General features: G+C 41.5%; 2 protein-coding genes across 4 annotated transcripts; both read right to left on the bottom strand.

Moving 5' to 3' along the window:
- Positions 1-4,484: 4,484 nt before the first annotated feature.
- On the bottom strand, positions 4,485-21,050 carry LOC139444736 (uncharacterized). Its single transcript, XM_071225671.1, has 3 exons — positions 20,714-21,050; positions 9,113-9,253; positions 4,485-4,642 (listed from the first exon to the last, which is right to left on the bottom strand). Exons 1-3 carry the CDS (start codon positions 21,048-21,050, stop codon positions 4,485-4,487), a joined length of 636 nt encoding a protein of 211 aa, XP_071081772.1.
- A 26,765-nt stretch (positions 21,051-47,815) lies between these two features.
- LOC139444857 (WASH complex subunit 4-like) lies at positions 47,816-122,495 on the bottom strand. Of its 3 annotated transcripts, XM_071225847.1 has the most exons (36): positions 122,285-122,495; positions 120,247-120,386; positions 119,246-119,411; positions 117,871-117,938; positions 114,033-114,115; positions 113,209-113,251; positions 107,558-107,661; positions 106,919-107,039; positions 103,674-103,791; positions 102,612-102,739; positions 95,581-95,741; positions 86,068-86,185; positions 83,663-83,788; positions 80,315-80,422; positions 79,676-79,766; positions 79,209-79,264; positions 76,536-76,615; positions 75,332-75,437; positions 74,422-74,538; positions 72,514-72,682; positions 72,057-72,211; positions 70,318-70,392; positions 67,643-67,747; positions 66,662-66,751; positions 66,217-66,261; positions 65,353-65,461; positions 63,143-63,296; positions 57,549-57,612; positions 56,650-56,733; positions 56,156-56,252; positions 54,485-54,579; positions 53,814-53,906; positions 51,548-51,641; positions 51,147-51,224; positions 50,867-50,886; positions 48,800-48,886 (listed from the first exon to the last, which is right to left on the bottom strand). In XM_071225847.1, exons 1-35 carry the CDS (start codon positions 122,346-122,348, stop codon positions 50,879-50,881), a joined length of 3,513 nt encoding a protein of 1,170 aa, XP_071081948.1. In that variant the 5' UTR covers positions 122,349-122,495; the 3' UTR covers positions 48,800-48,886; positions 50,867-50,878. The 3 variants fall into 3 exon arrangements, with proteins under 3 accessions (XP_071081947.1, XP_071081949.1, XP_071081948.1); XM_071225846.1 differs by lacking the exon at positions 50,867-50,886 and having other exon boundaries at positions 47,816-48,886; XM_071225848.1 differs by lacking the exons at positions 50,867-50,886; positions 75,332-75,437; positions 76,536-76,615 and having other exon boundaries at positions 47,816-48,886.
- Between the last annotated feature and the right edge of the window lie 21,684 nt (positions 122,496-144,179).

Here is a 144,179-nt window from a genome sequence, read left to right as displayed (position 1 = left end):
TTGCTGCAACTGTTCTAATTTGTCCTCACATGTGCAAGTTGCTTGATGCTATCGTGTAATCATTCTAACACGTTATCGCATATGCATGTTGCTTGATGCTGTCGTCTAACCATTCTCATTGGCCCTCACACGGGTGCATGTTGCTGTGGTCTAACCATTCTCATTGGCCCTCACACGGGTGCATGTAACTTGTTGCTGTCGTCTAACCATTCTCATTGGCCCTCACATGGGTGCATATTACTTGTTGCTGTTGTCTAACCATTCTCATTGGCCCTCACACGGGTGCATGTTGCTGTCGTCTAACCATTCTCATTGGCCCTCACACAGGTGCATGTTGCTGACGTCTAACCATTATCATTGGCCCTCACACGGGTGCATGTTGCTGTTGTTTAACCATTCTCATTGGCCTTCACACGGGTGCATGTAACTTGTTGCTGTCGTCTAACCATTCTCATTGGCCCTCACATGGGTGCATATTACTTGTTGCTGTCGTCTAACCATTCTCATTGGCCCTCACACGGGTGCATGTTGCTGTCGTCTAACCATTCTCATTGGCCCTCACACGGGTGCATGTTGCTGTCGTTTAACCATTCTCATTGGCCCTCACACGGGTGCATATTACTTGTTGCTGTCGTCTAACCATTCTCATTGGCCCTCACACGGGTGCATGTTACTTGTTGCTGTCGTCTAACCATTCTCATTGGCCCTCACATGGGTGCATGTTACTTGTTGCTGTTGTGTAACCATTCTCATTGGCCCTCACACGGGTGCATGTTGCTGTCGTTTAACCATTCTCATTGGCCCTCACATGGGTGCATATTACTTGTTGCTGTCGTATAACCATTCTCATTGGCCCTCACATGGGTGCATGTTGCTGTGGTCTAACCATTCTCATTGGCCCTCACACGGGTGCATGTTACTTGTTGCTGTCGTCTAACCATTCTCATTGGCCCTCACACGGGTGCATATTACTTGTTGCTGTTGTCTAACCATTCTCATTGGCCCTCACACGGGTGCATGTTGCTGTCGTCTAACCATTCTCATTGGCCCTCACACGGGTGCATGTTACTTGTTGCTGTCGTCTAGCCATTCTCATTGGCCCTCACACGGGTGCATGTTACCTGTTGCTGTCGTCTAACCATTCTCATTGGCCCTCACACGGGTGCATGTTACTTGTTGCTGTCGTCTAACCATTCTCATTGGCCCTCACACGGGTGCATGTTACTTGTTGCTGTCGTCTAACCATTCTCATTGGCCCTCACACGGGTGCATGTTGCTGTCGTCTTACCATTCTCATTGGCCCTCACACGGGTGCATGTTGCTGTCGTTTAACCATTCTCATTGGCCCTCTAACGGGTGCATATTACTTGTTGCTGTCGTCTAACCATTCTCATTGGCCCTCACACGGGTGCATATTACTTGTTGCTGTTGTCTAACCATTCTCATTGGCCTTCACACGGGTGCATGTTGCTGTCGTCTAACCATTCTCATTGGCCCTCACACGGGTGCATGTTGCTGTCGTCTAACCATTCTCATTGGCCCTCACACGGGTGCATGTTACTTGTTGCTGTCGTCTAACCATTCTCATTGGCCTTCACACGGGTGCATGTTGCTGTCGTCTAACCATTCTCATTGGCCCTCTAACGGGTGCATGTTGCTGTCGTTTAACCATTCTCATTGGCCCTCACACGGGTGCATATTACTTGTTGCTGTCGTCTAACCATTCTCATTGGCCCTCACATGGGTGCATGTTGCTGTCGTTTAACCATTCTCATTGGCCCTCACACGGGTGCATGTTGCTGTCGTCTAACCATTCTCATTGGCCCTCACACGGGTGCATGTTACTTGTTGCTGTCGTCTAACCATTCTCATTGGCCCTCACATGGGTGCATGTTGCTGTCGTTTAACCATTCTCATTGGCCCTCACACGGGTGCATATTACTTGTTGCTGTCGTCTAACCATTCTCATTGGCCCTCACACGGGTGCATGTTGCTGTCGTTTAACCATTCTCATTGGCTCTCACACGGGTGCATGTTGCTGTCGTCTAACCATTCTCATTGGCCCTCACACGGGTGCATGTTGCTGTCGTCTAACCATTCTCATTGGCCCTCACATGGGTGCATGTTGCTGTCGTCTAACCATTCTCATTGGCCCTCACACGGGTGCATGTTGCTGTCGTTTAACCATTCTCATTGGCCCTCTAACGGGTGCATGTTACTTTTTGCTGTCGTCTAACCATTCTCATGTTGCTTATTGCTGTCGTGTAGCAGGGAACCACAACAACGAAATGCAGAGTAAGATGTGCAGTGTTTATTATGTAAATATGTATCAGTGGATACGTATAGTACTGTATACAGGCAACCTTGTTGGCGGGTGCTTGTGAAGTTGTAAAGAGTTTTGTCGTTATTATTTATTATTATAATTCACCCTCTCGTAATTGCAATATTACGGAGAAGATCGTTGGGAAAATATATTTCCATTAAAAATAACTTTCTTTGAAGGAAGGCACATATAAATGGTTAAAATGACACGTTAACACTAAGGTGGTTAACCATGAATGGACATCAGGTTATTCATGCAATTTCTCGATTCACAAAACCACCAATCCACAGTCTACAACATTTTATATTCAACATTATGCACAGCTTATACAAGCGTTGACATGATATGAACATCAATATCAACAGATAAACATACAGATGCTGACATGTAAGTTATTCTTGTAAACACCGCAAATCAACATCTAGTAATGTCAAACACAAACTTTCAGTTGAAAACAAGTTCGATAGTGATCCGTTCTTCAGCAACCCATGATTGCTGTAAAAAGCGACTGTGCTTGTCGTAAGTGGCGACTATGCTTGCTGAAAAAAGCGACTATGCTTGTCGTAAGAGGCGACGATACTTGCTGTAAAAAGCGACTATGCTTGTCGTAAGTGGCGACTATCGGGAAAGGGTGGTCAGGCTCGCTGACTTAGTTGATGCATGTCATTGTATACCAATTACGTAGATCGACCCTCATGATGTCAAGCACTTGATTGTCTGGACCACACACGATTATTTACAGACCGCCGTCATATAGCTGGAATATTGCTGAGTGCGGCGTTGAACAACAATCAAACACATTTAGTTCATGTTAACTATTCCGTGTTTGGGGCAACTACACTGCCAGGTATACAGATAACCTAACCTAATGTCTTGTTCTTTTCAAATGTGGGGCGAGATACCTATCAGGAAAAGCATTCAATAATAGTACCATGATTTGGAGCAAACTGCGTCACAATATTCCATTCGTTTTGTAACACATGACAGTACCCACAGACAGAATAGACATATACTCTGCACAAAAATGTAACGCAAATGTAGTTAAATTGTAAATATCTGACTGATTGCTGCCGACATCCGTACACAAATAATATAAAAAATGGTTTGTTTGTTTCTGCATGGATTAAGATTGAGGATGAATCACAGCCACGTGAGAATCTGGCGCTAAAACACACCAACATTGACATGCACGTGCAACATCTCTTGTTGGGCTATAAAAACGCTGGGCTTTCCTTTGCATGCCATCACAATCTTACAACAGGTGAACAGCGGAAATATACCATGCCTGACGGAAGCCAAACGAAACAACGCCATCGGCCAACTGCAAACAGGAGAATCATCTTAAGCTGTAAGCAGGTTTTTCCACGTAGCACCAAGCACCATTACAAGAGTGTGGAACCGTTATCAGAGAAACGGGACAACAACCGACCTCCCCAGATGCGGACGAACACGTATCACTACCAGAGCACAGGGAAGATTCATACAGCTACGTCCCTTACGTGAAGGAACTACCACGGCCACCACTACAACTACGGTAATACCAGGATGTGTGTAGGATATTGGCCCAGACAGTGAGGTACCGTTCACGCGCAGAGGGTACGACCAGTTCGAGGTGTCAACTTGACGGACCTGCATCGTCGGCTGCGACGTCAGTGGTGTCAAGGTTATAGAGTATGGTCACCACTGAGATGGGGACAAATTTGGTTAAGTGATGACTCGCTTCGCCGTGCGGATGGTAGACGTCGTGTTTACAGGCGTCGCGGGGAATGTTATGCACGAAACTACACAGATTTGGTGATGGCAGTGTGACGATGTGAGCATTTCCTACACTTGTAGAACAGACTTAGTGCAAGTTCTGGGGAATATATCGGCACAACGGTACACGGATGAGATTCTTCGGCTACACATCCAACAGTGGCGGCTATACAAGCAAGAGATTGAGAAGAGTTGACCTTCTTGAAAATCTACTGTTCCATGTATGCCATATGAAACCTGGGTCAATGACAATGATGTGTGCCAATTTTTAACATTCGATCATCATCTATTACTATATACCATGCGATTATCTATATGATACGTAAAATTTACATCTAAAATCACTTTGAGGTTGTTTTTGTTGCAGAGTATATGTAGTTTGAATAAGTTTGAATACTTAGACCAATTAGACTTGACACACATACTTCCATTGCATGACAACTGAATTACATTCGTGAGTTGAAGTGTGATTATACACAAGGCAGTCGTTGGTGCAGACGAGGGTGACGCTGCTCCCCCCAGACCAGGTCCATCTGTCCTCCACACAGCGTCCGTCAACAGTCGCTGCAGGGCGGGAAACACAAAATGAAATTTAAACAAACATATAAATAATAAACTCCATCCCCAAAGTAGGTGAGGAGTGGAGCTAGGTTTGACCACTTTGAATATATCTTACAGTTGTATAACCATATCGGATCAGCTTAATAGAAGGTTAAAAAGTTGTACACAAGCGATGCTCCCATGTTCCAAACATCCTGGGCACTATTGGTTATATGGTGCAAACATCCCGGGCACTATTGGTTAGATGGTGCAAACATCATGGGCACTATTGGTTATATGGTGCAAACATCATGGGCACTATTGGTTATATGGTGCAAACATCCCGGGCACTATTGGTTATATGGTTCAAACATCCCGGGCACTATTGGTTTTATGGTGCAAACATCCCGGGCACTATTGGTTTTATGGTGCAAACATCCCGGGCACTATTGGTTTTATGGTGCAAACATCCCGGGCACTATTGGTTTTATGGTGCAAACATCCCTGGCACTATCTTATATGGTGCAAACATCCTGGGCACTATTGGTTATATGTGCAAAGATCCCGGGCACTATCTTATATGGTGCAAACATCCCGGGCACTATTGGTTATATGGTGCAAACATCCCGGGCACTATTGGTTATATGGTGCAAACATCCCGGGCACTATTGGTTTTATGGTGCAAACATCCCGGGCACTATTGGTTATATGGCCCAAACATCCTGGGCACTTGGTTTTATGGTGCAAACATCCCGGGCACTATTGGTTTTATGGTGCAAACATCCCTGGCACTATCTTATATGGTGCAAACATCCTGGGCACTATTGATTATATGTGCAAACATCCCGGCCACTGTCTTATATGGTGCAAACATCCCGGGCACTATTGGTTATATGGTGCAAACATCCCGGGCACTATTGGTTATATGGTGCAAACATCCCGGGCACTATTGGTTATATGGTGCAAACATCCTCGGCACTATTGGTTATATGGTGCAAGCATCCTGGGCACTATTGGTTACATGGTGCAAACATCCCGGGCACTATTGGTTATATGGTTCAAACATCCCTGGCACTATTGCTTATATGGCCCAAACATCCCGGGCACTATTGGTTATATGGTGCAAACATCCCGGGCACTATTGGTTATATGGTGCAAACATCCCGGGCACTATTGGTTATATGGTGTAAACATCCCGGGCACTATTGGTTATATGGCGCAAACATCCCGGGCACTTTTGGTTATATGGTGCAAACATCCCTGGCACTATTGGTTATATGGTGTAAACATCCCTGGCACTATTGGTTATATGGTGCAAACATCCTGGGCACTATTGGTTATATGTTGCAACCAAACCAAGGGTCATGATCATTTTGAATCTGAGATTCGAACTGATGATCAACGCATCGTGGAAACACTGCTGAGAGAAATATTTAGATTACATTATTTCTATTATGTTTATCTAGCTGGATTCGTATCTTAAATAATCAATTTGTAATTATCACGGATAAGTAAACTGATGTGAATTTTTTGTCAGGCTTCCAGCATAATGATATGTGAGAGGGTATCACTTGACAACCCTCAAACCTATATTCTGATTATACGGTTGAACGTCTTTCGCATATGGTTAAATAGACTATAAAAGTAAATGTAATTATAACTCATGCATGACTCGAGACATTTCCTACATACGAAACACACGACAGTGTTAGACTGGCACCCCTTCAGGCGAAACACACGACAGTGTTAGACTGACACCCCTTCACACCAAACACACGACAGTGTTAGACTGACACCCCTTCACACCAAACACACGACAGTGTTAGACTGGCACCCCTTCACACGAAGCACACCACAGTGTTGGACTGACACCCCTTCACACGAAGCACACCACAGTGTTAGACTGGTACCCCTTCACACGAAGCACACCACAGTGTTAGACTGGTACCCCTTCACACGAAGCACACCACAGTGTTAGACTGGTACCCCTTCACACGAAGCACACCACAGTGTTAGACTGACACCCCTTCACACGAAGCACACCACAGTGTTAGACTGGTACCCCTTCACAAGAAGCACACCACAGTGTTAGCCTGCTATCCCCTGTACACGAAGCACACCACATGGTTTGACTGACGCCTCTTGACACGAAACACAAGACAGTTTTAGAGTGACACCCCTTCACGCTAAGCGCACTACAGTGCTAAACTGATATTAGAGTAAATACCGGAAGAAGACAAAATACGTTAAAATGTGTCCATTATGTGATATGGATGTTGAGGACGAATTTCATGTACTTTTTATCTGTGAGTTTTACCAAGATATACGAAAACATTTTGTACCCGCTAAATACCTTAAACAGCAATCTACAGCATCCCTTATATCATTTATGTCTAATCAATCTTCTGATGTAATCTACAGCCTAGCTCAATTTCTCCATCAAGCACTCAATGTTCGTCAAGAACTTGTAACTACAAATGTCTCCTAGAATGCACATATGTTGAAAGTATGTATACATTGTGTGTGTGTTTGTATATAGGCCGGAGGCCTTTCATACACCACCATGTCAGACTGACACCCCTTCCTTCACGCGAAGCACACCAGCGTGTCAGACTGACAAACCGTCCTTCACACGAAGCACACTACCGTGTTAGACTGACACACCGTCCTTCACACGAAGCACACCACAGTGTTAGATTGACATCCTTCCTTCAAACGGAGCACACCAGCATGTTAGACTGAAATCGCTTCACACGAAGAACACCACCGTGTTAGACTGACACACCTTCCTTCACACGAAGCACATCACAGTGTTAGACTGACACACCTTCCTTCACACGGAGCACATCACAGCGTTAGACTGACACACTTTCCTTCACACAAAGCACACCACCGTGTTAGACTGACACCTTTCCTTCACACATAGCACACCACCGTGTTAGACTGACACACCTTCCTTCACACAAAGCACACCACAGTGTTAGACTGACACCCTTCCTTCACACGAAGAACACCACAGTGTTAGACTGACACACCTTCCTTCACACATAGCACACCACAGTGTTAGACTGACACACCTTCCTTCACACATAGCACACCACCGTGTTAGACTGACACACCTTCCTTCACACGAAGCACACCACCGTGTTAGACTGACACCTTTCCTTCACACGAAGCACACCACCGTGTTAGACTGACACACCTTCCTTCACACAAAGCACACCACCGTGTTAGACTGACACCCTTCCTTCACACATAGCACACCACCGTGTTAGACTGACACACCTTCCTTCACACATAGCACACCACCGTGTTAGACTGACACCTTTCCTTCACACAAAGCACACCACAGTGTTAGACTGACACCTTTCTTCACACAAAGCACACCACCGTGTTAGACTGACACCTTTCTTCACACATAGCACACCACAGTGTTAGACTGACACCTTTCCTTTACACATAGCACACCACAGTGTTAGACTGACACCCTTCCTTCACACGAAGCACACCACAGTGTTAGACTGACACCTTTCCTTCACACATAGCACACCACAGTGTTAGACTGACACCCTTCCTTCACACGAAGCACACCACCGTGTTAGACTGACACACCTTTCCTTCACACATAGCACACCACCGTGTTAGACTGACACACCTTCCTTCACACATAGCACACCACAGTGTTAGACTGACACCCTTCCTTCACACGAAGAACACCACCGTGTTAGACTGACACACCTTCCTTCACACATAGCACACCACAGTGTTAGACTGACACACCTTCCTTCACACATAGCACACCACCGTGTTAGACTGACACCTTTCCTTCACACATAGCACACCACAGTGTTAGACTGACACACCTTCCTTCACACATAGCACACCACAGTGTTAGACTGACACACCTTCCTTCACACATAGCACACCACCGTGTTAGACTGACACACCTTCCTTCACACAAAGCACACCACCGTGTTAGACTGACACCCTTCCTTCACACATAGCACACCACAGTGTTAGACTGACACCTTTCCTTCACACAAAGCACACCACAGTGTTAGACTGACACCCTTCCTTCACACGAAGCACACCACAGTGTTAGACTGACACCCTTCCTTCACACATAGCACACCACAGTGTTAGACTGACACCCTTCCTTCACACATAGCACACCACCGTGTTAGACTGACACACCTTCCTTCACACATAGCACACCACCGTGTTAGACTGACACCTTTCTTCACACATAGCACACCACAGTGTTAGACTGACACACCTTCCTTCACACAAAGCACACCACCGTGTTAGACTGACACACCTTCCTTCACACATAGCACACCACCGTGTTAGACTGACACACCTTCCTTCACACATAGCACACCACCGTGTTAGACTGACACCTTTCCTTCACACGAAATACACCACCGTGTTAGACTGACACCCTTCCTTCAAGCTGAGCTTACAACAGTGTTAGACTGACACCCCTTCACTTACTTTCTTGAGTAACCAGTGGCCTCGTTTCATTGATTTCGGAGTTGATCTTCAACAGACTTCCAGTGACACATGCCTTCTCGAGACCATTGCGACTAGCGGCATCAGTTACATTCTCGAAGCAGCTGCCGGCCGTGTCAGAGGCTTCTGGGAGAAAACCAAAAGAAATGTTAGGGGTGATATTTAAGTTCTTGATTTCAACCATATTGTATAACCAAAGGAATGCTGACTTGAACACTGTCACTTTATGATAGTTAGGTAGCATTCAATAAGACGACTACTGACTGTATTTGTTTGCAAACTAGCAAATTACCCACAAAAGGGTCTTTTGTAAATCCGCTCAGTTGAACCCCTTTTTGTGCTCAAAATGTGAAGCCTGACCGTGCGCTTGTCTAACAAACTCTGTGCGCTCATCTTGCCATGCATGTCGAGATGTTTCTCACCGACCGGCGACTATGTGACACATGACCAGGACTGAATGTGGTCGAGTTGTCACAGTGAGACGTAGCCTACCCAAAGGCCCAGAGACCGCCAAGTGATCTTTTGTACAGGAAACAATATGGTCGAGCTTGCCAAGATGTTTGATACTTCCTCGTTTCACAGTAAATTGTGGCCTGCCCAGCTGCTGGCAAGTTCATATTCATGTTACAGGAACTGGGCAGAACGTGGTTGAACCTGCCAAGATAGTTTATACGTTATGGTTTCTCGATCTCAAAGTGACAATGTTACCGTGACATCTAGGTCCCGTGGCGTTGCAGTAGATGCAGAAAATGATACAACTCCTACTTCATCTCTTCCTGAAAGCCCCAACCATGAATCAGTTTTGCCTTTTCCAAATCAAGTGACAGCTGATCCTACCTATACTCATGTTTGACCCCCATTGGTGCCCAATGCTGTCCTGTCCCACAGTCTACCATCAAGACAGTATTAGAGTTTCCGATTCAGTGGCCTCAGTTCTGGTTTGGACCTATAACACACCCAATGCAATTACGGTTTTGGAAAATATAGGACAAATAAGAATACATTTGCAACTTGAAGTTTTAATCACTTCCGTTTTAATGACATTATTTCTGAATTTGGGATAAAAGCGACAAAGCACTTTTCATAATCACCAAATGCTGTACAATGTGAAACAGAAAGTTCCATGCCTACCTTATAGCACGCAATGCTACTGTTGATCTCATAGTTGCGCACAGTCGAAGGACATCCCCAAATGAAACTCGCTATAACGAGTTGGCTTTGCGTATATTTTAAGTCCTGTATGGTTCGCATAAATGACCAGCTTGCAAAATAACTTTCAGTAGTATATATACCTCAAAAAGAAAACAACGCGAGTTAAGAAAGTATCTGCTAAATTTATCGGCATTCAACTACCAGAAACGGCCATTGCAGACGTTTGGCACTTCACGTTGAGCGGCATGCAGTCCGATATGTTCTTAGTATTTTTTTCACTTTTCATATTCGATGATAAGGTTTTTTTCTGACGATAGGAAAACACTCAAGTTCCTTAATTTCTAAAAAATAACAAATTTCAATTCAATTAATTCTAAACGTGAACAATCTGAATTGTAACATCATCGATTGGATGAGACTTGTACGTCCATGGCTACGGCGGTAAAGAAACTCCATATGCATATTGCAATAATTTTGTTACATCTAACTTACTTATCTAGAATTATTGACACAATTGTATAAAACTTTGTGAAAAAGTATCTCATTTTTATAGACAGGCCGACGAACGTCATGCAGTGACACGTTTGGGCGTAGCCTAACTCGCAATTTATTTAGTTGAACAAAGACTGCGAATAATCACAAACATTGGATGCCATTCCAAATCTTAACTGATATACGTTCTAGCTAAACCATTCAATACCAAAAACAAATGCAGTTTATGAAAAATAATCCAAGTACTTGCAATTTTAGCTGTCAGTTCTGAAACCGGAAACAGGTACCGCCTGACACACATCAAAGCAAAATATGCAAAGGTTTGTTTACTATTCATTGATCTGGATATCAGTCTTCACTCCTATGTTTCTCATATGTCTTCGTGATTGACACAGGTGCGTAACATCAAATTTGTAAGTCTTAATCCAAAACCGTAAAGGATTCCACGCTAATTTGTCAGATCCAAAGGTGATGATGATCTACATTTATTTTGAATTTGTGTACATCACATTGACTGACATTTCCCAATGGTTCATGTTCCTTTATAGGACATGCATGAGCTTCAATGTCAAAGTGCTCTGGAAAGTCCTGCCACACTAATTACACATTATTTCATTGGTGAGAACCCTGACAAACTACATAAGGTAGGATATTTCCATGTTGTTGTTTTCACCAACAGAACAGAACTGCAAGAGTTGTCAATGTACGTATATGTGCCCCATTCCTTTTTCAAAAGATAACATTCTTTTATAAATATATGGCTAACTCACCAGCCTAAGTGCCATCCTGGTTCTTGTGATTAAACAAACAAAAATATCATGCACTGTTATAAAAGAAATTAATGGATCGTATTCATATTACAATTATATTTAAAATTTGTTTTTTTTTGGAAACAAACCACTTCAAACATAAGATTAATGTCCATATGAGGTGTGTATGTATATGTTCCTAAGGACCTTATCTATTTCCTTATTTTTTATGGAATACCAAAGTTAAATAATGACATCAAATAGTTATTGTTTATTCTCATAATTGATGTTCAGGTGACAGATCATAATTGTTGAATAAAATATGTTTAAACTAAAGGTAATAATTGAAGTTTGATCAGTTACATTGTGCTGATGCACTGACCAATATTTAGTCTCTATACACATAGTCGTTGTGGAAAATAGTAGCTACTAAATATAAAAATATATCTTAACATTTTAGAAGCTGTGAGCAGCTGTAAATCATTGAACACACACAAATCTATCATCAAATACACAATCATGGCGGTCTCTAATTTGATGGAATACATTTTAAAATGTTGTATGAAATTGTTCTAAAATAAAGCAAGAATCAATAAATGTATTATAACAGGAAACATTCTTTAACTGTCCTACATTTAGTTAGAAACTAACACTGAAAATATGTATCTAGTATATCCTATCACATTCGGCATCGCGTGAATGCTATTTTGATACAAGTTTTGTCACCCCTATTTTCGCGCATCTATTGTATAGGGTGATCATTGCCGATCGACGATACCTACAGACATATTGCTTTGGACACAATTATTATAGTGAAAACAAAATCGTCAGCGTGTACATCGCAGATACATGAATCATATCCCTCTATATTCAACGTAACATCGAATGGTGATCCTTATGTAGCAGGTGTATATATTTGTTTTTTATTTTTTTTGTAAATAAATCTATTTCAAATTTTGCTTCTGTTGAATTATATTCAAGAGACGTGTTTGTTTAATCCCATCATTCTAAGTCCAGCCCTCAGCGATCAATCACATCCCAAGCTCAACTACATTCTTTGTCCAGCCCTCTATTGATCAATCACAGCCCAAGCGATCCTGTGATTGGCTAAATTCAAACTTTACCGTCTTGCTCTGACAAACTCCATATTGCCACCTTCACTATGCACTGCACTGGGAGTATTCGTAGATCACCACAAAAGGTTAGTTTATAATTTGTCTTGACTTCCAAATAGGATTAAATAGTTATCAAAGATTAGGCATTATAAATAAGCATTTATAAGTAATTATCATATTTACCTGAAATCCTATATTTCTATTAATGTTGATGTTTTGAGTGAATGTTTTAGAGGCTGAACTTTAACCTAAGCAAAAGTGTATTTTAATATTATCTCGTGTAGTGGCCATAAAATTTCCGAGTCCCGTGATGGGATTCGAAACACGGACCTTCTGATCCGAGGTCGGACGCCTTGTCCACATGACCAAAGAGATTAACACCGACAGCAAGCTGACAAGGTAAGGATGTCATCTGTGGGATGACTCCACGCCCTGCTGCATACTCCTCCGTCAGCAGAAGGGACGTCCCGGGCTGCATAGCAGGGTACTGAGGCTTATTTTGCTCAAATTTAATATGAACGTGCTCAGCCCCACGTTGGGCGCCACATTTGTAGCCGGGGTAGTGGTTATGATCCGGCTGGAGCCGTTGGAAAACACAAACAGGTGATGATAATGTGTTTATTACAATGCGGGTGGCTGCTGTTGAAGAACTATCTGAAGAAAAGAAAATATCCTTCCTTCTCAACAGCAGCACATGAAGTCATATATTTGCAAATTTACAGGTATTATTTATCTTAAATATATAAGTACAAAAGCCATTTTATAACTATGATAAAACTAACTTTAATGTTTAATTACTTCTATCAGACTATAGGACACTTGAAAAGCACATGGGCCAAAATAGACCATGTGGTTAATTATTTTACAAACAAGTTTTATACTATTAATATTCCATTTATTACTTTAAAACTACTTTAAATGATATTATATATGTTATACAATTTAACTCAGCACCCTAATATAGATATTAATTTCTGACAGAAGCAGATGAAAACAGATTGACAAAAAGGCCATTCCATACCTGAAGAAAAGAAAATGTCCTTCCTCCTCAACAGCAGCACATGAAGTGACGAGGAAGTCAGGTATGGAAGGAAGCTACCTGTAGAGGACCAGGGTGGCCAATTAGAAGACAGATTGCATTAAGCATCAAAGGAAGTGCTTAATGCAAGATATAAATAGACTGAGGGAAACCCTACAGGTGTGAAAAAATGTCTAAAGATAGACAGAAGTTTGAAGGGGAAAATCTAGTTAGAGATTCCCAGAGACTGAAAATAAGGGAGTTGAGTTGTTTAAAGAGTTATATACTGACATTCAACTGTAGGCAAGACAAACATTGAACATATAGATGATTACGGTGATGATGTATGAATAATAATGTAACTAGGAAGAATATGATAAAGGTACCCTGCTACACTTGCATACATGCTAAGTTATATCTACATTAATGGAATTGCACAAACTATGCAGTTTGTTATTCATTTCATTGCATTTAGTCACTTTAAGTATTTATTCCTGCTCTTTCTTCTGCAGGACATATCATGAACGGTGACATTTGAAGGGTATCACGTTCTACACCCTTGTAACGTAAACCACCTTTAATAACGTAGTTCAGGCAAGGGCAAATATTGTGTTCGCTTTGGTCTTAACCTTGGTATGATTGAAAACATCAGGAATTCGTGACATAGTACTGTGTAGTTTTCTATCAGGAATAAATGTGCAACATATTTGTTCAATTGGTCCTTGTTTAATGAAGCACCGACTGTTTGAAATCGTTGACACTCTTTACAGCGCCTTTTGCCAAAACAATAATTCAGCAGGATAAAGGTTAGAAATATAAAACAACGTTTCCAGCTATTCGCGCCACTTCTGGTCTGGGAATACATGTGCCCAATGCAAACATATGTAAAATCCCATGCCTCTAATAGCACTAATACAGAACTTCCGATCTAAAGACCTTGAACTTCAAACTCAGCCATGAGCTGCCAGCAAAATACAAAGTAAAAAAAGCGACAAAACCCTTTCCATATCGAATACAAATATCTGCATAAAGCAGAGCCAGTTGTTCAATTCCAACTATATCATAAGTATATGTAGTGTAACAAGTTCTGTAGCATACTGTTTCTGGTTCAATTATACTGTTCACAAGTATACTCTTCAAAAAAAGAAACACAACACGGAACTTTTTAGCCATCAAAGCAAAATTAACGGGCCAAGGGGGGAGGGAATCCCGATCAGCTGTATGCAAGGTTTTCAATGTAGCGCCCAGCACCATCGGTTTCAACAGCATGGATCAACATGTGGTCGGCCCAGGTCAGAATGACCAAGAGTAACCACCCCATCCACGATCGCTACATCCGACTGCGCCACCTACGTGAAAGGACAACCACAGCCACCGCATCCCAAATACCCCGGACTGCGCACAATCTCTGACCAGACCATACGAAACCGCTTAAGAGCAGCAGGACTACGGGCAAGACGTCCTGTTTGACGCGTCATATTGAGTCAAAACGACTGCATTGGTGTCGTTAACACAGGGTATGGCCTCAACTGCAATGTGTGGTTCAGTGACGTATCAATATTTCTCCTCCGTCGAGGGGTTGGAAGAGCACGAATCGACAAACGTCGGGGAGAATGTTACCGAGGGAAACCGCGTACAGGAAGTGGACAGGTTTGGTGGGGGTAACGTTATGATGTTGGCGGATATCTCTTATCATGGCAGGACAGGTTTGGTCCATATCCAAGGCAATCTTACGGCTAAACGATATATCAACGAAATTCTCCTACCGCACGTCCTCCCAATTGTTGCGAACGGCAACGGTGTATTCCAGCAGGACAACGCTCAACCGCATACAGCACGGATCACAAGAGCCTGTCTACACAACAACAACGTTGATGTTAAGTAAGAATAAGAATTTATGGATGAACAACTTCTTTATTACAATTAAGAGCGACGTTTCGGTGTAGGTTCTAACACCGTTATCAGCAAGGCAAGTGATGAGGCATGTAGGAGGCTATGTTTATACAGTAGAGTAGATATTGTTATACTGGTGTAGAGAAGCCACACAAACAAGGGTAGTGATGACAACCATCGGTGAAGTCAGTGACATAAACAAAGGATGAAGCCAGTAATATAAACAACGGGATTATGGCTGATTAGGGTCTTTGATGAGTTGATGATACGCCGAGGGTATGTAATATCCTTGGCCATGGTTGATTGACGGCTGGAGTCTTTAGATGTTGATGGCTTCTTGTAGTTTCCTGATCTTGAAGTCTTTGAGGTTTGTGGTGAGGGTTGTGACTCTCTCCCACTGGATGTTATGGCATGGGTTGTCACGGATGTGGTCTGATAGAGCTGATTTAGAGTCATCTTTGGAGACTGAGCTTTGATGTTCTTTCATTCTGGTTTTGAGGGGCCTAGATGTTTCTCCTATGTTAGCTTGTCCACAATTGCACGGAATGTGGCTCCCTGCTCCTGATTGTTCAAGCTTGTGGCTGGATGGTGGTTCACCTGTGGCTTTAATTGTGTTCTGAATGGTATGACTTAATCAATGTTGGCCTGTTTCTCAAGATTCTGTGGCTCACTGTTCCAAAGTAGGGGAGGCTGATCACAAAGGGTGCAGACTGTTGACGCGGGGATTTCTGAGATTTCTTGGTGATGTTCTGTATGATCTGTTTTACTTGTTGCTCAGGATAGAGGTTATAGTGTGTAAATACTTGTTTGAGGTGGCTTAGTTCAGTAGTTGGATGTTGCTTCGTGGAACAGATGTTGTGAGCTGGTCTTGCTAGGGTTGAAACAATTCTTTTCTTGACTTGAGGTGGATGGTTAGAGGCAAAGTGTATGTATTGATGTTCTCCCCTGGGTCTCCAGATCTCTGGATTTGAACCCGATAGAGCACCTTAGGGATTAATTTGATAGACAGCTATTTTGGGGCAAAACCTTGTACGGCTCCTGATATAAATGTATTTTCCAATCTCACACCAATCTGCGCTTGCGTTACTTTTTTAAGAGTATATTTGTCGCATGGCCCTGACGATTGACGTGACCTTGACACAGAAGGGTAGAAATTGCTATTGTATTATTCTTCATCAAACTATTGTTTCATGAAGGAACATGAATACAATGTTTTAACCATGTTTCAAATGAATTTTCTCAAAGTATGATTTCCCAAGAGATAAAGTAAACATTATGTATGATATTATGCAAAGAATCGATTGAACAATTCCGACTTTATCGCGAGCATGTTTATGTGAATCACCATCAAATACTGATGTATCCAGGCATCCTGCTCTGCCGGTGGCAACCGAGACAAACACATGCAAAGGCAAGTGGATTATTTTGTCACTGATGCGTCAAATTGGAAAATATCCTCCACATGTCTAACATAAAAGCTTTTGAAAGCTTTACTGATCAACAACAAACAACTTTTGCGCCAGAGTTGTACGACGCTCTTCGAACTCTTGATAGAAAGACACCAAGGGCTGTACCTGTGAAATGTGGACACCAAGGGCTGTAGCTGTGAAATGTGGACACCAAGGGCTGTAGCTGTGAAATGTGGACACCAAGGGCTGTAGTTGTGAAATGTGGACATCAAGGGCTGTAGCTTTGAAATGTGGACATCAAGGGCTTTAGCTGTGAAATGTTGACACCAAGGGCTGTACCTGTGAAATGTGGACACCAAGGGCTGTAGCTGTGAAATGTGGACACCAAGGGCTGTAGCTGTGAAATGTGGACATCAAGGGCTGTACCTGTGAAATGTGGACATCAAGGGCTGTAGCTGTGAAATGTGGACACCAAGGGCTGTACCTGTGAAATGTGGACACCGAGGGCTGTAGTTGTGAAATGTGTACACCAAGGGCTGTAGTTGAGAAATGTGGACACCAAGGGCTGTACCTGTGAAATATGGACACCAAGGGCTGTAGTTGAGAAATGTGGACACCAAGGGCTGTACCTGTGAAATATGGACACCAAGGGCTGTAGCTGTGAAATATGGACACCAAGGGCTGTAGTTGAGAAATGTGGACACCAAGGGCTGTAGCCTCGAAATGTGGACACCAAGAGCTGTAGTTGTGAAATGTGGACACCAAGGGCTTTAGCTGTGAAATGTTGACACCAAGGGCTGTACCTGTGAAATATGGACACCAAGGGCTGTAGTTGTGAAATGTGGACACCAAGGGCTGTAGTTGAGAAATGTGGACACCAAGGGCTGTAGCTGTGAAATGTGGACACCAAGGGCTGTAGCTGTGAAATGAAGACACCAAGGGCTGTACCTGTGAAATATTGCTCAGCAAAAAGGGAAAGTTAACTATTGGAAAGATGAAGTGATCCCGTTTGTCACACAATCATGTGGAGAGTGTTTGTCACTCTGAATCTTTATGCATAGATCTAGATATGAAACAGATGAGGCAGTCTCACTGGTCTCCTATTTTCCTAGTTTAGTTGTGTAAATCAGAAAAAGAGAATTGGCTACTAGACGGTTATTGAACGATATCAGTTCATCCATATACCTGAGGCTTGATTTTAACTTCTTGGCCAAATAACCTTGTGTTCACTTTGGCAACCCGAGCAGAAATTCCGATTCATATACATAAGAATCAGATCAACAAGAAGGGGAGCACAATTGGTGCTCATAGCGATGTGTACTTCTTGCCTAATTGCCGGTGGCGTGTGCTGTCATTTTTGACAAATTGCCTTGAACCCCTGAAGATAAAAATGTAACTATCTGTGGTCACAACGTCTTGAAATAAAAGCCTCATGGGTCAAGGAATGAAGTCTTTTTTAAATGTGTCATGTGGGACAGTGATGTACAAAGTTCAAAAATCAAATGTTTTTACAGAATTGAACTTAAGCAAATCCTTTGAGTTTTGAGAAACCACATAGTATTAATTCCACTTTCTGTGAATATACCGAAAATCGTGTCATGATTGTATTGAGGTTAATCTTTGTGACAGGCATTTGATGGTACATTTGCTGTACCCAGAAATATATATTTCTCTGTACGGATTTTTTATGGAAATTTGAAATCCAGTACAAAACAGGAATGGTCGTGTCTTCAGGTTTTAGTGTCAAGCAGAAAGTTGATAGTACTGATGCATGGTTTTGGCAGATTTCTTTTATCAGTAAATATAGTGGCCTTATGTGTGGCATTATTTCATATGTCACTTATGACAAGTTCCTAGATCAAATGATTAATGAAGTGATGCTTTTATACAATGGTTGTAGATGAAATGGTGTTCGTGTAGGAAAATAATGTTTGGTGAAATTTCAATAATAAGTTATCCTATGCTGTGCTTTTTGGACGCATTAATCGATTGACCTTCAAGGTCACGACGATGTAATATTTCAGGAAAATTAATGAATCTTTTTCCATCAATAATCCTAGATTTAGTATCATAGGCCTCGCAGAAGAGCATGCCCGTGGGTTTCACTAAAGGGGTAAACGTCTGAGGCCTGCATCATTTTGGGCTTTCCTCCCATATTAAGCTGGCACGCCGTGATATGACTGGTGTACTGTTCGAAGTAGCGTTAAACCCTCACTCACTCACTCACTCACTCACTCACGTGTATGGCCAACATGTGCGTTGACAACTGTCACACAACGCCTCCGCATCGACCTTGTGATGCTTGTGAACACATGATTGGGAAGACGACGCCATTGTTGCTGCAAAATGGTGCCAAGATCTTGCAAATTCTGTGGTTGGTTCTGGAGAGTGCGCAGACTTCTGCCAAGAGCATCCCAGACTTGTTCGATGGGATTTAGGTCGGGAGACCTTGACGACCAGTCCATGACGTTGACTCCCGCATTCTGAAGGAAATTCCTTGTCAAAATTGCTGTGTGGGGTCTGGCATTGTCGTGTTGGAAGATCAAACCGGGTCCATGTGCTGCCATAAAAGGCAGAAGTTCTGCTGCCAGTACCTGGTCGCGGTAAGCAGCAGCGTTGAGGTTGCCACGGATGACAAGAAGCCTTGAACGTGCATTGCCACAGAAAGCACCCCACACCATGACACTTCCGCCTCGAAATCTGAACTTTCTGTATACAACACTAGGCGTAACGTTCATGACGGCGCCTCCACACCTTCGCCCTACCATCAGCAAATCGGAGATTAAATCGGGATTCATCACTGAAGACGACTTGATTCCAATTTATCTGAGTCCATCGTAAGTGTCGCTGTGCCCAAAATTGGCGTTGACGTCTGTGTAATTGAGTCAGAATCGGCCCGCAGTATGGTCGTCCTGCTTGAAGGTGAGCAGTTCTCAGACGGTTTCGAACAGTTTGCGCACTGAGTTTTCCCCTAAACAGTTCATTTCTGGTTGACGTAGCCGTCAAAAATCGGTTACGGAGGTGACGTAAGACAATCTGACGATCCTCTGCATGTGACGTCACACGTGGTCGACCTGGCCGAGGCCGATCAGCGGTGGTACCCGTTTGCTGTAGACGTGTCTGTAAATCATAAACAGTCCGTCGACTACAACCCATCGTCCTTGCGACTTCAGCTACGGACGTTCCCGTCTGCAACATGCCGATGGCATGATCACGTTGCACATTTGAAAGGCGTGGCATGACAAATGGCCGTAAAGACTTTTGTTTTCTTGTGTTTTTCTTTTTTTGTTAATGACTGCTAACAACTATGGCTGAAAACACGTGCGGTATTATGGCCACGTAACCAGTTGCACGTGAAACACCACTTTCGCCACTATGGTGCTGGGCACATGATTTTGATCGATTCACCTGCACAAAAACGGGTGTTATCTGAAGACAATACGTGGCCATTACTGTTTAAATACACAATAAGGGCCCACAATGATAACTGGTCAAAATGTTAAAATTTTAGGATTGTGAAGGTTTTAATTTGGTTCAGTATATATGGTGTCTCATAAGACACATGCCACATCATCATTAAGAGTTGCTCAAGACAGGTCCGATCCTAGTTACTCGTGTGCCATGCTAGTTTGCCTTATACCACCTGGTGTGAACCTTGGGGGGGAGTGAGTCCACAGAACCGTGACATTTCAGCGATCACGTGATTACCTGTTTCTAATAAGACCTGAGTCTGGCATGTTACAAGTATCACTCACCCGATTCAGATGTTGATGGTTGACGAATTGGTTTGAAATACCTTGATCCTGGTTGACTGAATCCTGCACTGGTCTGATTTAGAGAAGCTGGCTGGCCACTACAGACTTGGTGATCTTCGTTATAAAAGAAGGAATCACATTCCGACTGCGCAAGGCAAGATCTAGAGCAGGTAATGACGTTTTTAATGTCCGATGTTTGAAAAACAACATTTTCTGAAACAAGAATGTTGTCAAACATCAAGTCTTGTCTAAACAGCATCTGGCGAAAGGTGTTCCCTGGCACCCTGGCAGGAAATGCCATGGAGAAGATGCACACGTGAAGGAGTACTGGCAACATCAGTCTTCAGGTGAATAAAGGCACTGACGGGATACTGGCGTGTGACTGTACTACCAATGATCAGCGAGTGCCACTAGATATAGATGTAAAAATCAATAGAAGAATGAGAGCTGTTTCAAAGAACATTGAACAGAAAAGCAATAACGGAGAAGCGTTCTGTGTGCAAAAGCACTTGGAATCAAACAAAAGAATACTCTCCATGAGTGCGTTCAACCTATCCATCATACATAATACATCAGCCATCACGCGCCGTCATGGGAACCTTCACCTACGGCCATGCATCGCGATCCACAACAAAAACACCTCAAATATCTCCACACTAAATATATGTTCAGTGTTTGTTAGTTTCAAAGTCTGTGCTACAAGTAAAGACAGTGTGTTCTAAGAATGCCATTAGTCCTCACTCCTGTCAGTGCGGTACTGTTTGCTCACCTCTGGTTTACGTCTGTTCAGTGACACACTAGCCTGACAAACAGATTGCAGTTGAAAACCCTGGTCAGGAGAACACGACGATCACAGGATTATTTACGGGGTTTTGAAAATAGTTTTACTTCAGCAACATGTTTGTAGTGTTAACTGATACTCCCGAGGAGGATCGAGGAATCAGTGTTACAGTAATAAAGCAGCACACTCCGCAATTGGAGGAATTTTCAAATACGTTATCTAATTCTGTATAAATTCAAGGTTATGAGAGTTAACACAAACGTGGGACAAATGTTCCCCATGCTTGTCGTTAAAGGTGACTGACGAGATCGAGTGGTCAGTCTCGGTGATTTGGCTGATGCATATCATCGTATCTCAATTGCGTACATCCAAGCTCTTTGTCACTAAGGTTGGTAGATGAAAGAGACTTTCTGTTTAAGGTTCTATTGCATTGGGAAATGTGTTTCGTATGATCAGGAAAACGTTTTGTCGTTTTTGTTTACATTTGACAGCATAAGGGATCAAAGATGAATATCTAAAAAACACGTTAAAATATCAACAAGAAAAATGTATTCTTACAGAGCCAAATATCCATATTTGGAGAATTGTAGATAATTTCAAATGAAAAATGTGTAAACAAAGTCACCCTTTTACTTACTTAAATGCACATGACTGTGTTGTACCGCCATTACTAGGACAAAGCCCACAAAGTTTCAGCTTCATTTATTTCGTATTGTCTGAGGAGACGTAGTATTCAATGCAAAGTGATGCGTTTTGAGAGAAATTAAGAGCGTGTACAAAATGCAAAGGTCAAAGCAAGGTCACAATTAATAATATTGCTACAAAAGGAACATTGGGTCAGGCCCTGCTGTGAGTAAGGGCATTGAATATGTCAATGTGGTTGCTGTGAGTAAGGGCATTAAATATGTCAATGTGGTTGCTGTGAGTAAGGGCATTAAATATGTCAATATGGTTGCTGTGAGTAAGGGCATTAAATATGTCAATGTGGTTGCTGTGAGTAAGGGCATTAAATATGTCAATATGGTTGCTGTGAGTAAGGGCATTAAATATGTCAATATGGTGGCTGTGAGTAAGGGCATTAAATATGTCAATGTGGTTGCTGTGAGTAAGGGCATTAAATATGTCAATATGGTTGCTGTGAGTAAGGGCATTAAATATGCCAATATGGTTGCTGTATGTCATTATGGTGGCTGTGAGTAAGGGCATTAAATATGTCAATGTGGTTGCTGTGAGTAAGGGCATTAAATATGTCAATATGGTGGCTGTGAGTAAGGGCATTAAATATGTCAATGTGGTTGCTGTGAGTAAGGGCATTAAATATGTCAATGTGGTTGCTGTGAGTAAGGGCATTAAATATGTCAATATGGTTGCTGTGAGTAAGGGCATTAAATATGTCAATATGGTGGCTGTGAGTAAGGGCATTAAATATGTCAATGTGGTTGCTGTGAGTAAGGGCATTAAATATGTCAATATGGTTGCTGTGAGTAAGGGCATTAAATATGCCAATATGGTTGCTGTATGTCATTATGGTGGCTGTGAGTAAGGGCATTAAATATGTCAATATGGTTGCTGTGAGTAAGGGCATTAAATATGTCAATGTGGTTGCTGTGAGTAAGGGCATTAAATATGTCAATGTGGTTGTTGTGAGTAAGGGCATTAAATATGTCAATGTGGTTGCTGTGAGTAAGGGCATTAAATATGTCAATATGGTTGCTGTGAGTAAGGGCATTAAATATGTCAATGTGGTTGCTGTATGTCATTATGGTGGCTGTGAGTAAGGGCATTAAATATGTCAATATGGTGGCTGTGAGTAAGGGCATTGAATATGTCAATGTGGTTGCTGTGAGTAAGGGCATTAAATATGTCAATGTGGTTGCTGTGAGTAAGGGCATTAAATATGTCAATATGGTGGCTGTGAGTAAGGGCATTAAATATGTCAATGTGGTTGCTGTGAGTAAGGGCATTAAATATGTCAATGTGGTTGCTGTGAGTAAGGGCATTAAATATGTCAATGTGGTTGCTGTGAGTAAGGGCATTAAATATGTCAATGTGGTTGTTGTGAGTAAGGGCATTAAATATGTCAATGTGGTTGCTGTGAGTAAGGGCATTAAATATGTCAATGTGGTTGCTGTGAGTAAGGGCATTAAATATGTCAATGTGGTTGCTGTAAGTAAGGGCATTAAATATGTCAATGTGGTTGTTGTGAGTAAGGGCATTAAATATGTCAATATGGTTGCTGTGAGTAAGGGCATTAAATATGTCAATATGGTTGCTGTGAGTAAGGGCATTAAATATGTCAATGTGGTTGCTGTGAGTAAGGGCATTGAATATGTCAATGTGGTTGCTGTGAGTAAGGGCATTAAATATGTCAATGTGGTTGTTGTGAGTAAGGGCATTAAATATGTCAATGTGGTTGCTGTGAGTAAGGGCATTCAATATGTCCATGTGGTTGTTGTGAGTAAGGGCATTAAATATGTCAATGTGGTTGCTGTGAGTAAGGGCATTAAATATGTCAATGTGGTTGCTGTGAGTAAGGGCATTAAATATGTCAATGTGGTTGCTGTGAGTAAGGGCATTAAATATGTCAATGTGGTAGCTGTGAGTAAGGGCATTAAATATGTCAATATGGTTGGTCATTGGTGACGAACTCGAACGTCCTGTGAAGTTTCAGTTCTTATGATTGCAACAAAAGACGTGGCATGACAAAAACTCAATTGATGTTCATTTTTACTGTCTTTAATAACTGCACATTCATTGATTTATGTTTGTTTAATGTGAAGTTAACACTATATAAGGTTTTTCCACTGAACGACAGGTCCGTCACATGACCGAGAAACTGACATTGACGCGACTATATCCTTGACATGACGTAACTACTGACGGACTACTTCCACATTCCTGTGAAAAAGCCTGAGAAATCCCTGGCAGGAATAAATACTGAAGCATTGTTTCTGATTTAGACCCTTTATTCTTAAATTTAAAATTTCGGCATAAATCGGCTTAAGTCATAGTGTTCAACTGCATGCCCGTTCAATAATATCCATCCAAGGAATCCAAACTATTGACTCGATACATGTCTAGAATGACACGTGACAGTCTAAAGCAAAGAAATTTACATACATTTACTTTAGTATCTATTTGACACATCATTGTAATCACCTTTAATAGATCGGCCAATTATCGGCCTGATGATTAATACTTGTAATCGACACAAGCTCATGAACAACTCGTCTCGTTTTTCGTCTCGGCCTTTTTGACGATCTGTATTTGATGTGAATGTATAACGGCGTGCTGGGCCCGACTAACTGGGGCACTTCTTAAAAGACATTTTTCATCTAAAGATTATAGTATTTGAATCCATTTGATGTAACCAAACTGCAACAGATGTTCCTGAAGAGCACTTTGAGCAAGATCGCTCCTTTTGATGAACTATTGTTATTTGGCAGTGTATTTTGTTGTTAAACAATTATTGTAATGTATTACATTGTTTCAAGAGCATGCCTCTCGCATCTCGCATATCTTATCACATCATGACCAGCATTCGTGTGGTGATCCCTCATCACCCCAAATTCCCTGCCCTGGCCTTCCTCGGACGTTTGACCTCCGTCGCCGCTGGATGAATATACGACTATCACTGACCTTTGCTATCACCACTGTATTTGTGTATATGATACTGACCACTGTCATCCTATTACATTTTGAATATTGTACTACCAATATTTTGTATATTGCCATTATAATTGTTGTGCAGTGACTTGTATTGATTTGTAAACCTAGTGAATTTTGTTATACATTTGTTTATTGTATACTATATGTTGGTTGTTTCTTGGTTTTACCCTGAAGTCTTTTACATGTTTCTGGGTAAACATATTGTTTCAATTTGGGAACCGACACGTGACACTATTTTATTCCGCGGTAATCGACTTTCACTTTTTGTAATTTAATTGGAGTATGAGCTGTATGAATGGCGGGGCTTGGCCCTCATGCAATGGAGGTTTACACTCTAACGTTCACACACAAAGTGAACGTCAATCCTTGTGTAAATTCTGTCCAGCTCCTCTTGCAGCGCCTGGCCAAGTTCAGCCAGCGTGGTCGGCGGCCTGACGTTGACTCACTTAACTTTCACTTCACTTTATTCTCCAGAGAACCACGCATGGTGGTATTAGAGTACATTTTACATGTCAGTCATCATATACAAGCAGTCAAAATGGCGGCGGACTAAAACAAAATATTGTAGGTAAACGGTTGTAGATATAATAAGCATGTCTATTATCTAAGTTTTGATATTACAGAGAAGATAACATTTATAAACTTGGCTAGGTTTCTTAAAACAGTGAAATCCGATGATGTAAACAACCGTCTGTAAGATGCCATATTTGAAAATTTGGTTAGTTTTTTTTAAATAAATCTTTTTCTATTTTCATCAAAAGCAGGATAACGAAATATATAATGAAACTCGTCTTCAATTGTCGGAGAGTCACACAATTTACAAGTTCTAAATTCCCTTGGAGTATTATACCAACGCCCTGTCTCAATAGGTAAACAATGATTGGATGTTCTAAATTTTAAAATTGGGTAGTAAATATATTTGGGCAATAAGATAAGGGAAAAATTGTTTGATAGGCATTACTTAGAAGTTGACGGATGACAAGATAGACACAATTTTTATGGATAACAACTTCTTTAATACTGTAAAAAGGCGACGTTTCGGTATAGATCCTTATACCGTTGTCAAGCAAGACTGAATGAGGGACATAGTGCAGAATATATATAGCACTGTTAATCACCCACTTGCTATATATATTCTGCACTATGTCCCTCATTCAGTCTTGCTTGACAACGGTATAAGGATCTATACCGAAACGTCGCCTTTTTACAGTATTAAAGAAGTTGTTATCCATAAAAATTGTGTCTATCTTGTCAAGATAAAGGAATCAAGTGATGGTGGGGTCTTAATGTGTTTATAATATTGTCCCTTGGTACTTACTTCTATTGCATTCCTCCACACTTGGTAAAAGTGATCTTTTAGTGTAGTTTCTACTTTATTAAGCAACTATGTTCTGTTAAAATTACCTGGGAACATTTAAACATTACTTAGCCCACATGAGTTAAGGATATTTTCAACAACTTATGCCAAGAATAAGAATGATTTATTTAACACACTATCTAAAGACATGAAATTGTACAGTACCGAGGATAACTTGAGGTGAGACAGGGGCGTGTTGAGTTTATACCAATAACTAATAATTCTTTTAGAAACATGGATGCTGATAGGAAATCTTCCAAATTCACCATATAAGAAATAATTCGGTGTCGACATTCTGAGACCAGAGGCTGATTTTAAAAACTTGGTATGTATATTTTCAAGTATATCTAGTTTAACATGTCCCAAGGAAAATTCTTTACATTAGTACCACATATGTATTCCAATATAAAATCCTGTATCGAGTTTAATCATGAAAAATCTGCGTTTTTCCCAAGTTTTTCGTGGGTCCGACAGGGAGAAAATTGTTCTCCGTTATTGTTTTCTATATTTTAAATGATTTAGAATCCTGGCTACAAAAATGTGATTGTAATGGTGTTGATAGATCCAGCAAACATGATTTGAATTTAGTTTGTCTACAACTACTAGTTCTGTTATATGCAGACGATACAGTGCTATTTGCTACTTCAGCGTCAGCCCTGCAGAGGTCCCTGGATTGTTTTCATGTATATTGTAAGAAATGGAAACTAACTGTAAAAAGTGACAAAACTAAAATTGTTATTTTTGGAAGTGGTGAGTGTAGAGTAAACAAGCTATCATTTTACTTTGGCAAAAAAGAAATTGAAATAGTTGATAATTATAAATATCTAGGTTTTAACTTTCACAAAAATAGAAAATTGACATTTGGTATAAGTGTTCTGGCCACACTAGCTAAGAAATGTATGTTTTTGTTATTGAAAATGGCAAGAAACAATGATTTACCACTTGACTGCGTACTTAAAGCATTCGATTTAATGTTTAAAAATCTAGATAATCTACAGTTAAGTATACTTGTAAAAAGTTTTCCCAGACAGCTCAAAATAGTAATGGGTCTATACGAACTGGGATCACACGAGTCACCTTCACCTTTATAGATAGGTTTAATGACCCCAATTAACCATGAGTCGGGAACTTCACCTGTGTCAAGTACGACATTAAATAGTTTCTCTAAAAAAATGGAGAAATATATCTATTGAGTCAATTATATATTCGTTTTCTACAAAGTCTTCACTTGATGCTTTATTTCTTTTCAGTTGTGATACTGATTCACTATTTTCTTGATGAGTTATGATATGCACACGTCTCGCTATCATGTCCCAGGCCTGGGAGGTCTGGGATTGTTCGTGACATTCATACTGGGTGCTAGGATGTTGCCAACAACCTGTAGAGCCCCGCGCGTTGCAGACGTCACATCGCTTGTTCATACACAAACAATAAATGAAATGAAGCAAATCACAATTGTGTGATAATTGTGTGTGTGTGTGTGTGTGTGTGTGTGTGTGTGTGTGTGTGTGTGTGTGTGTGTGTGTGTGTGTGTGTGTGTGTGTGTGTGTGTGTGTGTGTGCAACAGCGTGGGGCACGTGCAAGTTGTGGGATGTGTTTTATGGTTAAGGTTTCATTGTTGAATTGAATGTTTGTCGTCAACACTTATGTTTGTTCTAATACTTGGTATGTACATTGTTGAACTGAATGTTTGTCGTCAACACTTATGTTTGTTTCATGATTCCCTACTGTGTATGTTTACACACAGCTTTTAGCTTTTCGTGGTTGTTGTAAGTGCTTCGTGACAGCTCTTCTTTTCACGGGCTGTTTTATTGATGATGTGGTATACAGATTCTCACGTTACCGTGAAGCTTTTGAAGGGCAGAGGAGAGTGAACGCATCAGCATTTTAAAATAAAACTTGTGATGAATACATCAAGCAAGGAGTGCTGGAATTGATGGTTGACTTTTAAACGTACCGTCGATAGTTGAAAGCACTGATCCTGAAATGAACTAATTAGCAAAGTTTAGTTTATTCATGTGGTTTGAACAGGATTGACAGCGACATAGAGAGAGGGAAATTTTACACGCGACAAAACGATGCCAAATATTACAGTATGTATTAATATGAATGAAGCAAGACATCGGATGTTAATTTTGGGTAAAGAAATTATATTATTGTATTCATTGCATCAATGCCAATTACCATCAAATAGTGTGTAATTTGTTACAGGTCATTCTTGTACGTTGTTATTTCATCTTCATTTTACAAGACGAATAATTGTTCAATCTCATTAAAATCAGATCTTAGTTCTCGCTACCGCTAAACAAAGATCTGAAGACATCCCAATGGGGGTCACGTCAGAACGACCTTTCATCCGACCAATCAGTGCGTCGCTTACCAGATTATGAAAGTGACAGTCGGAATGTGATTTCTAATCATGCAATCTCGAAAACTTTAACATGGGGTATTCCTAACGATAGTTACGGGCTTAACGACTGAATCCTTACAATCTAGACAATCTATTAGTCATTCCAGAATATTTCTTTGTACAGGTTTCAAATTAGTAATCGAGAATGTGTCAAAATATGCTTCGAAGCGTAGTCGCCAATTTGAAATTCGTGCCGTAAAGTACGAGAAAGCTGCCTTCTGATTGGTGATTCCATTGGTCGGTCAAAGTTCGTGCAAGGTCGGTCTGACGTGACCCGTAATGGGATGTCTTCAGATTTTTGTTTCAGCGATAGCGAGAACTAAGATCTGATTTTAATGAGATTGAATAATTGTTACTGTTGTAGGGAATGGAATTTAAGGCAATATTTCTGTACGCAGTCATTTATTCAACAACCGCAGCTGTTAAACACATTTTTCGAACCATGACACAATTCTAACTGACTGCAGACAGAGGGACAAATATCATAATTTTCACATTCCTTCAAATCATCATTCAAACAGTTTAGCTGACCAATTCAGCCTTGACAACATTTTGTGGTTGACCGACTGTCTTGACTGTTCAAACGTGACTGACAGACTGTGATAATGTTCACTGGTTTACAAAGTTGACGTTTACTGAATGACTGAGACTGGTACTTTGACTGGTACAAGCTGTAATGAAATAAAGATTAATAAGTATAAAGTTCAAACCAAATTAAATTAATCTACAAGAGAAATAACACATGAATGTGAAAATAGCATGAAAAAAACATATCGTTACACCATAATGCAGACAGCATGCATTGTTTACATAATATAGATATTATTGTTGGATTTTTCGGATTTTTTTACAACGATCGAAATCTTTCGCCGATAAAATATACAAAATGTACCTTTCAACAACATGTAAACTGCAGAATAATATGTATTGGCTACAAACAAATCATTCTCCGTTCATACTCACAACATTTTGGTGCCTCAAATCCCCACAAAAGTCAAAGTTTGTCGATAACCGCAGCTTTCAACTTCCAAACAAAACGTGGTTTCCAAAATAGTGACCAAAATCCTTAACAGCACAAACCAAAACCGAGAAATTGAACTTTGGTGAAAAGTCTGGCACAAACCCAAATCCGGTAAATTCAAACTTGGTAAAACTGCCTTGAAATACAAAAACTGTTTCAATTCCCAACAGTTACAAATGTATAAGGCAAGTGTGTTAACAGAGGAAGGAATCCGCCAGAACCAGGCCTCATAACTATGAACTTTGGACGACCCTAAAACCTGAGGATTCCTCTCTTGTACTGGATTCCAAAGCTCGAGAACTTCCCGTATAAAGAGGGAGATATTGCTGAGTCCATTGAATGTTCCATTGAATGGCTGCCTCAAAGACTAACCATAAGCCTTAATACAATCAATGAAGAACTTCTTCGTATTCACAGAAAGTATTTAAGACAAGCGGAATTAATGGTGAATGATTCTGAAAAAAGTCAACGGAGATCCTCGACGTTTTACGATTTCAGAATAGAACCAACTATAACGCTTTAAAACATTTGATTTATTAACTTTGTTACACCACTATCTTCATTCCTTGATCCATGGTGCATTTGTCACTAAACGTGGCGACCATAGATATAGTTACATTATATATTCAGGGGTTCAGGTCAATTTGTCAAAAATGAAAGCAAATTGCACGTAACGTTTACTGAGAAAACAACACGTGAAATACTGGACTTCCTCATTGATTACATCCATGTAAAACATGTGGTAAGACATTTAGGCAAAAAGAAGGCACCCCATGGGCACCAGTTCTTGCGGATCTGTTTCTTTATGCATTTAACTCAGCATTTCTGCTCGGATTGGCAAAGTCAAACAATGTCATATGGCCAAGACATTTAACTTAAGCTTCAGGTATATCGATGATCTGATATCTTTCAATACCCTTCAAATAGCCCATCCCCTTCCACTGATCCATCTGAACAAGAAATATAGGAGTCCAGTGATGCCGGTGATCAGGTTCATATTTAGATCGATGCATTAAGATTCAGTGACAAAATACTCTCCACAAGACTGAATAACAAGAGGGATGACTTCAACTTTCCACCAGTCAACTTTCCACCAGTCAACTTTCCACCAGTCAACTTTCCACCAGTCAACTTTCCACCAGTCAACTTTCCACCAGTCAACTGTCCCTTTATGTCGAGAAATATGCCAGCAGTTCCGACCTTCGGTGTCTACATTTCATAACTTTTGAGATACAATCGGTCATGCTCTTTCTAATGTTAAGATTAAGATTTCAGAGCGTCATACGTCATTTGACGCATCACAAAACGTATGTCCGATGCAATTCCCTTGGTGATTTGTACCGTATGGTCACATGGTTCGGGTGAAGAATTGCCTTGCCTTTGCATGTGTTTGTGATGGGTGCAACCGGTGGAGCAGGATACGTTGACCTTTTCGCGAACACCTGGTATCATGAACTATTTGATAGTGATTCATGAACACATGATCATGATATGGAGGAACTGTACAATCGACTGTGTGTTTGGCAGATATTTCTCATGAATAGGGAAAAGGTTTTGCCGCTTTTCGTCAGTGTGGTTTATAACGACAATGTTGTTTAAATTTGATTAAAATGTATTGAACATATGATGTGGCTATGAAATGATATCGCTGTGTTCATCCACCGCTCCACGATCGACCTGCAGCTGATTATCAATATTGCGCTGTGCGGATCCTTGTCTCGGTGAGATTCCGTGCGTTATCGCCCCTACCTGTCCGGTGGTTGCCATGGGATACCGTGGTTATTGTCTACCTGACGAAATGGACCAAGTTAAGACAAATAGAGATTGCTGCCGTGCATCACTTGTTCCCCGCCATATAATGTCATATGCAGGGGAAGGAAGTGTCAGCTATGGGAGGAGAGAATTTGTGCAAAGTACAAGTTGGTTGTTATTAATGTAGTTATCTTTGGAAAGCACAATAAAAGCATCAATGTCTTTAAATGGTCAGCACAAGGAAAACCAATACCACGGCGGGCAGATAAACATATCTGTGCACACAACTTAATAAAAATGGAAAGTTACAAAGACGTATACAGTCACTCACTAGGAAAGCCACAGGTGCTTACCACAGAATAAAACATCCGTTTTCATGATTATATCCCGGTAAAGTTAGCAATAATATTGTTAAAACCCTTAAAGAACCAATAATGTAATACAATTGTGAATTTTTAGGTGTAGATTTTGTTACGTTAAAAAATATTGAATAAACTTCTTCAGTTTTGTAAATCATTGAAAGGAGTAGGCAAGAAAACACATAACTAGGCCAGTCAGGCAGTACTTGGTATATATCCACTGTTAGTGCCAATGATAACCGAGCCAGTCAGGCAGAACTTGGTATATATCCACTGTTAATGCCAATGATAACCGGGCCAGTCAGGCAGAACTTGGTATATTTCCACTGTTAGTGCCAATGATAATCGGGCCAGTCAGGCAGAACTTGGTATATATCCACTGTTAGTGCCAATGATAACCGGGCCAGTCTGGCAGAACTTGATATATATCCACTATTAGTGCCAATGATAACCGGGCCAGTCAGGCAGAACTTGGTATATATCCACTGTTAGTGCCAATGATAACCGGGCCAGTCAGGCAGAACTTGGTATATTTCCACTGTTAGTGCCAATGATAACTGGGCCAGTCAGGCAGAACTTGGTATATTTCCACTGTTAGTGCCAATGATAACCGGGCCAGTCAGGCAGAACTTGGTATACATCCACTGTTAGTGCCAATGATAACCGGGCCAGTCAGGCAGAAATGGTATGTATCCACTGTTAGTGCCAATGATAACCGGGCCAGTCAGGCAGAAATGGTATATATCCACTGTTAGTGCCAATGATAACCGGGCCAGTCAGGCAGAACTTGGTATATATCCACTGTTAGTGCCAATGATAACCGGGCCAGTCAGGCAGAACTTGGTATATATCCACTGTTAGTGCCAATGATAACCGGGCCAATATGGCAGATAATGGTATATATCCATTGTTAGTGCCAATGATAACCGGGCCAATATGGCAGAACTTGGTATATGTCTACTGTTAGTGCCAATGATAACCGGGCCAGTCAGGCAGAACTTGGTATATACCCGTGGTTTTGTAGTGCCAATGATAACCGGGCCAGTCAGGCAGAACTTGGTATATATCCACTGTTAGTGCCAATGATAACCGGGCCAGTCAGGCAGAACTTGGTATATATCCACTGTCAATGCCAATGATAACCGGGCCAGTCAGGCAGAACTTGGTATATATCCACTGTTAGTGCCAATGATAACCGGGCCAGTCGGGAAGAACTTGGTATATATCCACTGTTAGTGCCAATGATAACCGGCCAATATGGCAGATATTGGTATATATCCACTGTTAATGCCAATCATAACCGGGCCAATATGGCAGAACTTGGTATATGTCTACTGTTAGTGCCAATGATAACCGGGCCAGTCAGGCAGAACTAGGTAAATACCCACTGTTAGTGCCAATGATAACCGGGCCAGTCAGGCAGAACTTGGTACATACCCACTGTTGGTGCCAATGATAACCGGGCCAGTCAGGCAGAACTTGGTATATACCCGTGGTTTTGTAGTGCCAATGATAACCGGGCCAGTCAGGCAAAACTTGGTATATATCCACTGTTAGTGCCAATGATAACCGGGCCAGTCAGGCAGAACTTGGTATATACCCACTGTTGGTGCCAATGATAACCGGGCCAGTCAGGAAGAACTTGGTATATATCCACTGTTAGTGCCAATGATAACCGGGCCAGTCAGGCAGAACTTGGTATACATCCACTGTTAGTGCCAATGATAACCGGGCCAGTCAGGCAGAACTTGGTATATATCCACTGTTAGTGCCAATGATAACCGGGCCAGTCAGGCAGAACTTGGCATATACCCACTGTTAGTGTCAATGATTGATAAAAAAAGTCCTATATAGATAACACAACAAATGCCATTTTTAAATATGCTTTTGCAGCAAATATCAATCTTTCTGGTAAAATTGTTGGCTTGGTTAAATATAACAAACTTTTGAAATAGTAAACACATATAAATGTAATGAATCTACTGTAAATAAACTTTAGTCCATATTTCAAATATGTTCACGCATTCATTAAGGGATTCCCATATATCCAACAGCAAGTTAAGAACATACATGTTGGTCAAATCATCAAATTATACGGAAATATTGCCACTGTTTCGTCATTGAATTGTACGCGATAAATATCTCATCTTCAAAATATTTGTGTACGGGGGCACGATTAGCCTAATCGCCTACTTTAAAGGCATGCGATCCGCTATGGGAACGGCAGAAACCTATCACAGGGTTCGAATCCCGGTTCGCCCCGATTATGTTTCAAGGTTTGTCAGCACCATCCTCGTGCTCTTGAGTTTCACCGAAGTGATGAACGTCTAAAACTTGCACCACTTCGGTCTATCCTCCCACATCAAGCTGGCACGCAGTGATACAACTGGAATACTATTCAAGGCGTCGTTAAACCCAACTCACTCACTTACTCACTCATTACTCTTGTGTAACGTTCCGTTTGGTTTGCTGGGTTTGTGTTGTGATTACTTCCGGTTTTAGACGTGAAGTATGTTTAGAAGAATGTTATAATGTTTTACCCAAACACCGGGAATATATCATGCAACCGTATTATTTTCAAGGAAAATAATTACAAACTACAGACCAACCTGTCGATTTGCTATGTATCCAGAAGCAAAGTACATATATGGGTTTATGATCTCTGCCGGAAGTTAAGAATACTATCAAAGCAATAAACCAAGCAGAACCGTAAACTTCCGCTTGAAACGTTATGAAACCTACATTACATACATTGAATTACTTGTAACAATACTGTGCTCAACTATGCCCAGCAAGGGTCATGCATGTGTTTATGAAGACAACTAATTACAAATTGCTCATATCAAACCATTTGTTTTACATGTGTTGTTTATTGAACAAAGTCAAACTTTATAGAAACCTGGTATATAATCGGAAGAGAGAAAGATTGAGTGCGCGTTACACGTTTGACTTGATTTCTTCCCTGGCACTCTTATCGCTGCCTGCCGGAATGACAAAGGGTACATTGCAATAGAGACATTCGGATTAGGGAGATAATCACTTACTCTCCAAACCTGCGGCATCCTACAGCTTGAATAAGATACGATGAACAGCATTGCAAGGTCAGTGCGTGATTAAGCTACATACTATGCTTTTGGCTAAAGAAAATAATCGCTCAAAACGCAATATTTCATTTTAACAAACTATAGACCGGTTAACTTTTGTTTGTTTAAAAAATAAAAAGAACAAATTGAATGGATTATCTACATTACGAAATATGGCTAAATCACAGAATGTGACAGGCGATTGTTTACAATATGTCCAGATAAAGTCACTCTCATTTCATTTTACAGACTCCAATTTGTTTGGAGAAACCAAAATGGCGCTCTCCTTCCGTCCTTGTGGTCATGAAGTCGGGAAGGAACAACGTATACTGAAACTTCAGTTTGCTCAACTCGTTCCGACAGATGCATGTTCCTCATCTGTGGATATACGACCTATAGTACAATAACACAGCCTGTACAATGCCCACACGGCCTATATTACAATAACACAGCCTGTACAATGACCACACCGCCTATATTACAATAACACAGCCTGTACAATGACCACACGGCCTGTATTACAATAACACAGCCTGTACAATGCCCACACGGCCTATCGTACAATAACACAGCCTGTACAATGACCACACCGCCTATATTACAATAACACAGCCTGTACAATGCCCACACGGCCTATATTACACTAACACAGCCTGTACAATGACCACACGGCCTATATTACAATAACACTGCCTGCACAATGCCCACACGGCCTATAGTACAATAACATAGCCTGTACAATGACCACACGACCTATAGTACAATAACACAGCCTGTACAATGATCACACGGCCAAAAGTACAATAACAAAACCTGTACAATGACCACACGGCCTATATTTCAATAACACAGCCTGTACAATGACCACACGGCCTAAGGTATTAAAACAGCCTGTACAATGACCACACGGCCAATAGTGCAATGACAAAACCTGTACATTGACCACACGGCCTAAATTACAATAACACAGCCTGTACAATGACCACACGGCCTATAGTACAATAACACTGCCTGTACAATGACCACACGGCCTATATTACAATAACACAGCCTGTACAATGACCACACGGCCTATACTACAATAACACAGCCTGTACAATGACCACACGGCCTATAGTACAATAACACAGCCTGTACAATGACCACACGGCCTATATTACAATAACACAGCCTGTACAATGACCACACGGCCTAAGGTATATACACAGTCTGTACAATGACCATATGGCCTACGGTAAAATAACACAGCCTGTACAATGACCACACGACCTATATTACAATAACACAGCCTGTACAATGACCATACGACCTATAGTACAATAACACAGCCTGTACAATGACCATGCAGCCTATAGTACAATAACACTGCCTGTACAATAACCATACGACCTATATTACAATAACACAGCCTGTACAATGACCACGTAGCCTATAGTACAATAACACAGCCTGTACAATGACCACACGGCCTGTATTACAATAACACAGCCTGAACAATGACCATACGACCTATATTACAATAACACAGCCTGTACAATGACCATACGGCCTGTATTACAATACCACAGCCTGTACAATGACCACGCAGCCTATTGTACAATAACACAGCCTGTACAATGACCACACGGCCTGTATTACAATAACACAGCCTGTACAATGACCATGCGACCTATAGTACAATAACACAGCCTGTACAATGACCACACGACCTATAGTACAATAACACAGCCTGTACAATGACCACACGACCTATAGTACAATAACAAAGCCTGTACAATGACCATATGGCCTATGGTACAATAAACTAGCCTGCACAATGACCACACGGCCTATATTAATTAACACAGCCTGTACAATGCCAATACGACCTATAGTGCAATAACAAAGCCTGTACAATGACCATATGGCCTATGGTACAATAAACTAGCCTGCACAATGACCACACGGCCTATATTAATTAACACAGCCTGTACAATGCCCACACGGCCTATATTACAATAACACAGCCTGTACAATGCCCATACGACCTATATTACAATAACACAGCCTGTACAATGACCACACGCCTATATTACAATAACACAGCCTGTACAATGACCACACGGCCTATATTACAATAACACAGCCTGTACAATCCCGATGCGACCTATAGTACAATAACAGAGCCTGTACAATGACCATGCGACCTATAGTACAATAACACAGCCTGTACAATGACCACACGACCTATAGTACAATAACACAGCCTGTACAATGACCACACGACCTATAGTACAATAACACTGCCTGTACAATGACCACACGGCCTATATTACAATAACACAGCCTGTACAATGACCACACGGCCTATATTACAATAACACAGCCTGTACAATGACCACACGGCCTATAGTACAATAACACTGCCTGTACAATGACCACACGGCCTATATTACAATAACACAGCCTGTACAATGACCACACGGCCTATACTACAATAACACAGCCTGTACAATGACCACACGGCCTATAGTACAATAACACTGCCTGTACAATGACCACACGGCCTATATTACAATAACACAGCCTGTACAATGACCACACGGCCTAAGGTATATACACAGTCTGTACAATGACCATATGGCCTACGGTAAAATAACACAGCCTGTACAATGACCACACGACCTATATTACAATAACACAGCCTGTACAATGACCATACGACCTATAGTACAATAACACAGCCTGTACAATGACCATGCAGCCTATAGTACAATAACACTGCCTGTACAATAACCATACGACCTATATTACAATAACACAGCCTGTACAATGACCACGTAGCCTATAGTACAATAACAGAGCCTGTACAATGACCACACGGCCTGTATTACAATAACACAGCCTGAACAATGACCATACGACCTATATTACAATAACACAGCCTGTACAATGACCATACGGCCTGTATTACAATACCACAGCCTGTACAATGACCACGCAGCCTATAGTACAATAACACAGCCTGTACAATGACCACACGGCCTGTATTACAATAACACAGCCTGTACAATGACCATGCGACCTATAGTACAATAACACAGCCTGTACAATGACCACACGACCTATAGTACAATAACACAGCCTGTACAATGACCACACGACCTATAGTACAATAACAAAGCCTGTACAATGACCATATGGCCTATGGTACAATAAACTAGCCTGCACAATGACCACACGGCCTATATTAATTAACACAGCCTGTACAATGCCAATACGACCTATAGTGCAATAACAAAGCCTGTACAATGACCATATGGCCTATGGTACAATAAACTAGCCTGCACAATGACCACACGGCCTATATTAATTAACACAGCCTGTACAATGCCCACACGGCCTATATTACAATAACACAGCCTGTACAATGCCCATACGACCTATATTACAATAACACAGCCTGTACAATGACCACACGCCTATATTACAATAACACAGCCTGTACAATGACCACACGGCCTATATTACAATAACACAGCCTGTACAATCCCGATGCGACCTATAGTACAATAACAGAGCCTGTACAATGACCATGCGACCTATAGTACAATAACACAGCCTGTACAATGACCACACGACCTATAGTACAATAACACAGCCTGTACAATGACCACACGACCTATAGTACAATAACACAGCCTGTACATTGACCACACGGCCTATAGTACAATAACACAGCCTGTACAATGACCACACGACCTATAGTACAATAACACAGCCTGTACAATGACCATACGACCTATAGTACAATAACACAGCCTGACATTGACCACACGACTTAAAGTACAATAACACAGCCTGTACAATGACCACACGACGTATATTACAATGACACTGCCTGTACAATGACCACACGACGTATAGTACAATAACACAGCCTGTACAATGACCACACGACGTATAGTACAATAACACAGCCTGTACAATGCCCATAGGACCCATAGTACAATAACACAGCCTGTACAATGCCCATACGACCTGATAGGTAAACGGGAGGCCGGTGGTAATTAGAACTGATAGGTAAACGGGAGGCTTGGGTAATTAGCACTGATAGGCAAACGGGAGACTGGGGTAATTAGCACTGATAGGCAAACGGGAGGCCGGGGGTAATTAGAACTGATAGGTAAACGGGAGACTGGGGTAATTAGCACTGATAGGTAAACGGGAGGCCGGGGATAATTAGCACTGATAGGCAAACGGGAGGCCGGTGGTAATTAGCACTGATAGGCAAACGGGAGACTGGGGTAATTAGCACTGATAGGTAAACGGGAGGCTGGGGTAATTAGCACTGATAGGCAAACGGGAGGCCGGTGGTAATTAGAACTGATAGGTAAACGGGAGGCTGGGGTAATTAGCACTGATAGGTAAACGGGAGGCTGGGGGTAATTAGAACTGATAGGTAAACGGGAGGCCAGGGGTAATTAGCACTGATAGGCAAACGGGAGACTGGGGTAATTAGCACTGATAGGCAAACGGGAGGCCGGGGGTAATTAGAACTGATAGGTAAACGGGAGGCCGGTGGTAATTAGCACTGATAGGCAAACGGGAGACTGGGGTAATTAGAACTGATAGGTAAACGGGAGGCCGGGGATAATTAGAACTGATAGGCAAACGGGAGGCCGGTGGTAATTAGCACTGATAGGCAAACGGGAGACTGGGGTAATTAGCACTGATAGGTAAACGGGAGGCCGGGGATAATTAGCACTGATAGGCAAACGGGAGGCCGGTGGTAATTAGCACTGATAGGCAAACGGGAGACTGGGGTAATTAGCACTGATAGGTAAACGGGAGGCTGGGGTAATTAGCACTGATAGGCAAACGGGAGGCCGGTGGTAATTAGAACTGATAGGTAAACGGGAGGCTGGGGTAATTAGCACTGATAGGTAAACGGGAGGCTGGGGGTAATTAGAACTGATAGGTAAACGGGAGGCCAGGGGTAATTAGCACTGATAGGCAAACGGGAGACTGGGGTAATTAGCACTGATAGGCAAACGGGAGGCCGGGGGTAATTAGAACTGATAGGTAAACGGGAGGCCGGTGGTAATTAGCACTGATAGGCAAACGGGAGACTGGGGTAATTAGAACTGATAGGTAAACGGGAGGCCGGGGATAATTAGAACTGATAGGCAAACGGGAGGCCGGTGGTAATTAGCACTGATAGGCAAACGGGAGACTGGGGTAATTAGCACTGATAGGTAAACGGGAGGCCGGGGGTAATTGGAACTGATAGGTAAACGGGAGGCCGGGGGTAATTAGCACTGACAGGTAATCGGGAGACTGGGGTAATTAGCACTGATAGGTAAACGGGAGGCTGGGGGTAATTAGCACTGATAGGTAAACGGGAGGCTGGGGGTAATTAGAACTGATAGGTAAACGGGAGACTGGGGTAATTAGCACTGATAGGTAAACGGGAGACTGGGGTAATTAGCACTGATAGGTAAACGGGAGACTGGGGTAATTAGCACTGATAGGTAAACGGGAGACTGGGGTAATTAGCACTGATAGGTAAACGGGAGACTGGGGTAATTAGCACTGATAGGTAAACGGGAGACTGGGGTAATTAGCACTGATAGGTAAACGGGAGACTGGGGTAATTAGCACTGATAGGTAAACGGGAGGCCGGGGGTAATTAGAACTGATAGGTAAACGGGAGGCCGGGGGTATTTAGCACTGATAGGTAAACGGGAGACTGGGGTAATTAGCACTGATAGGCAAACGGGAGGCCGGGGGTAATTAGAACTGATAGGCAAACGGGAGGCCGGGGGTAATTAGCACTGATAGGTAAACGGGAGACTGGGGTAATTAGCACTGATAGGTAAACGGGAGGCCGGGGGTCATTAGCACTGATAGGCAAACGGGAGACTGGGGTAATTAGCACTGATAGGTAAACGGGAGGCCGGGGATAATTAGAACTGATAGGCAAACGGGAGGCCGGTGGTAATTAGCACTGATAGGCAAACGGGAGACTGGGGTAATTAGCACTGATAGGTAAACGGGAGGCCGGGGGTAATTGGAACTGATAGGTAAACGGGAGGCCGGTGGTAATTAGCACTGACAGGTAAACGGGAGACTGGGGTAATTAGCACTGATAGGTAAACGGGAGGCTGGGGGTAATTAGCACTGATAGGTAAACGGGAGGCTGGGGGTAATTAGAACTGATAGGTAAACGGGAGACTGGGGTAATTAGCACTGATAGGTAAACGGGAGACTGGGGTAATTAGCACTGATAGGTAAACGGGAGACTGGGGTAATTAGCACTGATAGGTAAACGGGAGGCCGGGGGTAATTGGAACTGATAGGCAAACGGGAGGCCGGGGGTAATTAGCACTGATAGGTAAACGGGAGACTGGGGTAATTAGCACTGATAGGTAAACGGGAGACTGGGGTAATTAGCACTGATAGGTAAACGGGAGACTGGGGTAATTAGCACTGATAGGTAAACGGGAGACTGGGGTAATTAGCACTGATAGGTAAACGGGAGACTGGGGTAATTAGCACTGATAGGTAAACGGGAGACTGGGGTAATTAGCACTGATAGGTAAACGGGAGACTGGGGTAATTAGCACTGATAGGTAAACGGGAGGCCGGGGGTAATTAGAACTGATAGGTAAACGGGAGGCCGGGGGTATTTAGCACTGATAGGTAAACGGGAGACTGGGGTAATTAGCACTGATAGGCAAACGGGAGGCCGGGGGTAATTAGAACTGATAGGTAAACGGGAGGCCGGGGGTAATTAGCACTGATAGGTAAACGGGAGACTGGGGTAATTAGCACTGATAGGTAAACGGGAGGCCGGGGGTCATTAGCACTGATAGGCAAACGGGAGACTGGGGTAATTAGCACTGATAGGTAAACGGGAGGCCGGGGATAATTAGAACTGATAGGCAAACGGGAGGCCGGTGGTAATTAGCACTGATAGGCAAACGGGAGACTGGGGTAATTAGCACTGATAGGTAAACGGGAGGCCGGGGGTAATTGGAACTGATAGGTAAACGGGAGGCCGGTGGTAATTAGCACTGACAGGTAAACGGGAGACTGGGGTAATTAGCACTGATAGGTAAACGGGAGGCTGGGGGTAATTAGCACTGATAGGTAAACGGGAGGCTGGGGGTAATTAGAACTGATAGGTAAACGGGAGACTGGGGTAATTAGCACTGATAGGTAAACGGGAGACTGGGGTAATTAGCACTGATAGGTAAACGGGAGACTGGGGTAATTAGCACTGATAGGTAAACGGGAGGCCGGGGGTAATTGGAACTGATAGGCAAACGGGAGGCCGGGGGTAATTAGCACTGATAGGTAAACGGGAGACTGGGGTAATTAGCACTGATAGGTAAACGGGAGGCCGGGGGTCATTAGCACTGATAGGTAAACGGGAGGCCGGGGGTAATTAGCACTGATAGGTAAACGGGAGACTGGGGTAATTAGCACTGATAGGTGAAAGAATCGAAATAACAATGGGCAAATGGAAGCCAGCTAAATAATAGGCACCGACAAAGATGAGTGCAATAAGTCCCATGATTTCAAAGAGCATCATACGACTTGCTCAGAAGTTATTTGATCAAGGCTACAACAGTCAAGGCCTCAGTAAAGCTTTCAAAACGTTTCATGGCGGACGTCTGGAGGACATTTTCAAATCAGTGACAAGAATGATGTAAGATGCAATTAATTATTTTAACTTGAATAATATATGCCCGTGTCCTTTCAGGTGAACCACAGACTTGCCTTTGCATGTGTTTGTGACGGGTGCCCCCCAGTGGACAGGATATGCTCACCTTTTCGCGAATACCTAGTATCATTATTATTTGATAGTGATTCATAAACACATGCTCATGATACAGTGGTACAATCAACAGAGATTGATTATGAATACGAAAAGGTCTTGTCTATTTATTTACAGTCTTAATACTGCGCATGGGACGACTGCATTATTTCCTGCCGCTCTTGTAGATACTTGATGTACTCCGAGTTCCGGGTGCCTAGTTTTTATATGCAGATGTGACAATGGCTGTTAATGGCGTTCACTGGAGCTATTACCTCCCAGTCAAAGACAAGGTGTTCACTGGAGCTGTTACCTCCTAGTCAGACAAGGTGTTCACTAGGGGCAAGGACTCCAGTGTCTGTGAACGTTCCATGTCCGCTCTCTCATGATGCAGACTTGATGTCACATACAAACTTGACAGACCATAATGCACTTACTGTGTGTGAATATACTCCACTCCCTTTCGCATTTCTTGGTATCCAGGCACTTTACTTCGTTGATTGATTTAAACATATTTTATTCACAAAAATAGAAAGGGATGGTGTTCAAGTTCTCAAACTGACACCTTCCCCCAGATATTCACACAATTGATTTACAGCTTGCACCAAACATGAACAGAACAGAAGGAGAGAAAAGAATAGGAAAGTGACCAGTGAAAAAATATAGTTTACATAAATCTCTCCATATTCCGTATATAACTCTGTACATAATTGGAATTCTTTATGTTGCGTTGTTCTGGTAAATCCCCAATTCCATTGAATATCTAACTGAGATCAATGGGTGTAACTTCCGCTATACTGCGTGTTTCCATGTAGAATGTCTCTTTCTTCATTAAACAGGTCACATTCAAAGACATAATCATGTGCATTTTCTCATTTACTACCGAATAAACATTCTGCTGTCTTTGATTCCTAGTCTACGTAAATCCTAATTCAACTGACTAACTTATGCCTCAGCTCATGTTTTCTGTGTACTGAGAAGAAGAAGGAGCCTTGGGCTGATTGTGACTTACAATGTGGAGTTGAACTACGGGTTCTTTCATTTAATGGTATCTCATTCCACAGCTTGAAAGTAGATGGGGGAAAATCATGTGATGGTTTTAGTCTTTACTTCGTAGTTTAATGCTTCATTGTTAAGTGAGTTGGCGAGTTGGGTTTAATGCGCTTTGAGCATTATTCTAGTTATGTCACAAAGTGTCAGGTTTATGGGGGAGGAAGTGATGCAGGTCTCAGACGTTTATCACTTTGGTGAAAACCACGAGCAAGAGCCCGGGTATGGTGCTGACAAACCTTGAAACATAATCGGGACGGACTGGGATTTGAACCCCAATCATAGGTTTCCGGTATGCCCAAAGGATGCAACTCTGCACAGCGAATTGCGGCGCTTCAGACGACTGGGCCAACTGTGTCCCTCATTGAGAAGACAGGCAATAGTATGTTCAAAGAGAAACCACTTAACACGGCTTGTTTCACCTGTGTCCCTCATTACGAAGACAGGCAATAGTATGTTCAAAGAGAAACCACTTAACACGGCTTGTTTCACCTGTGTCCCTCATTGAGAAGACAGGCAATAGTATGTTCAAAGAGAAACCACTTAACACGGCTTGTTTCACCAGTGTCCCTCATTGAGAAGACAGGCAATAGTATGTTCAAAGAGAAACCACTTAACACGGCTTGTTTCACCCGTGTCCCTCATTACGAAGACAGGCAATAGTATGTTCAAAGAGAAACCACTTAACACGGCTTGTTTCACCCGTGTCCCTCATTGAGAAGACAGGCAATAGTATGTTCAAAGAGAAACCACTTAACACGGCTTGTTTCACCTGTGTCCCTCATTGAGAAGACAGGCAATAGTATGTTCAAAGAGAAACCACTTAACACGGCTTGTTTTACCCGTGTCCCTCATTGAGAAGACAGGCAATAGTATGTTCAAAGAGAAACCACTTAACACGGCTTGTTTTACCCGTGTCCCTCATTGAGAAGACAGGCAATAGTATGTTCAAAGAGAAACCACTTAAAGGGCAAGTTCACACGGAAATGAACCTTTTTTTCTTGTACTTTTTCCACATTAAAAGTGTTAACATAGAAGTGTCATAGACAAAAATATAAAAACATCATATTTAATTAACATATTTTTTGCACTAAAACGATTTATATTTTTCACATTTACCAAGTGTTCTATTTCCATAACAAAAACACCATGGCTTATGTCCCTTGCAATATGACGTCATTGGTGCCAATTGATAAACATTATGACGTCATCATGCTTTGTTAGAGCCGCTTCACGTGATGTAGGTACAGTTTTGTGATTCTAGCATCTCAGATGCCAGCCAGAATTGTGTTATGCTGAGTCACCACTGCGCCGGAGTGTGTCGTAGACCATGTTGTTTTACCGCAAACTGGTCCTTGATATCTTTTGCGTTGAGAATAGACAGGGACCCAGTTGAATTGGCACCAATTACGTCATAATCTAAGGGGGATAACTGAGGCCTATTTCGCTCGTAAAACGAAGGCCTCATAACGGCATATCACTTTCACACTATTGTGAGCTTCCTACTTTCACTGTGAAAAAAATGAGTGTATATTTTCAAACACAGATACTAACTAATTCTAAAATTGCGTTTTGTTTAGAAAAAGAAAGAAAGTGATTTTTGCGAGTACACTTCCCCTTTAACACGGCTTGTTTCACCTGTGTCCCTCATTACGAAGACAGGCAATAGTATGTTCAAAGAGAAACCACTTAACACGGCTTGTTTTACCCGTGTCCCTCATTGCGAAGACAGGCAATAGTATGTTCAAAGAGAAACCACTTAACACGGCTTGTTTCACCTGTGTCCCTCATTGCGAAGACAGGCAATAGTATGTTCAAAGAGAAACCACTTAACACGGCTTGTTTCACCTGTGTCCCTCATTGAGAAGACAGGCAATAGTATGTTCAAAGAGAAACCACTTAACACGGCTTGTTTCACCTGTGTCCCTCATTGCGAAGACAGGCAATAGTATGTTCAAAGAGAAACACCTAAACACGGTTTGTTTCACCTGTGTCCCTCATTGCGAAGACAGGCAATAGTATGTTCAAAGAGAAACACCTAAACACGGTTTGTTTCACCCGTGTCCCTCATTGCGAAGACAGGCAATAGTATGTTCAAATACGGCTTGTTTCACCTGTGTCCCTCATTGCGAAGACAGGAAATAGTATGTTCAAAGAGAAACAACTTATCACGGCTTGTTTCGCATCAACGTCACTCAGGATGTACTCGGCAACCTAGACGCCCCCCGCCTTATTCAGAGACGTAATTATGTCCTTTCTATCCCTTCAGCTGTCCCAGCTCTGCCTGTAAGAAGTGTGGCCTTTCAATCTACTGTCAAGTAGCAACAAGGATACGGTAAATAGAAGTTATTACATGACATGTGCTATACATTAAAACACAGGGGGCGAGAATGTCTGTAGTCCAACTATAATATGGTTGTACTTCAAATAGGAGGTTTTAATGGTGGGACCTGAGAGTAGGTCCATTAGTCTTTCATGAGGTAATACCAGTTTTATTTGTTTGTTTGTTTGTTTGTTGTATAACGCCGCACTCATCAATATTTCAGCTATAAGACTGTAAATCATTGAGTCTGGACCAGACAACCTAGTGATTGACATCATGAGCATCGAACCACGCAACTGGGATACGATGACATGCATCAACCAAGTCAGCGAGGCTGACCACCCAATTCCATTAGTCGCCTCTTACAACAAACTGTTGTCCAGTTTCATGTACAGGTGGATATCGGGAATTGTTGTTTCCATACAGCACCTTCTCTAGCATCTGCTCTCACCGACATTACCATGTAGTCATAAATCACTTTGGTACATAAACTAACCAACAGTTTATAGGGAATGAACGGGTATAGCATCATTACTGGAACATGGTCAGCAGGTGAGTTGGGTTTCAGGTCGTTGTGAACACTACTTGAGTCACATCACAGCCTGTCAGCAGAATGAGTGTAGAAGTCTCCACATGATGGAAGTTGCACTTGTAGTTTAGGAATTGTGTGTCTTCTGAACACCACTTGGGGGATGTATGCTATCATAGGGCTTGTGTCTTCTTGAATTTGGTCAAATCCAGTAGTATGTAGTATCATCTTCCCAAGGCAAGGGAGTTATCCGAATTGGGCTGAAATAATGCTCAAGTTATTTGATGAACTTCACGAGGTAAAGCACAATTTTTTTGCAATAAAAATCTTTATTATCGATTATCTTGACTGGGTGCCACCATTTTGTTTGATTTGTTTGTTGTTTAACGCCGCACTCAGCAATATTCCAGCTATTTGATGGTGGTCTGTAAATAATCGAGTCTGGACCAGACAATCCAGTGAATGACATCATGAGCATCGATCCACACAAATCGGATATAATGACATGCATCAACCAAGTCAGCGAGTCTGACCACCCGATCCTGTCAGTTGCTTCTTACCACAAGAATAGTCGCCTGTTAAGGCAAGCTTGGGTTGCAGAAGACCTATACTACCCCAGATCTTCACGGGTCCATTTTGTTTGAAGCAAATGCAAGTGATATATATAAGACATGGAGTCTGATTGGTCAGTAGGATCGAGTAAAAGAGACATAACTCGTAATAGTCACTGGTGGCGCTATAATCAAGCCCAGAAATTCCAGCGAACTTCCTCAAGGGTGGAAACTGGATGTTTAATGTCAGTTAACTCCCTTCCCTCAGGAAGATGTGTATGTTTAGTGCTGATAGGCCACTGATTAAGCAAATCTGCAAGAGCAAGGGCTAGAGAGCGTGCTATACAGTCCCAAGCCTGATGAGCCTGGCTGATGAACAACAAAGTCTTTTGGTGTATTTGACATAATTTATCCACTATTTCATTTGTACGATTCAACACAGTTTCACAACAAACAACCTCTGAACTCTACAAGCAGTGTTTGAAACTAAAGGGGTTTGTGGTCAGATTGGTGTTTGAATATAAGGAGCCCCCTAAATCTTGAATCTTGAAACTTGAATGACAACGTTTAGTTTCAACAACTGCCATGTATACATGTATACACAGGGGTATTGGCAGTAATATACACAAATAAGGAATCAACACTTTTCAAGTGCAAATACTCATTCTCCAATCAATAATTGCATGCAAATACTATCCATTCACCATCATGGGGATGACATAGGTTTTCAGTGTTTGCCTGTTCTGGAGTCATATATACATTTACATTCTTATACAAAAAACATATGGAATGTACAGCTTAAATACAGACTCACTTCTCTGACTACAAGTCAAAATTGCTTAGTTCAAGCCATCAATTATCATTGATTTCTTATGAATGAAAGTTTGCCACTTGTGTTTTGAGTTGGTAGAAAACAAACTTCTGTGTCATACAAACAGTTGAAAGCCAACAAGTTTACAAGCCATGTTTGAGTATTCAATAATAACATTTTGAAGTGAAACATCTTGATCACGGCAGACAGTGGGAGAGGTGAGAAGGGTTTGGTCATTATTGATATAAAATTTACCCAAAAATATTGCAATGAGGAGCTGTCATTATGTCTCTGATTTGAACATTTGATTCGGCTGTAGGATGCTCTGCCACTGTTGTGTTTTCAAGTAATTTCAGTTGATTAGAACTTATTGTGGTCACACAAGCAGTTGGCAATACCTGGGCCCTGGGTGTGGGAGCTCTGTTACAGCAAGCTGTGCGATACAGATCAGTATCAAATACGACAGTGGGAATATAATGTACAGACTTCATACATAATCTCTGGTCCTGGGAGTCGTGTTGGGGTGGTCAAATCACCCTGTTCTGTCTTCAGGGAGGGGAGTGTTTACCTTACATTGGTGGAGGAGGGGGAGGAGGGGGTGGGGGTGGGGGAGGTATCCCCCCACCAGCAGAAGGACCAGTGTTGTCCATGCTGACAGGATCAGTGGGCATATCTGCAAAGAATACATACATTGATGAGAGACATGAACTTGATCTTGTTTCCTACACAGAACGATGACCCCGCATGTGAAACATACACGCTATCAAGCATGTGGTATTATTGTTGAACTAGAAGCACATTATTACTTGGTATTTTGTAATCAGGCAGCTCATATTCATACCAGAATAGAAACAATGTTCCATGTCAGAGAAGAGACAATCCACTCCAATGACAATCCAAGCTATGTTGATTAATCCTCATGTATTTTGTAAAAGATCATAAAGCACCAAGCTCCTGAGGCTTGTTGAACAAGCAGACTACACAACAGGAGAGAGTGAGGGGGGTTTTGAAGACACAAGCCCTATGTTAGCTTACAGCCCACTAAATGTATTCAGAAGACACAAGCCCTATGTTGGCATACAACCCTCCAGTGGTGTTCAGAAGACACAGCCCTATGTTGGCATACAACCCTCCAGTGGTGTTCAGAAGACAGAAGCCCTATGTTACCATACAGCCATCCAGTGGTGTTCAGAGGACACACAACCAATGTTAGCATACAACCCTCCAGTGGTGTTCAGAAGACACAAGCCCTATGTTAGCATACAGCGCTCCAGTGGTGTTCAGAAGACAGAAGCCCTATGTTACCATACAACCCTCCAGTCGTGTTCAGAGGACACACAACCAATGTTAGCATACAGCTCTCCAGTGGTGTTCAGAAGACACAAGCCCTATGATAGCATACATCCCTCAAGTGGTGTTCAGAAGACACACAACCAATGTTAGCATACAGCGCTCCAGTGGTGTTCCGAAGACACAAGCCCTATGTTAGCTTACAGCCCACTAAATGTATTCAGAAGACACAAGCCCTATGTTGGCATACAACCCTCCAGTGGTGTTCAGAAGACACAAGCCCTATGTTAGCATACAACCCTCCAGTGATGTTCAGAAGACACAAGCCCTATGTTACCATACAGCCATCCAGTGGTGTTCAGAGGACACACAACTAATGTTAGCCTACAGCCCTTCAGTGGTGTTCAGAAGACACAAGCCCTATGTTAGCATACAGCCAACTAAATGTATTCAGAAGGCAAACCCTACATTTTTACAGCTAGTGAGTTGTTATGAAAAAACTGCACAGCGAGCAATTGTCAATCACAGACATCTTTCATAGACACAGTGTCACCCCACAAAGCAGAGAGAAAGTCATGAGAGAGTCTCTCACCACAGAGAGTCATGAGAGTCTCACACCACAAAGAGAAATTCATGAGAGAGTCTCACACCACAGACAGAAAGTCATGAAAGAGTCTCTCACCACAGAGAGAAAGTCATGAGAGAGTCTCACACCACAGACAGAAAGTCATGAAAGAGTCTCTCACCACAGAGAGAAAGACATGAGAGAGTCTCACACCACAGAGAGAAAGTCATGAGAGAGTCTCACACCACAGAGAGAAAGTCATGAAAGAGTCTCACACCACAGACAGAAAGTCATGAGAGAGTCTCACACCACAGAGAGAAAGTCATGAGAGAGTCTCACACCACAGAGAGAAAGTCATGAGAGAGTCTCACACCACAGACAGAAAGTCATGAGAGAGTCTCACACCACAGAGAGAAAGTCATGAGAGAGTCTCTCACCACAGAGAGAAAGTCACGAGAGAGTCTCTCACCACAGAGAGAAAGTCATGAAAGAGTCTCACACCACAGAGAGAAAGTCATGAGAGAGTCTCTCACCACAGAGAGAAAGTCACGAGAGAGTATCTCACCACAGAGAGAAAGTCATGAGAGAGTCTCACACCACAGAGAGAAAGTCATGAAAGAGTCTCACACCACAGAGAGAAAGTCATGAAAGAGTCTCACACCACAGAGAGAAAGTCATGAGAGAGTCTCTCACCACAGAGAGAAAGTCATGGTTACAGTCATGCAGAGAGAAAGTCATGGTTACAGTCATGCAGAGAGAAAGTCATGGTTACAGTCATGCAGAGAGAGCAACTCTTACCTTCCATCAGTATCATGAAGCTTTTAACAAAATTAAAACATTTATTGAGCTTTGAAAATATATTTGAAACAAGAACCAGTTCACAGTACTGTTAAACATTTAGCATCACTGATGGATCCTCTTGTGAGTGCCTCTAATATGTTTACAACAGGCTCTTTTCAAAGAACAAATGAATATATTTTTTGATGAATTATCGATTAAGCATAAAATTATGGTCCATCTTTGTTGAACTTGAATATTTGTTGACCTAAACATGGTGATTATGATGCTTGGTGCATACCTGAAGAGGCAGATGCTGACGTCTGATTGGCTGAGCCACTCGCCCCGTCTCCATTGGCTGACGGTGTGTCGGGTCCAGCTAAAGAAGAACGCACATCAATATGTTAGGGGCAGACAGTGCAAAGCAACAAACTATCCCTTCTAGGACAAAGAAGCATGTCCGCTATATGACACAGGAAGTTTCTTATCATGACAGTGGGGTGGAATCATTCATCCTGCTGCACTGACAATCTGGTTGACATAGAAACATACAACCATGAGGATCTGTAACTCAGTATGTAACTTATTCATTCATATTACACATCGATACATGAATATTACACTAAATATATTTCCAACAAGAAGTAAATGAGTCTTGTAACCACAGCAACAACTCAGACAAGTTGATGTCATGTGACCTACCTTTGTCTTTCTCCTCCTTCTCCTCCGCGGCTGTCAGATCGGCACGGAAAAAGATCCGTGCGCTGCTGAGTGAGTAGTGGAGCAGGTCAAACTCCTGTCAGGGGAAGACACATTTAGGTTCTGTCAGAAGTTGCAATGTCTGTGTTTGGCACACTCAGGTATATTTCAAACATACTATTGCGACCTGCAAATAATCAAGTCTGGACAAGACAAACCAATTATCATATTGTGAGCAACAACCCACCAGGCTGGGCACGATGACATGAAATGAGACAAGTCACCAAGTCTTGTTGCTATGACAGGGTGGAGTTGCTGGAGACTACTGTAATCCAGAACGACCACAGAGCAGAAGATGCTGCAGTAACAAGCCTCAATGTCACATAGCATCATACCCTGGGCATTGTCTCTATCATAACTTCAGTTACAGATACACCCACCAAACATTCTAGAAATAACAAGAAACAAAACAAAATATTGTCGGGTCTTATTATGTGCATGAGTTAACGAGAAGAAAACACCTGAAGGGTATTTCTCCACATGCACGAGTTAATGAGATGTACACACCTGAAGGGTCTGTCTTTATGTGTATGAGTTAACGAGAAGATAACACCTGAAGGGTCTGTCTCTACATACACGAGTTAATGAGATGTAAACACCTGAAGGGTCTGTCTCTACATACACGAGTTAATGAGATGTAAACACCTGAAGGGTCTGTCTCTACATACACGAGTTAATGAGATGTACACACCTGAAGGGTCTGTCTCTACATACACGAGTTAATGAGATGTAAACACCTGAAGGATCTGTCTCTACATACACAAGTTAATGAGATGTACACACCTGAAGGGTCTGTCTTTATGTGTACGAGTTAACGAGAAAATAACACCTGAAGGGTCTGTCTCTACATACACGAGTTAATGAGATGTAAACACCTGAAGGATCTGTCTCTACATACACGAGTTAATGAGATGTAAACACCTGAAGGGTCTGCCTCTACATACACGAGTTAATGAGATGTAAACACCTGAAGGATCTGTCTCTACATACACAAGTTAATGAGATGTAAACACCTGAAGGGTCTGTCTCTACATAAACGAGTTAATGAGATGTAAACACCTGAAGGATCTGTCTTTATGTGTACGAGTTAACGAGAAGATAACACCTGAAGGGTCTGTCTCTACATACACGAGTTAATGAGATGTAAACACCTGAAGGGTCTGACTTTATGTGTACGAGTTAACGAGAAGATAACACCTGAAGGGTCTGCCTCTACATACACGAGTTAATGAGATGTAAACACCTGAAGGATCTGCCTCTACATACACAAGTTAATGAGATGTAAACACCTGAAGGGTCTGCCTTTATGTGTATGAGTTAACGAGAAGATAACACCTGAAGGGTCTGTCTCTACATACACAAGTTAATGAGATGTACACACCTGAAGGGTCTGTCTTTATGTGTACGAGTTAACGAGAAAATAACACCTGAAGGGTCTGTCTCTACATACACGAGTTAATGAGATGTAAACACCTGAAGGATCTGTCTCTACATACACGAGTTAATGAGATGTAAACACCTGAAGGATCTGTCTCTACATACACGAGTTAATGAGATGTAAACACCTGAAGGGTCTGCCTCTACATACACAAGTTAATGAGATGTAAACACCTGAAGGGTCTGCCTTTATGTGTATGAGTTAACGAGAAGATAACACCTGAAGGGTCTGTCTCTACATACACAAGTTAATGAGATGTACACACCTGAAGGGTCTGTCTTTATGTGTACGAGTTAACGAGAAAATAACACCTGAAGGGTCTGTCTCTACATACACGAGTTAATGAGATGTAAACACCTGAAGGATCTGTCTCTACATACACGAGTTAATGAGATGTAAACACCTGAAGGGTCTGCCTCTACATACACGAGTTAATGAGATGTAAACACCTGAAGGATCTGTCTCTACATACACAAGTTAATGAGATGTAAACACCTGAAGGGTCTGTCTCTACATAAACGAGTTAATGAGATGTAAACACCTGAAGGATCTGTCTTTATGTGTACGAGTTAACGAGAAGATAACACCTGAAGGGTCTGTCTCTACATACACGAGTTAATGAGATGTAAACACCTGAAGGGTCTGTCTTTATGTGTACGAGTTAACGAGAAGATAACACCTGAAGGGTCTGCCTCTACATACACGAGTTAATGAGATGTAAACACCTGAAGGATCTGCCTCTACATACACAAGTTAATGAGATGTACACACCTGAAGGGACTGGTCCAGTCTCTTGACCGTTAGACTCATGGTCTGCTGCAGCTTCTCGTCACCACGGCTGCCTGTCTGCTGCGACACCTGCCTCTGCCAACAACATCAGTCACAAGCGCTCGAATACTGATCAAAGTTCATGACAATAAATTTATGATTGTTGACATAAAATTCAGAACATTAGGCGCTACTCACTGCCATTGTAGAGTGAGTGAGTGAGTTGTGTTTAGTGCAGTTTTTAACAGTGCTTCAGTCACATCACAGCATGTCAGCTTCATGTGGAAGGTGTTGACATACCAAGAAACATAATCAGGGCCAACTGGGATTTGAACCCATGATCTGTAACAATGCTTAAGGAACCCAAAGCTGCAGAATTGTGGCACCCTAGACGACTGGACCTCCCGAGCCCGTTTCAAGTGGTGTAATCAATAGCAATGTCAGGATCTACAAGCAACACACACTGAAATGTGGCATCCTACACGACTGGACCTCCCGAGCCCGTTTCAACAGAATTGTGGCATCCTAGACGACTTGACCTATGGACGGATCCCATGTTGTAATAAAGAACTTGAAATGTAACACAATGTACTTCATGAAGTGACATTAACTAAGTAACCTGTGAACAGTTTCTCTCAAAGTGACAACATGAGAACAACAGCATGCCCACTGACCTTCTCCGTGAGGTGTTTATCTCTGACGGACTGGAACCAGTGGAGGGAGTCAAACTCATGATACTGGTCCAACAGCTTCAGGATATAGGCAACACCTGTACCAACACATCAGGGAGGGAAGAGTTACTTCCCTTTGGGACCATGAAGAAACTATGAAATTATGAGTAAAATAAAGCACAGGCTCTTATAGACAGCAATGACATTGTATGGTTATGTCATGTCATGTTCAGACAATGTCAGGAAAAGGAGGAGGGAATGTTAATTACACTACACACAGTCTGTAATATGCCGGTCAGGTGACATGTAAATAATCAGGGTTGGACACGGTCTGTAATATGCCGGTCAGGTGACATGTAAATAATCAGGGTTGGACACAGTCTGTAATATGCCAGTCTGGTGACATGTAAATAATCAGGGTTGGACATAGTCTGTAATATGCCGGTCAGATGACATGTAAATAATCAGGGTTGGACACAGTCTGTAATATGCCGGTCAGGTGAAATGTAAATAATCAGGGTTGGACACGGTCTGTAATATGCCAGTCAGATGACATGTAAATAATCAGGGTTGGACAGTCTGTAATATGCCGGTCAGGTGACATGTAAATAATCAGGGTTGGACACAGTCTGTAATATGCCGGTCTGGTGACATGTAAATAATCAGGGTTGGACACGGTCTGTAATATGCCGGTCTGGTGACATGTAAATAATCAGGGTTGGACACGGTCTGTAATATGCCGGTCTGGTGACATGTAAATAATCAGGGTTGGACACAGTCTGTAATATGCCGGTCTGGTGACATGTAAATAATCAGGGTTGGACATAGTCTGTAATATGCCAGTCTGGTGACATGTAAATAATCAGGGTTGGACATAGTCTGTAATATGCCAGTCTGGTGACATGTAAATAATCAGGGTTGGACACGGTCTGTAATATGCCGGTCAGGTGACATGTAAATAATCAGGGTTGGACACGGTCTGTAATATGCCGGTCAGGTGACATGTAAATAATCAGGGTTGGACACAGTCTGTAATATGCCAGTCTGGTGACATGTAAATAATCAGGGTTGGACACGGTCTGTAATATGCCGGTCAGATCACATCTAAATAATCAGGGTTGGACACAGTCTGTAATATGCCGGTCAGGCGACATGTAAATAATCAGGGTTGGACACAGTCTGTAATATGCCAGTCTGGTGACATGTAAATAATCAGGGTTGGACACGGTCTGTAATATGCCGGTCAGATCACATCTAAATAATCAGGGTTGGACACAGTCTGTAATATGCCGGTCAGGCGACATGTAAATAATCAGGGTTGGACATAGTCTGTAATATGCCAGTCAGGTGACATGTAAATAATCAGGGTTGGACACAGTCTGTAATATGCCGGTCTGGTGACATGTAAATAATCAGGGTTGGACACGGTCTGTAATATGCCAGTCAGATGACATGTAAATAATCACGGTTGGACATAGTCTGTAATATGCCAGTCAGGTGACATGTAAATAATCAGGGTTGGACTCTATTCGTGGTTGGAGGTGGACCCTTTGGGACACATATTCTAAGGGTTCGGGCAATTAGAAAGTCGAGAATAACATAGGAATATGTTTATATACTGTGACAGATATCAAGTCAACAGTAGAGCGCAGTGTAAGGGTTGAGGACTCTCACCCATGGCGAAGCCATCGTCCGTGAAGGCCGCCATGTCCTTGTTCTTCCTGTTCATCTTCTCCTTGCAGCTGATGGAGTGCTCCACAAAGTTCACAGTCTGACAACACAAGAAGAGATCTAGACAGAAACTCAATTGAGAACAGCTGGGGTTACAAAATGATATCAAAACAATAATCTTCATTCTAAGAGTACTACCTCCATTACATAATTGCCATAATCCTGGATTTTGGCTGTAGTCACACTAAAACTAAACTTTCAGATTTTCAACAGAAGTCTTCTTCACTGTCAGCTATACATAATTAGTTGTATCCCTAATAGCACTTTGGACGATAACTCTTCCATGTGCAAAGTCAGGATCCTCACCTTTTTCAAGGGTGTGCTAGACTTAACATCTCCATCGTAAGTTCCCCCACTCTACCACTTGGTTTTAATTTTGTAGTCACACTATTTCTTGTTGTTAAGATGTTATTATAATTTATTCTCCTAGAACTCACCAGTGGGGGCAGAATCACGAAGAAGTTCCTCAGATGCATGTTCTTTGTGTTCCGGAACTCTGGAGCAAACACGTCCACCAGCATCTGTTGGAAACAGTCAGGATGTGAAGGCAAGGCTTGACTACAATGGTTTACACAAACATTATGAAGGGCAGAAAGAAGAAAAAATCAACAGGAATTTTCACCAAATTCGAAGAAACAAAAATGGTCTAATTAGCAGTAAAGAATGTGTCACTTCTGATATAACGACAACTTACAGTAAACATCTATATGTGGTGGGAACATGCAGAATGCTGATACAAGTGACAAGTGACAAGTGACAAGTGACAAGATGATGATCATCAGGTTACCAAGATGAGTTTATTGGATTCATCAACCCATCTGTTTAGAAATAACTGAGATCCTAAAAATCGTACATGCTCCAGTGCAAATATCACTTTTCACGCACCAGTGCATTGTTTACATCATTTCGACGTCATTGTTGACACCGTCCGACCTTATCATGACGTCATAGCGGAAGATTGGTGACGTCATTCGAATATTGTGGTTTTCTTAGTTGGATGTCATGATCAGTGCATTTTTCTAAGGGGTCCTCAAAAGGCTTAAGAATTAATGGGTAATAAAGACATTATTATATTCACACATGTGTCATTGTGATTTTTATGAAAAACTCTGGTAAGAATTCATGTATTACCCTCGCTCTCGCTCTGGAAAAACAAGAATTCTCACACTTGTTTTATAACGTCTCACACTTGTTTTATGACGTCTCACACTTGTTTTATGACGTCTCACACTTGTTTTATAACGTCTCACACTTGTTTTATAACGTCAGTGTGACACAGATGCTCGTATAATAATCTCAACACAGGAATGCTAACAAGTAAGTGTGAGACACTGACCTTGAAGTACTCAGTTCCTTCAGCAAAGTTCTTGGCAAGGTTCCCAATCACATTGTCCAAGTTCCTGAAAGTGTTGAATGCAAGAATAATATGAAATATACGACGCATCGGACATTTTCCATTGGTTTGGAGAGTGAGAGAATGTTGTCCATGACCCTACTAGATGTATCTGGTTGTAAATAATCTAGTCTGGACCTGGCAGGGTAGCGGTTGCTTGTAGTTTGAAATCCCTATCCTCAATTGGCGTGCAATAACTTCCCCGTTGTTGTTGCTGTTTCCCACTAGCAACATGTTGGCGTGCTCTTCCTCATCTCTATACACCATCATACACTTGCCATGCATGTACATAGTGTCTATACCCTATATACACCATCATACACCTGCCTTGCATGTACATAGTGTCTATACCCTATATACACCATCATACACTTGCCTTGCATGTACATAGTGTCTATACCCTATATACACCATCATACACCTGCCTTGCAAGTACATAGTGTCTATACCCTATATACACCATCATACACCTGCCTTGCATGTACATAGTGTCTATACCCTATATACACCATCATAAACCTGCCTTGCATGTACATAGTGTCTATACCCTGTATACACCATCATACACCTGCCTTGCATGTACATAGTGTCTATACCCTGTATACACCATCATACACCTGCCTTGCATGTACATAGTGTCTATACCCTATATACACCATCATACACCTGCCTTGCATGTACATAGTGTCTATACCCTACATACACCATCATACACCTGCCTTGCATGTACATAGTGTCTATACCCTGTATACACCATCATACACTTGCCTTGCATGTACATAGTGTCTATACCCTGTATACACCATCATAAACCTGCCTTGCATGTACAGTGTCTATACCCTATATACACCATCATACACCTGCCTTGCATGTACATAGTGTCTATACCCTGTATACACCATCATACACTTGCCTTGCATGTACATACAGTGTCTACACCCTATATACACCATCATACACTTGCCTTGCATGTACATAGTGTCTATACCCTATATACACCATCATACACTTGCCTCGCATGTACATAGTGTCTATACCCTGTATACACCATCATACACCTGCCTTGCATGTACATAGTGTCTATACCCTGTATACACCATCATACACCTGCCTTGCATGTACATAGTGTCTATACCCTATATACACCATCATACACCTGCCTTGCATGTACATACAGTGTCTATACCCTGTATACACCATCATACACCTGCTTTGCATGTACATACAGTGTCTATACCCTATATACACCATCATACACTTGCCTTGCATGTACATACAGTGTCTATACACTATACAGTCGTGCCTCGTTTATACGGACACTTGCGTCATTTCACAATTCGTCCGTATAAACGAATTTCCGTATTACTGAAACCAGCTTCTTACTGGAAGAGTTACTTCCCTTCAATTATGCAACTCATGACAGATGACAGAACAAACAGATACATCCACTCAATCTTTATTCATACACATTTCAAAAAGTCTGTCATGGAAGTTTGAACTTTACCACATTTTGAGGTTTGAGTTTTAAACAATAATTCCAAATTGTCTAGATCGCCTGTGTTCTCGAAATAGGTAATCAAGGTCTCTATACAAACACGAACTTGTGCTTGGGGATTACATGTACAATAAACAAGCTTGTCTCAAACGTAACTCAGTGTCACTTGGATAATTGACTTCTCACGAATCAAAGGATTACCACCAGCGGAAGGATTACCACCAGCGGAAGTGTATTGTCCGGATAAGTGAGACAATTTTGTGTGCATTTCAGTGTTTTGTGTTTGAAAATGACCGTCCGGTTCTGGAAACTGAATTTCCGTATATACGGGTAAATTTATATAGTAATTATTTCGTTTTGAATGAAAATCGTCCGGGAACCAAGGTTTCCGGATATTTGAAGTCCGTATAAGCGGGGCATGACTGTATACACCATCATACGCCTGCCTTGCATGTACATAGTGTCTATACCCTATATACACCATCATACGCCTGCCTTGCATGTACATAGCGTCTATACCCTTTATACACCATCATACACTTGCCTTGCATGTACATACAGTGTCTATACCCTGTATACACCATCATACACTTGCCTTGCATGTACATACAGTGTCTATACCCTATATACACCATCAAACACCTGCATTGCATGTACATAGTCAGGGCTCGAAAAATTTGTTCATCCCTACTTGTCCTGCAGGGCAAGTACTTTTTATTTTGTACTCGTCCTGCCAAATTTTCACTTGCCCTATTGCTCAATGCTGAACAGACAATATCATGTATCATGTACCATATAACCACTGAAAACAAAGTAAATAAATTGAACCATCTGTTAAAATACTGACAAACTTACTGTTTTCCAGATCCTGAACAGTTTCTTTCTTCAACACATCTGCTATAGATTGGGTGAATGCCTTGCAAGCATGATCATTCAAATAATTTATACCAAGTATTACACCATTCTTAGACTGCACCTGACAAAAACTTGGAAATTTTGAAAATGGTTCCCCTTCTATTGCAAAATAGTAGGCTGTTGTGAATAGCTTTTCATAAACTTCACAGTTTTTTCTTCAACTTTTTGCATTGACTTGGCAAACTGCGCAGTCTGGGGTTTGTCAAACATTTTATCATGTTCACAGCACTGAATATGCTTCCTACTTTTAGCGTGAAATTTCAATGTTTCTTTTCTGAAATTATGATGTAAACCAGTTACAAGTCCACATTTGGGATCAGATAGTTTGGGGTATTTTCGACAGACAGTGCAATACAACTCGCTGTCATCATCGTCAAATTTTGCCCATTCAAATTCACTCAACCACGCAGATTGTACAACACGTTTTCGCTTTTGTGTATCGTATTGTTTTTGACTTAGTTTTCGTTTTTCCGCCTTTGCAGTCAACTTTTTGTCGGCACGACCCTCCGACGAGAAAGTTTTTCTCATATCCGCCATTTTGGTTTACCCTATTTTCTGTGTAGAAGGGGGTGCACATTATACACGAAATAATGAGTTTTGATGTTTTTTCCCCCATGGAAAGACATTACCGTGAGCACGTAACACCGGAAATACCATGTCAACAAATCCATACTGAAGTACGCAAATTAGTCATGTAATTACACTGTCTGGCTATAAAAAGTGTTCTTTGTATATCTGGACTTATGTTTGTAACTTATTTTATTAATTTTATTCAAAATTCCTTTTAATATTGTTTTTATTAATTTCGGCGAAGTCGTGTGTGAAGCGATCGGAAGATCGCACAACTCACCGTTATTAACAGCAACCATGGTCAGATCACAGCTATTGACGCCTTGAAACAAACTTCAGTTGACAGAGAATGGATACATGTATCATAAATGCCATACTGTGACTCGTTAAAAGTCATATTTGATTTTGTTGGACGATTCTATGTCAAAACGTAATTCTCGCGATCACGTGTACGGGAGCCTTGACAGTGACTGGTCAGACTGGTTACATGTAAAAAATGATACCGGCAATAGCAATCAGCTGCTTCGCTTAGGGTTATTATTATTTAAATATGTTATGTAAAAGTTGCACCTAAATTAAGAAGATATTGGAATTTGTTATTCCTGATAAAAAAATAGTTTCAGATACAATATTTGCCGATTGTTGCAATAAAATCCTGTAAAGTTATATCATTGGGTGTGTCTTGACCGAATCACCGGTAGTTAGCAACCGGCCGCTTACATCAATAAATAAAGACTGGTTTCAGCGCAAAGCCTGCGCAAAGATACATCAAGAGACAAACCTCAGCCTAATTGTTAATGCTATACGCGACATAAATATCGATCGGCTGAATGGCCGTGATTTCCTTGTCAATATATCGCACATCAAAACAAATATAAATTAAACTGCTGTAAGTATCTGCTCGTCCGTCAGGACGAGTATTTGATAATTTTAGCTTGCCCGACATCAGTTACCACTCGTCAATACGAGCGGACGAGTGGATTTTTCGAGCCCTGATAGTGTCTATAACCTGTATACACCAGCATACACCTCCCCTGCATGTACATACAGTGTCTATACCCTATATATACACCATCAACCTATATACACCAGCATACACCTGCCTTGCATGTACAGTGTCTATACCCTATATACACCATCATACACTTGCCTTGCATGTACATACAGTGTCTATAACCTGTATACACCTTCATACACCTGCCTTGCATGTACATACAGTGTGTATACCCTATATACACCAGCATAAACCTTGCCTTGCATGTACATACAGTGTCTATACCCTATATAAACCATCATACACTTGCCTTGCTTGTACATACAGTGTCTATACCCTATATACACCATCATACACCTGCCTTGCTTGTACATACAGTGTCTATACCCTATATACACCATCATACACCTGCCTTGCTTGTACATACAGTGTCTATACCCTATATACACCATCATACACTTGCCTTGCTTGTACATACAGTGTCTATACCCTATATACACCATCATACACTTGCCTTGCTTGTACATACAGTGTCTATACCCTGTATACACCATCATACACTTGCCTTGCTTGTACATACAGTGTCTATACCCTATATACACCATCATACACCTGCCTTGCATGTACATACAGTGTCTATACCCTGTATACACCATCATACACTTGCCTTGCATGTACATACAGTGTCTATACCCTATATAAACCATCATACACCTGCCTTGCATGTACATACAGTGTCTATACCCTATATAAACCATCATACACTTGCCTTGCATGTACATACAGTGTCTATACCCTGTATACACCATCATACACTTGCCTTGCATGTACATACAGTGTCTATACCCTGTATACACCATCATACACCTGCCTTGCATGTACATACAGTGTCTATACCCTCTATAAACCATCATACACTTGCCTTGCTTGTACATACAGTGTCTATACCCTATATACACCATCATACACTTGCCTTGCTTGTACATACAGTGTCTACACCCTATATACACCATCATACACTTGCCTTGCTTGTACATAGTGTCTATACCCTATATACACCATCATACACCTGCCTTGCTTGTACATACAGTGTCTATACCCTATATACACCATCATACACTTGCCTTGCTTGTACATACAGTGTCTATACCCTGTATACACCATCATACACTTGCCTTGCTTGTACATACAGTGTCTATACCCTGTATACACCATCATACACTTGCCTTGCATGTACATACAGTGTCTAAACCCTGTATACACCATCATACACTTGCCTTGCATGTACATAGTGTCTATACCCTGTATACACCATCATACACTTGCCTTGCATGTACATAGTGTCTATACCCTGTATACACCATCATACACCTGCCTTGCATGTACATACAGTGTCTATACCCTGTATACACCATCATACACCTGTTTTGCATGTACACTATATACACAAACTCTCCATCAGCATACACTAGATACACCAACTCTCTATCAGACTGACATGTACACGCAACATACACCATCAAACATACACCATCAAACATACAACATCAAGTGGTAACTCACTTGGCTGCTGCCTGGCACTCAGCAGACAGGCCTTCCTCCTTACACAGCTCCTCGAAGTTGACGATGTCCTCGATGTCAGGGATGAACCTGATGGCGTTGCTGCAGCAATGCAGGCCCCCAGAACGGATCATCCTGATGTAGCCCATAGCATTGCCTGAAAAAACACACACTGTCAGTGCTAGGAATAGTGTACCTAGAGGACTGAATGCCCACTGACCTATCTGTGTGATGGGGGATAGAGACTGAATGCCCACTGACCAATCTGTGTGATGAGGGATAGAGACTGAATGCCCACTGACCTATCTGTGTGATGGGGGATAGAGGAGACTGAATGCCCACTGACCTATCTGTGTGATGAGGGATAGAGACTGAATGCCCACTGACCTATCTGTGTGATGGGGGATAGAGGAGACTGAATGCCCACTGACCTATCTGTGTGATGGGGGATAGAGACTGAATGCCCACTGACCTATCTGTGTGATGAGGGATAGAGACTGAATGCCCACTGACCTATCTGTGTGATGGGGGATAGAGGAGACTGAATGCCCACTGACCTATCTGTGTGATGAGGGATAGAGACTGAATGCCCACTGACCTATCTGTGTGATGAGGGATAGAGACTGAATGCTCACTGACCTATCTGTGTGATGGGGGAAAGAGGAGACTGAATGCCCACTGACCTATCTGTGTGATGAGGGATAGAGACTGAATGCCCACTGACCTATCTGTGTGATGGGGGAAAGAGGAGACTGAATGCCCACTGACCTATCTGTGTGATGAGGGATAGAGACTGAATGCTCACTGACCTATCTGTGTGATGGGGGATAGAGGAGACTGAATGCTCACTGACCTATCTGTGTGATGAGGGATAGAGACTGAATGCCCACTGACCTATCTGTGTGATGGGGGAAAGAGGAGACTGAATGCCCACTGACCTATCTGTGTGATGAGGGATAGAGACTGAATGCCCACTGACCTATCTGTGTGATGGGGGATAGAGGAGACTGAATGCCCACTGACCTATCTGTGTGATGGGGGATAGAGGAGATTGAATGCCCACTGACCTATCTGTGTGATGGGGGATAGAGGAGACTGAATGCCCACTGACCTATCTGTGTGATGAGGGATAGAGACTGAATGCCCACTGACCTATCTGTGTGATGAGGAATAGAGACTGAATGCTCACTGACCTATCTGTGTGATGGGGGATAGAGGAGATTGAATGCCCACTGACCTATCTGTGTGATGGGGGATAGAGACTGAATGCCCACTGACCTATCTGTGTAATGAGGGATAGAGGAGACTGAATGCCCACTGACCTATCTGTGTGATGAGGGATAGAGACTGAATGCTCACTGACCTATCTGTGTGATGGGGGATAGAGGAGATTGAATGCCCACTGACCTATCTGTGTGATGGGGGATAGAGGAGACTGAATGCCCACTGACCTATCTGTGTGATGAGGGATAGAGACTGAATGCCCACTGACCTATCTGTGTAATGAGGGATAGAGGAGACTGAATGCCCACTGGCCTATCTGTGTGATGGGGGATAGAGACTGAATGCCCACTGACCTATCTGTGTAATGAGGGATAGAGGAGACTGAATGCCCACTGACCTATCTGTGTGATGAGGGATAGAGACTGAATGCCCACTGACCTATCTGTGTAATGAGGGATAGAGGAGACTGAATGCCCACTGACCTATCTGTGTGATGGGGGATAGAGACTGAATGCCCACTGACCTATCTGTGTAATGAGGGATAGAGGAGACTGAATGCCCACTGACCTATCTGTGTGATGAGGGATAGAGACTGAATGCTCACTGACCTATCTGTGTGATGGGGGATACAGGAGATTGAAAGCCCACTGACCTATCTGTGTGATGAGGGATAGAGACTGAATGCCCACTGACCTATCTGTGTAATGAGGGATAGAGGAGACTGAATGCCCACTGACCTATCTGTGTGATGGGGGATAGAGACTGAATGCCCACTGACCTATCTGTGTAATGAGGGATAGAGGAGACTGAATGCCCACTGACCTATCTGTGTGATGAGGGATAGAGACTGAATGCCCACTGACCTATCTGTGTGATGAGGGATAGAGACTGAATGCCCACTGACCTATCTGTGTGATGAGGGATAGAGACTGAATGCCCACTGACCTATCTGTGTGATGGGGGATAGAGGAGACTGAATGCCCACTGACCTATCTGTGTGATGAGGGTGCGGAACTGGTCTAGGTAACTCTCTCCATCAGGTGTGAGGCCCAACTTCCGGATTCCCTTGTTGAACTTGTCTGCTCGCTCAAATGGGTACTGCAAGTTCATGTGACTTCATATCAGATCCTACTTTTCATACATGTGTTTATGATATACTGTTTACTTACAAAGTTTGTGAAACATGACATTAATATCTACAACACTTCATCTGACCATCTGCAGAATGTGGTACTGTAAGTGTCTTGCACCATATCTGTAAAACACTGAACTGAATTTGGCACTATTGATAGCTATGTTACTATAAAGACTATGATGTAACAGTGATATAATTAATAGTATTTGGTACTATTGATAGCTACGTTACGATAAAGAGTGATTTAGTGAGTATGGTTTAACGCCGCTTTTAGCAATATTCCAGCAATATGACGGCGGGGGACACCAGTAATGGGCTTCACACATTGTACCCATGTTGGTAATCGAACCCTGGTCTTCGGCGTGACGGGCGAACGCTTTAACCACTAGGCTACCCGACCGCCCCTGTTACTATAAAGACTATGATGTAACAGTGATATAACTAATAGTATTTGACACTATTGATAGCTATGTTACTATAAAGACTATGATTTAACAGTTATATAACTAATAGTATTTGGCACTATTGATAGCTATGTTACGAAAAGACTATGATGTAACATTGATATAACTAATAGTATTTGGCACTATTGATAGCTACGTTACTATAAAGACCATGATGTAACAGTGATATAACTAATAGTATTTGGTACTTTTGATAGCTTGGTTACTATAAAGACTATGATGTAACAGCGATGTAATGACATGGTTCATGTTACCTTTTGATCAGTCTGCATATGATTTTCCTTGAAAAACTTCCAGTCCTGAAAAATTAATTCATCAAGAATGACTTCTCCTTGACTATTATCTTGCTGCCATGCAGCCAAGTTACCAAAAAACATGGTTTAGCTGGCTGCATTTATTTTTTTAGGCGCTACATCAGTGTACTAATCTTGAATGCGACCTTAAGGCCCATTTCCCCTCACCCCTGCCGGTGTTTGGACTGAACTCATCATGGGCAGGGAGTATTCCGTATGAATCTCGGAAGATGTCACCAACAGCAACTGTGTATTGGGAGTTACGATCACCTCAGTGCTAACATTGCTTTGCGGAACAGGACCAAGGTCCCCATGCTAAAGGGTCCATGGCCACTGCTTGACATGTCATTCCAAACATTCATAAAACATGTTCCAGCAATAAACACAATCTGTTTTCAATACTCACTTTGATCAGTCTGGATTTAATGTGTTCATCATACATGAACTGAGAGAAGATGAAGAATTTCTTGCGAAGGAACTGGTACGTGAAATTGACCTGGAATGAAGACTCAGTTAGTTATCGCTCTCATCAAAGGTTGTCAAATGTCAGCCAAGATTTGACGCTTGTTGATAATACCACAAATATACAGTATCTTATGACACTGATGACCAATTACAGTTGGTCTCTTGTTAGCACAGGCCTAAAGAAAATGATTTTGATTCTAAATTCCTAAATTAGTGCAACAGCACTGTAGCTCACCTGAACATGTCGCCAAGTGTTTAAAATATCAACAGCCGCTTAACTAAAGTTGCTGTCAGCATTGATATTCAAATATTTCATGCATATATACTTTTTGCTTTGATTTATGACAAACACCAAACAAAGAGAACACAACATAAGTTCACTTGACTTTCAGTCAGGTTGTACATCTTCAAGCATAATTAACTGACTTAAAAAGTTTCTCCTGACTACACAACCAGCAGTGTATTATCCTCATTATTACCTAACCATGACGTCACACCAAAAAGCATGAAGCACCGAGTCGGTGATCAGGTAGCAGGGAGAAAAGAAGAACCCTGGGTAATGGCGTCCAGTCTACTGCTCAGATCAATCAGGATGTGATGACACTAAATCAGCATGGCTGCGGCTAAGTGCTAGTCCTTACAAGCAGTGACACATGGAAGTACTCGTCCTACTTCATACATGTGACTCCTCATCCCACATCCTGTGTCACATTCGGACATACATTCAGACAGGAACCATGACAGTTGTCAAGGATTTCCCGCTTTTAACAATATTCCAGTTATATCACAGCATGAAAGCTTCACGTGGGAGGAAAGCCTGAAGCAACTCTGCACAGCAAACTGCAGCGCCTTAGATGATTGGATCCCCCGTTCCCCCTCTCCATGTGAACACAAGTAAACACAGGTGAACAAAGAGACTCACAGTAGTGTTCATGATGCCAATGCCATGTGTCCGTATAGAGTTGGCTATGTGCCGGATGTTGATGGTGTTCAGATGTTTGTTGTTGCTTGTCCTCTCCACAAATATCTGCAATGATAGGAAAATACAGAAATTAAAAAGAATGCCATTTAATTAGGAATGCCATCCGGCCTTGACAGTGAATCATTACACACTGCTGACAGAGAGCCTAAAACAGAGACTCTAGAATTGTTTGCCCAATTCAAGTCCAGGTATTGATGAAAATGTTCATGATTTGGGTCAGATTTGCTAGATGTTTGTTTATTGTTTAGCACCACACTCAGCACTATTCCAGCTACATGACAGCAGTCTGTAAATAATCAAGCCTGGACCACACAATCCACTGATTGACATTATGAGCATCGACCTATGCATCAAGCAAGTCAGCAAGTCTGACCACCCGATCCAGATTTGCCAAATCGTTTGCCTATATCTATATTGGTCTCCTCCAATAATAAAAGAACAATTATGCCAGTTCACCACACATGAGGTGTAAGTGTGGGTGTAAGTTGAGATGTAAGTTTGGGTTAGCTTTAGGAGGGAGGGTCCAAGTGTGGGTGTAAGTTGAGATGTAAGTTTGGGTTAGCTTTAGGAAGGAGGGTGTAAGTGTGGGTGTAAGATGAGGTGTAAGTGTTGGTGTAAGATGAGGTGTAAGTTGAGGTGTAAATTGAGGTTTAAGTGTAGGGGTAAATTGATATGTAATTTCGGATGTAAGTTGAGGTGTAGGTGTGAGTTGAGGTTTAAGTTGAGGTGTAAGTTGAGGTGTAAGTTCGGATGTAAGTTGAGGTATAAGTTGAGGTGTAAGTGTGCGTGTGAGTTGAGGTGTAAATTGAGGAGTTAGTGTGGGTGTAAGTTGAGGTGTAAGTTGAGGTGTAAGTTGAGGTGTAAGTTGAAGTGTAAGTGTGGGTGTAAGTTGAGGTGTAAGTGTGGGTGTGAGTTAAGGTGTAAGTGTGGGTGTAAGTTGAGGTGTGAGTGTGGGTGTGAGTTGAGGTATGAGTTGAGGTGTAAGTTGAGGTGTGAGTTGAGGTGTAAGTTCAGGTGTAAGTGTGGGTGTGAGTTGAGGTGTAAGTGTGGGTGTAAGTTGAGGTGTGAGTGTGGGTGTAAGTTGAGGTGTGAGTTGAGGTGTAAGTTGAGGTGTGAGTTGAGGTGTAAGTGTGGGTGTAAGTTGAGGTGTAAGTGTGGGTGTGAGTTGAGGTGTAAGTGTGGGTGTGAGTTGAGGTGTAAGTGTGGGTGTGAGTTGAGGTGTAAGTGTGGGTGTTAGTTGAGGTGTAAGTTGAGGTGTAAGTGTGGGTGTAAGTTGAAGTGTAAGTGTGGGTGTAAGTTGAGGTGTAAGTGTGGGTGTAATTTGAGCAGTTAGTAAGGGTGTAAGTTGAGGTGTAAGTGTGGGTGTGAGTTGAGGTGTAAGTGTGGGTGTGAGTTAAAGTGTTAGTGTGGGTGTGAGTTGAAGTGTAAGTGTGGGTGTGAATTGAGGTGTAAGTGTGGATGTGAGTTGAAGTGTAAGTGTGGGTGTGAGTTGAGGTGTAAGTGTGGGTGTGAGTTGAAGTGTAAGTGTGGGTGTGAGTTGAGGTGTAAGTGTGGATGTGAGTTGAAGTGTAAGTGTGGGTGTGAGTTGAGGTGTAAGTGTGGGTGTAAGTGTGGGTGTGAGTTGAAGTGTAAGTGTGGGTGTGAGTTGAGGTGTAAGTGTGGGTGTGAGTTGAGGTGTAAGTGTGGGTGTGAGTTGAGGTGTAAGTGTGGGTGTAAGTGTCGGTGTGAGTTGAAGTGTAAGTGTGGGTGTAAGTTGAGGTGTAAGTGTGGGTGTGAGTTGAGGTGTAAGTGTGGGTGTGAGTTGAGGTGTAAGTGGGGGTGTTAGTTGAGGTGTAAGTTGAGGTGTAAGTGTGGGTGTAAGTTGAAGTGTAAGTGTGGGTGTAAGTTGAGGTGTAAGTGTGGGTGTAATTTGAGCAGTTAGTAAGGGTGTAAGTTGAGGTGTAAGTGTGGGTGTTAGTTGAGGTGTAAGTGTGGGTGTAAGTGTGGGTGTAAGTTGAGGTGTAAGTGTTGATGTGAGTTGAGGTGTAAGTGTGGGTGTGAGTTGAGGTGTAAGTGTGGGTGTGAGTTGAAGTGTAAGTGTGGGTGTAAGTTGAAGTGTAAGTGTGGGTGTAAGTTGAGGTGTAAGTGTGGGTGTAATTTGAGCAGTTAGTAAGGGTGTAAGTTGAGGTGTAAGTGTGGGTGTTAGTTGAGGTGTAAGTGTGGGTGTAAGTGTGGGTGTAAGTTGAGGTGTAAGTGTTGATGTGAGTTGAGGTGTAAGTGTGGGTGTGAGTTGAGGTGTAAGTGTGGGTGTGAGTTGAAGTGTAAGTGTGGGTGTGAGTTGAGGTGTAAGTGTGGGTGTAAGTGTGGGTGTAAGTTGAGGTGTAAGTGTGGGTGTGAGTTGAGGTGTAAGTGTGGGTGTGAGTTGAGGTGTAAGTGTGGCAGTAAGTTGAGGTGTGAGTTGAGTAAGTTGAGGTGTAAGTGTGGGTGTGAGTTGAGGTGTAAGTTGAGGAGTAAGTGTGGGTGTGAGTTGAGGTGTAAGTGTGGGTGTAAGTTGAGAAGTAAGTTGAGGTGTTAGTGTAGGTGTAAGTTGGGGTTAGCTTTAGAAGGGAAGGTGACACAAGGCTGGACATACACACCTGGTTGTTGAGATTGTAGAGATACTTGGACACAAACACATGGATGTTCCTCATGATTTCAAGCACATCTAGACCCTGCAACATCAAACACAGTACTGTGAGGCTAACAGTAGACATAGAGCTTCAGGGCAGTGTGTAGGCATTCAGGACATAACAGATAGAGTCGTTTACCAGACGAAATAAAATATTTTCAAACTGACTTGGATAGAAGGTAACTCTCTCCTACCTGTTCTAGTGCCTGATTGGGGAGGAGAAGGATCTCTACTGTCTCCTACCTGTTCTAGTGCCTGAGTGGGGAGGTGAAGGAATTCTACCATCTCCGACCTGTTCTAGTGTCTGAGTGGGGAGGAGAAGGATCTCTACCGTCTCCTACCTGTTCTAGTGCCTGAGTGGGTAGGTGAAGGAATTCTACTGTCTCCTACCTGTTCTAGTGCCTGAGTGGGGAGGAGAAGGGACTCTACTGTCTCCTACCTGTTTAAGAGTCTGACTGGGGAGGAGAAGGAGCTCTACCGTCTCCTACCTGTTCTAGTGTCTGACTGGGGAGGAGAAGGAACTCTACTGTCTCCTACCTATTCTAGAGTCTGAGTGGGGAGGAGAAGGAACTCTACCGTCTCCTACCTGTTCTAGTGCCTGAGTGGGGAGGAGAAGGAACTCTACTGTCTCCTACCTATTCTAGAGTCTGAGTGGGGAGGAGAAGGAACTCTACCATCTCCTACCTGTTCTAGTGCCTGACTGGGGAGGAGAAGGAGCTCTACTGTCTCCTACCTGTTCTAGTGCCTGATTGGGGAGGAGAAGGAACTCTACTGTCTCCTGCCTGTTCTAGTGCCTGATTGGGGAGAAGGAACTCTACCGTCTCCTACCTGTTTGAGAGTCTGACTGGGGAGGAGAAGGAGTTCTGCCGTCTCCTACCTGTTCTAGTGCCTGAGTGGGGAGGAGAAGCAATTCTACCGTCTCCTACCTGTTCTAGTGCCTGAGTGGGGAGGAGAAGGAACTCTACCGTCTCCTACCTGTTTGAGAGTCTGACTGGGGAGGAGAAGGATCTCTACCGTCTCCTACCTGTTCTAGTGCCTGAGTGGGAAGGAGAAGGAGCTCTACTGTCTCCTACCTGTTCTAGTGCCTGATTGGGGAGGAGAAGGAACTCTACTGTCTCCTACCTGTTTGAGAGTCTGACTGGGGAGGAGAAGGATCTCTACCGTCTCCTACCTGTTCTAGTGTCTGACTGTGGAGGAGAAGGAGCTCTACTGTCTCCTACCTGTTCTAGTGCCTGAGTGGGGAGGAGAAGGAACTCTACTGTCTCCTACCTGTTCTAGTGCCTGACTGGGGAGGAGAAGGAACTCTACCATCTCCTACCTGTTCTAGTGCCTGATTGGGGAGGAGAAGGAACTCTACTGTCTCCTACCTGTTTGAGAGTCTGACTGGGGAGGAGAAGGAGTTCTGCCGTCTCCTACCTGTTCTAGTGCCTGAGTGGGGAGGAGAAGCAATTCTACCGTCTCCTACCTGTTCTAGAGTATGACTGGGGAGAAGGAACTCTACCGTCTCCTACCTGTTCTAGTGTCTGACTGGGGAGGAGAAGGAACTCTACAATCTCCTACCTGTTCTATTGTCTGACTGGTGAGGAGAAGGAATTCTACTGTCTCCTACCTGTTCTAGTGCCTGAGTGGGGAGGAGAAGGAATTCTACTGTCTCCTACCTGTTCTAGTGTCTGACTGGGGAGGAGAAGGAACTCTACTATCTCCTACCTGTTCTAGAGTCTGACTGGGGAGATGAGACTCCATCAAGGACAAGTTGTACTTTTGTTCTGCCATGTTGCGCATCTCGCCGTATGTCTTCCAGTCGTGGAGTGCCACAGTCGTCAGGTTGTAGAAGGTTCTGTTCAGGTAGTGCTCCACAGTTGCTGAGTAGGGAGAGATCAGACATAAATCAGAATGAGGAGACTCGGATGGCAGAGGAGGCCTGGACCAATGATGTGGTCGACACATCGGATGTCCTACGACCAAAAAACGTATGGTATGTGATCAGTATATCTAGACATGTAATGGAATACCTCTCACACATATTTACTTTATCATAATCATCAATAAACTCTGTTGGATAAAATAAATAAATAAATAAAACCACCAACTCTAGGCTTCAACATTATAATACTACCTTGAGACAAATCATGTCAAATGTATTATATCCACATTGCTGTCCAACCTTTGATGTTGATGTCCCTCTGGAAGAAGCGGATTGGTCTGATCTTGAGGAGATGCGACAGGTCCTTCATCCCCACTTTGAACGGGTTGCGATCATCGAGCTGAAGGTGAAGGTGAATCTGCAGTCGGAGGTCAGTCTCGATGGCACGACATAGAGGGTCAATGAGATGCTGGAAAAAACATGCATCACAAAACTAATAATTGTACTGTGACGTTTACAGACAATGGGTTGAAAACCTTTTGCACCTGAATTTTACTTTGGTTTGTTTGGAAAGATGTTTTATTCTAGTGTCCAAATTCTTTTTCTTTGAATGTTAAAACTGTATGGAACATGATATCCTTTCAGCATTACTTGAAAAGCATAGTCATCGCTTACAGCAAGCATGGGTTGCTAAAGACCTATTGTAACCAGGATCTTCACGGGTCCAGGGTTGCCAGTTCCCTGTATCGTCACATCATGTGCTTCTATCATATGCAGTGAGCCAGTGAATGTTGTTTTGGGGTAAGATGAGGCATAATTGTGTGAGATGTCTCCCTATACTGACACCTGTGGTACACATGTGTCATTGGCTATTCATGTGGAAGACCCGGCTTCGACTCCCCACATGGGTACAGGGTGTGAAACCCATCTCTAGTGTCTCGCCATGACATTGCTGGAACATTGCAACACGAGGCAGGAACCAATACTCACTCTTGCACCTACACTGACACACCACCTATACTGACACACACAACCACCTGACACACCGCCTCACACAATACCTGACACACAAACCACCTCACCGAACCATTACACAATTGACACACACACCACCTCACATGTCACACACTTGACACACACAACCATCTCACACAACCCCCTCACATACCACCTGACACACACAACCACCTGACACACACAACCACCTGACACACCGCCTCACACAATACCTGACACACAAACCACCTCACCGAACCATTACACACTTGACACACACAACACCTCACATGTCACACACAACCATCTCACACAACCCCCTCACATACCACCTGACACACACAACCACCTCACACACACAACCACCTCACACACCACCTCACACACACAAACCACCTCTCACACACACACTCATCTCACACACAATCACCTCACAAACCACCTCTCACACACACAACCACCTCACACACACAAACCACCTCTCACACACACACTCATCTCACACACAATCACCTCACAAACCACCTCTCACACACACAACCACCTCACACACACACAAACCACCTCTCACACACACACTCATCTCACACACAATCATCTCACACACAATCATCTCACAAACCACCTCTCACACACTCATCTCACACACACAACCACCTCACACACATCACACACACAAACCACCTCTCACACACACACTCATCTCACACACAATCACCTCACAAACCACCTCTCACACACTCATCTCACACACACAACCACCTCACAAACAACCTCAAACACACAACCACCTTACAAACAACCTCAAACACACAACCACCTTACACACCACACTCATCTCACACACACAACCACCTTACAAACAACCTCAAACACACAACCACCTTACACACCACACTCATCTCACACACACAACCACCTCACAAACAACCTCACACACACAACCACCTCACACACCACATCACCCACACAAACCACCTCTCACACACAAACATTTCACACACACAACCACCTCACACACCACAAGCACCTCACACACCACACTCATCACACACACACACCACCTCTCACACACACCACCTCACACACATACTCACCTCACACACACTCATCACACACACACACACCACCTCACACACACACACTCATCTCACACACACAAACCACCTCACACACACAACCACCTCACTAACATGTCAGGGTCCGGCCTACCTCCTGAACCTGCAGTGTCACCTCCTTGTCAAACGAGTCCAGGAGGTCTTGAGGTGAATTGAGGTGACGGACTTTCTGCATCGGCAACACACAGTCCCGCATAGCTCCGAACATGTACTGCAATAAGTAACACCAGCTAGTTAACAATACAACGAAATGGGACAGCTGAGTGAGTGAGTGAGTGAGTGAGTGACAAATTCTCTCCCAAACTTAAGTATTCCCCACAGCAAGTTGCCATGCTCTGCCCTGTGCTGTCCAGTGCCCCGCCCCTTCTCTGCCCCATGCCATACCCCTTGCTCTGCCCCGTGCCCAGCTCTGTCCAGTGCCCCACCCCCTGCTCTGCCCCCTGCCCTGCCTTGTGCTCTGTCCAGTGCCCCGCCCCTTCTCTGCCCCATGCCCTGCCCCATGCCCTGTGCCCAGCTCTGCCTAGTGCCACGCCCCTGCTCTGCCCTGTGCTCTGCCCAGTGCCCGGCCCCTGCTCTGCCAAATTCCCCGCGCCCCGCCCCTGCTCTGCCCTGTGCTCTGTCCAGTGCCCCTCCCTCTGCTCTGCCCCGTGCCCTGCCCCCTGCTCTGCCCCGTGCCCTGCCCCTGCTCTGCCCTCTGCTCTGCCCCGTGCCCTGCCCCACTGTGTAGGAGGCAAGGATGCTGTTTTTGTTTTGTTTGTTTGTTTGTTGTTTAACGCAACACTCAGCTATAGTCCAGCTTTATGACGTCAGTCTGTAAATTATCGAGTCTGGACCAGACAACCCAGTGATTGATATCATGAGCATCGGTCCATGCAAATGGGATACGATGACATGCATCAAACAAGTCAGTGAGCCTGACCACCTGATCCATTAGTCGCCTCTTAGGACAAGCATGGATTAGTGAAGACCTATTCCAACCCGGATCTCCACGGGTCTGTACTCACGTGTATCCGGTGTGTGTCGGTGACATTGTCACACACATCCGTGAGGTACAGCGGGAAGATGACTCGGTGCCAGTAGATGAAGCTGCAGTCACACGCTCCCCGTAATCTGCAACCAGCAGCAGCCAGGAGTCACATCTCAAGTAGAACTACGCCTTTCCCAAGTACCATTCTTCCTCTAACATGCCAGACTTCCAATAGCACCATGCCTCTAATACACAGTGGGTCAAAACCAAATTGACAGAATAGAGGCCAGGTGTCTTCAGAAATTTGGATCTAATAAAACAGTAATGACTGGTCCCCTGTGAGGACATTACAGATAATGACCACTCCCCAACTCCAGTCAACTTACTTCAGTCACTCACATGTTGGGTCATGGCAAACACTGGCCCCGGCCTTGAAATTAGTTTGTTTGTTGTTTAACGCCACACTCAGCAATATTCCAGCTTTATGATTGCAGTCTGTAAATAATCCAGTCTGGGGCAGACAATCCAGTGATTGACATTGTGAGCATCGATGACATGCATCAACCAAGTCAGCAAGCCTGACCACCTGATCCTGTAAGTCGCCTCTTACGACAAGCATAGTCGCTTTTTACGGCAAGCATGGGTTGCTGAAGACCTATTCTACCCCGGATCTTCACGGGGGGAAACAAGCATGGGTTGCTGAAGACCTATTCTACCCCGGATCTTCACGGGGGGAAACAAGCATGGGTTGCTGAAGACCTATTCTACCCCGGATCCTCACGGGGGGAGACAAGCATGGATTGCTGAAGACCTATTCTACCCTGGATCTTCACGGCATCCTTGACATTAGACCTTGTGAAGCCAGACCACAATAGTGAGCTGCATGTTGCTGCGTTGTTGTAGGTACTGATGTCTGGGTCAGCCTTTGTGTTTCAATCAGAGAATGAACACATAACAACAGACAGTGTGATCTAGTTGTGAAACTAGTTGCTTCTTTCAGTCACGAGAGTGAAATGTTTCACATCAAGTACAGAGACTTGAATGTTTGTATATTTCCAATCATTGCTGCTGCTCTTTGCTGCAACAAACGACCTTGAGGTGATGCAAATAACTGCTCTCTTCTACATCAGGGAGGAATATTTAACGTTTCAGCTTAAAGGATATTTTGTGGATCCTGGTTCACATGACATTGAGATGACCTTGACATGGCCTTGAGACGGCCTTTGATGTGATGATCTTACTTTTCTCTCAATTCACTGATGACTTCCAGTTTCCTCATTGTCTCCGACAAACCATTCATCTCATCATCCTTGAAGGATTTCTGGAACATCGAAGACATGTATTGCTTGAAACACTGAACAGGAAGCCCAAGTTAAGTAAGGATGTATATTCAAACCATGGAGGCCTGTGATCAGAACCTCTGTGGTCTTGTAGACAGAGCTTCTGCCCAGAGTGTGGAAGGCCATGAGGTCAATCCCCGGACATGTCATGCTGACAATAAAAGAGTATTTGTTGTTACCATGCCTAGCGATCAGCAATAAGGAAATAAAACAAGGACTGGTCGGCTCAGAGTCAGTATACTGTGTCCCAGTAGGGTATCTATGTTAAAACTGTGGCATGGTACCTCAGTGGGCTAGCACTATAAAGCTATCATTAGTCTGGGCTAGTACAGGCTCACACACACACACACACACAGGCTCACACACACACACACACACACACAGGCTCACACACACACACACAGGCTCACACACACACACACAGGCTCACACACAGGCTCACACACACACACACACACACACACACACACACACACACACACACACACACACACACACACACACACACACACACACACACACACACACACACACACACACACACACACACACACACACACACACACACACACTGGTCAGCTCGGGGTCAGTATACTGTGTCCGAGTGGGGTATCCATGTTAAAACTGTTGCATGGTACCTCAGTGGGCTAGCACTATAAAGCTATCATTAGTCTGGGCTAGTACAGGCTGCAACGCACACACACACACTGGTCAGTTCGGGGTCAGTATACTGTGTGTGAGTGGGGTATCCATGTTAAAACTGTGACCTCAGAAGGCTAGCAATATAAAGCCGTCATTAGTCCAGACTAGTACAAGCAACCACAGATGTGTTGATGCGCTTCGATATAAAAGTGGAATAATCTTGAATACGACATTAAACCACATTTCACCTTCCCTTGTAACCAACTCATAGGGATCTACACTCTCAGAGAACAACACACACAGTAACGTCTTGTCCACATCGGTTCTGTTGACAAGCTGGGGACTTATTCTTACCCAGAACTCCGACCAGGAATCAAACTCCAACATCATCAACAAATGTCATATGCATAAATAAACATACAAACAAAACAATAGCAGTTGTATTTATTCTTCTGAACTGATTTTAGGGTTATATGTCATAACTGCCAAATATTACATTGAAACTAATGAATCTGCTTTCATTGTACAAGCAAGCCGAACCTAGCAATGACATTGCTACGTACCAACAACTTCTACAAATGTTTCACATCTGACAGAGCTGACCACAACATCTATGACATTGACAGAGCAGATCAAAACGTCTATGACATTGACAGAGCTAACCCTGAACATCTATGACATTGACAGAGCTAACCAAAACGTCTATGACATTGACAGTGCTCATCAAAACGTCTATGACATTGACAGAGCTGACCAAAACGTCTATGACATTGACAGAGCTAACCCTGAACATCTATGACATTGACAGAGCTAACCAAAACGTCTATGACATTGACAGTGCTCATCAAAACGTCTATGACATTGACAGAGCTGACCAAAACGTCTATGACATTGACAGAGCTAACCCTGAACATCTATGACATCGACAGAGCTCATCAAATCGTCTACGGCATCGACAGAGCTAACCAAAACATCTATGACATTGACAGAGCTAACCCTGAACGTCTATGACATCGACAGAGCTCATCAAAACGTCTACGACACCGACAGAGCTAACCAAAACATCAATGACATTGACAGAGCTAACCCTGAACGTCTATGAAATTGACAGAGCTGCCCAAAACGTCTGACATTGACAGAGCTAACCCTGAACATCTATGACATCGACAGAGCTCATCAAAACGTCTACAACATTGACAGAGTTAAGCAAAACATCTATGACATCTGACAGAGCTAACCCTGAACGTTTATGACATATGACAGTGTTAACTGTGAACGTTTATGACATCTGACAGTGTTAACTGTGAACGTCTATGACATCTGACAGAGCTACCAGTGAACGTCCATGACATCTGACAGTGTTAACTATGAACCTCTGACATCTGGCAGAACAAACTGTGAACGTCCATGACATCTGACAGAACTAACCGTGAACGTCTATGACATCTGACAGAACTAACTGTGAACGTCCATGACATCTGACAGTGTTAACTATGAACCTCTGACATCTGGCAGAACTAACCATGAACGTCCATGACATCTGACAGAGCTAACTGTGAACGTCTATGACATCTGACAGAGCTAACTGTGAACGTCTATGACATCTGACAGAGCTACCAGTGAACGTCTATGACATCTGACAGAGCTACCAGTGAATGTCTATGACATCTGACAGAGCTAACTGTGAACGTCTATGACATCTGACAGAGCTACCAGTGAACGTCTATGACATCTGACAGAGCTAACTGGGAACGTCTATGACATCTGACAAAGCTAACTGTGAACGTCTATGACATCTGACAGAGCTAACTGGGAACGTCTATGGCATCAGACAGAGCTAACTGGGAACGTCTATGACATCTGACAGAGCTAACTGGGAACGTCTATGACATCTGACAGAGCTAACCGCGAAGGGACGTGCTGCTCACTTACCATCTTTGTGCCCACAGCAAGGGCCAGTTTAGCAATCAGTCTCCTTTCTTTGGTACCTTAGAACATGACAAGATATCTTTCCTCAATTCATGAAAACACAGGTCCATCAAACAAGTTGATATTTCATGTTAGAGATGAGTGGGCTGAGGACTTTTGTCGTCTTTAATCGAGAGTCACTCCTAACATTACTTTCTTGGTAGTTCATATAAATATTTTAGGAATAAATGCAATTTTTACCATTTAACAAAATTAATTATACAAATTACTTCAGACACATGTTCCACTGATGTGAATATTGAACAAATTGAGCACATCACAGCATGTATTTCCTGAGAAGAGTTGTCAACACTAAAATCAGTAAAAATAGTTGCAGTCATCAAGTTGTGACATGATTCAAGACAAATGATCAGCTTTAAAGGCAGAAGTCTATGGACAAATGAAGGGCCTCGGGAGATGACATGTTGTACCTGGTCCGTTGAGGGCTGACTCGGCGAGCACGAGAGCTGACAGGACGTCCAGTCTCCTCTCACTGTATCGCTTGTCAGAGGTGATCCTTTTCTGGAAGAGTGAGTGAGAGTGAGTGAGTGAGTGAGTGAGTGAGTGAGTGAGTGAGTGAGTGAGTGAGTGAGTGAGTGAGTGAGTGAACGGGGTTTAACATAGCTTTTAAATGTATATAATTCCTATGACATTGTGTCAGTGTATCATCAATCTGGATATGGAGTAACAGCAATCTGAAGCATGAACTGTGTCACTCTAGGACTGAGGATGTCAAGAGTGATGAGGTTTGACCATCTAATACTCGGTGAATGCACCAGACAAACCTAGGACCCAACTCCTAGTGTATTCAAACCTTGACAGGTGAGTCCTGGTATGGCTAAACCCTAAATGTCATGAACTGATACCCCACAGGGTTTAGACCACAAGGCTGAAAATGAGCTGCCATTACTTTGATTCTCACAAAGGAATATTTCAATCTTCAAGATAATGTTACTTCAATCTTTCAAGATCTTTTTAACATTTCCTGTACAACTACAAGGAAGAGAAAAACATGGAAATCATGAATACAAAAGTCTAGAAAGAAATATTTGAAGTAATGGTGTCCTCACCTTGGCTGTCCCGATAGCACTGAGAGCCAGGAAACTGAGGTGCTGAATCACATGGTTCATGGACTCCGCGATCAGCATTGTGCGCCGATGGAATGTATGTTCTATAGCCTGAAAGTCAGATCAGAGAGCTTCACACGATTTGTTAGTAGGTGAAAAGTAATTTTTAAAAACCAATCTCACGTAGTAAGCAGGAGATAATGGATACTTGCAGAATTATTCCTTGTTTCTTGTCTGTAACATTCCTATTTGTCGAGCCCATAACATTCCTATTTGTTAAGCCCATAACTTTCCTATTTGTTGTTAAGCCCATAACATTCCTATTTGCTGTTAAGCCCATAACATTCCTATTTGTTGTTAAGCCCATAACATTCCTATTTGCTGTTAAGCCAATAAAATTCCTATTTGTTGTTAAGCCCATAACATTCCTATTTGTTGAGCACATAACATTCCTAGTTGTTAAGCCCATAACATTCCTATTTGTTAAGCCCATAGCATTCCTAATTGTTGTTAAGCCCATAACATTCCTATTTGTTGTTGAGCCCATGACATTCCTATTTGTTAAGCCCATAGCATTCCTATTTGCTGTTAAGCCTATATCCTTCCTAGTAATCCCATAACATTCCTTTTTGTTAAGCCCATAACATTCCTATTTGTTGTTAAGCCCATGACATTCCTATTTGCTGTTAAGCCCACGACATTCCTATTTGTTAAGCCCATAACATTCCTATTTACTGTTAAGCCCATAACATTCCTATTTGTTGTTAAGCCCATAACATTCCTATTTGTTAAGCCCAAAACATTCCTAATTGTTGTTCAGCCCATAACATTCCTCTTTGTTAAGCCCATAACATTCCTATTTGTTAAGCCCATAACATTCCTATTTGTTGTTGAGCCCATGACATTCCTATTTAATAAGCCCATAAAATTCCTATTTGTTGTTAAGCCTATATCATTCCTAGTAATCCCATGACATTCCTATTTGTTAAGCCCCTAGCATTTCTATTTGCTGTTTAGCCTATATCATTCCTAGTAATCCCATAACATTCCTAATGGTTGTTCATCCCATAAAATTACTATTTGTTGTTGAGCCTATACCATTCCTAGTGATTCCATAACATTCACATTTGCTGTTAAGCCAATAACATTCCTATTTGTTGAGCCCATAACATTCCTATTTGTTAAGCCCAAAACATTCCTAGTTGTTCAGCACATAACATTCCTATTTGCTGTTCAGCCTATACCATTCCTAGTTATCCCATAACATTCCTATTTGTTGGGCCCCTAACATTCCTAATTGTTGAGCCCATAACATACCTATTTGTTGTTAAGCCTAAAACATTCCTATTTGTCGTTCAGCCCATGACATTCCTATTTGTTGTTAAGCCTAAAACATTCCTATTTGTTGTTAAGCCAAAAACATTCCTATTTTTTGAGCCCATTACATTCCTAATTGTTGTTAAGCCCAAAACATTCCTATTTGTTCAGCCATAGCATTCCTATTTGCTGTTAAGCCTATACCATTCCTAGTAATCCCTTAAGATTCCTAATGGTTGTTCATTCCATAACATTCCTATTTGTTGTTTAACCTATGACATTCCTATTTGTTCAGCACATAACATTCCTATTTGCTGTTAACCATATATGATTCCTAGTTATCCCATAACATTCCTATTTGTTGGGCCCATAACATTCCTAATTTTTCTTGAGCCCTTGACATTCCTATTTGTTGTTAAGCCTAAAACATTCCTATTTGTTGTTGAGCCCATGACATTCCTATTTGTTGTTGAGCCCACAACATTCCTTTTTGTTGTTAAGCCCATAACATTCCTAGTTGTTGTTGAGCCCATAACATTCCTATTTGTTGTTAAGCCTAAAACATTCCTATTTGTTGTTGAGCCCATGACATTCCTATTTGTTGTTGAGCCCACAACATTCCTTTTTGTTAAGCCCATAACATTCCTATTTGTTGTTAAGCCCATAACATTCCTATTTGTTGTTAATCCTAAAACATTCCTATTTGTTGTTAATCCTAAAACATTCCTATTTGTTGTTGAGCCCACAACATTCCTTTTTGTTGTTAAGCCCATAACATTCCTAGTTGTTGTTAAGCCCACAACATTCCTAGTTGTTGTTAAGCCCATAACATTCCTAGTAATCCCATAACATTCCTATTTGTTGAGCCCATAACATTCCTATTTGTTGAGCACATAACATTCCTAGTTGTTAAGCCCATAACATTCCTAGTTGTTAAGCCCATAACATTCCTATTTGTTGTTAAGCCCATAACATTCCTATTTGTTGAGCACATGACATTCCTAGTTGTTAAGCCCATAACATTCCTATTTGTTAAGCCCATAACATTCCTATTTGTTGAGCCCATAACATTCCTATTTGTTGTTAAGCCCATAACATTCCTATTTGTTGAGCACATGACATTCCTAGTTGTTAAGCCCATAACATTCCCAGTTGTTAAGCCCATAACATTTCTATTTGTTGTTAAGCCCATAACATTCCTATTTGTTAAGCCAATGACATTCCTATTTGTTGTTAAGCCCATAACATTCCTATTTGTTGTTAAGCCAATGACATTCCTATTTGTTGTTGATCCCATAACATTCCTATTTGTTGTTAAGCCCATAACATTCCTATTTGTTGAGCACATGACATTCCCAGTTGTTAAGCCCATAACATTCCTAGTTGTTAAGCCCATAACATTCCTATTTGTTGTTAAGCCCATAACATTCCTATTTGTTAAGCCAATGACATTCCTATTTGTTGTTAAGTCCATAACATTCCTATTTGTTGTTAAGCCAATGACATTCCTTTTTGTTGTTGAGCCCATAACATTCCTATTTGTTGTTAAGCCCATAACATTCCTATTTTTTGAGCACATGACATTCCTAGTTGTTAAGCCCATAACATTCCTAGTTGTTAAGCCCATAACATTCCTATTTGTTAAGCCAATGACATTCCTATTTGTTGTTAAGTCCATAACATTCCTATTTGTTGTTAAGCCAATGACATTCCTTTTTGTTGTTGAGCCCATAACATTCCTATTTGTTGTTAAGCCCATAACATTCCTATTTGTTGAGCACATGACATTCCTAGTTGTTAAGCCCATAACATTCCTAGTTGTTAAGCCCATAACATTCCTATTTGTTGTTAAGCCAATAACATTCCTAGTTGTTGAGCCAATGACATTCCTAGTTGTTGAGCCAATGGCATTCCTATTTGTTGTGAAGCCCATGACATTCCTCTGTTTAGTGCCTAACCTTCATAGATTCATATTGCACTATTAAATCAGACTTGAGGGCAGTAATCAATTCACTGGCAGTAAGATGATGATACCTTCAGCAGCTCCACGAGTCGACAAAGGGAGAGCACTGCTGTCTTGGTCATGGGTTTCTGTAGGGCTACGTGCAGGTTCATAACAGTCCTGACGAGGTGACTCAGGTTATAGGCGTACAGCAGGCCCTGTCAACACACAGGGGGAAGCCAGGTTAACAGCCAATCCTTCAGGTGCTCAGTGAAAACATAGTCATGGACCTAACGGATAGAATGAAGACGTTACAGATTCATCATTCAGACATCATTATCCCTCTATTACAAAACAAGTTTTCGTATTTTTGCTGACAGGGTGCTTTTGTGAATCATGTTGCCGTCATCAGTAGAAATATTTTCTGTGAAACAGTGTATCTGTGACACGTGACTGTGTACTTGTGACTATGTACCTGTGACACTTGGCTATGTACCTGTGACACGTGACTATGTACCTGTCACTATGTACCTGTGACATGTGACTATGTACCTGCGACATGTGACTATGTACCTGTGACACGAGACTATGTACATGTGACTATGTACCTGTTACACGTGACTATCTACCTGTGACACGTGACTATGTGCCTGTGACACATGACTATGTACCTGTGACACGTGACTATGTACCTGTGACACGTGACTATGTACCTGTGACACGTGACTATGTACCTGTGACATGTGACTATGTACCTGTGACATGTGACTATGTACCTGTGACACGAGACTATGTACATGTGACTATGTACCTGTTACACATGACTATGTACCTGTGACACATGACTATGTACCTGCTACATGTGACTATGTACCTGTGACATGTGACTATGTACCTGTGACATGTGACTATGTACCTGTGACACGTGACTATGTACCTGTGACACGTGACTATGTACCTGTGACACGTGACTATGTACCTGTGACATGTGACTATGTACCTGTGACACGTGACTATGTACCTGTGACATGTGACTATGTACATGTTACACATGACTATGTACCTGTGACACGTGACTATGTACCTGTGACACGTGACTATGTACCTGTGACATGTGACTATGTACCTGTGACACGTGACTATGTACCTCTGACATGTGACTATGTACCTGTGACACGTGACTATGTACCTCTGACATGTGACTATGTACCTGTTACACGTGACTATGTACCTGTGACACGTGACTATGTACCTGTGACATGTGACTATGTACCTGTTACACGTGACTATGTACCTGTGACATGTGACTATGTACCTGTTACACGAGACTATGTACCTGTGACACATGACCATGTACCTGCTACATGTGACTATGTACCTGTGACACGAGACTATGTACATGTGACATGTACCTGCTACATGTGACTATGTACCTGCTACATGTGACTATGTACCTGCGACACGAGACTATGTACCTGTGACTATGTACCTGTGACATGTGACTATGTACCTGTGACACGTGACTATGTACCTGTGACACGTGACTATGTACCTGTGACATGTGACTATGTACCTGTTACACGTGACTATGTACCTGTGACATGTGACTATGTACCTGTTACACGTGACTATGTACCTGTGACATGTGACTATGTACCTGTGACATGTGACTATGTACTTGTGACACATGACAATGTACCTGCTACACGTGACTATGTACCTGCTACATGTGACTATGTACCTGCTACATGTGACTATGTACCTGCTACATGTGACTATGTACCTGCTACATGTGACTATGTACCTGTGACACGAGACTATGTACATGTGACACGAGACTATGTACATGTGACTATGTACCTGTGACACGTGACTATGTACCTGTGACATGTGACTATGTACTTGTGACACATGACAATGTACCTGCAACATGTGACTATGTACCTGTGACATGTGACTATGTACCTGTGACATGTGACTATGTACCTGTGACACGTGACTATGTACCTGTGACTATGTACCTGTGACATGTGACTATGTACCTGTGACACATGACTATGTACCTGCGACATGTGACTATGTACCTGTGACCCATAAGTATGTACCTGTGACAAGTGACTATGTACCTGTGACTATGTACCTGTGACACGAGACTATGTACATGTGACTATGTACCTGTTACACGTGGCTATGTACCTGTGACATGTGACTATGTACCTGTGACCCATAAGTATGTACCTGTGACAAGTGACTATGTACCTGTGACTATGTACCTGTGACACGTGACTATGTACCTGTGACATGTGACTATGTACTTGTGACACATGACAATGTACCTGCGACATGTGACTATGTACCTGTGACACGAGACTATGTACATGTGACTATGTACCTGTTACACGTGACTATGTACCTGTGACATGTGACTATGTATCTGTGACCCATAATATTGTACCTGTGACAAGTGACTATGTGCCTGTGACCACTAATTATGTACCTGAATGAAGAGAACTGCTCTGTTGTTGAGGTCCTCGATGAGGGTGGCCCCACGGGACAGGTTCGACTCCATCCTGACCATCCATGCTGACACCTGCGTGCTGTACGTCTGGATGTCCCTGTACACAATCATCTTACCTCAAACACCAACAAACTGTTGTTCAATGCTGCAGTCATATTACAGCTTTCTATATCATGGTGGCCTGTATATGAGCATCTGGACTAGGCAATCCAGTTTCCTCTGACACTGACAAAGATGTTAAATGCTGCAGTCAGCAATATTACAGTTATATCAGTTGGCACACAATAGGCAAGGTCAACCATTTCGCTGAGGACCATATACATAAGATGTTTCCTATAACAAGCCTAAGGGAGTCTGACTCCAGCTGGGCAAGCCTAACTTTGATGGATGTTCCTGAAGCCGATCACCTCACTACACAAACCAGCCATAACATCCTGTCTCAGTGGCAATACGTCAACATTAGCCCTCACTACACAAACCAGCCATAACATCCTGTCTCAGTGGGTATACATCAACATTAGCCCTCACTACACAAACCAGCTGTAACATCCTGTCTCAGTGCGTATACATCAACATTAGCCCTCACTACACAAACCAGCCGTAACATCCTGTCTCAGTGGGTATACATCAACATTAGCCCTCACTACACAAACCAGCCGTAACATCCTGTCTCAGTGGGTATACATCAACATTAGCCCTCACTACACAAACCAGCTGTAACATCCTGTCTCAGTGGGTATACATCAACATTAGCCCTCACTACACAAACCAGCCGTAACATCCTGTCTCAGTGGGTATACATCAACATTAGCCCTCACTACACAAACCAGCCGTAACATCCTGTCTCAGTGGGTATACATCAACATTAGCCCTCACTACACAAACCAGCTGTAACATCCTGTCTCAGTGGGTATACATCAACATTAGCCCTCACTACACAAACCAGCCATAACATCCTGTCTCAGTGGGCATACATCAACATTAGCCCTCACTACACAAACCAGCTGTAACATCCTGTCTCAGTGGGTATACATCAACATTAGCCCTCACTACATAAACCAGCCGTAACATCCTGTCTCAGTGGGCATACGTCAACATTAGCCCTCACTACACAAACCAGCCGTAACATCCTGTCTCAGTGGGTATACGTCAACATTAGCACTCACTACACAAACCAGCCGTAACATCCTGTCTCAGTGGGTATACATCAACATTAGCCCTCACTACACAAACCAGCCGTAACATCCTGTCTCAGTGGGTATACATCAACATTAGCCCTCACTACACAAACCAGCCGTAACATCCTGTCTCAGTGGGTATACATCAACATTAGCCCTCACTACACAAACCAGCCGTAACATCCTGTCTCAGTGGGTATACATCAACATTAGCCCTCACTACACAAACCAGCCATAACATCCTGTCTCAGTGGGTATACATCAACATTAGCCCTCACTACACAAACCAGCCATAACATCCTGTCTCAGTGGGTATACATCAACATTAGCACTCACTACACAAACCAGCCGTAACATCCTGTCTCAGTGGGTATACATCAACATTAGCACTCACTACACAAACCAGCCGTAACATCCTGTCTCAGTGGGTATACATCAACATTAGCCCTCACTACACAAACCAGCCGTAACATCCTGTCTCAGTGGGTATACATCAACATTAGCCCTCACTACACAAACCAGCCATAACATCCTGTCTCAGTGGGCATACATCAACATTAGCCCTCACTACACAAACCAGCTGTAACATCCTGTCTCAGTGGGCATACATCAACATTAGCCCTCACTACACAAACCAGCCATAACATCCTGTCTCAGTGGGTATACATCAACATTAGCCCTCACTACACAAACCAGCCGTAACATCCTGTCTCAGTGGGTATACATCAACATTAGCCCTCACTACACAAACCAGCCGTAACATCCTGTCTCAGTGGGTATACATCAACATTAGCCCTCACTACACAAACCAGCCATAACATCCTGTCTCAGTGGGCATACGTCAACATTAGCCCTCACTACACAAACCAGCCGTAACATCCTGTCTCAGTGGGTATACATCAACATTAGCCCTCACTACACAAACCAGCTGTAACATCCTGTCTCAGTGGGCATACGTCAACATTAGCCCTCACTACACAAACCAGCTGTAACATCCTGTCTCAGTGGGCATACGTCAACATTAGCCCTCACTACACAAACCAGCCATAACATCCTGTCTCAGTGGGTATACATCAACATTAGCCCTCACTACACAAACCAGCTGTAACATCCTGTCTCAGTGGGCATACATTAACATTAGCCCTCACTACACAAACCAGCCATAACATCCTGTCTCAGTGGGTATACATCAACATTAGCCCTCACTACACAAACCAGCTGTAACATCCTGTCTCAGTGGGCATACGTCAACATTAGCCCTCACTACACAAACCAGCCATAACATCCTGTCTCAGTGGGTATACATCAACATTAGCCCTCACTACACAAACCAGCCGTAACATCCTGTCTCAGTGGGTATACATCAACATTAGCCCTCACTACACAAACCAGCAGTAACATCCTGTCTCAGTGGGTATACATCAACATTAGCACTCACTACACAAACCAGCCGTAACATCCTGTCTCAGTGGGTATACATCAACATTAGCCCTCACTACACAAACCAGCCGTAACATCCTGTCTCAGTGGGTATACATCAACATTAGCCCTCACTACACAAACCAGCCATAACATCCTGTCTCAGTGGGCATACATCAACATTAGCCCTCACTACACAAACCAGCTGTAACATCCTGTCTCAGTGGGCATACATCAACATTAGCCCTCACTACACAAACCAGCCATAACATCCTGTCTCAGTGGGTATACATCAACATTAGCCCTCACTACACAAACCAGCCGTAACATCCTGTCTCAGTGGGTATACATCAACATTAGCCCTCACTACACAAACCAGCCGTAACATCCTGTCTCAGTGGGTATACATCAACATTAGCCCTCACTACACAAACCAGCCATAACATCCTGTCTCAGTGGGCATACGTCAACATTAGCCCTCACTACACAAACCAGCCGTAACATCCTGTCTCAGTGGGTATACATCAACATTAGCCCTCACTACACAAACCAGCTGTAACATCCTGTCTCAGTGGGCATACGTCAACATTAGCCCTCACTACACAAACCAGCTGTAACATCCTGTCTCAGTGGGCATACGTCAACATTAGCCCTCACTACACAAACCAGCCATAACATCCTGTCTCAGTGGGTATACATCAACATTAGCCCTCACTACACAAACCAGCTGTAACATCCTGTCTCAGTGGGCATACATCAACATTAGCCCTCACTACACAAACCAGCCATAACATCCTGTCTCAGTGGGTATACATCAACATTAGCCCTCACTACACAAACCAGCTGTAACATCCTGTCTCAGTGGGCATACGTCAACATTAGCCCTCACTACACAAACCAGCCATAACATCCTGTCTCAGTGGGTATACATCAACATTAGCCCTCACTACACAAACCAGCTGTAACATCCTGTCTCAGTGGGTATACATCAACATTAGCCCTCACTACACAAACCAGCCGTAACATCCTGTCTCAGTGGGCATACATCAACATTAGCCCTCACTACACAAACCAGCTGTAACATCCTGTCTCAGTGGGTATACATCAACATTAGCCCTCACTACACAAACCAGCTGTAACATCCTGTCTCAGTGGGTATACATCAACATTAGCCCTCACTACACAAACCAGCCATAACATCCTGTCTCAGTGGGCATACATCAACATTAGCCCTCACTACACAAACCAGCCGTAACATCCTGTCTCAGTGGGTATACATCAACATTAGCCCTCACTACACAAACCAGCCGTAACATCCTGTCTCAGTGGGTATACATCAACATTAGCCCTCACTACACAAACCAGCTGTAACATCCTGTCTCAGTGGGTATACATCAACATTAGCACTCACTACACAAACCAGCCGTAACATCCTGTCTCAGTGGGTATACATCAACATTAGCCCTCACTACACAAACCAGCCATAACATCCTGTCTCAGTGGGTATACATCAACATTAGCCCTCACTACACAAACCAGCCATAACATCCTGTCTCAGTGGGTATACATCAACATTAGCCCTCACTACACAAACCAGCCGTAACATCCTGTCTCAGTCGCAATATGTCAACATAAGCCTTCCTTCAGTCAACTCATTCCGAATACCATCACAACACAAAAGGGTTAGTGTAGAAACATAAACAAATGACTTGGAACATGCTGTCACAGATAGCCAATAATAACAACAACAACAACAATCAGCATGCTGACGTCCACTACTGTGTCAAACTTGTGAGGCTGCCATTAATTGATAGATAGATCCATCTAAATGTTCCTACGATAAGTCTCCTGATACAATTCACAATGCACGATGGAAGTGTTAGCACAATAATCATCAGAGCATAATTATCTCAAATATTAAGCCTTGGTAAATATTCCCCCACCCCAACCCTTGGTAAGATTTTCATAAATTCATTCCTATTTTTCAACAAACATTTACATAATGTTTCAAGCAACCTGACCATGATGAAGGACATGTTGCTTGATAGTCTCACAGTCGATGAAACATTACAATGAATCAAAGTAACTACTTATTCAATTCACATTCTAAGTCTAATTTGTGTAATTAATCAATATATTGACTTCTATCAACAGACCTATACGTGCTTAATTAAGACTAATTACTGATTAAGAACAGGAATATTTGTGTAGTTGATGGAAAACTATTTTCAAGATGGTTGACCTTGAAACACGTCAGTACTTCAGTTGTTGTAGTTCGGACTGATGCGTCAGTACTTCAGTTGTTCTAGTTCGGACTGATGCGTCAGTACTTCAGTTGTTCTAGTTCGGACTGATGATGTGAAGTCTGCAGGGAAACCACCCAGTGGAGCTCAACATGAAGATCATGAGGAGATAATAGACTCCAGACTTGTGGGAGTGATGGAGTCTCAGTGGCAGGAGCAGCAAGCAATGGACAACATGGAGCAGAGCTAGACTTAGGCATCACTGAAGCGGGACACAGGCCAGGATGAGGTACGGAGACCAGAGATGCTACTGGGTTGGGTGCACAACACGGAGCAGGGCTAGACTTAGGCATCACTGAAGCGGGACACAGGCCAGGATGAGGTACGGAGACGAGAGATGCTACTGGGTTGGGTTCAATGCTGCGTTCAACAGTACTCCAGTCACTTGACAGCATGTCAGTGTTGGAGGACAACCTCCAAGTGATGCTGGGCGCAATCTCCTTTATATCTTATATTTTATACGACTTCATTCCTCTGTGCATGATGATCTCAGGACACTGACTAGGAGGTTTCTAAGTACGAGTGTGTGAAGTATTCAGCCCCACAAATACAACGGGGGAGTTAAGAATGCTGCTCTGTTATATTGTAGAGGATATTTTCTACATCCCGTCATTTCTGTGCACTACAAATGCAGCACCACATTACCGGTACCCACGATGAGCAGTACTAGTTAATATGGATCAAAATGTTTAGAAAATACAGTATATTGCATGCATATTTTGATCTTGTTGGCAGAGTTTACATATGTAAAATATTAGATATTTCAAAATGAAATTATGAAATTCAAAATTTGCCACTTCATTCTTGTGATCGAAAAAAGCAAACTGTATATGATGTATGGTGAATGGGTCAGGTTCATGACAAATCACAGATGAAAATAAGTTGCAACAGGTAAGTCTGGCCAATATCCATCAAAACTGAGTGCCACGGCATCTACATCCAAAACGGTCTATCGAGATATGGTATTCTTCTGTAACAGTTTCCGATTGCTTAGATTGTAATTTCTGAATAAAGCAGTGTAAAAAGCTGAGATCTGATTGGCTCAAGAACCCACAAAGTATCATTTAGATTAGGAGTATAACTTTGCTAACAAATATTTACCTGATGTGATCTCCTGAAGAGGTGTCGTGAGATCTTCACAATGTGAGGATTGGAGTAAAAGATCTGAGTGACATGAGATTGTGTAGGTCTAACATTTACCATGTTGGAGAAAACCGCCATCATGTTACTGACAAATAAAACTGTACGGATCATCCTCAAGGTGAATCAGGGATTCAAACCAATGATAATAAGATCCTGGTACAACTAAGGGACGTAACCCTGCAAAGAGGATTTATGAATCTAAGACCACTTCTACCACTGACCGGTGAGAGGTAATGATCAACAGACAAATCCTCCATGTTAGCTGACAACAACAAGCTAATAAAATCAGTAAAAAGTGGATGAACTACTACAACATTAAGACAACACCAACTAATGACATGATTAATATTCGTTACCATGGTGACATAAGGGGTTAGTTCAACACAGCTGGAAACTTAATGTGTTATGTGAAAGAGAGAACTGATGAAGGGGATGCTACTGACTTGACACAGGACCTGGCTATGTGTGTAAACAGACAGAAATCCCTGCACATGGCCTACAGTTGGACAATCCTAGTAAGCCTAGTGAACTGCTGAGTATATAGCGACGTGTAAGCATGTCTGTATGTCTGCTTCTTCCATTCCTGACTTATGCTTAGACCATCATAAATTACTACCGGTAGCTAGATTATCATCCCTTGATAACAACTGTCAAGATGGTGCTCACTATTTGGAAAATACAGGAGGGTGTGCAAAGGTAAGTCTGTCCTTTGCAAAAGTCTATGACTCTTCAACAAGTTTGTTTGTAGGGAAAGTTAAATTTATACACGCACGATTACAACGGAAATAGGTTTGACACAGATACTTCCGACTGCTACTATTGAAATCAATGTTTAAATATTATCTTTGTTATTTCAGTCGTCTGTTGTTCCTACCAAGGTGTCCAGTCTTCAACTTGACCACTTTCATAGAAAATAAAACATGACAAATAAAAAGCCTCCCTCCCCACTTTTGAAAAATAAAGCGGATGATAATCTAGCAATTAATTTATTATGGCCTTGAGCCATTGTTTTAGAGCTAGCCCACTGAGATACCAAGTTGCAGTTTAACATGAATACCCCCCACACACCCTGCAGACACTCTGAGCTGACCAGTCCTTGTTTTATCCCCTTAATGCTGAGCCAGGCAGGGTAATAACAAGTACCATCTTTTAACATATTTTGGTAAGAGACGACCAGGGGATCGAACCACAGACCTTCCCCTCTTCAGGCAGACACTCTATCCACTACACCACGAAGGCAGGGGGAAAGTCTGTATGATGGCGCATCTAGTGAGTGAGTCTTTCACTACACAGCAACCATTCAGCAACGCCACTGCACCACAGAAACTGATATATCAGATAAAAGACCTGAAAATTCTGAGCTTTGGACATAGCAAAATAACATACTAAGCAAGATCAAAGTCGATCTCTGGGAACTAGTCAGTTTGAAATTAAGTCAGTTTGAATCGATGAGTATTTCAAACAATGGTCTCCTCTATTCTAAATCCGTCATGATGGTAATCATCTATTGGTCATGACAAGGAACAATCTCATTAAAATCAGATTCTCGCTATCGCTAAACAAAGATCTGAGGACATCCCATTACAGGTCATGTCGCGAACTTTTACCCACCACTGAAATGACTAACAAGAAGTCGACATTAGCCAATTAGCAAGCAGCTTTTTCGAGCTTAACGTCATTCGTTTCAACCTGCGGCTTCCATTTCAGACTATGCTTGAAAAATATGTTAACAAAGTTCTCGATTAAAATTTTGAAAACTGAACAAATGAACATTGCGGAATATCTAATATATGGTAGCGATTGTATGGCAGTGCATCCCTCCGTTCAGATGTTTATCCCACAGAGGCCAGAGACAGATGATGATTTAGATGGAGCCAGTCCTGCTGGCAGTAACTGTCGTTCGGAATCCCCATGTTAACCTTTTCGAGGTTTCATGATCTGATAAGTGACGCTTTGATTGGTCGGATGAAAAGTGCTTCTGACATGACCCGTAATGGGATGTCCTTAGATCTTTGTTTTGCAGCAGTGAGAATGTAGATCTGATTTTAATGAGGTTGGAAAAGGAACAATGTTTATGTTTATCAAAAACAAGGTCAAGGTCATGGAAAGAGAGGCAGAAAAATATGCAAGAAAAACTTATTCCAATAAATGTGTGGACATTGCCGGCAGTGTCAGTAGCATCCCCCAAAGACACTAAGACAGTGATGATGCAGGGGGTACCCACCTGTGTCTGCAGCACGGAGGAGGAAGAGAGAGTGTACATGGTTAGATGAGGCCAGCGATGATCATGATGATGGTGAGGTACTGTTATACATTTGGCTAGATCTTTGGCATATATAGGGCTAGATCTTTGTCATACACCTGGCTAGATCTTTGCCATACATCTGGCTAGATCTTTGACATACATTTGGCTAGATCTTTGGCAAATATAGGGCTAGATCTTTGTCATACACCTGGCTAGATCTTTGCCATACATAGGGCTAGATCTTTGTCATACATCTGGCTAGATCTTTGTCATACATAGGGCTAGATCATTGCCCTAGATCATTGCCCTACAACCGGCGAGATCTTTGCCATACATAGGGCTAGATCTTTGTCATACATAGGGCTAGATCTTTGTCATACACCTGGATAGATCATTGCCCTAAAACTGGCGAGATCTTTGCCATATACCACGATCTTTATCATACACCAAGCTAAATCTTTGTCATACACTTAGCTAGATCTTTGTCATACACCAAGATCTTTGTCACATATCTAGCTAGATCTCTGTTATACACCTGGCTAGATCTTTGTCATACACATAGATCTTTGTCATACACCTAGCTACATTTTTGTCATTGGCTTGGCTAATCTTGTCATACACCTAGCTAGATCTAGTTACAGGTAAAAGACAGTTATGACAAAGTCACGAGTTCATATGATACAGAAAATAGCTCAAACAACTAATGCTCAAACACCTAATGCTCCAAGATCTAATTTTCCTGGTCTAAGCTTGTTCATCTAACACACATTGTCACACCAACACACAGGTCTGTGTCTCGTCACACCAACACACAGATCTGTGTCTCGTCACAACAACGACCTACTTGGTGAGCATCTAACACACATTGTCACACCAACACACAGCTCTGGGTCTCGTCACACCAACACACAGATCTGTGTCTCGTCACAACAACGACCTACTTGGTGAGCATCTAACACACATTGTCACACCAACACACAGCTCTGGGTCTCGTCACACCAACACACAGATCTGTGTCTCGTCACAACAACGACCTACTTGGTGAGCATCTAACACACATTGTCACACCAACACACAGCTGTGGGTCTCGTCACACCAACACACAGATCTGTGTCTCGTCACAACAACGACCTACTTGGTGAGCATCTAACACACATTGTCACACCAACACACAGCTGTGGGTCTCGACACAACAACGACCTACTTGGTGAGCATCTGTGTCCGTGCCGTGAGCCAGGCAGTCTGGGAGGGGCCAACGGCCGACTGGGCCTTGCGGTCCAACAGCTGGGCGAGGTTGGGCATCTTGGTTGTGAGGAAGTTGTTAGGAAACCACACCACGTTGCCTATCAGATGGATGCAGGGCACCTGTCCAGTCAAGGATGGATGGTCAGTTACAGCTGAACAGTTGCGTTCAACTGTGTTTCAAGATAATGTCTGTCATACAACTCCATATCAGTATCTTGTGGGAGGAAAGTTCAAAGTGTGGCAGACAGTGACATTTACTTTATTTAACCTATGAGCACCAGTGAGATACTGAAATAGGATCACAATAAAATTATTTGCTTTTTAAAAACAATAATTTATGGATAAAAATGTCCACTAATCACCGAATTTGCTCATCTCTTCTTATTCCCAAAACGTAGTAGAAATAGCTTATGTGCATGTATTTTTGACACTGCTGCACTCTGGCTGCTGTAGCTAGTGCCAGGAGAAACAAGGTCTCTTGTGTGCAGGTATTTCTGACACTCTGGCTGCTGTAGCTAGAGCAAGGAGAAACAAGGTCTCTTGTGTGCATGTATTTCTGACACTCTGGCTGCACTCTGGCTGCTGTAGCTAGTGCCAGGAGAAACAAGGTCTCTTGTGTGCATGTATTTCTATCACTCTGGCTGCTGTAGCTAGTGCCAGGAGAAACAAGGTCTCTTGTGTGCATGTATTTCTGACACTCTGGCTGCTGTAGCTAGGGCAAGGAGAAACAAGGTCTCTTGTGTGCATGTATTTCTATCACTCTGGCTGCTGTAGCTAGTGCCAGGAGAAACAAGGTCTCTTGTGTGCATGTATTTCTGACACTCTGGCTGCTGCAGCTAGGGCAAGGAGAAACAACGTCGCTTGTGTGCATGTATTTCTATCACTCTGACTGCTGTAGCTAGTGCCAGGAGAAACAAGGTCGCTTGTGTGCATGTATTTCTGACACTCTGGCTGCTGTAGCTAGTGCCAGGAGAAACAAGGTCTCTTGTGTGCAGGTATTTCTGACTCTCTGGCTGCTGCAGCTAGGGCAAGGAGAAGCAACGTCGCTTGTGTGCATGTATTTCTATCACTCTGGCTGCTGTAGCTAGTGCCAGGAGAAACAAGGTCTCTTGTGTGCATGTATTTCTGACACTCTGGCTGCTGTAGCTAGTGCCAGGAGAAACAAGGTCTCTTGTGTGCATGTATTTCTATCACTCTGACTGCTGTAGCTAGTGCAAGGAGAAACAATGTCTCTTGTGTGCAGGTATTTCTGACACTCTGGCTGCTGTAGCTAGTGCCAGGAGAAACAAGGTCTCTTGTGTGCAGGTATTTCTGACTCTCTGGCTGCTGTAGCTAGTGCCAGGAGAAACAAGGTCTCTTGTGTGCATGTATTTCTGACACTCTGGCTGCTGCAGCTAGGGCAAAGAGAAACAACGTCTTTTGTGTGCATGCATTTCTGACACTCTGGCTGCACTCTGGCTGCTGTAGCTAGTGCCAGGAGAAACAAGGTCTCTTGTGTGCATGTATTTCTGACACTCTGGCTGCTGTAGCTAGTGCCAGGAGAAACAAGGTCTCTTGTGTGCATGTATTTCTGACTCTCTGGCTGCTGTAGCTAGTGCCAGGAGAAACAAGGTCTCTTGTGTGCATGTATTTCTATCACTCTGACTGCTGTAGCTAGTGCAAGGAGAAACAATGTCTCTTGTGTGCAGGTATTTCTGACACTCTGGCTGCTGTAGCTAGTGCCAGGAGAAACAAGGTCTCTTGTGTGCATGTATTTCTGACCCTCTGGCTGCTGTAGCTAGTGCCAGGAGAAACAAGGTCTCTTGTGTGCATGTATTTCTGACACTCTGGCTGCTGCAGCTAGGGCAAGGAGAAACAACGTCTTTTGTGTGCATGCATTTCTGACACTCTGGCTGCACTCTGGCTGCTGTAGCTAGTGCCAGGAGAAACAAGGTCTCTTGTGTGCAGGTATTTCTGACTCTCTGGCTGCTGTAGCTAGTGCCAAGAGAAACAAGGTCTCTTGTGTGCATGTATTTCTGACACTCTGGCTGCTGTAGCTAGTGCCAGGAGAAACAAGGTCTCTTGTGTGCATGTATTTCTGACACTCTGACTGCTGTAGCTAGTGCCAGGAGAAACAAGGTCTCTTGTGTGCATGTATTTCTGACTCTCTGGCTGCTGCAGCTAGTGCCAGGAGAAACAAGGTCTCTTGTGTGCATGTATTTCTGACTCTCTGACTGCTGTAGCTAGTGCCAGGAGAAACAAGGTCTCTTGTGTGCATGTATTTCTGACACTCTGGCTGCTGTAGCTAGTGCCAGGAGAAACAAGGTCTCTTGTGTGCATGTATTTCTGACTCTCTGACTGCTGTAGCTAGTGCCAGGAGAAACAAGGTCTCTTGTGTGCATGTATTTCTGACACTCTGGCTGCTGTAGCTAGTGCCAGGAGAAACAAGGTCTCTTGTGTGCATGTATTTCTGACCCTCTGGCTGCTGTAGCTAGTGCAAGGAGAAACAAGGTCTCTTGTGTGCATGTATTTTTGACACTCTGGCTGCTGTAGCTAGTGCCAGGAGAAACAAGGTCTCTTGTGTGCATGTATTTCTGACTCTCTGGCTGCTGCAGCTAGTGCCAGGAGAAACAAGGTCTCTTGTGTGCAGGTATTTCTGACTCTCTGGCTGCTGTAGCTAGTGCCAAGAGAAACAAGGTCTCTTGTGTGCATGTATTTCTGACACTCTGGCTGCTGTAGCTAGTGCCAGGAGAAACAAGGTCTCTTGTGTGCATGTATTTCTGACTCTCTGGCTGCTGCAGCTAGTGCCAGGAGAAACAAGGTCTCTTGTGTGCATGTATTTCTGACTCTCTGACTGCTGTAGCTAGTGCCAGGAGAAACAAGGTCTCTTGTGTGCATGTATTTCTGACACTCTGGCTGCTGTAGCTAGTGCCAGGAGAAACAAGGTCTCTTGTGTGCATGTATTTCTGACACTCTGGCTGCTGCAGCTAGTGCCAGGAGAAACAAGGTCTCTTGTGTGCATGTATTTCTGACTCTCTGACTGCTGTAGCTAGTGCCAGGAGAAACAAGGTCTCTTGTGTGCATGTATTTCTGACACTCTGGCTGCTGTAGCTAGTGCCAGGAGAAACAAGGTCTCTTGTGTGCATGTATTTCTGACTCTCTGACTGCTGTAGCTAGTGCCAGGAGAAACAAGGTCTCTTGTGTGCATGTATTTCTGACCCTCTGGCTGCTGTAGCTAGTGCAAGGAGAAACAAGGTCTCTTGTGTGCATGTATTTTTGACACTCTGGCTGCTGTAGCTAGTGCCAGGAGAAACAAGGTCTCTTGTGTGCATGTATTTCTGACTCTCTGGCTGCTGTAGCTAGAGCAAGGAGAAACAAGGTCTCTTGTGTGCATGTATTTCTGACACTCTGGCTGCTGTAGCTAGTGCCAGGAGAAACAAGGTCTCTTGTGTGCATGTATTTCTGACACTCTGGCTGCTGTAGCTAGTGCCAGGAGAAACAAGGTCTCTTGTGTGCAGGTATTTCTGACACTCTGGCTGCTGCAGCTAGTGCAAGGAGAAACAAGGTCTCTTGTGTGCATGTATTTCTGACTCTCTGGCTGCTGTAGCTAGTGCCAGTAGAAACAAGATCTCTTGTGTGCAGGTATTTCTGACACTGGCTGCTGTAGCTAGAGCCAGGAAAAACAATGTCTCATGTGTCAGATGTTTGAACCCAGCTTCTTCTGCTGGTCCATATATATCGCTGGTAAGATGGTGCAGCACTATGTCTATATCCCATGCTTTTTCTGTTGATCCTCAACTTTGTAGGATATCTGTAGGGCTATCAGTTCAGGAACTCCACTGAGCTTTTCTCCGTGAGTCATAGTAAAGACAGAGCTGACTGCTGCAATATAAGCTCCTACGGTTGAATCCTTGAGGTTTCTTGTGCCCTTGAGATGACACACTTATCATTGTACAAGTTCCTTGTGAATCTTCAGAGTGATAAGGAGACTGCCTTAGCTGCTTGTCTTGAGAGGCTGTTTGCTATATGCACCATAGATGTTTTGAGGGTGGATGATGAAGTAGATTTGGCCAGTTCGGGAGCTTTAAAGTTGGTTTTGCTGCTGTTGTGATAAGGTCCGGAAACCATGTTCTCCCTGGCCAATAAGGCCCAACCAAAAGCAGTGGATGGTTCTTGTTATGAATGATCTTCTCTAAAACCAGTGGTATGAGCTGGTGGTGAGCTGCATACGCATGAAGCCCTCCTACAATATTGCCAGCACATTGTTGGACCAAGCCTGAGGGTCTGCTACTGGGAGACGAACCTGTCTGTTGAACCTGTTTGCAAATAGGTCCACCGATTGGCAACCTCCTGCCAGTTGCAATGCTTCTGGAATTAGCATCCATTCTGTTGGCAACGATACTGATGGTCTAGACAGGGCAACTTTTAAGACATTGGATGCTCCTTGGATTTGTCTTGCTTTGAATACTAGATTCAGTCTGTTAACTTGTACTGCTGAAATATTAACCTCAGAAGGGTTGCCAACTGAGTTGGGCCTTGGAGGTCATAGTTGGGTTGTTTGTTCTTTTCATTAGTGAGATATTGCCCGGATTACTGACTCGAAAGTCTTGGTGATTGATGTGGAAGAGCTTTTCTTCTGCAGACCACAGAACGTTGCTACTTCTGAGTCGAGTATGGCGCAGGCTGCGCGGAGGTCTTTGTCTACTTGAAAGGCCCAGTCTGCGTAGAGGTCAGAGGACTGACGAACGTCTGACACTTGGCAGGGGTGGAGGGTTTCATGCAGGTATCTTTCTTCCCAGAGGAGGACGGTTTTGTGGACACCCGGTTGGAGGACTATGACTTTGTCTTTGTGGAGGTGAGGGCGTGAGGAAGATGGCTTTGAAGAAGACAAGGAAGACTTCTTTATCTTTGTCAGGGTCAGAAGACGAAGATAGAGACCTCTTTTTCGACTTCATACTTGAGGCACCCTTCAGTAGCGTGTTAACACTCCTACTGCCAAGGGAACAAGTCTGAGTTAAGACGACAGAGCAGTCTGCGACAAGGGAAGCTCAATCTCAATGTCATCCTCAATTTTTAAACCCTATGTTTTCATCTGAAGGAGAGGATGGTGTAGCTTTTCTCTTGATAGCATAAATATATTCAGCAAATTCTTCACCATCCAGCAGGGAGCAGATTGGCATTTCTGTTCTGCATTACAGTAGTGTGTAATGTGGGTAGAGCAAATTGGGTGGGGATCACATTCGAAGATGTGTAGCCGACATGGAATCCACATTCTCATCATGAAAAAAAAAGAGGCAGAATTTCAAAGAGCCAAAATAAGAAAGATTTCTTGCTAAAATATAAAAATAATCACTGAATAAGATGAAGGGATGTTTAGAAAGGGTAATCTGAACCAAAAACCTAATCGGGGAGGGCAACTTTGGTAAGGATGTTTTAGATTATGAGCACAAGAAAAAGATTTTCAACAAGCTGGCTGATGTGAAAATATGAGAGTGATGGTTCAGATTGGTTGGTTCTGTGGTTCCTGTGTGACTACAGGTGAAAAGGGTGTGTTTGGGTAAGATGTTTTCTGTTTACTGGGAAGAAGTTTCCACTGTGATCCCTCGCTATTGTGCTCTTCGATAAAGCGCTACCTCGGTTACTACGCGCGGTAACGCATGGCTCCCAAAATTTATGTACACTTTTAATACTAAGAGTTTTACACAGACATAATTGTATTGTTGTTCGTTGTTCATTTGCACATAACGCTTCTAATTGCATAATCAACCGTTTGTTGCTGAATGAAGTTCTAATAATCTGTTTGAAAACATTCGCGGCAAGTCCCGGAAATACGATTGTTCAACTAGTTAACTTTTCACACTATACATCCTTTGATCTTAGAAGCGCATGCATGCAATAAAAGAGAACCACAAGCGAAGTTTATATTCTTAATTAGTGGGCAATCCAATTTGAGGCGACACTGTCACACAAATGTAGTTGCTGTTACAACACGGCGGTCATTCAATTCGTAATCGCGCTTTCGTAACATCGTTTTTGTTTTTTTTCCGTAGTTATAACAAGCGATTTCATTGGATTAAAATTTGTTTCTAATGATGCTTTCTTGCCGAAAATCTGCTACAAGCTTCGTGATTGGTTATTTTGAGCACGTGACCTCAGGCAGCCAATCAAATTATAGCTGTGATACCAAGCTCTAGTTTGATAAATTTCAGAAGTTGGCGAAAGATTTTTTTGTTAAATCGTGTTATTCTGAACGTTTTAAGCAGGAAATCACGATATATATTTAAAATATGGAACTTCGTGAATGTATCGTGCTAGGTTACGAGCTGTGACAAAGATTTTTCATGCATATATTTTTGCATTAAACGTTGTGTCCGAGGCGACGAAAGCCGAGATGTCATTTGACTTACATTACACGCGATCGCACGTAACGATAGAAATAATAACTTAGATGTAAGTTTGATTACTTTTAGATATATTTTTGTTGATTTTATTTATCAGTTTGTATTATATATTTAAAGATTTGCTTAAAACGTCTTTATTTTGCTCTTTGACATGTTCGATGCGGACCCGTTGTCGAAATGTGTGTCCGAGAATTTTAATTTCAATAACATCGCGGGAAATAGTGAATAATTTTTTAATTTATAGATAAAAAATGATAAATTGAAATGGAATACGTATTTCAGACATTGTGAAATGTGACAGATTTAATAAATGAATGATATTACAGGTAGATCTAGGTCCATAAAAATATATACTATTTTGACGTGACGTGAGATAAACACATATTGATGATTTGAGATTTGCCGAGCGCGCTCCCCCGCCTCGGCCTCGGTTAAACGGCTCATCGTCTATAACGCCCACCAATTATTTGGACCCCATTGGTAGCGTTGTAGCGAGGGACCACTGTATTAGATTTTGAGAATAGAAGAGATAAGCCAATTAGTATAAGTCAGGGTAAGGTACCTCCCCACAATAGCCTTGGTTGGACCTGTACCACACTCAATATGCTACCTTCTTGTAGATATCCCAGAGGGCTTTAAACAGCTTCTTGTCCAAGACCCGGAATATCTGGAAATGGAGCACATAGAGACCACAGGCCCCCACAAATCTGTACCGCTGATCTATCTCGTTCACCTCACCTAAACAACACAGAATAACCTTCATGAGACATGTAGCATCATTTAATTGTTTACATCCACATCTATATTAGAGGGCTCCTCACAGGGCTCCACTGGTTTCAGTGATGATGACCACATAATTTGATTTGAAAAACTTACAACCAATAACAAAATAATGATTTAATTTAATCCTGACGCCAAAGGTAAAACCCGATCACGTCTCTGTGGGCCAATACTGGCCTAATGCATCACATGCAATGTTTCATGAATTTATGTGTTCAGTGTTCATGATAATGAATATATGAACATATTGTACATTTTGAACTGTCAACTTGTAACCACATGTATTTGTCATCTAGCCGCGAGGTAAGGGTTTTTATGCAGCTGTTTTACTGTACAAATCATCAGGCGAGTGTAAATTTGAGGCCATGCTTCTGCAGTGCTACAACCACTTTGCACAAAAGCAAATGTGCGAAGTGCATCAAATCACTTGAGCACCTTGATTTAAAACATGAAAAGATTTGCAAAATATCTGTCGACGCCCAGTTAGCAGTACTCATGCTTTGCAAATCCTTCAGTCGACTGAAATCTGCATGTTGAAACAATATTGTTTACAAACTGGATGTCTCCTTCGAATTTGATTGGACTATGCATGGACTCATTAGTCCAGCTAAAATGTAAATCGGAATTCCAGCCAAGTTCAGCAAGGAAGGAAACTGTCAACGCCCTTGCCTCTGGAAGTGGCATTTCAGACATTTCATCTATAAATACTTCAAAAATAAGAATGATGCATAACTAAAATATTTCAACAGGAATACAATATGACTTTTCACACACATGTCATAGGGCTGCATGTATTGTTTTACATATATGTATTACATTTGTAAATGGTGTACATCAGTGTCCTTATTTTACTGTGAACATCAAGTCTCAAAGATCATGAAGATTGTCCTACCCATCCTGCTCTCAAGCTCCATGACATAATCCCGGATGTTGACGGCAAACTCCTCTGCAAATGCACTGTTCTTGGAGACGTTGACACGGTGGTCATCAAACACCTGCTCCACACAGTTCTACACAGAAAACAACATGTCATACCTGCTCCACACAGTTCTACACAGAAAACAACATGTCACACCTGCTCCACACAGCTCTACACAGAAAACAACATGTCACACCTGCTCCACACAGTTCTACACAGAAAACAACATGTCACACCTGCTCCACACAGTTTTACACAGAAAACAACATGTCATATCTGCTCCACACAGTTCTACACAGAAAACAACACGTCACACCTGCTCCACACAGTTCTACACAGAAAACAACATGTCACACCTGCTCCACACAGTTTTACACAGAAAACAACATGTCATACCTGCTCCACACAGTTCTACACAGAAAACAATATGTCATATCTGCTCCACAGAGTTCTACACAGAAAACAACATGTCATACCTGCTCCACACAGTTCTACACAGAAAACAACATGTCACACCTGCTCCACACAGCTCTACACAGAAAACAACATGTCATACCTGCTCTACACAGCTCTACACAGAAAACAACATGTCATACCTGCTCCATACAGTTCTACACAGAAAACAACATGTCATACCTGCTCCACACAATGTACACAGAAAACAACATGTCATATCTGCTCTACACAGTTCTACACAGAAAACAACATGTCATACCTGCTCCACACAGTTCTACACAGAAAACAACACTTCATACCTGCTCCACACAGTTCTACACAGAAAACCACATGTCATACCTGCTCCACACAATGTACACAGAAAACAACATGTCATATCTGCTTCACACAGTTCTACACAGAAAACAACATGTCATACCTGCTCCACACAGTTGTACACAGAAAACAACATGTCACACCTGCTCCACACAGTTCTACACAGAAAACAACATGTCACACCTGCTCCACACAGTTCTACACAGAAAACAACATGTCATATCTGCTCCACACAGTTCTACACAGAAAATAACATGTCATACCTGCTCCACACAGTTGTACACAGAAAATAACATGTCATACCTGCTCCACACAGTTGTACACAGAAAATAACATGTCATATCTGCTCCACACAGTTGTACACAGAAAATAACATGTCATACCTGCTCCACACAATGTACACAGAAAACAACATGTCATATCTGCTCCACACAGTTCTACACAGAAAATAACATGTCATATCTGCTCCACACAGTTCTACACAGAAATCAACATGTCATACCTGCTCCACACAGTTCTACACAGAAAACAGACATTTTTAAACTTATCCTATCTGACACTGCATTTCAACCACTGCAACGGTTCGGTTTGGTGCACCGAGAACCGGTACTTGTCCTCTGGATTCGATCTTCGATCTAAAATGTCTAGATTTTAATTCGGTTCATGAGGTGCCCAGCCTAGAGACTGACCCACTGAGTTAGTGGAGGGTGAGAGAGGGAAAGTATCCCTTGTTGTCAAAATATGCCAAACAGTGCCTTGGCACACCTGCCACAAGTGTGGCTAGTGAGAGGGTCTTTTCAACAGCCCGGGATGTTGTGACTGCTCAGAGGGTTTCCCTCTGTAGGGACAATGTGGACATGCTTGTGTTTTTATCCAAAAACATGATCATCCCTGATGACCTGATGCACTGTTCAATAAAAAAGTTAAAGTAAATACACGTTTTGTTACTTATTTATGCATATTATACATGAATCATTGTATATTATTAGACTAATGAATTGAATCGAAAATAATCGAATAGAATGGAAATAATCAAGCATTGAACCGAATCGAAGTATTGGTGAACCGTTGCAGCCCTACAAGGAATGTTGCTTTTGGAAGTCCAATGCTGTTTTCGCGTCTCACTACCTTCCTGTCATTCAAGTCACAGATGTACAAGGGCTCCACAACTTCGGTCCGTTGGAATTGGCACAACAACTGTCCTACCCCAGTTCACGCAGATAATAAACTGTTATACTTTGTAATACTTGCAGGTTCCAATTGAATATACAGAATATATCATTGAACATTTACGTTGACTTATGTGTTTTCTAATGTCGATTTTCCCACATCAAGTCCCTTTTAGAGGCTGGGTTAGCTCATCTGTATAGACTTCATGAAGTCACCATTAGGTGTGGCCAATCCCCCCCAAAAATAATAGAAAAAAACCCACAAAAGATCTTTATTCCGCTCTCCTCTGCCTCAGGTATCTGTGATGTAGGGTTTTGGTGTGTAGGTCCATTGCTATGGAATATTGTCGATCGTTCCTCTTCTCGTTTTGGTTTGCTTCATAAACTTGAATGTGTTTGATAGCCATGACGAAGCGTTAAAATAGTTACCATGGTCCGTGGGAGATAGTTGCTGTGTTTTGTTTGAAGAATCAATGCCCTTCCAGAATAGGTTTTAATTCGTCTGCCATTTTTGCTTATGCGTTTACAGCTATGCAGTTCTATATGTACAATGACATACAGGAAAAAAAATTTGGCATGTATACCCGATCTCATGGTGTTTCGTTTGAGTAACGTATCGGGATCATTAACACCGGTTGATTGTGTTTTTTCTCCCGCTCTTTTAGACGCTAGACAATTATCAAAATTCTAAAACAAATTCAAAATTACACTGTCTAGCAGTGGGATAAAATGCAAAGTGTGAGATAGGATAAGTTTAAAAATTTGGAAATTTAGTATAAATATTATATTTATAAACTTATACTATCTCACACGCGATAGGCCCACCCAACCATCCCCGCATCTCATTTACTCTAGCCTTATAGGCTCTGTGAAAGAGAATGTATTGGTAGAGGCACACACATGCTCAGTTCAAGCAGGCACGGCATGCATGAAAGGCACGTTAATGGCCTAGGTTTTGGACGTAACCAGGGGGGCTTGGGTGGCTATTTTTATTTTCAGAAGCTGGAAACATGATTCAAGCACGGTCCCACATAGGATCAGAGAAGAAGGGAGAAATGTAAAGTGTGAGATAGGATAAGTATATAAATATACAATTTATACTAAAATTTCCAAATATGTCCTGTTGATCAGTCACTGACACAAGATGGCTTCAGTGTTGAACATTGTTCTAATTTATCAAAAGCTAACAACAAAGACAGTCATACTTGAAACGATCAACCTAGAAAATAGTTCTGAAATGTAGCAGTACTACTGAAAGACCCTTTGTTCAGTTACTACCTGGAAAATGAAGCCATCGAGAAGTCTGCCTTCAAGCATCATCATGAGTTTCTCAAATGGCCGCAGCTTCTCATCAGTTGTGTTAAACTTGGCGGGATTGTGACGAACAGATTTCACCATTCTGAAACAACAGAAGTAATAAATGGCAAAATAGACAGAAACAAGAAACCAGTGTTATCACTATTCCCTGCCATGACGCACATTAGAATTTTGTTTGTTCATATAGTAGTGAACATAAACTATGAAAAGAGTGCCATTAAGCCTTACACTGCTTTATATCACTGGAAACTATGATTGCATGTGAAATAAATACACACAAAAGGCATCTTCTCCGGAAAACATAATTCAGTCTTGATAAGTATCTCTCAGACAAGCTAACTTCAGAGGTTTCTGTGGCAGACACTATGCACCAAATAAAATATCCTGGATCAAGGGCTGTAACTCAGAAAAAAAATGAATTTACAAAACTTTTGTACTCATTCGAGATCATCAGTCAATAACTCAATAAGAAATATCAACCATTAATTCAACTTGGCCGGAGAAAAGTGTTCCTAGTTCCTTGTATATATCAGTGAATGTTGCAGGCATGGTGAGTTATTTCTATATCACTAGGGTAAAACCAGCACCCAAACAACTCACCTCTTGTAGAGTGTCAAGTGATCCTTGAGACTTGCATGGTTCTCGATGATCTCATCCAGCGTGATGAGGATGCCCAGCATGTCAGCCAGGTGGGCAAACACAACCTACAGGAGACCACATACATCAGTAGGGCAAACACAACCTGCAGGAGACAACACACATCAGTAGGGCAAACACAACCTACAGTACACCACATACATCAGTAGGGCAAACACAACCTACAGCACACCACATACATCTGTAGGGCAAACACAACCTACAGCACACCACATACATCTGTAGGGCAAACAAAACCTACAGTACACCCCATACATCAGTAGGGCAAACACAACCTACAGTACACCACATACATCAGTAGGGCAAACACAACCTACAGCACACCACATACATCAGTAGGGCAAACACAACCTGCAGGAGACCACATATATCAGTAGGGCAAACACAACATACAGCACACCACATACATCTGTAGGGCAAACACAACCTGCAGTACACCACATACATCTGTAGGGCAAACACAACCTACAAGAGACCACATACATCAGTAGGGCAAACACAACATACAGTACACCACATACATCTGTAGGGCAAACACAACCTGCAGTACACCACATACATCTGTAGGGCAAACACAACCTACAAGAGACCACATACATCTGTAGGGCAAACACAACCTGCAGTACACCACATACATCAGTAGGGCAATCACAACATACAGGAGACCACATACATCAGTAGGGCAAACACAACCTGCAGTACACCACATACACCAGTAGGGCAAACACAACCTACAAGAGACCACATACATCAGTAGGGCAAACACAACCTGCAGTACACCACATACACCAGTAGGGCAAACACAACCTACAAGAGACCACATACATCTGTAGGGCAAACACAACCTACAGCACACCACACACATCAGTAGGGCAAACACAACCTGCAGCACACCACATACATCAGTAGGGCAAACACAACCTACAGTACACCACATACATCTGTAGGGCAAACACAACCTACAGCACACCACATACATCTGTACGACAAACACAACCTACAGCACACCACATACATCAGTATGGCAAACACAACCTGCAGTACACCACATACACCAGTAGGGCAAACACAACCTACAAGAGACCACATACATCAGTAGGGCAAACACAACCTGCAGTACACCACATACACCAGTAGGGCAAACACAACCTACAAGAGACCACATACATCTGTAGGGCAAACACAACCTGCAGTACACCACATACATCAGTAGGGCAATCACAACATACAGGAGACCACATACATCAGTAGGGCAAACACAACCTGCAGCACACCACATACATCAGTAGGGCAAACACAACCTACAGCACATCACACACATCTGTAGGGCAAACACAACCTACAGCACACCACATACATCAGTATGGCAAACACAACCTACAGCACACCACATACATCAGTAGGGCAAACACAACCTACAGGAGACCACATACATCAGTAGGGCAAACACAACCTGCAGCACACCACATATATCAGTAGGGCAAACACAACCTACAGGAGACCACATACATCAGTAGGGCAAACACAACCTACAGGAGACCACATACATCAGTAGGGCAAACACAACCTACAAGAGACCACATACATCAGTAGGGCAAACACAACCTACAGGAGACCACATACATCAGTAGGGCAAACACAACCTACAGGAGACCACATACACCAGTAGGGCAAACACAACATACAAGAGACCACATACATCAGTAGGGCAAACACAACCTACAGGTGACCACATACACCAGTAGGGCAAACACAACCTACAGGAGACCACATACATCAGTAGGGCAACAAACCTACAGGAGACCACATACATCAGTAGGGCAAACACAACCTACAGGAGACCACATACATCAGTAGGGCAAACACAACCTGCAGCACACTGCATACATCAGTAGGGCAAACAGAACCTACAGGAGACCACATACATCAGTAGGGCAAACAGAAGCTACAACACACCACATACATCTGTAGGGCAAACACAACCTACAGCACACCACATACATCAGTAGGGCAAACACAACCTACAGGAGACCACATACATCAGTAGGGCAAACAGAAGCTACAGCACACCACATACATCTGTAGGGCAAACACAACCTGCAGCACACCACATACATCAGTAGGGCAAACACAACCTACAGGAGACCACATACATCAGTAGGGCAAACACAACCTACAGCACACCACATACATCAGTAGGGCAAACACAACCTACAGCACACCACATACACTTGTAGGGCAAACACAACATACAGGAGACCACATACATCAGTAGGGCAAACACAACCTACAGGAGACCACATACATCAGTAGGGCAAACACAACATACAGGAGACCACATACATCTGTAGGGCAAACACAACCTGCAGCACACCACATACATCTGTAGGGCAAACACAACCTGCAGTACACCATAAACATCTGTAGGGCAAACACAACCTACGGGAGACCACATACATCAGTAGGGCAAACACAACCTACAAGAGACCACATACATCAGTAGGGCAAACACAACCTACAGGAGACCACATACACCAGTAGGGCAAACACAACCTACAGGAGACCACATACATCAGTAGGGCAAACACAACCTACAGGAGACCACATACATCAGTAGGGCAAACACAACCTACAAGAGACCACATACATCAGTAGGGCAAACACAACCTGCAGCACACTGCATACATCAGTAGGGCAAACACAACCTACAGGAGACCACATACACCAGTAGGGCAAACACAACCTACAGGAGACCACATACATCAGTAGGGCAAACACAACCTACAGGAGACCACATACATCAGTAGGGCAAACACAACCTACAGGAGACCACATACATCAGTAGGGCAAACACAACCTGCAGCACACTGCATACATCAGTAGGGCAAACACAACCTACAGGAGACCACATACATCAGTAGGGCAAACAGAAGCTACAGCACACCACATACATCAGTAGGGCAAACACAACCTACAGCACACCACATACATCAGTAGGGCAAACACAACCTACAGGAGACCACATACATCAGTAGGGCAAACAGAAGCTACAGCACACCACATACATCAGTAGGGCAAACAGAAGCTACAGCACACCACATACATCTGTAGGGCAAACACAACCTACAGCACACCACATACATCAGTAGGGCAAACACAACCTACAGCACACCACATACACTTGTAGGGCAAACACAACATACAGGAGACCACATACATCAGTAGGGCAAACACAACCTACAGGAGACCACATACATCAGTAGGGCAAACACAACATACAGGAGACCACATACATCTGTAGGGCAAACACAACCTGCAGCACACCACATACATCTGTAGGGCAAACACAACCTGCAGTACACCACAAACATCTGTAGGGCAAACACAACCTACGGGAGACCACATACATCAGTAGGGCAAACACAACATACAGGAGACCACATACATCTGTAGGGCAAACACAACCTGCAGTACACCACATACATCAGTAGGGCAAACACAACCTGCAGTACACCACAAACATCTGTAGGGCAAACACAACCTACGGGAGACCACATACATCAGTAGGGCAAACACAACATACAGGAGACCACATACATCAGTATGGCAAACACAACCTACAGCACACCACACACATCAGTAGGGCAAACACAACCTGCAGCACACCACATACATCAGTAGGGCAAACACAACCTACAGCACACCACACACATCAGTAGGGCAAACACAACATACAAGAGACCACATACATCAGTAGGGCAAACACAACCTACAGCACATCACATACATCAGTAGGGCAAACACAACATACAAGAGACCACATACATCTGTAGGGCAAAGACAATCTGCAGGAGACCACATACATCAGTAGGGCAATACAACCTACAGCACACCACATACACCAGTAGGGCAAACACAACCTACAGGAGACCACATACATCAGTAGGGCAAACAAAACCTACAGCACACCACATACATCAGAAGGGCAAACACAACCTACAGGAGACCACATACATCTGTAGGGCAAAGACAATCTGCAGGATAACCACATACATCAGTAGGGCAATACAACCTACAGCACACCACATACACCAGTAGGGCAAACACAACCTGCAGGAGACCACATACATCAGTAGGGCAAACAAAACCTACAGGAGACCACATACATCAGTAGGGCCTTATTAACCTGTCAATCAATGGCTCAATGACTAGTATTCTTTCCTTATTTACCTGTCAATCAATGGCTCAATGACTAGTATTCTTTCCTTATTTACCTGTCAATCAATGGCTCAATGACTAGTATTCTTTCCTTATTTACCTGTCAATCAATGGCTCAATGACCAGTATTCTTTCCTTATTTACCTGTCAATCAATGGCTCAATGACTAGTATTCTTTCCTTATTTACCTGTCAATCAATGGCTCAATGACTAGTATTCTTGCCTTATTAACCTGTCAATCAATTGCTCAATGACTAGTATTTCATCCTCATTTACCTGTCAATCAATGGCTCAATGACTAGTATTTCATCCTCATTTACCTGTCAATCAATGGCTCAATGACTAGTATTTCATCCTCATTTACCTGTCAATCAATGGCTCAATGACCAGTATTCTTTCCTTATTTACCTGTCAATCAATGGCTCAATGACCAGTATTCTTTCCTTATTTACCTGTCAATCAATGGCTCAATGACCAGTATTCTTTCCTTATTTACCTGTCAATCAATGGCTCAATGACTAGTATTCTTTCCTTATTTACCTGTCAATCAATGGCTCAATGACCAGTATTCTTTCGTTATTTACCTGTCAATCAATGGCTCAATGACCAGTATTCTTTCCTTATTTACCTGTCAATCAATGGCTCAATGACTAGTATTCTTTCCTTATTTACCTGTCAATCAATGGCTCAATGACTAGTATTCTTTCCTTATTTACCTGTCTCTCAATGGCTCAATGACCAGTATTCTTTCCTTATTTACCTGTCAATCAATGGCTCAATGACCAGTATTCTTTCCTTATTTACCTGTCAATCAATGGCTCAATGACTAGTATTCTTTCCTTATTTACCTGTCAATTAATGGCTCAATGACCAGTATTCTTTCCTCATTTACCTGTCAATCAATGGCTCAATGACTAGTATTTCATCCTCATTTACCTGTCAATCAATGGCTCAATGACTAGTATTCTTTCCTTATTTACCTGTCAATCAATGGCTCAATGACCAGTATTCTTTCCTTATTTACCTGTCAATCAATGGCTCAATGACCAGTGTTCTTTCCTTATTTACCTGTCAATCAATGGCTCAATGACTAGTATTCTTTCCTTATTTACCTGTCAATCAATGGCTCAATGACCAGTATTTTTTCCTTATTTACCTGTCAATCAATGGCTCAATGACCAGTATTCTTTCCTTATTTACCTGTCAATCAATGGCTCAATGACTAGTATTTCATCCTCATTTACCTGTCAATCAATGGCTCAATGACTAGTATTTCATCCTCATTTACCTGTCAATCAATGGCTCAATGACTAGTATTTCATCCTCATTTACCTGTCAATCAATGGCTCAATGACTAGTATTCTTTCCCCATTTACCTGAAAGTGGACATCAGTCACATCTATCAGTTTCGGCCCACTCCTGTAAGAAACAAGGGATGTATTGACTACAGAAACCGATAGTACATGTACATTAACACTGGAGCCTTTCCTGACAGATGTACAGATTGTAACTAATGCATTAATGAAGCAGCATTAAACTCTTCATGGCAGAAAACACTATTGAACTTGTCACAGCAGCTTGTATCATATATTGTATTGTGCAAGCAGATGAGAGACTTTCCAAATTATTTCCATTGAAATACAGGAAATTATAGAGAAATTTTAAATTTAAAAAATTAAAAATATGAAAGGACAATAGTAGACCATGTGGTAATTGCTCATGTATAGTTTCATGCACAATATTCATTAGTTTGAGAGTTATGCCTCAGAATAGAACCAAGAGTTGTTTTAATTGATTTTGGACCATGCAAACTAGCACAGATTTACCTAAGATTCTAAACTAAAGTGCCTTTAGCAGGTAAATTGGGAACAAATGGTGATATTGTAACAAATGTTATATTATGGATAACACTTTCTGAGTAAAGTACAGATTCTTGTGCTTTTTGGGGTTGTGTCCCGTAAGTATGAGAATTTGTACTTTACTCAGAAAGTGTTATCCCAAAATAACATTTGTTACACTTGACCACTTTCTAAATGACATTGTGTGTTCAAATTGTGATATTGTTCAAAATTTGATTATTTTAATGTTCTTAATATTAAAAACGCTCAGGAATTGGTAATGTATACTGTCCTTTGCTGCAGACTAGGGGCCTGATCTCACCAACACTATGAGTATGGCTATGTGAGGTCATGTGTATCACCTGGTATTGCTGTAGAGGCTGGCAAACTGCTGGACCACATTCTTGACCACTTCATACGAACGTGTTACAAAACAGTGCAGCTCCTGCAGTGACATGAACAAACATGTTACAAACCTACTCCAGCCTCAGAGTCAGAACAAACATGTTACAAACCTACTCCAGCCTCAGAGTCAGAACAAACATGTTACAAACCTACTCCAGCCTCAGAGTCCGAACAAACATGTTACAAACCTACTCCAGCCTCAGAGTCAGAACAAACATGTTACAAACCTACTCCAGCCTCAGAGTCAGAACAAACATGTTACAAACCTACTCCAGCCTCAGAGTCCGAACAAACATGTTACAAACCTACTCCAGCCTCAGAGTCAGAACAAACATGTTACAAACCTACTCCAGCCTCAGAGTCCGAACAAACATGTTACAAACCTACTCCAGCCTCAGAGTCCGAACAAACATGTTACAAACCTACTCCAGCCTCAGAGTCCGAACAAACATGTTACAAACCTACTCCAGCCTCAGAGTCCGAACAAACATGTTACAAACCTACTCCAGCCTCAGAGTCCGAACAAACATGTTACAAACCTACTCCAGCCTCAGAGTCAGAACAAACATGTTACAAACCTACTCCAGCCTCAGAGTCAGAACAAACATGTTACAAACCTACTCCAGCCTCAGAGTCAGAACAAACATGTTACAAACCTACTCCAGCCTCAGAGTCAGAACAAACATGTTACAAACCTACTCCAGCCTCAGAGTCCGAACAAACATGTTACAAACCTACTCCAGCCTCAGAGTCCGAACAAACATGTTACAAACCTACTCCAGCCTCAGAGTCCAAACAAACATGTTACAAACCTACTCCAGCCTCAGAGTCCGAACAAACATGTTACAAACCTACTCCAGCCTCAGAGTCAGAACAAACATGTTACAAACCTACTCCAGCCTCAGAGTCCGAACAAACATGTTACAAACCTACTCCAGCCTCAGAGTCCGAACAAACATGTTACAAACCTACTCCAGCCTCAGAGTCCGAACAAACATGTTACAAACCTACTCCAGCCTCAGAGTCAGAACAAACATGTTACAAACCTACTCCAGCCTCAGAGTCAGAACAAACATGTACCACAACACAATCAACTTGACCAAGATGACAGCTGAAGTGGAAAGAAATATTTCATCTTCAAATACAATCAGATTACATTGGCTTGTACTCTTGTACATAAAGGCAGAGATTGTACAAATCAACCTGGTGTTACATGTATCCGTCACATACATGGACAATTTGTGTCCATACATGAAACCTGTGAGTGAGTTTGGTTTTATGCCGCTTTTAGCAATATTCCAGCAATATCACGGCGGGGGACACCAGAAATGGGCTTCACACATTGTACCCATGTCGGGATTCGAACCCGGGTCCTCGGCGTGACGAGCGAATGTTTTAACCACTAGGCTACCCGACCGCCCCCATGAAACCTGTGAAGATTCAGGCTAGAATAGGTCTTCAGCATACCCATGCTTGCCATAAAAGGCGACTTTGCTTGCATAAGTGGCGACTAACGGGATCAGACGGTCAGGCTTGCTGACTTGGATGATGCTTGTCATCATATCCCAATGGCGTGGTCTGGATGACACAATCCAGGAGTATGGACCACACAATCTAGGAGTATGGACCACACAATCCAGGAGTCTGGACCACACAATCCAGGAGTATGGACTACACAATCCAGGAGTATGGACCACACAATCCAGGAGTATGGACCACACAATCCAGGAGTATGGACTACACAATCCAGGAGTATGGACCACACAATCCAGGAGTCTGGACCACACAATCTAGGAGTATGGACCACACAATCCAAGAGAATGGACCACACATTCCAGGAGTATGGACTACACAATCCAGGAGTATGGACCACACAATCCAGGAGTATGGACCACACAATCCAGGAGTCTGGACCACACAATCCAGGAGTATGGACTACACAATCCAGGAGTATGGACCACACAATCCAGGAGTCTGGACCACACAATCTAGGAGTATGGACCACACAATCCAAGAGAATGGACCACACAATCCAGGAGTATGGACTACACAATCCAGGAGTATGGACCACAATCCAGGAGTATGGACTACACAATCCAGGAGTATGGACCACACAATCCAGGAGTATGGACCACACAATCCAGGAGTATGGAATACACAATCCAGGAGTATGGACCACACAATCCAGGAGTATGGACCACACAATCCAGGAGTATGGACTACACAATCCAGGAGTATGGACCACACAATCCAGGAGTCTGGACCACACAATCCAGGAGTATGGACTACACAATCCAGGAGTATGGACCACACAATCCAGGAGTATGGACCACACAATCCAGGAGTATGGACCACACAATCCAGGAGTATGGACCACACAATCCAGGACCATGGACCACACAATCCAGGAGTATGGACCACACAATCCAGGAGTATGGACCACACAATCCAGGAGTATGGACCACACAATCCAGGAGTATGGACCACACAATCCAGGAGTCTGGACCACACAATCCAGGACTATGGACGACACAATCAAGGAGTCTGGACCACACAATCCAGGAATCTATAGGGATGTAGCAATACAAGGTATCACATGATATGATACGTATCTCGATACAGAAGCCAAGATACCATACGGTCATGCGTATCTCGATACAGAAGCCAAAATACCATACGGTCATACGTATCTCGATACAGAAGCCAAGATACCATACGGTCATACGTATCTCGATACAGAAGCCAAGATACCATACCGCCATACGTATCTCGATACAGAAGCCAAGATACCATACGGTCATAGGTATCTCGATACAGAAGCCAAGACACCATACGGTCATGCGTATCTCGATACAGAAGCCAAGATACCATACGGTCATGCGTATCTCGATACAAAAGCCAAGATACCATACCGCCATAGGTATCTCGATACAGAAGCCAAGATACCATACCGCCATAGGTATCTCGATACAGAAGCCAAGATACCATACGGTCATACGTATCTCGATACAGAAGCCAAGATACCATACGGTCATGCGTATCTCGATACAGAAGCCAAGATACCATACGGTCATACGTATCTCGATACAGAAGCCAAGATACCATACGGTCATACGTATCTCGATACAGAAGCCAAGATACCATACAGTCATGCGTATCTCGATACAGAAGCCAAGATACCATACGGTCATGCGTATCTCGATACAGAAGCCAAGATACCATACCGTCATACGTATCTCGATACAGAAGCCAAGATACCATACGGTCATACGTATCTCGATACAGAAGCCAAGATACCATACGGTCATACGTATCTCGATACAAAAGCCAAGATACCATACCGCCATAGGTATCTCGATACAGAAGCCAAGATACCATACGGTCATACGTATCTCGATACAGAAGCCAAGATACCATACCGCCATAGGTATCTCGATACAGAAGCCAAGATACCATACGGTCATACGTATCTCGATACAGAAGCCAAGATACCATACCGCCATACGTATCTCGATACAGAAGCCAAGATACCATACGGTCATACGTATCTCAATACTGCATATACAACATTTTGTGAGGAAAACCCAGTCATCTGACTGAGAAAAGAGTCCATAGACTCACTCACAAAGGTAAAGAAGGACAATTGACTCATACCCATCAACATGACATGGGTTGCTGAAGACCAATTCTCACCATTATTACTGAAATAATGGAACATTGACATATTTCAGATGCACGACTCAATGTGATGCGGTGGTATTCTGTATTGTACATGAAAACAACCAGCAACTCTACCTGAAGCAATGGGATGACCTTCCCCATCTGCACCTGCGCGTCTCCATCTTCTAGGCCTGTCTCAGGTTCTGCAAGTTACAACAATGTCCACAGCTCTACAAACATGCTGGTCAAGCACACAGACACTATAAAATATTATCCTACAATGCTTATGTTTATGTTTCTACGAGACGTTTAGAAAAGAACTTGGGACAAACTACGTACCTGAAAACTACTGTTACTCTATTCACTACACATATTGGCTAGTAGATTCTATTCGCTGCGCATATTGGCTAGTAGATTCTATTCACTGCACATATTGGCTAGTAGATTCTATTCACTACACATATTGGTTAGTAGATTCAATTCACTGCACATATTGGCTCGTAGATTCTATTCACTTGACATATGGGCTAGTAGCTTCTATTCACTGCAGATATTGACTTGTAGATTCCATTCTCTGCAGATATTGGCTAGTAGATTCTATTCACTGCAGATATTCCCTAGTAGATTCTATTCACTTGACATATGGGCTAGTAGCTTCTATTCACTACAGATATTGGCTAGTAGATTCTATTCACTGCAGCAGATATTGGCTAGTAGATTCTATTCACTGCAGATATTGGCTAGTAGATTCTATTCACTGCAGATATTCACTAGTAGATTCTATTCACTGCAGATATTCCCTAGTAGATTCTATTCACTGCAGATATTCCCTAGTAGATTCTATTCACTACAGATATTCACTAGTAGATTCTATTCACTGCAGATATTGGCTAGTAGATTCTATTCACTGCAGATATTCGCTAGTAGAATCTATTTACTGCAGATATTGGCTAGGAGATTCTATTCACTTGACAGATGGGCTAGTAGCTTCTATTCACTGCAGATATTCGCTAGTAGATTCTACTCACTACACATATTGGCTAGTATCTATTTTCAATTAATGTCAATCACTGATCCCAACAATTATCTCATAATAATGTTGCGCAAGAAATCTGTCAACTCTGTTCAAGTTTGGATTAGTCACAACGCGACACATCAAGTATATTGCATATCATCACTTCCTCAAGTGTATTATCCAGTGTATTGTTTCATGATAAATACCCTGCTGTCTAGCATTGTTTAGGACATAGCATCAACATCCCTGTTCCTCCATCAGCAACTTCCCACAGAATCTCTCTCTCTCACCAGTGTATTGTGATTGGACACCTATTGTTAGCATCGTGTCATTTGAACTGGACTCAAATGAATAAACAAAAGCTAATGGTGACAAGGTATATATGACAACAGAATGGATATTATTTATCCACCGTTGAATGGTCCTGCTGCTGACAAGGTATATATGACAACAGAATGGATATATCCACTGTTGAATGGTCCTGCTAATTCTCACCTCCTTCCCCATAGAACAACAAGGCATTAAAGAACTTGGTCTCTGCTTCGTGTTTCAAGGTGTCCATTTCAGAACACAAGGAAGCTAGAACTGTGATGATCTTGTTGAAGATCTTGTTGTCTGTTCTAATCAGCTGAAGCAAGCTGGTTTGTTCGTATGGCAGAAACTGAAAACACATGAACCAGAGTGATGACGGAAGTTCAAATGATCAATAAAGAGTGCAGCTGTGGAAGTACTGATCTACACATCTGTAGCCCTGGTATGTGTAAGCTGTGCCCCACTCAGTCTACAACCTGCCCCTTAATTAATATTTTAAGTACAGTCGAACTTCACTTATCCGGACACTTACATTTTCTCAAATATTGTCCAAATGTTTGGATATCTGAATCCTTTGTCAGCTGTCTCACCTACCCAAATTCTATTAAGGCAAAAAAACTCTTACATAATGTATAAGATTAGACGGGAATCACACGCAGTAAAAAACTACATTGTTTCCCTTCAGTGAATTCAGGTAAACAAATGGGTGAGAACAATCTTGGTCAATAAAAATCCTATATTTGTGATAAAACATTACTAGACACAGTGATTTACCATTTAAATTGCATTTCCCGTCCCGCTAGACATTGTCTTATATGCAAGGATTAAGATTACTGTGTGTATTTTCTCGTAGTAAACTAAGCTGGAAATAGTAATCAGCTCTACACACAATTTCTACCAATCTCCCTGTTTGTGGTTGGAATTGGATGGAAGTTCTGTTAGTATAGATTCAAGCAATAAGATAAAGACTATTCTCATTGAAGCATGTTAAGTTTACAGTCAAAAAGTTACTGGAATCCGGCTTAGGTGTGTGGTTAAATCATGATCAGTGATAACCTTGTAGCTAATCCAGTCATTTTCATCTTGTCTAGGATATTGTTATTACAACATTTCTTGCTTGAACTACTCTGGAGAGTAGGAGTAGGAGAGATGATCCCATACACAAGTATGTGTATATACCATACCTGGAGAGCTATAGGGTCAAGTGTCATGTCCCAGGAATCACCTATTGAGTCGTCCAAAGCATCTTCAATATCCTTTAGCTGTGAGGCATAGTCCTCAAGAAAATTACCATATTTCTTCAGCTGTAATTCTCCAACTATTTCTGAAAAGATACACGTAGATAAATATGATAAGAAACTGCAGCCTAAGGTTTAGGAGGTTTAGAATAATTAGAGCCTCTTGTGAAAGGTTGAAATGTTAAGTTGGTTAAAGTGTACATAAGAGTAGAAGTACAACCACACTAGAGAAAAACAATTGTTAAAACTTTTTATAAAACACACGTCAGCACTGCAGTTTAACCAAGTGAAGCCTTGAACACTAATTGGCCCTTGTGTCACAGATCGTGCATGCCTCTTCAACCCTAAGGGTCAATTGTGTTAGGGTAGGTTCCCCCCAACTGTATCCTTAGCCCTTGGGTCCCTTTTCTGATGAGGCAGACTTTTTCTACCATTAGGTACCCCTGACAATCATACAACCCTTTATGACCCTTTGGGTTGTAAATTTTTATCAAGTTTTAAGTTAGGCGGCGAGAAATGGCTATCCCATATGTGCATCAAGGTAAACAATCGGGAGGTGATGACTTGATAAACAAGCACTAATTATTAATGATAGTGCCCCTTGTGAAGTGTTGGCAAATTGGATAAACTCATCAGCCCAGCTTAGTCTGAAGCTGGCAAGGTGAGTTTCTATCCTCAACTGTACCGGTAATTGCAAGTAGGCCTAATACAAAATCTGCACCAGACACATTATGCAGTGATCTTACTGATAATGACAAGACGCTGTGTCAGGGTCAACAAATACTCAACTTGCCAGGTCACACACTAAAACAAAATAATTCAAACACCATTTCTGTCAATTCAAAAATGACCTTAGAGTTGAATAATTTTTTTATTTGAAGTTTACACGATATACGGCTTTTCCATTGGAGGAGAGGTCGGTCACATGACCGCGAATTTGACGTTCATAAGTGTATGAACGTCACAATTTGACGTTCATACATTTTTCACAAGACCGTGTTCTTGAAATGATGTAACACTGACGGACTACTTCCACATTCCTGGGGAAACCCCTGGGAATTCCCTAGCACGAAAACATGCATAAGCGTTCTTTCTGATCATTTAGAACCTTTATTCTTGGTCTCAGCGTTCCAGTATACTTTGAGAAATGTCAGAGAGCGTGACTGCATGATTGTTCACGAATATCCTCGCTACGGCCCATCCTAATGAACAAACGAAGAAATGCACATCCAAACTATCGTAGTATCGACTTGATCCGTGCCTAGGCTGACATTGACCGTTGTCCAGCAATCTATGAATTTACCTTACTGTCTGTTTGACGCATCTTTATTCACCATTCAATAATCGGCAAGTTGATCAATGATGACTAACACATGTAACCGCCAAAGGTTCATCAACAACTTCGGAAATCTCTCCCGTCATGTTTATTGTGTCGGCCATTTTGACGTCTTGTACTTGATGTAAATGTATTAGGACGCCCTGTCATTGTGACTGACTTACTGAGGTAGTTCTTTACAGACCTTCCTCATCTAATGAGGATATGATTTGAACACATGTGCTGCGTAAGATGTTTCTGGAGAGCAAGTTGTGCATCCATACGCCCATGTAACCTCTCTTTTTGAGGAACTATTTTACTCTGCGATATAGCTGGTTGTTGTATGGCTGTCAGTGTAAACATGAAGTCACACGTACTAAATAAAATTGTGTTTAGATCTAGGCCTGAATCTTTTGAGGTAAGAAATTGTGATAAAAGATTTATAAGAATTGACCTTCACTTTATGCGAGTTCATTGGAGTATGAACCTTCATAGAGTGAGGGCCAAACATTGTATGAACGTCGTCGCAAGCGAACATAACAAGACAACTCTCCCATTCACCAACTTTCATATACCGCAACAATAATTCTGCCGTTTTCAACTGAAATCTCCTTAGAAAAGAACTTTCAAAGTTTGCCACCTGGTTACTAATAGTGTCATTGTCCTTACTTAAAGATCCATCATCAAATTTGTCAAACTCCCAGTCGGCTGTAGTTGTTCCAGGGGCTGCCATTTTCGCCGGCACGCCTCCTTCTAACTCCTCGTGTTGCTAAATAAAAAATTGCTAATCTGGGCTGCAGGATCTGAAAAGACAAGTATGTGACCGTTATATGCATCACATTACTGAAATGTCATATCTGCATTTACATGTACGGGTGTATAAGAGTCTGTAACATGTCAAACTACTCGCCTTTTCACAAACCGGAAGTGGTATAAGTATCATGTGATGTTTTGTCACGTGATCAACCCTTAAAATCCGAACCATGCGCATTTAACCGGGCCTACACCGGAGAATTCAACAAGCAACGCGTCAATGACTTAATATTATGTTATAGGTCTACGGACTTAGCGAAGATGTTGATTGAAGCGGGATGGTGCAAGTCGAGTTTTGAGTTGGTTGTCAACCTGTGTCAAAGAAACAACACCAGCACTTTATGACGTGCATTTGCTCAAAGAGTGTTCCCTACATCCCCACTTTCCTCGCATGTATAACAAACACTGAACGTGTAAAGGACAATACTTCGCAAGCCAGCGCTAAAGACGGGTAGATCTAGAGCTAGGAAAACTGGAGTGACCGGAGTCACCTGAGGTTACCACGTTTCTAGCAATCAGGGTTGATTCTAATTCACATATTTATGGTCGTACAATGGACGATACTCTTATTGTAACCGTGCTTGTGTTGGCTGTAGTGGAGTACTATGAGCCAAATAATCACAAACACCTGTGGGGGTGAGGCTGATGACGTTTATTAATTTGCTAGGTACGCATGTACATACGTACTTACTTCAGCCTGAAACAATGAAAGTACAACATAAGCAAAGTATAAACAAGTACAACATAAGCAAAGTATAAGCAAATACAACATAAGCAAAGTATAAGCAAGTACAACATAAGCAAAGTATAAGCAAGTACAACATAAGCAAAGTAAAAGCAAGTGTGGCAGGCTCAATTATGTACATAACTTTTAATTAAGATTTATTAGTTAGTAGTAAGGTTATATGGCCTTGTTACCATTTTAACTGATTAGTTTAATACGATATTTACATGATAAGAAGATATTATTAGTTATAATATTAGTTATGTTTTATACCTTAGTATTTTATACCTAAAACATTCATTCCATAGCTCTGGAACATTAAGTAAGCTTACTCTCAGTCTAACTTCCACTAATTGTCACACTGCATGCTTTTGACTTACAGCACTCTTTGCCCCAGCGCTACCCGGCCCAGTCTATTGTCTTGTTGATAGGCCAAGCTGGCCACAGCTACAACAATGTTTGTTGTTGTATTTTAGAAGTTCAGTTGCTATTTGTCACCTCAAGGAAAGACTCTGCGAGATTTATTGCTGCTTTCATTTCTATGTGAGGATTTGGATTTGTAGAAGGATTTATTCATATTTAAGGTTAGTTGGTTATTTATTTTATGATGTTGTATATATGGATGTTTTCTAATTATTGCGATTTGAAATAATATATATTGTAGAATGAATTCTTAATTTGATTTATTAGAAACATAATGCATCTTGTATATATTTATAGTGCTTGATGAACTTACAGTTCAGTGAGTAATTATTATCTGCATAAAACAGTATTAAACACAAAACCTAAATATATATATAAACTAAGTAATATAAACCCCTCTGGACAGTAATGGAAAGTAAATGTATGTCTGTATGCTTGATGTATGTTTGAAATGAGTGGCTGTTGTACTATATATTTTATACACTATTTTACCATAGGATATCACTTGTATATAGTATTCTGCATTTGTATTTCTTTATTATGCAGATTTCTCAGTAGCAACGTTCACCGTGCCATTTATCGTCACGGTATTACCAGTTCAGGTATCACCTATCTGGTATGTAATGTTCGTTATCACTCTATATCATATTAATATATTTTGTATCTGTGTATTGATGTATTGTACGAATACGTCTGATGTATTGTGTAATGTAAAGTAAATGCTATTCATTTTAATGTAAGTGATATATATATATATATATATATATATATATATATATATATATATATATATATTTTAGAAATTTAAAGAGTAATTATAACGGATTGTTTATATTTATTTCTATGTTATATTTGCTTATGTTGTACTTTTATTGTTTCAGACTGAATTTACATGCATATGTTCGCACCTATAATATAATAAACGTCATCAGCCTCACCCCCCAGAGCTGTTTGTGATTATTTGGCCAGTAGGACACCTACTCCACTATCGGCCAACACAAGCACGGTTCCACAAGTACAACATAAGCAAAGTATAAGCAAGTACAACATAAGCAAAGTATAAGCAAGTACAACATAAACAAAGTGTAGGCAAGTACAACATAAGCAAAGTATAAGCAAGTACAACATAAGCAAAGTGTAGGCAAGTACAACATAAGCAAAGTGTAGGCAAGTACAACATAAACAAAGTATAAGCAAGTACAACATAAGCAAAGTATAAGCAAGTACAACATAAACAAAGTATAAGCAAGTACAACATAAGCAAAATGTAGGCAAGTACAACATAAGCAAAGTATAAGCAAGTACAACATAAACAAAGTATAAGCAAGTACAACATAAGCAAAGTATAAGCAAGTACAACATAAGCAAAGTGTAGGCAAGTACAACATAAACAAAGTATAAGCAAGTACAACATAAGCAAAGTATAAGCAAGTACAACATAAACAAAGTATAAGCAAGTACAACATAAGCAAAGTGTAGGCAAGTACAACATAAACAAAGTATAAGCAAGTACAACATAAGCAAAGTATAAGCAAGTACAACATAAGCAAAGTGTAGGCAAGTACAACATAAGCAAAGTATAAGCAAGTACAACATAAACAAAGTATAAGCAAGTACAACATAAGCAAAGTGTAGGCAAGTACAACATAAGCAAAGTATAAGCAAGTACAACATAAGCAAAGTATAAGCAAGTACAACATAAGCAAAGTGTAGGCAAGTACAACATAAACAAAGTGTAGGCAAGTACAACATAAGCAAAGTATAAGCAAGTACAACATAAGCAAAGTACAAGCAAGTACAACATAAGCAAAGTATAAGCAAGTACAACATAAACAAAGTATAAGCAAGTACAACATAAACAAAGTATAAGCAAGTACAACATAAACAAAGTATAAGCAAGTACAACATAAGCAAAGTGTAAGCAAGTACAACATAAACAAAGTATAAGCAAGTACAACATAAACAAAGTATAAGCAAGTACAACATAAGCAAAGTATAAGCAAGTACAACATAAGCAAAGTATAAGCAAGTACAACATAAGCAAAGTATAAGCAAGTACAACATAAACAAAGTATAAGCAAGTACAACATAAGCAAAGTATAAGCAAGTACAACATAAGCAAAGTATAAGCAAGTACAACATAAGCAAAGTATAAGCAAGTACAACATAAGCAAAGTATAAGCAAGTACAACATAAGCAAAGTATAAGCAAGTACAACATAAACAAAGTATAAGCAAGTACAACATAAGCAGTATAATGTGGCCAAGTCATGTTTTAAGTATTTGTACATATAAGTTAGATATTTAAGATGTTTCATTTTAGCTTTAAACTTTACATACAGTACCCTACAAACAAACCTTTAGAGTTATACAAGCCCTCAATACAATAAGTCTATCCCTGCACCCTGCATTTAACAATAGCCACCTTACTGGGTCAGGCCAGGTTCTGACCCATGCGTATGCACACTGCACAAGTTTCTTTTGTCTGTCTGCTTTAGTTTCTGTGGTCAGCTTACTATCTATTGTGTATGTAGATTTAAAGGTTTCTGTCCGGCATATCCTGTTGGCAGTTGTACACATTTATTCAAGGAGGTCACTTGGATTTATATTGGATCGTTTTCCTTCATATCAGCCCCTTGCTGATTGTGAATGTGGAACATTGTGCATTCAGGGAACTCGATGTTTGTGTATTGAGGATTTCAGTATCCAGGTTAGTTTATGTGGGCTTAGTATTTCATCTATTGTATATATGGTCTTGTACATATTGTATTACTTAAGAGGTGTAAGATTTGTAATAGGCGCCCTCTAAAGCCTGTAAAAGGCGCCCAGTGACAGTAGAAATATGGCTATATTCGACCAAAGGTCAGATGTTATATGCTGCCGTATTTTGCGTTGTGTTTCTTCTTCTCTCTGGCAGTAGTCTTAGGACTCTATATTCTAGTAGGCTCCTGGTCGGGTTTATCAATTCTAATCACAAAGAAAACACAAAGAACGGAGTTATGATTAAAGTTTATTTAACAAACAAAACAAAAAAGGGCAAAATCCTAACCTTATCTATTCCCTACCTAATTTTCCCCTTTCCCTACCTATTCACCCGTATAACTAAACTTGTACTATTAACCACCCGTCTAACTTAACTCCCAAAAGTAAAACGTCTATAAACAAACCTATTCAATCTCTACTCTACTTTTCCCCCACCCATACATCTTAATCTATCTCCTCAGTGAAAGCCCTAATATAATGAATGATCCTGATTCAGGACGCGGGAGTCGACCGTGCATACCAGATACTGGTGAGAGACGACTGACGATTCCCTACCCAGGGTAGGCTTATAAAGCCAACACGCGGACCATGTGACCAGGAAAACGGACACAACCAATGAACACGCTCCTTACATCTCGGCTCTCTCAATCATGGCTTCCGCCTAGCCGCATATATCAAAGCAACCCGTAAGTGGCTAAGCGCCACAGTTAAGCGCCAGTAGTAATAAAGTATTTCAATTACATAATTTGAAACATGCATTTATATTAATCCATCATTTAATAGAGACATTATCTTAAAGTTGTAAAAAAATATTTAAAAAATGTTTAATACATATATTTGTGAAATTGTACAATGTACCGTTATTTTTCAGGGGTCAATCGGTACAACACGGGAGTAATCGTTTTTCATATTTGGACTTCCTTTCGAATGTTAGACCAAATGGATCGTGCAGGTAAATGACATCTAGGCCTATATTGATATTACCAATCATCAAACGGTGTTTTCCGAACGGTTTCAAGGCGTCGTTAGATTCATTTAAACTATCTGAGTCAGTAGACGACTGCAATCTGTCAAGTAACTGCGACAGTGACTGTTCCGGCCAAAGTTTGTAAGGCCCATTCGCCACATAAATTCAATATATTTTGCAGAATAGAAATCAGATAGTAATGTAGGCCTAATCATATAAATTTATCTTTGTTTCAGTTGTCATCCCAAATAAATTGCAGTTGAACGATGACTGTTCACATATCATTGCTCCTGGCCAAAGTTCGAGAAAGAGAAGAAAGCATGATAACCCTACAGTGTAATTGTTGTTATTATTATTGTTGTTGTTGTTCGACATAAAGAAGGGTTTTGAGAAAGCATGAGGACCCAAATCGTTGTAATTATCATTATTGTTGTCGTTGGTATCGACATGTCAGTGTATCTCTCTCTTACAGGCACATTGCTTTCATCAAGGTTATTATGTGTGTTAGTCTTCAATTTGTCAACCCTGTTTCATTTGCTGTTTACATTGATATAATACCTAATGGCATAATGTTGCCAAAATTAGTCTGTCACTTTATCATAATTATCTATTAACGTTAAAAGTGTGTAATGCTATTTGTATGTTGAAGCGGAGCTAATATGTCGTAATAAATCTGTTTGAAAGAAAGACAAGTTGGAAATCACTTTTATTTTTTGTAATCATTAATGTCATATACCCATTGTCACTGTACCCATTTGTCACCAAAGTCACTTCAAAATCTCCATACTTACTGTAAGCCTAAATGTCTCATATGGGTTTCAGTTCGTCTAGTGAACTGAAGGCTGCAAAGTCAACAGGCCAGAATCAACGACTGCGGCAAAACAAACAGCAACAACAGAACCTAGATAATGAAGAACTGCCACTACCTAAATCTATCTCTGAATCTGAGGTTGGTATATTCTATTTCCTTAGTTAGTGGCAATTTGTTGTGTCATGTTAGACAATAATGTTTTAGAGCAGTGTTAGACCAAACTCACTCACACAGTCACTCATATGTTGGTATGTTGTTTGGTCAAAAGCACATGTATTTTAAATATACTAATGTTCAACATGTTCAGTGTGAAATTTTATGTACATTACATTTGATGTTTGTAAACTTAGATAATGCCGAAGACCTTGGTTCAATGCCCCACATGGGTACAATGTGTGAAGCCCTTTCTTTCATGTTGCTGGAGTAAAAGCGACATAAAACCATGATCACTCACTTCTCAATGTATTTAAGATCATAAGAATGCGATGCTTTGTGGTTTCTTTGTATTTATTTTCAGGTGATGCTCACTTGTATGGTAATGTTTCATTTTCAACAATGAATTAATATGAAAATAGTCAATGACGTGATTGTCAATTTGTGATTTGTTTAATAAAAATAATGTTTGGTGACCATAATCATTGTCTGGTTACATATCAATGTTTAATAACAGACACTTATTAACAATAATTTATTAGATTAATATCAAAGTGAAAACAAGTAGACATAATCAATTTCTGGTAGAATAGCACTGTTAATACTCCAAGCTGTATTTATTTATTTGTCAATTTTTCAAAACAGAACTTTAATCTTTTGCCTACTTTTGTGCAAGGTGTATACATGTTAAATACAATTGTTCCACCACATTTTTTTCTTGACCCTTTGGTAGGGTAGTTGCTTAGCTGCCTAAATTCTTAGTTAAGTGTCAGGAGCTATTTACATGGATTCGTAATTGATTGTCACTTCTTCTTAATAATTCTTTTTTGTATAGGAAAAATATTGATTCTTTTACATTTACATGTTGTATGTATGTCACGTTTTCATGTGGCTGTAATATTTCAACGTAGATGAACCATTACTACTTTGTTCCCTCTATCTCTCATTCCCTACAAAAACCTTCAACCATGTGTCTGTAATTCTACTAAACCATGCACAAATCTCTCCATATGTCACTTCTAATTTAATGTTCTAAATTTGCACATATATCAACTAACAAAATAGACATATTCCCACCTAAGTATACCTGTAACATCAGACATATTGCAGTAGGCTTTATGGTAAAATCACTAACTTTCTTTCTGTTTCAATGTGAACTTAACCAGCTATTTGACTCCTAAAGTAATAACGTTCATCAGATTATTTAACCCTCTCACTTTTGTGTTACAAGTTTAAAAAAGTATCCATTGAGTTCATATACAGATAAAGATGCAAATGAATGAAGTATTTGATTGTACTACCGGTACTTTCACTGTATACAAACATACATGGTGTCGCCCTTGTCTATCAGCAACTTGGTCAGAATTAACCAATGGCAATCTGACGAAGTTACTGGTATAATTGTTATCATCATGAAAACAATAGTTGAAGATGCTGAAGAATTGTTTCCCAAACCCCCTGGATCTGTCAGTGTTTTTTGTTTTAAAATAAAAATTAAAGCCATTCTCCCTTTTTATGCTTTTCCATTCCATCTGCATTTCAGTTCACACTCACTCCACTCAGGCAGTATGAGTACCTGCTTATTCAGGGAAATGGCCTGTCACCGTGCAGTCCTCATCACTATGCATTTGTTCTTCAAGACTTTGACCAGACAAGTAACAAATTGAAGGTTTTTATGTTGTATAATATTACAGCTCACCGTTATCAAAATGGGGTTGTTTCATGGCTCACTGTCCATCATACAACTGTCCAAAAGATCAGAATTAAAATCTTCTCAAAATGTATTGGACATTTCATTAAAAAATTATGTAATTTTACATATATCTTTTCTTTTCCAACCTTTGAACAAAGTTTACCTTTCATAACATGTCTTAAATGTTGTCTTATAGCAATTTAGACATGTTTTGTAACTTTTTGTAACAAGGGACTCTTATTTATTACATTTCTCATCCTTTCTATTGCTTTATCAATATATGTCTCACTTCTCTCTAAACTTTTACAACAACGTTTGCTTACAGGATGCCTATCACATTGTTCGAAGGCGTTACATCAAATGCTGTGATGGTGAAACCTGGGTATATGCATGCGGGTGTACAAGAGGAAGGGAGGCACTGGTGTTAGCCATTGAAGAAAAATATAATGGCTCAGTCCAAGAAATCAAAGGCTTGTTATGTTTATTTGTAAAATGTGAACATTTATTGGTCCTTTATCATATTTATGTATAATTGATCACAATCAATTCATTATGTAGTGAAACAAAACAAATTTGCTATTTCTTGTCAACTTTACCATCCATCATAGATGTTTGCATGATGCAGTAAATCATTATTTTGGTTTTCCTGTGATTGTTATTGCAGATTTAGATCAACATTGCAATCACACAGAATGTCTACACATCCAAGCATGCAGGGAAATGTTAACGAGCACCCTCTCTGTTGATGAATACAACTATACACATTCTTTCAATGGTATTTCAACTAACCAATATTTACTTTTTCTGCTTGCAATTTCAGTTAAACTGTTTAAGGTATTCATCGTCAGTTTCTGTAATATAAGGGTAAGGCTATTTCTCAGGGCATTAACATTTGCAGAAGCACAATTCCATTAAATGTCTGATGAAGGAGGGCATTTGAAAATACCGTGGGCTTTTGCAAATGATAATGCCCTGTAAAATAGTGTTGCGTTATTATAGTTAAAAATGGATGGAATTGGCTATAAGATAAAAAGAAACAACAATATCGGTTGGAAACATTTACTGCAATCAACCTAAATGTCACTGACCCAGTTTTACAAATATGGAAACATCATAGAATAAACCAGATGACGTCACTATTGAACGTGACATAACCTATCCCTATCCTATCACGTCACCTAACAGCGGGCGTAATAATGGCATTATCAAGTTACAGTGGCCTGCTCATTTCTGATAACATGCGTGCGGTTTAATGATAATTCCATAAATTTTAGCTATAATGCTATTTATGATACACTATATTGTCATTGAGAAAGCACCATCATGCACTGTGCAGACTTGCAGAATCACAATGTGGTTACATTTCAAAGAGTGTTTTAGAGTTTCTCAAAGAATACCTTGGGGTGTGAATTTGACTTTTTTCTCCTGGTTCTTAGTTTGTGATTATATTGTAAAGCCTAAAACACTTACATGTACTTTATTGGTCTTTTGTAAGTGTACATATATATTTCATGGGAAACTGCATACTACCGTTTTGTTTAATACAATATTAATTCTGTTAATCTAGACGAGTCCGATCACCAATATGGCAAGTCGCAGGATATTGTAAGCTCACTTTTTGATGTTTGGTTAAGGTTTACTTTTGAATTTAAATGTTGATTTGAAATAAATGGTAACATTATTATGATTATATATTTTCTTAAGTAATTCAATCATTCCTTACCCATGTGTAAAGCAAATAGATTATTTATTTGGTAATGGCAAATACAGTTCATGTGTTGTATTAGTGTTTTCATCTAGCAATTGTAGTCTCTAGATGTGTAGACTGTAGCATATTATATTTTTTGGGCATATTATACATTGCATGCCTTTATGCCTATTGGTTTCGCATGTCTAAGGTCTGTAATTTTATCCTATAGGTGGAGTTGTATCCCATTTTGTCGACAGAACATGCTGTGTGTGTCCACATATCTAACTCAGCTATGGAGTCATATGCCATAGTGAAAGTAAACTTTCAAGGTGGACACACTTTAGCATGTTCTGTCTGCAAAAAGGCTCCATGCCAACACACGAACGCCATCAAATGTTCTGGGCACTCATCAGCTGAGGTGATGAAGGACCTTTTGGCTGCCAAACCATCTTTAAGGGCACGATATGTCCCCCACCCAATCTCTAAGAGACAAATAGATTTCAGCATGTCCAGTTTTGAACCAACATCTAAAAACAGTTTTATCCCAGACACCTCAGGCATCTGTGTTTGTGGATGTCCTTGGAGTGACCTCACAGATGGCCAGGAATTAATGATGTTTACAACAACCACTTCATCAAGAGTTAGAGGTATGCAGCTGTTTCAGTTTATATTCCAGTTTTAAAAAATCAATATATACACATGGAAGTAAATGTGCCCCATATAAAATAAAGAAGAACATAATACTTGGTCATTTGTCTGATCAATGTTTTTTTTATGGGAAAAAATTCATGCAAAAATCTTGTATAGATGTTTATTTTCAACAATCAAATGTATTGCGTAAGCTTTATTCAGGTTAAACAATAGTGTTTTTATGTGCATCTGACAGCTCCACAATCATTTTATGCTGTTCACCTTAAACAATATATGAGTATCATGCTCCCAATGAACACACACACATCCACGTTCAAAGTGTGAATCACAACCTTAATGTCAAAGACATTTCTTCATAAATGTGCATTGAAACATGCATTATATGATTTTAGAATAAATGTATTTTTATTGACCTTTATATGAAGCATAGCTACTTCTTTTTGGTTGTATATTTTAACTTTGACTTGCCATTTTTCCAACTTTGGTTAATACATAAACATAAAAGTTTACTATGTAATGTCTTATGCAGGTTATTTGTATAATAAGGAGATATTTTTTTCTTTTCCAATTTGTTCAGTTTTTGAAAGACAGTGCAGCCAATGTGAAAGCACAAAAGAATTTGATGGTGGGGAGGAACACCTTCTAAACATGGGAACCTATATGGTTTCCCACCAAGTCTTCAGACAGTATTCAAAACAGTTCCTCACAGATGGGTAATATAAGTTTATTTGAATTTTATATTTCATATTAAACACTATTAATAAGGCTTGAAACTTCCTGAGTATCTTCTTGTTTTTTAGAAATAAAATGTCTCTACTATTAAAGAAAATAGCAAATATATACAAGTAAGTGTGTATCATTTGCGAACATTTTTAATGAATCCATTTATCGATGAATTGTGTTATCCCTTCCTTGATTGAAGTCACTCAAGTAGAAATTCTACTTAAGTCATTATTTAGGTCGTTTGAAGCAATGGCCACTATTACATATATTGACGTGTCATCTGCAGTATGTCTGATATATACTGTTAGTACCTTCTAAAAGTATCATTTATATAACTAAGGTAATTGTGGTACTTCAGCCATCACTGTACTTACGTTGTAACAAGTAACCAGGAGCTACCTTTATAACTTTATAAAACTCCATTTTCATAATTTCCAATTATTGCCATAAAATTTAAGTTTGTGTGTCATCCCCTTGTGGCAAACTTTATCCAAAGCTTAACTGATATCACACACAAAAACAAGCCTTAAAAGCCTTGTCATTATCTACAGCATGTGTTATGAAAATAACCTCTAATTCTGCTGCTATAGTTATGTAGGATATAAACACTCATCTAAAACCCTCTGTTTTACAGAACAACACTGTCTTCATTTTATAAGACATTGGTGTGGCAGCACGCCGAAAAGGGAGACTGTGAATTCAGTAACCAACTGTCATACTACAGGTTGATGTTTTTTTTACTATTTTTTACTCAATTGTTTGTAGACTAGTAGATCTTGTACAAAGGTCACTGGCATGCTCATGATAGTATTAAGTACTGGGACTGATTCTTCTTGACAGTTGCAGAATCTGTTCTAACACAGTCCCCTTTAACTTCATGCAACTTTCAATATTTTAGGGGTTACACAATATGTCGATGATTGCCCTTATAATTAAGATGTATTGTTGTAGTTTCTGAAGTTTTACGTCCATACCACTCCTGTACAAACAAGACAAGTTCCATTGTCAATTGAATCAGTCAGTATAAACAATATCAGAGGTCACACTTCAATGACTAACATTTGTTAAGTTTTCAGACTGACTTCCCCAGATAGATCCTCCTCTTTGAAAAATTATATATTAACATAGGTCTAAAGCAAAGATGGTGTTAATAGTTTTTAATCTACCATTGAAAAGTTTGTAGATAATGTTTATTAAAGGTGAAAATTCATAACATTAACTTTATCTTTCAGGTTCCGTTATGCATGGTATGCATACTTGGACCTGTTAGAAATCAACTATGAGGAGGGCTTCCATTGCCCCTGCTGTGGCGAGTCCCCAGAAGTTGTCATCATGGATGGTGTCACCCTGGGTATAAAAAAGACCCACATGAACTGGAAGATGCCCCAAGAAGAAACTCAGAATCTTGATGGAAGATAAGTTGCTTAACAGCTATACATTGATTATAAGTCTTGACTAGGAAATTGCACAGTAGCTGTATAGTTCAAGGGGTAAGTTTATTGATTCATGCCACACTGAGAAATATTCCAGCTTAATGGGTAACTAGTCATGTACTGGGTAGTTGTGTGTTGGGATGGGAGCGGTATAAAGTTTCCCTTCTTCAAGTGATGGTACCATTTAGCTGTTATTTGTGTGCTATAACAACTTGTCCTGTGGTTTGGTCAAAGTTATTTCCTTTTTACATACATAATTGGTAATTATTCATAAATACTGTAAATCATATGATGTAAGCATGAAATTAAAGCAGTTATGTGAATGTTTTGTTTGCTTTCATATAGTGAAACATTTTTGTCTACACATGTTGGTGTAAATATAGCTAAGTCTGGTTCAGTATGCATGGGTGGAAACAGTGACTTATGTGAGAAAACTCACAATAAACTGATTATAAATGCTAGATATCGACTATGCTTGTCACCAAGTTCCACATAAAGCATGGTCATGATGTTAAAAACAAGTTGATTAACTGGTTGTGACAGTAGTCAATCGTGTACTTTCCCAATACTTACGTAATATGTGCTGAGTGATACAATAAACACTGAGGTGCCTTAAGTCTCATACCAGACACTGTTTTCCGTGTATCATATTGCATATTTTTAACAACCATGATCCCAAAATTGAGCATTTACTTTTGTGACAGATGCCTAATGTCCACAATGTGGTTATACTACTTTCAGCTCTCGTGTGTTAGTGAAAAACCAAAGATGCAGGAAGCTTCTGAGGCAGTTTTCCATCCGCAGCCTCAACCAACAGGAAATGGCAGAGCTCCAGTCACTGCTGACTTCATATGCGCCTTTTTTGGAGCCTTTGTTTTCTGAAATTGATTCCAATCTTCATTATGGAAAGTGCCCCCAAATCTTCAGTTCTCTCATTCATACCATTAGCTCGGATTATCCTTTGTTGGCTTTAATTCATATTGAAGAAGAAAATGTTGTAAATATCCTCATGGATGAGTCTAAAGGGGCATATTTTAGACATAACATCTCTCACATGGCCATTTTGGAAGATAAAGTCCCAACACTCTTTTCCCTTTTATCGAACTTTTCAGAAACTCCTGCTTATGTTCGACCCCTGTTGCTTGCTTTTGTCGAAAATGTAGGTCAGTTTTTGAAGGTTGATGCACATGATTTGGAGGCATGTAGACAAATTTCAGTCTTCATCTTGAATTGTTCAACGGATGTTAGTTGTTGATAGCTGTTATTTTATGGACTATGATAAAGTAATTTGCACCTGTTAGTCCCTTTTCTATATTCATGGTATGAGATTTCCACAGTGATTAATGATTTACTATTAAAATATTAATTTGTGAAGCCATAAATGACATAGACTTTTCATTATATTTTCTCCTGGTGTTTAAGTAAATGGATTCTCTCACTTTATATACTTATTCATTTTTTTCTTAGACTTCTCTAGCTGATGCACAGCCCGACCTGATGACCGAGTACTTCCCGTCACTAAGCATCTGCCACAAAAGAGGATCATACGTTCTTGATAACAGGACCGCAAGGGGACCCTGCAGGAAAAGTCCTGGGAGTCACCCTTCACTGACCCCAGGATTGTTCACGTTATCCTGTGAACATGGTGAATGTTGTTTGTCCTTATGTCTCATCAACTAATTATAATAGAACTCAATATGGAACTTGTGATACATGGTACTAATTAGGGTGATTTCAGTGATGTTCATCAAGTCAAGGTCACCAGAGGTAATCATAATGACAAACCTTCAATTGAGTCCGTAACTAATAAAACGATAACTCAAATTATGCAATTAACATGTAGAGGGATAAGTTGGGTTGATTGTATAATTTCAGTTCACAAATACCTGTAATATTTCTTTTGTAGGTGTGTGCTATGGATTTAGCATGATGGAAGATTCAGAGTCACCAAATGTACCTTTCAGCCTTCTGCGTACACGTTTCAAGAAAGGTGGGTCGATATCCTTCCTTCAGTTTCTAGAGAGCTCATGTCTTTGTATCCATGTATTGCACATGTACCGATAATGCTGCTGTTACCAGCCTGATTTAAATACAGTTCAGTCAGTCATTTTTCAGTATATATATCTCTTTTTTTCTACCCTGGTATGGCCTTTGTATTTCAGATCTTGATATTCTCTGAAACCAACCAACCAAACCAATCATGCAAAAATATTGTGTTTATGATCAGAGAATGTCCTATTTGAAAGCTGCTCTCAGAATTCTCATCTATATATTATACATACACTCTCTTTGCCCATATTTTCCTTATAATCAAGACAGTGAGAAGTAGCCCTGAAACATGTATTTACAAGAAATAAGTTCATATCCAAAATATTCCTTGCAGTTGTATATGCAACCTCTCGATTGCTATTTTGAGCAAAATATTTTATCAGCACGTCTTTCTTCACAGCCCCCAAGATGGTCATCTACGATAATGCATGTAATTTGCATGCATATTGCATGAACCGTGATCCAGGTTTTTTCAAAAACACATGGTTCGTTGTTGACAGATTCCACTGGCCGAATCACAAAGGTAACAGTTTTTTTTTTATTAAAACAGTTTAATTATGATTTCGTGTAAGTCATGAAAGTAATGCATCATAAAATGACAATCTCATTAAAATCAGATCTTAGTTCTCGCTACCGTTAAACATCCGACCAATCAGAGCATCGCCTAGCAGATCATGAAAGTGACAGTCGAAATGTGATTTCTTATCATGCAACCTCGAAAATTTTAAAACGGGGTATTCCGATAGTTTCGTGCTTAACGACCGATCTATACAATCTAGACCATATATTAGCCATTCCAGAATGTTCTTTTGTTCAGGTGTTAAATTTTTAATTTGCCAAAATATGTTTCAAACATAGTCGCCAATTTGAAATTAGTGCTGTAAAGCACAAGAAAGTTGCCTTCTGATTGGCTATTGTCGATTTCTTGGCAGTAATTCCACTGGTTGGTCAGAGTTCATGAAACGTCTGTCTGACCTGACCCGTAATGGGATGTCCTCAGATCTTTGTTTAGCGGCATGAAGAACTAAGATCTGACTTTTAGTCACTTAACGCCTGTGCCTCGGGAAGATGATGGTATCATGGGAAAGACTAACTATCTGTAACCTTTGTCATTCTCTGAGAACACATCATTGTTTTGTGACAGCGATGTAATTGTCAATATTTTACAAATAAATTTAGCAAAATGTTTGGTAATTATTCTCTGGCTATAGATATTTTCAGATAATTCTGAGGTCACTGATTGAGCTACTTTTTTCTTGCAGGTTGTCATGATGGATACAATCTGTCAACATATAAAAAATATAGAAACATCAACACCCAAGTGGCAGAACAAAGAAATGCTACACTGAATAAATTGAGAAGCATGGTATCATACATGGATGTGGACAATTTTATGTCGCATTGCAGATTTTTTGTTTGGTTTCGAAGCATGGTATCAATGGCAGCAAAACATCAAGATAAACCAAATCAATATACTGCCCTGTTTCAAATTCTGTCAAAAGTATATTCAACACTTTGAATAATAATAATATGGACTATGTTGGTCAATAGAATTTGTTTTTGATCCCAACCAATTTTTTTGTTACAATTGATATTTAGGATAGATACTTTTGCAAACATTTTTATAATGAACTCTTCAAAAAAAGAAACTTGACACTGATTTTCAAAATGTAATATAATGCGATTGTTTTAAAATAGGACACAGAAACCATAATTGAAACGCCGTTTGAAGATTAATGTACACATGAACAAAACATTAATCGTGTCACATAGACAGACACTCCCACCGCCAAATGGGACAACCTGCTGCACACAGTTGGGGGCGTAACATTCACCCCGATGTCTGTAGACACGTGTGAGTAGGAAACGGGACTCGTCAGTAAACAGTACATTTCTCCACCTTGCACTTGCCCATCTAACCCTCTGTTGGCACCAAAGCAGATGGTCCGCCAGATGACGTGGAGTCAATACATGGCGTCGAACAGGTCTTCGTGCAAAAAGTCCAGCCATATCAACAGCGCATAATGACACTGAAAAATCCAAAATTTGAAAATTTAAGATTAACATTTATTGGTCAAGGTTGTCCCATGCCCCTAATGATTGTTTTGTTTGATCAAGAAATATGTATTTACACTTAGTATTTTGTATTTTGTAGTTCACTTGCTCACATAGAGACAAACTATATGTATGTTCTTTCCTAGTGTCTCCATAGATAAATAAATTCTCTTCATTGTGTATCTTGGAGAGGCTGTTAATTCATTTTGTGTAACAGCTGATATCTCTGCTTTGTTGGGTCCCATACATTTTGTTTCTCATATCATAAATAATTGAATTGAGCTGCACATAACAGACATTTTCTCCTCTACATTGTATATATATGCTGGTACATGATTTATGTGAATTCTTTCATGTTGACATTTGTTTCATTCTGCTCATGTTGAATGTATTTTTGTCTTGTGAAGTTTGTAAGACGTTAAAGATAAAAAAAAACCACTTCAGGTTATCAGACATATCAACAGCTTGAGGCAATTAAGATGTTTTCACTATGAATAAAGAAGTTTACCAAAGTGACACAATCAAATATATCTAAATCTGTTTCTTTCTGGCAATACCCACCTTCTGATTTAACAGGACCATTTCATTAAAGTTCTATAAATGTAGTGTCTTCCGGTGACTTCTATGTCCTGTGACACCAGTGACGGCCAGTGAATTCCTGTCCATTTTGATTCCTTAAAAGGGACAAAACAGTTTCCTTAGTACAACATGTTGTATTATGTAGCATGAGGGTCCTGATAAGTGTGTACTGTTTGGCATAAAACATGTATCAACAACTATAACAACAACGTAAGTGAAAGAATAGTCAAATTTATTTCTTAAAAGATTACTGTTAAATGTCCATAATGACTTAGCTGTACAATTCATGACTACATTGTAATGACTACTAATGCCACATGCCACTCCCCCCCCCCCCCCCCCTCATACCTTGTGTCATCATCATGTCTGTGTATATTAACTCTATGCACTTATGCACCTGATATAGGGTCAAGAAGAAGCTCTGAAAATTTGTGACAAAGAATAAATTATGTTTTATGAATAAAGAGTGTCAACATCTAAATGCCAATGAAAGACTTCACATTGCTTTCATCATTGGAATTGTTTCAGTGAAGTTACTTTTGAAACATTTCAGACATGACACTGTACCTTCAGTAGAGCTTCAGCATACATCACTGTGTACACGCCACAGTCTCTTCCGTTTGTCTGTTTAGGAACCTAGAAATTAGTTTTGTTATAAATATGATGATTGATATTTGAACCTCACCATGTTGTTTAAAGACTATTCACTCAAAAATAAAATATGTAGTTTGTTATAAGCATACAGCAAATGGCTGGGACCAAAAAATAAATTTGTTATAACCGTCAGCTCGATATAAGCATGTTCTGTTCGTTATAGCCAAAGTTTACTGTACTACATGGAACATTTTTAATGTAATTGTTTTCCAATACGTTGTTGAAATTGTTGTATCATTAATATATGTATGTGTGTGTGTGTGTGTGTGTGTGTGTGTGTGTATATATATATATATATAGAGAGAGAGAGACACACACACACACACGTCTGTGTATGTATGTATGTGTGTGTGTGTGTGTCTATATATATATATACATATATATATTGTATGTGTGTCTATATATGTATATATGTCTGTATATGTATATATAGACACACGCACACACACTATATATATATATATAGTGTGTGTGTGTGTCTCCACACACACACAGGGGCACGGGTGGCCCAGTCGTCTAAGGCGCTGCGATTCGCTGTGCAGAGTTGCGTCCCTTAGGCACGCCAGAAACCTATGATTGTGGGTTCGAATCCCGGTTCACCCCGATTATGTTTCTAGGTTTGTCAGCACCATACCCGTGCTCGTGGGTTTCACCGAAATGGTAAACGTCTGAGACCTGCATCACTCCGGGCTTTCCTCCCACATTAAGCTGGCATTAAACCCAACTCACTCACTCACTCACTCACTCACTCACTCCACACACACACACACACACACACACACACACACACACACACACACACACACACACACACACACGTAACATTGATGAATACAATGAATTGAAGCATTGACTCTACCTCAGGGTATTTGCAGGCTTTTCCAAAGAGTCTGTAATGAAATTATGATATTTTCATTCTTTATAGAGGTTTATAAATATATTTTAATTTATTATTGTTAAGTACTTAATTGTATAAAATTAATGTTGAGCTGAGAGCATTAATGTGTTTTCTTCCACTATCTGTTGAGATTTCCCACTAAGGACAATTGATTGGTCATCTTCTGTGAAATGGCATATCACTGTAACAGACTGCATGGATCATTGCACATACTTTCAGTGGTTTGGCATGCTGACCATCTCTTGATAACATAGCTGGAATATTGCTGACATGCATTAATAACTAATATATCACAACTGCGTTACCTTTAATCTTGGTAATATTAATAATCTTACTAAATGTTTTGTCACACATTAAGTGAAACTGAATATTAAATAGAGATGGCATGTTGCACAGTGTTACCGTTTTATGTTCCTGTCCAGGACCCTGTACCGCCCTCCCATGGAACATAGTATCCAGGCAGTCTCTGGTCCCACTGCCAGGAGGTACCAGTGAGTCCTAGGAAGAAGATACTCAAATACTATAGGTACTAATTCTAGGAATTCCTCTACACATGTAATGTTAATAACATATTATTGTTTAATAATTTAGAGCCCCAGGAATTGAAAACGTAAGGCAAATAGTCTGGCACATATAGTTACCCTGTGCAAATTGGGATAATTGTCTTCTCCAGGGATCTTGTCATTTTCTTTAGTTTCCTAGGAACAGAAAATAACAGTTTAAGCTGATACGTACAGCAGGGGATCTCAGATATAAATGTTATCGGTGGTCAGAAGATAGATCAGCTTGGAAAAAATACTTCAAAGACCTGAAACTCATGGGATGGACAAGACATGCTGTTGACACAATAGCCAAGGGACACACGTCAATGCCAGAGAATATCTTGAGCGTACACAAAGTAGCGAAATATATCATGAATGGATCACTGAATCACCAAGTTTCGCAAAAAAAGATACTGACTGGTACTGTGGTCTCTCTGCCTGGAGTAGGAATCCTGTTGTGGCCAACAATACACCGATTTCTTTGGCATCATTCTCGTCTCTCAAGATACTGAATATACAAAAGAAATATTAAAATAGTGTAACTCTTTTTAAAGAGATGAACTATTTAAAAAGTTGTGTATGTCGAACAAAGCATGTGTCAATTATGTTTTTATTATAAATGACAACTTTCAGGACTTGATTCGGTAGAATGATATCTATGCGAGTTTTGGAATCGAACTATCAAATTATATGCTATGGTTAATCATTCTGCCTATTTCCTTATAAGGAAACATTTTCCCGATTACCATAGCAGATACTCACCTCAAACAGGTATCGATGACATGGTCATCGAGCCACTGGTTGGCCATGACAGCTTCAAGCTCAGACATCGTCACAAACAATTTTCGATACATGATTATTCTGAAAAAAGAAAACTACATACATTTCTTGTTTGGGAAAGGTTTTCTAATTAACAGCTACACTCTCTAAGCGGATGTTCTTTCTATCTATAAAGATCTTTCGGTTATTTCTATTTTTATTTTTATTCATGTCGTGAAATGGTCACCGTTACTGTTATTAATAGGTCAGGGTGGATTTTGTTATATTTTGGGGATGCATTAGCAGTTCGTGGGAGTTCGACATTTACCCACCTTTGGTCTGGATCCGGTGTTTCATATCTGCAGCATGAAGAAATGACAGGTTAACAGGCTGGTTATTAACTGCTCGTGGAATAAACTACTCGGATATCCGGATCTATACTTTGTTACTTTTGGTTACGCCTAGTCATTATGACTCTTGATTGATATATAGGAATAACTTCATAGAACCCACCTTTTAGTTTTTTTCTCATGTTGGGATGGTATCGTTTCTGCAACAAGAGGTCATTGGACAATGAGTATGGTATGCCTGTCACTACGGTTAGAATCTCTGTTTGTGTTACTGCTGTATAGACGTAAATAAAAGCGAGGAAATCCTTTCAATAGCAACACAACTTCTCTGTTGAAAGCAGGCACCCAATTATGAACAGAAAATTCTACCAGGTAAATAGTATAGTCATATGATTTCAAACTGTTAATTATCTGGACTAGACTCAATTTCTGAGAACGGCGTTGAACAACAAACAAAACAAAAAACATCATAAATATTTAAAGGTTCTGACTAGATTTTTTTACCATCAACAGCTTTATCCATTAGACAGTAGGCCCTCCCGCCTCTGTCCATGTATACATGCAGTTCGTCATTGACATTCTCCAAACACGGGCATGGTTGAGAAGATATCGTTCGATCGTCCATGTGGACGACCAACACCCTCTCCAGAGCCCCTGCCAGGAGCATGACTGTCCCGAAATCTGGAAACAGTGAATGGTAGATTATGGTTCTACTCCCGTTTAAAGGTATTCAAACAAAACCAGGACGGGGGCAATTGGCAAACGATTGTAGTGAGGCTGGAATACATGTAGAATAGGCCACAGTCGTTGTACATTGGACACAAGATTGTACACAGCACAAAGGACACAAGATGTCACTTAGGTAGACATTGATAATACGCATATGAAATAGGGACAACTTCAGTAAAGCATTCATTTGAAACGAAAACATCTGTAATTCGTTGAAAAGATCAATTAAACAGGACCAAAAGAAAGTTTCATATATATTTATTAGTATTTGTTTCATACTTACTGGGTATGCTGGGGCCGGCTAGGATTGTTTGAGTAAGATCGGCTACCACATCCTCTAGTGACTGTATAGTCGAGGAACGGGTACCAAACCGCTCCCCAAGGGACTCTGCTGTCTCGCCCAACTTGATGAACTGAAAATATAGGATATGTTCAGTGAATAAGTTCAACTCAAGACTTTAACATAAACAGGGCCAAATATTTACAGACCTACTTACTAATAGTATGAATATGATGCCAATTGTTACACAAATCAGCTGTTGCTCTTTTCAAAATTCTCATTATCAAAGAAGTGTTGGCTTGTGTTGAATACTCACCTGTTGAGCGTAATGCCCCTGGTGAATATAGCCATGGGCGAAGGTGGCCAGTACAAGTACATCTGGGAATCCTCCGAAGATTTCCCAAAGTGAGCCCCCCTCCCCACATGCAACCTTTGACGCAGGTATTCCTGCAAATTGCCTGTGGGAAAATATCATAAGGAATTTAATTATTTTAACACGAATGCAAAGAAATGTCTTTTTACACAGTTCTTGTCATAGTTATAATGTTCGACTTCACGGGACAACGATGGCCCGAGAGTGCGGATACAGATCGATTGACTATGCAATGAAAGACACATATGACCTTGTTGCATGATTGGATGTCATCGTATGCAGTGTACAGTCCAAGAACTTATTACCTATATAAATAACCATTACACACAGCTGAAACAATGCTTGATTCTATGTGAATACCAACTGGCTTTACTATGCATGGACATACCTGCTCGTGTTTGGCACAAAGTTTGGTGAAAATCGAAACTGAAAGATGTCTCCAGCTTCGATTTC

This window comes from Haliotis cracherodii, unplaced genomic scaffold (assembly GCF_022045235.1).
Source record: "Haliotis cracherodii isolate W230 unplaced genomic scaffold, xgHalCrac1.p SCAF_6, whole genome shotgun sequence".
NCBI classification, from domain to species: domain Eukaryota; kingdom Metazoa; phylum Mollusca; class Gastropoda; order Lepetellida; family Haliotidae; genus Haliotis; species Haliotis cracherodii.
This window is presented reverse-complemented; position numbering and strand designations above follow the sequence as displayed.

Bases quoted from the DNA above. Each gene is read 5' to 3' on its own strand.
- LOC139444736 (XM_071225671.1), bottom strand. From the start codon at position 21,050: ATGTTGCCAGTACTCCTTCACGTGTGCATCTTCTCCATGGCATTTCCT. The intron at 9,254-20,713 runs GTGAGTGATACT...TTCTCCCAGAAG, and splicing joins ACCATCAACATCTGAATCGG to CCTCTGACACGGCCGGCAGC. The intron at 4,643-9,112 runs GTAAGTGAAGGG...CCCGCCCTGCAG, and splicing joins GCCACTGGTTACTCAAGAAA to CGACTGTTGACGGACGCTGT.
- LOC139444857 (XM_071225846.1), bottom strand. From the start codon at position 122,348: ATGGCAGCCCCTGGAACAACTACAGCCGACTGGGAGTTTGACAAATTT. The intron at 95,742-102,611 runs GTAGCATATTGA...TTGACTGGACAG, and splicing joins TCTGGGATATCTACAAGAAG to GTGCCCTGCATCCATCTGAT. The intron at 66,262-66,661 runs GTGAGTATTGAA...TTAATTTTTCAG, and splicing joins TTAAATCCAGACTGATCAAA to GACTGGAAGTTTTTCAAGGA.